Below are 120,408 nucleotides of genomic sequence, written 5' to 3' on the forward strand. Positions count from 1 at the left end.
CACCTCTGGGGTCCCAGATCATGGAGGAGAAAGGTCCCCATTAGGGCTGGTGGATCATCAGGGACAAGACCCTCTGCAGGGGGTCAGGTGCTGGGAAGGGGCAGGACAGTCTCGGTTCCAGCACAGCTGGGGAACGTTCGTACCTTTTCTCCGTCTTGGAGCTGCTCTCGGCTGTTATTGAGAGCAGCCTTCTCTGTGGCCACGTCCACCCATTCCTCCTCCTCGTCCCCTGAGTCCCTGGCGGTCCCTGCACCAGGGAGAGAAGGGGACAGGGTGACGCCTGCTGCCACTCGGGGGAAGGACAGGGGCACGCTGGGGCAATGTGTCCCCTTCCCACCTCCGCGACTCAGGGGAGATCGGGCCCCACACTCCCCCGTCTCAGTGATGGATGGAGAATGTTCAGTATCGTCCCTCGCCCTCCTCCTCACTCCCGAAAGCCAAGGCAGGCTGGAGAGGGTGGTGGTGACCTGAGGAGTTACCCTGCCCAGCCAGCAGGCAGGGGGATAGCACTGGGCGATCGACTGGCTGTGAAAACAAGAGTCTGTCTTATTGCCAAGGGACAGAGAAACTCGGCCAGCAGCAGGGGGTGCAGAACACTGGCCTAATGCAGGGGTGACAGCAGCTCCGGTATCCTGACATCCCGGCACTTTACACACCTTCCTGGAGCCTCCCAACCCCCCTGGTCTGTAGGGGCTGCTACCCCAACCCTACTGATGGGAAACAGGCCTGGGGTGGGGAAGCTACTGGCTCAGGGTCACACCAAGTGTCAGAGCCAGGGATGGGACCCAACAGTCCTTATTTCCAGGCCCCTTCACTAACCACTGCTGCACACTCCCTCCCATAGCTGGCAATTACAACCAGGCCTTCATGTCCGGTCCCCCTGCTTTGAGAGGGAGTGTGCTCCGCTGGAGTGACTGGAGCAGGGAACTGGGAGTCAGGACTCCTGGGTTCCATTGCTGGTTTCCTATTGACCTGTGGGACTTTGGGTAAGTTGCTCCCCGCTCTAGGCTCTATCCCCAGCAGTCAAATGGGGATTTCATACTTTCCCACTATTGGAAAGTGCTGGGAGAACCCCCCAGCAAAAGCTGCTCTGACAGTGCTAAGCAGCATCTGACCATTAGAGGTCAGAGCGCACTGCCCAGGAGGAGGAGTGTTTGGTTCTGGGCTGTTGGAGTACGGGCTTTCAACCATCTGGGCACACATATTATACTAATTGCATCTAGACCACATCTCCCTAGTTTGCTTGTGAGAATGTCCTTATTAACACCAAGATGGATCACATCTACTGTTTACCCACCTCCACTAGGCCCGTAACCCTGCCAAAGAAGGAGCTAGGATTGGTTTGGAATGATTTGTTCTTGACAAGTCCATGCTCACTAGTCCTAAGAACCAAATTGTCCTGTAGGTGCTGACAAACTGATTGTTTAATAAGGAGTTCCAGTATCTTTCCAGGTATGTTAATGGATGGGAAGACGTTCTTTTTCAGGGATCTCTGACGAGAACTGGGGCACAGCACTTAGTTTGTTGAGGCCATAAAATGGAGACAGGCACCTCTTCTCTTCTCCCAGCACCCCAGATACCTAAAAGAGTGGGACTCACATCCCTCAATGGGCTTTAAAAAAGACAATGGTTACAATGTGGCCCCAACCATTTCTGGTTTCTGCAGACTAGATGTTTTAGCAAAGTTTAGAATTCTTTGGTGCTCAACACCATGAAACTCCCCTCTCTCCTTTACAAAGGGCTTTAACGCCCCTTATCTCACCCAGGCTCTCGACTGCCCAAAGTTGGAGAATTGTCCCTGTTCCCATTGCAGAGCACTCCCCACGACACACACACAGAGTCCTCCTGGTGGTGGGAGGGGAACAGAGGTAAGGACAAAAGAAGTAAGAGATGAAGAGAAAGGAGGGAGGGATGGAGGAAAAGGTAAAACAAAAAGGACAAACCCTAATGTCCCCAGTGATTCTAAGGGACAAAATCCCAGGTGGGGAATAAAATTCGGCCACCTTAAGCTAGTGTTTTCCATGCCTAGAATTCAGCTGGTGCCAGATGCATCAGACTGAACAGGTTCCAAACCTCTCGGAGGCTCTTACCTTCTAAACAGGGACGTCTGTTTTCTAGTAAAATCAGGAAAAAGAAAGGAGAAAACTCAAAAGAGGTTCCTCCTGGCGCTCATGTACGTGACCCCTAATACTCTCTCAGTCCTCAAAGAGAGACCTCGAGAAGGAGACTTGCTGAAAGAAAGCTACAGGGGACTCTGAGGTTTCCCTGGCCCTGCGCCCCTGTCCTGCCTGGCTGATGTCAGCATCTCTCTGTGAGGTCACCACCTCCCCAGCACCTTTGACCAATAGGCTGAAGTCCTGGAAAAGGTCTTTGTGATGTCACTCCCACACACACCCCTCCCCTGCAGTGCTAATGTCCTGCCGCAGGCCAGACACTTTGGAGGTTTGAGCTACTCTCTGTGGATCACCTCACTCAATGAGTGTTCATTCTAGGAAGCAAGCTGGCTAGACAGTAAAACATCAGATGCTGCTCCCAATACTACACTCGGTTTCTCAGAAATGAGTAGACTTTATGGCCAGAAGAGACAGTTAGAGCATCTAATCTGACCCCCTGCATATCACAGGCCTCCTGTCTACCACAATAGCTACTTTTGGGGTAAACACATTCCAGAAAGGCATCTAGTCTTTATTAAATGACATCAAGAGACGGAGAATCCACCACTTTCCTTGGTAGCTTCTTCCTGTGGTCAGTCATCCTCGCTGTTGAATATTTGTGCCTTGTTTGTCATAGGAATTTGTCTCTTTTCACCTTCCAGCCATTCCCAAACCTCAGCCAGCATTTGTAGCTGACAAATCTCACGAATTGTCACAGATTGCGGTGTTACTAGAGGAGGTTTTGGAATTAACTGATAAGTCACTGGGACCAGATGGCATTCACCCAAGAGTTCTGAAAGAACTCAGATGTGAAATTGCGGAACTACTAATTATGGTTTGTAACCTGTCCTTTAAATCAGCTTCTGTATCCATGACTGGAAGATAGCTAATGTAACGCCAATATTTAAAAAGGGCACTATTGGTGATCCCGGCAATTACAGACCAGTAAGTCTAATGTCAGTAACGGGCAAATTAGTTGAAACACTTGTAAAGAATAAAATTGTCAGACACATAGCAGAACATAAATTGTTGGGCAAAAGTCAACATAGTTTAGGTAAAGGGAAATCATGTCTTACTAATCTATTCGAGTTCTTTGAAGGGGTCAACAAACATGTGGACAAGGGGGATCCAGTGGACATAGTGTACTTAGATTTCCAGAAAGCCTTTGACAAGGTCCCTCACCAAAGGGTCTTATGTAAATTAAGTTGTCATGGGATAAGAGGGAAGATCCTTTCATGGATTGAGAACTGGTTAAAAGACAGGGAACTAAGGGTAGGAATAAATGGTAAATTTTCAGAATGGAGAGGGGTAACTAGTGGTGTTCCCCAAGGGTCAGTCCTAGGACCAATGCTATTCAACTTATTCATAAATGATCTGGAGAAAGGGGTAAAAAGTGAGGTGGCAAAGTTTGCAGATGATACTAAAGTGCTCAAGATAGTTAAGACCAAAGCAGACTGTGAAGAACTTCAAAAAGATCTCCCAAAACTAAGTGATTGGGCAACAAAATGGCAAATGAAATTTAATGTGGACAACGTAAAGTAATGCACATTGGGAAAAATAACCCCAACTATACATACAATATGATGGGGGCTAATTTAGCTACAATGAATCAGGAAAAAGATCTTGGAGTCATCGTGGATAGTTCTCTGAAGACTTCCACGCAGTGTGCAGTGGCAGTCAAAAAAGCAAACAGGATGTTAGGAATCATTAAAAAGGGGATAGAGAATAAGACGGAGAATATCTTATTGCCCTTATATAAATCCATGGTACACCCACATCTTGCATACTGTGTACAGATGTGATCTCCTCATCTCAAAAAAGATATACTGGCATTAGAAAAGGTTCAGAGAAGGGTAATTAAAATGATTAGAGGTTTGGAAGGGGTCCCATATGAGGTAAGATTAAAGAGGCTAGGACTTTTCAGCTTGGAAAAGAGAAGACTATGGGGGGATATGATAGAGGTATATGAAATCATGAGTGATGTGAAGAAAGTGAATAAGGAAAAGTTATTTACTTGTTCCCATAATATAAGAACTCCACTAGTAACCTCCCTCCAGCCTGACAGTTCACCTTTCAGTACGACCCGTTGTAGTCTCCCCTTTAACCAATTCTTTATCCACCTTTCAATTTTCATATTGATCCTCATCTTTTCCAATTTAGCTAATAATTCCCCATGTGGAACTGTATCAAATGCCTTACTGAAATCGAGGTAAATTAGATCCACTGCGTTTCCTTTGTCTAAAAAATCTGTGACCTTCTCAAAGAAGGAGATCAGGTTGGTTTGGCACGCTCTACCTTTTGTAAAGCCATGTTGTATTTTGTCCCAATTACCATTGACCTCAATGTCCTTAACTACTTTCTCCTTCAAAACATTTTCTGAGACCTTGCATACTACAGATGTCAAACTAACAGGCCTGTAGTTACCCGGATCACTTTTTTCCCCTTTCTTAAAGCTAGGAACTATGTTAGCAATTCTCCAGTCATACGGAACAACCCCTGAGTTTACTGATTCATTAACATTTTTTGCTAATGGGCTTGCAATTTCATATGCCAGTTCCTTTAATATTCTTGGATGAAGATTATCTGGGACCCCCGATTTAGTCCCATTAAACTGTTCGAGTTTGGCTTCTAACTCAGATGTGGTAATATCTACCTCCATATCCTCATTCCCATTTGTCATCCTACCATTATCTCTAAGCTCCTCATTAGCCTCTTAAAGACTGAGGCAAAGTATTTGTTTAGATATTGGGCCATGCCTAGATTATCCTTAACCTCCACTCCATCCTCAGTGTTTAGCGGTCCCACTTCTTTCTTTGTTTTCTTCTTATTTATATGGCTATAGAACCTTTTACACCTTTTACTATTGGTTTGAATTCCCTTTGCAAGGTCCAACTCTACATGGCTTTCGGCCTTTCTCACTTTGTCCCTACATTTTCTGACCTCAGTAAGGTAGCTTTCCTTGTTGATCACTCCCATCTTCCACACCTTGTAGGCTTTCTGCTTTTTCTTAATCATCTCTCTGAGATGCTTGCTCATCCAACTTGGTCTACAACTCCTGCCTATGAATTTCCCCCCCTTTCTTGGGATGCAGGCTTCTGATAGTTTCTGCAACTTTGACTTGAAGTAATTCCAGGCCTTCTCCACCTTTAGATCCACAAGTTCTTCAGTCCAATCCACTTCCCTATCTAATTTCCTTAATTTTTTAAAGTTAGCCCTTTTGAAATCAAAAACCCTAGTCACAGATCTATTTTTGTTTACCCTTCCATTTAGTTTAAACTGAATTAGCTCATGATCGCTCAAACCAAGGCTGTTCCCTACAACCATTTCTTCTAAGAGATCCTCACTACCCACACCAAATCTAAAATGGCATCCCCTCTTGTTGGTTCTTCAACTACAACTCCTTGGTGAAGGAATCCATCAGCTATCACATCTAGGAAAATCTGAGCCCTATTATATTACTAGCACTTGTCCTCCAGTCTATATCTGGGAAGTTAAAGTCTCCCATGATCACACAATTCCCATTAGTATTTACTTCATTAAAAACATTAAAGAGGTCTCTATCCCTATCCAAATCAGACTCCTGTTCTAACAGACAGCAAACCCCCCAAAGACAGGGATAGAGCCCAGAAATCGAGATGGTGGGGAAATTTCATTGAAACCGTTTCTGTCCGAAAATCCCATTCAAACTAAACCAGTTTGTTTCTTGAAATCATATCAAGTGGCATGAAAATTCTTTGCAAAAATATTTTGTTGCAAAACAAAAGCATCTTCTGTGTCACAAAAAGAACAGGAGTACGTGTTTGTCTCGTCGCACACAAAGAGGAGACACTTAGATCTCAAAAATTAGATAAGATGTTTCAGTCTGAGCTAAGTAGTTGCTGCTCTTAACAATTGCAACATAATAAAATACAAATAAAATAGACTATTTCAGCCATTCTATTATGTCCTAATCTGATCTGAGTAAACGTGATAGGACACCTCATCTTATGCACTGCTCCTAGTGACACTCTCCAATAGATCCCCATCCTCCACCTGTCGGGAGGTAGGTAGGAGCGGATTGTTATCCCTACTTGAAAGAGGGAGAAGCTAAGGCTGAGAAAGGAGAATTGACTTGTCTTAGGTCACCCAGCCAGTCCGTGGCAGAGTTGGGAATAGGACCCAAGAGCCCTGATTTTCAAACTAACCATCGGATCTTGAATTTCAGACATTGAATGACCTGAATAAAGTGTTTTCAAGTGAGTTCCAGACCAGCAAGAGTTCATAGTAATTATTCAGCAAGTATTTTAGGAGAACTGGAATGGTAGAGAAAATAATGAACTGCAGAGAAGCAGCAAAATTTGTCGAACATATGACTGGTTATGACTATTTACTTGGTCTTAAAAGAAAACAACAGGGACCTGAGTCTCCTCCCTGTCAATAACCCCCTGCTCAGCCAATCAGGGTAGCGACCGAGGGGCGGGAGGATGAAGGTTCTCACCAGAGGGCCCAAAGGATGGCCCAGGTCACCGCTGGGGATCACTGTCTGAGCACTATTTCAACGCCACATTTTTCAGTGGACCTCCCACAATGGGAGTTGTAGAGCACCCCCCACGACACACACACCCCCCTCCTGGTGGTGGGAGGGGAACGGGGAAAGGACAAAAGAAGTAAGAGATGAAGAGAAAGGAGGGAGGGATGGAGGAAAAGGTAAAAGAAAAAGGACAAACCCTAATGTCCCCAGTGATTCTAAGGGACAAAATCCCAGGTGGGGAATAAAATTCGGCCACCTTAAGCTAGTGTTTTCCATGCCTAAAATTCAGCTGGCGCCAGATGCATCAGACTGAACAGGTTCCAAACCTCTCGGAGGCTCTTACCTTCTAAACAGGGACGTCTGTTTTCTAGTAAAATCAGGAAAAAGAAAGGAGAAAACTCAAAAGAGGTTCCTCCTGGCGCTCATGTACGTGACCCCTAATACTCTCTCAGTCCTCAAAGAGAGACCTCGAGAAGGAGACTTGCTGAAAGAAAGCTACAGGGGACTCTGAGGTTTCCCTGGCCCTGCGCCCCTGTCCTGCCTGGCTGATGTCAGCATCTCTCTGTGAGGTCACCACCTCCCCAGCACCTTTGACCAATAGGCTGAAGTCCTGCAAAAGGTCTTTGTGATGTCACTCCCACACACACCCCTCCCCTGCAGTGCTAATGTCCTGCCGCAGGCCAGACACTTTGGAGGTTTGAGCTACTCCCTGTGGATCACCCCGCTCAATGAGTGTTCATTCTAGGAAGCAAGCCGGCTAGACAGTAAAACATCAGAGGCTGCTCCCAATGCTACACTCGGTTTCTCAGAAATGAGTAGACTTTATGGCCGGAAGAGACAGTTAGAGCGTCTAATCTGACCCCTTGCATATCACAGGCCTCCTGTCTACCACAATAGCTACTTTTGGGGCAAACACATTCCGGAAAGGCATCTAGTCTTTATTAATGACATCAAGAGTTGGAGAATCCACCACTTTCCTTGGTAGCTTCTTCCTGTGGTCAATCATCCTCGCTGTTGAATATTTGTGCCTTATTTGTCATAGGAATTTGTCTCTTTTCACCTTCCAGCCATTGGGTCTTGTTCTGCCTTTCTCTGCTAGACTAGAGAGCCCTTTAATACCCAGTATTTTCTCTCCATTAAGGCACTTCAACACTTCAATGAAGTCCCCTTCAATCTTCTTTTGATAAGCTAAACAGGTTAAGCTCTTTCAATAGCTCACTAGAAGGCATTTTTCTCCAGCCTTCAGAACATTTGATGGCTCTTTGCTGCCCCAGCTCCAATTTCTAGGACCATCTTTTTCAAAGGAGGACACCAAGACTGGAGGCAGTATTCCAATAGCAGTCTCACTGCTGCTGTGTCACCTCCCTATCCTACTCACGGCTCTGCTCCTACGTCTAATGATGGCTTTAGCCCTGTTCACCACAGCATCACACTGGGAGCTCATGTTGAGTGGCTTCTCCACTCTGGCCCCTAAATCCTTTTCAGAGTCACTGCTTTCCTGGATCCACGTCCCCATTCTGGAGGTGTGGCCGGCGTGCCTTGTTGCCACATATTGGCCCTTGCATTGGGCTCTGCTCAAACTTGTTTTCTTTGAATGGGTCCAGCTGGCCGAATGAGCCAGATCGCTCTGTATCACTGCCCTCTCCCCATCAGGAATTACCACTCTGCCTGTATTTTGTCACCCCCCAATCTTATCCGCAGTGATTCTATGTTTTCTCCCAATTCATTGATAACAATTATTTTAAAAAATTAGTCCTTGAGAGCTTCTTCAGACCCTTAGTACCCAGGACCTGCTCCCCACATCACAGTGAGAAATTCTGTCCAGCCCTGCTGGTACATAGGGGATAAGCACAGAACAAAGGTACCTTTAGGAGCTGTGTTGTCCATAGGCTCTGAACAACATGTGGGGGTCAGCAGATTACAAACGCACGACAGACCTGTAGTGTAGACAGGTCCCAACTGTGTCTCGGTTTCCCACCCTGTAAAATGGGGAGAACAAACAAAACCTTGATTAGCTCCATTTGATAGCTGGGGAAACCAAGGCACCCAGCGGTGCAGAGACTCGCTCATGGTCCCAAAGCCAGGAATAGAAAACAGCAGATCTGGGACCTAACCCTGGTTTTCCTGGCCTTGCTGCTCTAAGTTTAGTCACAGCCTCCATGTCTTTTCCCCCGTGTCCCTTAACCCCACATCACTGCAGAAGAGAGATTTTCTGGTAGCCAGCTGGCTCTCCTGCATGTGGATGTCGTTCCAAAAGACGTGCTCTGGCTCAGTCCCATGCTATGGTTGGCTGAAGGAACCACTTGGTCACATTCTAGCCCTGAGTTATACAGGAGGGGCGACTAGATGCACATAATGGTCCTTTCTGACCTGAACCTCTATCAATCGCTCCATTTTCTGCTGCTAGGAAGAGAACTCTGGACCTATTTTCTCTCATTCACTTTCAGTCGGAATAATTTCAATCCAGGCCAAAGGATTTCCTCTTCCATTGTGTCTTCAGCACCTTTGGGAGCAACCAGTTACTGTTACCCACAGGTTACCAGTTTCAACCTGTCCCAGGGTGAGATGGCCAGGAAAGGGGTTGGAGTTCAACTGCACCTGGCCCAGGTGATGCAGGTCCCTAGGGTGAAGGGAATAAGTGTGGGGGTCACGTGACAAGACGCAGCCTGTGACTAGGACCCAGGCTTGCTGAGAGATTGAAGGGCAGCCTGTACTTAGCCAGGAGAGAGACCCCAAGGGAAGCAGGCATGGGAGGGGCTTGGAGCGTCCTTGAAAGGTGAGGGACAAGCTGGGAAGGGGCCAGGCTGAGCACTAAGGACAAGGCCCTAGGAGGGAAAGATAGGGCAGTTTAGGAGTTAGGGCAGATAGTCCAGTTGGTTTCGGCTCCCAGGACCAGACAACCAAAGGTGAAGGTGATTGTCGGGGCTTCTGTCCTTCTTCCCCAGTGTAGATTTGATAGTGGAGAAGACTGATGCCGTAAGGGGGAAGTGAGTTACCCCAAAGTCACCCAGTGAGTTTATATCACCAATGCATACTCGGAAAGATCCAATAGAAACATGGATTTTCCAGTCTCTTCTTTCTAGGAGTCCCAAGGGCTAAGGTAAAACCCCTGCGGCCCCTCCCCATTCTGCTCACCTCCAAGATGTGCTGGAGTTTGTCTGTGCTGGGGGGTGCTGTCAGCAGGATCGAGAGCTCGTCATCCATGTTCTCTGGGCAGGCCTTGCTCAGAGCCTGCCAGCGGAGGGAGACCAGGGGTCAGGCGCCTGCATTAGCACCGGTGTGCCATTGACCAGGAGCTGGCTGAGGTAAGCGCCGCCTGGCCGGAGCTTGCACCCAGAAACCCTGCCCCAGGTCGGAACCCCCTCCCACACCCAAATTCCCTCCCAGACCTCACACCCGGCACCCCAACCCCCTGCCCCAGGTCGGAACCCCCTCCTGTACTCTAATCCCTCCCAGACCCCACACCCCCACCCCAATCCCCTACCCCAGCCCTGAGCCCCCTCCCGCACCCAAACTCCCTCCCAGAGTCCGCACCCCAACCCTCTGTCCCAGCCCGGATCCCCCTCTGGCACCCCAACCCCCTAATCTCCAGCCCAATCCCAGAGCTCGCATCCCCACCGGAGCCCTCACCCCTCCCTGCACTCCAACCCCCAGCTCCAGCCCAGTGAAAGTGAGTGAGGGTGTGAGAGCGAACGACTGAGAGAGGTGGGCTGGGCTGGAGTGAGTGGGGGTGGGGCCTTGGGGAAGGGCATGAAAGGGGTTGGGTCAAGGGCGTTTGGTTTTGTGCAAGTAGAAAGTTGACAACCCTACTTAAGGACCTTTGAAAAGCAGCCTCCTTAGCACCCCGCTCCTGATACCAGGGGCCAAGGCGCCCCCGGACATGAGAACCACAATAGGCCAGAGCAAAACGCTGCGTTAGAAATCGGAGCTCAGGCTGCCAAGCGAACGATAGCTGACAGACAGGAGATGCAGGAATTAAGGTTGTGCCTTCAGCCAGCAACTGGTGTTCATCCGTTTGCACCACACACACACCTGTAGGCAGGGCCACTATTTCCTTGTCTGTCTGCCTGTTTAGCGTCTCTCGGGCCTTACTGTGCCCATCACCGTGGTGTCTGAGTGGCAAACCAAGGGTTTGACGTGTGCATATGAAACTGCCTGACTGGAAGGACGTGCTTTGGTTTGGATCAGTGACTGCTGGGGCGATTGGTGGCAGAAGGCTCTGAGGGCCTGGCTCATTCCGACCTGGCTCATTCCAATGGCTTCTACAGCTCAGAGCAGCCCAGTCTCCTGCCTGGGTCCGACGCAAACCAGGAAGTACAGGACCACGGTTAATAAGAACAGCTCAAAAGATCATTTTCGCTGACCCAGCCCTGCACAGATTTCCAGCTTAGGTTTGCATTTTCAGCAAAAGTTCTTCTTGATTATTTTCTCCCAACCCCCTTCTGCCTCCATAATAGCCAGCCACCCCGTCAGTTGCATCCTGGGGCGCTCCAGGGACAGCGTGTGTGCGTGTATGTGTACGTCTGTATATATGTGTATGTGTACATGTGCGTATGTATGTGTGTACGTGTATGTGCACATGAGTGTGTGCACATGTGAGTGTGCGTGTGTATGTGTGTACATGTACCCCAGTCAGATGTATACATCTGGATTTCCTTTGAAAGAATTTTCAAATTGAGCTGATCAAGTGCAATGGCAAAGCACCCAATTCCTCTGCCCCCCAACTGCCTTCGCTGCTTTAACGTACAACCTGCTCTGCTGGCACCTCTGACTCCTGAAAGCCCTAACGCTCCAGGGGAGCAGGCCGTACCCTGCCCTGCCCTGGCTGCCCCGGGTGTTACCTCGGAGGGAATCGTTCCAGATTCCAATGAGTGGCAGGTCCAGGGAAGAGCCTTATCTGGGGGGAGGCTGTACCAGACCCGCCCGACTCAGGCAGGCTCCCAGGTACTCTCTGCTCGGGGTTGATAAGGCTCCTTAGCAGTTTCTCTCCAAACAAATTCCAGTTCAAGACACCTGAGAGCTCCACAGCAGGGCAGCATCCCCAGAGCGCAGCAGGGCGGGGGTTAGGGGGAGCAGTCGGTAGCAGCACCTGCCCCTCGTACGGCAGGAGCGAGAAGTGCCAGCCTCTCTGCACAGAGCAGCAGCGTTCAGCATGGGCCAGACGTGCTGCAGTGATGGGTAAGAGCTGGCTCGGAGAGCCAGAGGGTCTGTGGGGCAGCTCTGGGCCCTTCTGCTCCGCACTAGGGCCGGGTGGGCGTGTTCAGCTGGGATTGGAACCCACCAGCACTTGTGGGTGTGAATGTGGGGCTGGAACTCAATGTGGGGCGCTACTGGGGGGAAGGGCAGAGAGACACCTGGGCTGAGACCCCAGCTCCAGGGAGACAGTCACTCCTGCCCAGCCGGGTTAAATTGCCCAGCTGTGTGACAGCCCCCCTATCCCCGAGGGGTTCCCCCCCCGGTATGTCACAGCAGGGTAATGTGCGTATTGAACGGCAGGGGTTGCCAGAGACTGGCTGGGAGAGGCCTTTGGGGATGGAGGAAGCAGCACTAAGGTACATGCCAACCTCCCTACAGAGGAGGGGCCGTGCCCCGCAGGTGTGGGGCAGGGAGCTGGGACACTGCGCGGTGGGTCATTGCTGGCCCAGGCCCTTCCTAGCTGGAGGCCGAGGCATTTCCTTCAGGTCACCTTCCACTGCAGCTTGGCCACGGGCCCCCATAGCCACTAGCCCAGTCAGGGATCCCAAGTGGGGATTGTCACGGCTGGCTCCTCCCTGCCGCCAGCAGCTCTTCACTGCCAGGGAATTCCTGAAATCCTGTGCGCCCCTCCCTCACCCATCTCCTGGGGCTGTGAGTGCCCCCCCCCACCCCCGGACAGCCCCTCCCCCGAGCTCTGAGTGCCCCTGGCCAGTCCCTCCCCTCAGCCCCCCCCCCACTTCCTGGGGCTCTGAGTGCCCTCAGCCAGTCCCCCTCCCACACTCCGGGGCTGAGTGACCTTGGCCAACCCCCCTCCCTTCAGGAGGAACTCCCAGTACCCACCCAGCCCCCACACCTCAGGGTTCCCCTCCCTGCGGCGCTGTGGCCATACCCCCACCAGGGCCGGCTTTAGGCCAATTCAACCAATTCCCCTGAATCGGGCCCCGGGCCCAAGCCCCGGTACGGTGTACCGGCAAGAGCCGGTGCGCTGTACCAGTGTAAGCGGGGGAATGGTCCCACTATTGTGGGGAACTTTCCTGGTTTCTGCACTACCCCGGTGAAGTGGGCTAGCGAAAGGATCCGAGTCCTCGCTCCCACTTCCTTTACCCAGAGGCCTCCCTGCCCTTGAGGACTCCCCTTCCACTCTCCTGTCTGGCAGAGTCCTCATAAACCCCGACAAGGCTGGGCCCAGGATTCCTGGGGGGCTCGATCCCCAACCCTGCGGTGGTCACCCAGGACAGGGGCTAGGGTGTCCCCACTCCGGGGTACTCTCTCTGCACTGGGCACCTCCCTGACCCACTGATCATTTCATACAATTTAAAGCAAATACAAGTTGTTTAATTAACAATTAATTTTAAAAAAGAATAAGGAAAAATGGGAAAGGTTAAAGGAAAACACATCATCCTGCTCTGTGGCAGGGAACATCACAAACAGTGTCTCTGGAATGTCAGGGCAGTTCAGTCTGTTCCTTGTAGGTCCCAGGCCTGCTTCTCAGGCCCTGTCTGTGCTGCAGGGACGCTGTGGGTTGGACACTTGCTCCGGTGGTGGCCACACGCTCTCAGGCTCTAGGTGGCAGGACCCTTTTTCCAGCGTCGCCCCCGCCCGGTCGGGGTTATGATCCCCCTGCAAGTCTGGCTTGCAAGGCCTCTTGGCTGAGGCGTCTCCTTGTGCTGGGCCCACTGCCCAGGGTCCCCCTCACTCTCCCCAGCTGCTCACCGCACTCGGACTGCACACGGCTCCGGACTGCCCCAGACCCAGCTCCGGACTGCTCCAGCCTCTGCTCCAGGTCCACTCTGCCTCAGCACGGCTGCTGCTGCTGCTCTGCCTTCAGCTCCCTGGGCTGCTTCTCTGGCCTCTCTGGCTCTGGTTGCTGCAGCTCTGCTCTGCAGGCTGCTTCTGTGACTCTGCTCCCAGCTCTGACCTGCTCCCTGGCTGCTTGTCTGGCCCCTCTGGCTCTGGTTGCTACAGCTCTGCTCCCAGGGCAGCTCTGCTCTCTCTGGGCTGTGCTCTGGCTTTGGGGCTGCCGCTCTGCTTCCAGCAGCTTAGCTCAGGCTCCTGCTCTCTCCTTAGCTCGGCCCCACTCTGTCTGACTCAGGCCATTCCAGTTCACACGGAGGACGGGACCCCCTCTGGCCTCCTGACTCCCTGATTAGCCTGCCCGCCCTGTCAATCAGGCTGATCTGGAGCATTGTCCCCCATTGTACCTGGGGACTGTCAGTCTCAGGCTCCTGATTTGCCATCGACCCTTCCCCTTTTAGTGCTGGGAGCTAGCCAACCAAAACACCCCCACTGAGTGTTAGCAAGGGGCCAACAGTCCCCTTACACCAGGGTGGCTCGGCTTCCCCAGGGGGCAATTTAAAGGACCTAGGCTCCCAGCAGGGGCCGGAGCCCCAGGCCCTTTAAGTTGCCACCAGACCCCCACTGCTGGAGCCCTGGGGTAGGACTGCGGGGCTCTGGGGGCTATTTAAAAAGTCCAGGGCTCCCGCTGCCTCTACCAACCCGGCCCTTTAAATAGCCACTGGAGCCCCGCTGCTTCCCCAGAGCTCCCGCGGCTATTTAAAGGGCCGGGACGGTAGAAGCAGGGGAGCCCTGGGCCCTTTAAATAGCCCCCAGAGCCCTGCCCAAAGCCAGCCAGCCCCACACACCCCTGTCTCCAGCCAGCCCCGCACCCCTTGCCCTGCCTGCAGCCAGACCCTACCTCCAGTGAGCCCCTGCCCTGCCTCCAGCCAGCCCCATGTCCACTGGTGCCCTGCAGTTCCCAGGGCAGTAACCCTGCACACCTGCTTCAATGAGGGGGGCAGGGAGCAGCTGGGACCCACACATGTGCACAGCACTAGGGTGACCAGACAGCAAGTGTGAAAAATCGGGACAGGGGGTGGGGGATAATAGGATCCTATAAGAAAAAGACCCAAAAATCGGGACTGTCCCTATAAAATCAGGACATCTCGTCACCCTAGCACACCCCCAGGGCGTGGCGGCGACCCAGACACGTGAAATGGAGCTCATTAATAACCGATCAACAGCATATATGATGCAATGTACAGAATAATAATTTTATTATTTATATAGTTATGGAAAGTAAATAATACATGGAAGAAATGAAAGGCTTTTTTTTCCATTATTTTTTTTGTTAGTCATCCCTGCCGGGGCCCCACCAAAAATGTTCGAATTGGGCCCCGCCCTTCCTAAAGCCGGCCCTGGTACAAGGTACACCTTTTAGGTATCATCTAAAACTCAAAACTTGCTGATCAATAATATCATGGCAAAATGTACAGAGCAACATTATATGTAAAGTGTTGAACATAAGCTGAGATCATGATTAAAAGTAGGTTTTCCAGACAAGTCTGGAGAGTGGTCAGACCAGTTCCTAAGAGACAAAGACTACTGGAAGCATGTGGTGAGGAAACTTTGCTTTGAATCTAATAGAGTTTGTTAAGTTAGGCACCAGGAAGCATTTTGCCTTTATTTTTCTTTGATTTCTGACATTTCTGACTTTAATGCCTCATTACGTGTACACACTTCAAATCTCTCACTTTGTGCTTAAGAAAACTTGTTTTATTGTTTTATCTAATCCAGTGTGTTCAAGTTGAAGTGTCTGGGTAACTCCATTTGGGGTAACAAGTTGTGTGCATGTTGTTGTTTTTTAGGAATAATGGACTCTATATATTTTTACTGTCCAGGAGCAGGCTGGGCAGTACAGGACATATGTTTCTGGGGAGAAATCTGGGACTGGGAGAGTGTTGGGGTCACCCTGGGGTAATCCTTAAGGCTGATAAGAGTCAATTTGTGGCTGGCTGGCTGCAGCACACACAGACATAGCTGGGAGTGACTTACATGCTGGAGGCTGCTTGTGAGCTGTCCAGGTTGTAGGCTACAGCAGCAGGGCATTTTAAAGGGCACCCCAGGTGACAGGGCAGGGGTGACACAGCTACATATTGGTCTGGATTGTATCCAGTGGTACAAGTAGAAATCATTTCTTGCCAGTATGCTGCACTCATGGGAGGCATGCAAAGGGGGGGCACATGACCTCCCCACGTGACCCCCCACGTGACTCCTCCCCACCCAGCCCAGGGCCCCCACACTTCCCATCCCCTCCCCATGATCCACATCCATCCCACGTTACATGGGGCGGGGGACGCTCTGTCTTCCTCCCGCTGCACCAGAGACTTCTGCTGTACAGACCCCAGGCAGGAGGACTCAGGAGATGCAGCTGCCTGGAAGGACTGGGAGCTGTGCTGGGGGCAGTACAGCTGCGCTGGAGGAGCTGCCAGCATAGGGCCGCCCGGTGGCCTCATATTCTGATCCTTTCGCTCCTGTGGTTCCCGGGAGATCAGGGCTCTCTGGAACCACAGCATCAAAAGGAGCAAAAGGAGGAGGACAGGGCTGAGGTGGCGGAGGGGACACAGTAGGTGAATTCTCAGGGTCCCCAACACCTTTGTAGGTGAGTTCAGAGAATCAGGGAAGAGAATATCATAGTATGTGTTATTTTGATAAGTCACTAAATTAAGGGTGGGGTTTGGGGTTGGTTCGTGTTCGTTTTTTGTGTTTTTTTTGCAGCTGAGTTTGACACGTCTATTGCTGTTCATTTCAGCACTTGGCCTGTCTCTTGCTGTTTTGGCTCTGTTTCCATCTTTATAAAGGATGGTAGTGAGAATTCTAATCAGATTGCTGGAGCCTGATGGGTTATTTAATACAAACCTATTAAATCTGTACACCTGGCATGGTATTTCTGAAATAAGATGAGGAATATAATGATTAATTCAGGGAAGTGCTATGGTCCATGTTATACAGGGGGTCAGACCGGATGATCATAGTGGTCTTCATAATCCTCTTGACTTTATAATCTATGAATCTCAGATTATAATGTGTCCAGTAAAACAGATAAGGAGTTCTAAGTATTAGCTGACACCTCTGTTATCCCAGAAATTATCACCATCCCATATGAATAATTAACCATACTTATAATTTACATAGTCACTCAAAAATGGTAGGTTACAAATCTGGTTCCCCTAGATTACTCAGAACATCCTTCCTTTTTCTGTCCCCTAGGCATTGATCCTGCCATGAGCACCACATGGACACAAAACTTAACCCATGCAGAGCTAGGGACAGGTAGGACACAGATCATATGCTTTTTTGGGCAGGGATTCCCTTTCTGTTGTCAGTAACCAACAAATAAACAACTTTTACAGCTGAATAATTCAAAAGATGACATAATTTCTCAATTAAACAAATATACCAACATCTGAGGTAGGTCTCTCTTACTCTGATGAGTCCTCCACCCTCTCCTCCCCCGGCCCCCCCACAGCAATGTTAATAGAATCACAGTAGTTTTCTCTGACTCTAATGATAAATGCAGGAAATGTCAAGTTCAAGCTGAAGGAGATTTGAAGATTTGCATAGCACTGCAGTGGGAGATGTAGGGTATTATTTTTTTCTCCCGCACTTGAGTCCTACTCATCTCCCTCAGTACCACCAGTGGTGTAGAAATGGAGTTCACCTGTGAACCTTTGGCTCACTCCTCACTCCAAACAAGAGCCCTGCTTTCTCTGGCTGGAGCACGTTAGCAGAAGAGAGAACTTAGCTCCAAGTTAGGGGAGTGTTCACATATTCAATAGAGCAAGGAGCCACAGAGGATCATAGAAATATAGGACTGGAATGGTCCTCGATAGGTCGTTTAGTGCAGTCCCCTGCACTGAGGCAGGATTAAGTTTTATCTAGAGCATCCATGACCGGTGTTTGTCTAACCTGTTCTTAAAAACCTCCAATGATGGAGATTCCAAAACCACCTAAGTAATTTGTTCGAGTGCTTAACTACCCTGACGGTTTGGAAGTTTTTCCTAATATCCAACCTGAACCTCCCTTTTCATAATTTAAGGCCATTACTTCTTGTCATGTCCTCAGTGGTTAAGGAAAACAATTTATCACCCTTCTCTTTGTAACAATTTTGGCTGTGCATTAAGACTGTGATCATGTCCCCACACAATGTTTTCTTTTCCAAACTAAACAAACCTTTTCAATCTTTTCTCGTAGGTCATGTGTCCTGGACCTTTAAATATTTTTCTTGTTTTCCTCTGGACTTTCTCCAATTTGTTCCATCTTTCCCAAAGTGTGGTGCCCGGAACTGGCCTTATCAGGTCTGAGTAGAGAGGGAGAATTATTTCTTGTGTCTTGCTTACAACATTCTTGCTAATACATCCCTAACTCACACCCGGTCTGTAGGAGTTTGTATCAGTGTACAGTGTTAACTGTATGTTCAGGTATGAACAGGTCAGACTCTGTTTTCCAACTCTCCCATCTCCCTCTGCTCCACATCATGGTGAGTAGTGCTTTTCTCCATGGCAGTCCTACTCACTTCAGCAGGATTCCTTATGAAGTAAGCACAACTCTGTGAGTAAAGGTGTACTTATATATTGTACTTTAAATGAATCATTACTCAAAGATCTGTATTAATATGCCTAGTAAGGAATCTACTTGTCAAATAATTTCTTGAATCATTTTGGTTCTTACAAACATACTGGTTGACAGGTATTTTGAAATGAATTACCAAAATAATTGAAACTGGTGTGATTATTTTATGTTATTTTCACAAATAAAATATGCAGAATTTTAAGATATTGAGCTCAGAATTTTTAATTTTTCCCCTCACAGTTCCTCTAGGAGTAAATGTTCATGTATCATGCCACTGCCGCACCATTAGGTATTTGCTACAGCACAGCACAGACAGGCCCTTTGCCCCTCCAGTCTCTGGCAGCTTGTCCACACACAGAAGTTGTGATGTTCAACAGGTGCCACTTCGGGTGTGGACACTTACTTCATTTAAACCGGATGTGCACCTGTTTTGCTTCTGCCTGTGAGTGAAAGTCAAGGAGGCAAATCATAAGAAAGGGAGAAGGAGGAAGAGGAGGAACTGCATCCAGGGCCCTGCATGTTTAGCCAGGCCTGGGGTGGGGAGCGTGTGTGCAGGCTGGGCTGGGCTGAAATATCCCCTTAAAACAAATTACAAAATCTTTCATCGCAAGAGGAAAGGACTTTACAATTTACACAAAAAGAGTTTCAAGAGAGAGGAATGTGCATAAGAACAACCACGCTGGGTCCAACCAATGTTCCATCGAGCCCAATATCTTGTCTCTTGCCAGTGGTGACTACCAGAGCTTCAGGGTGGTGTGTACAGAACAGGGCAATTTTGGAGAATTGTCTTCCCCTCCCAGCTTCTATCAGTCGTAGGTTTATTACCTCCCTCAGATAAATGAGACTGACAAGATTTGTAGAAAAGATCTCTCAGCCCCTTATCCTGATATGCAACTGTCATGCCTAGCTTTTGGTTTGCTCTGAAAAGACAGAGAGAGGAGCCCTTGCTGGTGATACTTTATGAACTCTGCAGGAAGCAGTATGCAGGCTGGAAAAAGGTGCACAGATCTAGACCGCTGGTATTATCCACGCTTCAAAGGTGTGGACAATTTTTTCTGCCTCTGGTGGGAGAGCAGGCTCCTCCAAAAACACTTCTTCAACCAGTGCCTTTTCTTTATGTTGCTGTTCTCTACTATGAGGTGATATGGGGTCCAGTAACTTAGTCTGCTATTGTTAATTTTTCTCTGTTTTGCTCTTATAAGCCCGTGTACATAGTTATGCTATAGTTAACTTTGTTCAAGTTAATTTAGTTTATCTGGTAGTTACAACATTGGAAGAGTTCATTAGGCCAAATGACTGAAAGGCAGAAAGTACTGGGCCCCTGGAGCTACCTGCCTTTTTTCAGCCGCAGTGCTGCCTTTGCCTCTCTGAGTGCACAGAATCACACTGGGTACTGCTGGCCATGACATCATCAGGTAAAGGAAATACACTGCTAAGACCTGGTCTACACTATGAGTTTAGGTCGAATTTAGCAGCGTTAAATCTAATTAAGCCTGCACCCATCCACACAACAAAGCCATTTACTTCGATATAAAGGGCTCTTAAAATCGATTTCTGTACTCCTCCCCAACGAGGGGAGTAGCACTGAAATCAACATTGCCATTTCGATTTAGGGTTAGTGTGGCTGCAATTCGACGGTATTGGCCTCCGGGAGCTATCCTACAGTGCACCATTGTGACCGCTCTGGACAGCAATCTGAACTCGGATGCACTGGCCAGGTAGACAGGAAAAGCCCTGCGAACTTTTGAATTTCATTTCCTGTTTGCCCAGCATGGAGAGCACAGGTGACCACGCAGAGCTCATCAGCACAGGTAACCATGCAGTCCGAGAATCGAAAAAGAGCACCAGCATGGACCGTACGGGAGGTACTGGATCTGATCGCTATATGGGGAGAGGATTCCGTGCTAGCAGAGCTACGTTCCAAACGACGAAATGCCAAAACATTTGAAAAAATCTCCAAGGGCATGATGGAGAGAGGCCACCATATCAGTGCCGCGTGAAAGTTAAGGAGCTCAGACAAGCCTATCAAAAAACAAAGGAAGCAAACGGAAGGTCCGGGGCAGAGCCACAGACATGCTGCTTCTATGCTGAGCTGCATGCAATTCTAGGGGGCACCGCCACCACTACCCCACCTCTGACCGTGGATTCCGAGGAAGGGGTAATCTCAGCCATGCCTGAGAATTCTGCAGACGGGGAAGATGATGAGGAGGAGGATGACGAGCTTGCGGAGAGCACCCAGCACTCCGTTCTCCCCAACAGCCAGGATCTTTTTCTCAGCCTGACTGAAGTACCCTCCCAACCCTCACAAGGCAGTATCCCAGACAATGAGGCCCTGGAAGGGACCGCTGGTGAGTGTACCTTTGTAAATATAAAACATGGTTTAAAAGCAAGCATTTTTTAATGATTAATTTGCCCTGAGGACTTGGGATGCATCCGTGGCCAGTACAGCTACTGGAAAAGTCTGTTAATGTGTCTGGGGATGGAGCAGAAATCCTCCACGGACATCTCCATGAAGCTCTCCTGGAGGTACTCCAAAAGCCTTTGCAGAAGGTTTCTGGGCAGTGCAGCCTTATTCCGTCCTCCATGGTAGGACATTTGACCACGCCATGCTAGTAGCAAGTAATCTGGTATCGTTGCATGACAAAGCCTGGCAGCGTATGGTCCTGGTGTTTGCTGGCATTCAAGCAACATCCGTTCTTTATCTCGTCGTGTTATCCTCAGGAGGGTGATAGCATTCATGGTAACCTGGTTGAAATATGGGAATTTAATTAAGGGGACAGAGGTGGCTGTTCCTACTGTGGCTGAAAAGAAATCCTTCCCTGCAGATAGCCAAGCGGGGCAGGGGGGGTGGGGTTGCGCTGAGCTTTTTGCATTTGGCTAGCAAGGATCTTCCCTGATACCAGCCACATGGTGGGGGGAGGGATAAAGCGATCATCCCAGAGAATTGGATTGGGGGGGGGTTAGTTTGGTTTCTGCTGCTGCACGGTAACAGGAAAACCGCAGCACTCAACGGGCTTTGCTTGGTATGTGGGAAAGGAGGGCACTGCTTTAGGAAGGCTGCAGAAGCCAAAAGACAATGGCTTACCATGGCCGCATGCAAGCTGAATTCTGTTGCCTGGACCTGCGTCTGTGATCTCTAACACCAAAGCCGCAGGCACTCAATATTAAGATGCAAAATGCGATCTTGTACCGAAATCACATGTGCTATGTAATGTGAATAGTGTTGTTCACCATGAAAGAGTATAAGCATTGTTCTGTAAAATGTATCTTTTAAAATACTTCTCTCCCTTTTTTCCCTCCCTCCCGCAGCTGCAAATTTTTCAAGCCTCCCTCCTCCATCCCAACGGAAAAAAAGAACGCGAGACGAAATGTTCTCTGAAATCATGGAATCGACCCGCAATGAAAGAGCTCATCTGAATGAGTGGAAGGACACGGTATCAAAGTACAGGAAAGATGCCAGTGAATGTGAAGCCATGAGGGACGCTCGAGATGAGAGATGGCAGGCTGCAATGCTGGGGCTGCTGCATGATCAAACGGATATGCTCCGGCGTCTGGTGGAGCTTCAGGAATGGCAGCAGGATCACAGAGTGCTGCTGCAGCCCCTGTATAACCTCCCTCCCCTCTCACCATGTTCCATAGCCTCCTCACCCAGCCGTGTAAGAACACGGGGGGAGGGGGGAGGGAGGTTCTGTGCACAGCCCAAGCAAAAAGCTGTCATTATTTTGAACTTTTTAGTGGCCTTTTCCTTCCCTCCTATCCTCCTCCCAAACCCCACCTGGGCTACCTTGTCAGTTCTCTTTCTATGTTTATAATCAATTAATAAAGAATACATGATTTTTAAACAATAGTGACTTTATTTCCTTTGAAAGCAAGCTATGATTGAAGGGGAGAGGGTGGTTTGCTTACAGGGAATGAGTAAATCAAGGGGGCAGGTTTTCATCAAGGAAAAACAAACAGAACTTTCACACCATAGCCTGACCAGTCATGAAACTGGTTTTCAAAGCTTCTCTGATGCGCAGCGCTTCCTGGTGTGCTCTTCTAATCGCCCTGGTGTCTGGCTGTGCGTAATCAGCAGCCAGGCGATTTGCCTTAGTCTCCCACCCCGCCATAAAGGTCTCCCCCTTACTCTCACAGAGATTGTGGAGCACACACAGCAAGCAGCAATAACAATGGGGATATTGGTTTGGCTGAGGTCTGAGCGAGTCAGTAACGTGCGCCAGCAACCCTTTAAACGTCCAAATGCACATTCTACCACCATTCTGCACTTGCTCAGCCTGTAGTTGAACAGCTCCTGACTACTGTCCAGGCTGCCTGTGTATGGCTTCATGAAGCATGGTATTAAGGGGTAGGCTGGGTCCCCAAGGATAACTATAGGCATTTCAACATCCCCAATGGTTATTTTCTGGTCTGGGAAGTAAATCCCTTGCTGCAGCCATTTAAACAGAGTAGTGTTCCTGAAGACGCGAGCGTCATGGACCCTTCCCGGCCAGCCCACGTTGATGTTGGTGAAACGTCCCTTGTGATCCACCGGTGCTTGCAGCACCATTGAAAAGTATTCCTTACGATTTATGTACTGGTTGCCCTGGTGCTCCCGTGCTAAGATAGGGATATAGGTTCCATCTATCACCCCACCACAGTTAGGGAATCCCATTGCAGCAAAGCCATCCACTATGACCTGCACATTTCCTAGAGTCACTACCTTTGGTAGCAGCAGCTCAGTGATTGCTTTGGCTACTTGATCACAGCAGCCCCCACCGTAGATTTGCCCACTCCAAATTGATTCCCGACTGACCGGAAGCTGTCTGGCGTTGCAAGCTTCCACAGGGCTATTGCCACTCGCTTCTCAACTGTGAGGGCTGCTCTCATCTTGGTATCCTGGTGTTTCAGGGCAGGGGAAAGCAAGTCACAAAGTTCCATGAAAGTGGCCTTACGCATGCGAAAGTTTCGCAGCCACTGGGAATCGTCCCACACCTGCAGCACGATGCGGTCCCACCAGTCTGTGCTTGTTTCCCGGGCCCAGAATCGGTGTTCCACGGCATAAACCTGCCCCAGTGAAACCATGATTTCCACATTGCTGGAGCCTGTGCCTTGTGAGAGGTCTATGTCCATGTCAATTTCCTCATCACTCTCTTCGCCGTGCTGCAATCGCCTCCTCGGCTGGTCCGGGTTTTGCCTTGGCATGTCCTGGCTCTGCATATACTCCAGGACAATGCGCGTGGTGTTCATAGTGCTCATAATTGCCGCGGTGATCTGAGCGGGCTCCATGATCCCAGTGCTAGCTATGGCGCCTGGTCAGAAAAAAGGCGCGAAACTAGTATCTGACGGACTAGGGGAAGGAGGGAGGGAGGGCCGAGTGATGACATGGCGTACTGGTACAGGGAATTAAAATCAAGAAAGGTGGCTGTGCATCAGGGAGAAACACAAACAACTGTCACACAGAATGGTCCCCCCAAAGATTAAACTGAAAACCCTGGGCTTAGCAGGCCGTTGATTTCACGGAGGAAGGGGAAGCAAATGAATACAGAACAAATCTATTTTTTACATCTTAAGCTGGCAGCCGACAGTGCAGCATGAGTGATAGCCTCTGCAGTACGATGACGACGGATACCAGTCGTAATATACCATCGTCTACCAAAAGGCAAGGGGCTGCTGCTGCGTGCAATGCAGCCCCACGTCTGCCAGCCCCACGTCTGCCAGCACCCAGATCGCCCTCGGCCTCTTCTGGGTGCTTAGCAGACAATACTGGGCAATTGGCAGAAAATAGTATACTACGACTGATAGCCATCATCATCGAGACAGTAGCGTGTCTGCCCAGGTGCCCATGATTGACAGCCACTGCAGTAAGACGACGACGGATACCAGTCATAATATACCATCTCCTACCAAAGGGCAAGGGGCTGGTGCAATGCAGTTCTACGGCTGCCAGCCCCACGGCTATTACTCATGCTACACCGTCTACCGCCAAAAGGCAGTTAGCAGCTGCTGCTGTGTAGCAATGCAGTCCCACGTCTGCCGGCACCCAGAGGACATATGGTGACGGTGAGCTCAGCTGAGCTGAGCGGGCTCCATGCTTGCCGTGGTATGTTGTCTGCACAGGTAACCCAGGTAAAAAGGCGCGAATCTATTGTCTGCCGTTGTTGTGATGGAAGGGGAGGGGCCTGACGACATGTACCCAGAACCTCCCGCGACACTGTTTTGCATCATCTGGGCATTGGGATCTCAACCCAGAATTCCAAAAAAAGGCGCGAAACTAGTATCTGACGGACTAGGGGAAGGAGGGAGGGCGGGCCGAGTGACGACATGGCGTACAGGTACAGGGAATTAAAATCAAGAACGGTGGCTGTGCATCAGGGAGAAACACAAACAACTGTCACACAGAATGGTCCCCCCAAAGATTAAACTGAAAACCCTGGGTTTAGCAGGCCGTTGATTTGACGGAGGGAAGGGGAAGCAAATGAATACAGAGCAAATCTATTTTTTACATCTTAAGACGACGGTGCAGCGTGACTGATAGCCCTCGGCATCTTTCTGGGTGCTTGGCAGCAAATACTGGGCGCTTGGCAGTTAGTGTATTACGATGGCCTTCAGGCCTATTGCACAATCTGCTGCTCAGGGAAGACTCTGCTAATGTGCGATGAGCCAACTTGTAATAGGACGGTTACCAGTCGTAATACACCATCTACTGCCAAAAGGCAAGGGGCTGGTGCAATGCAGCCCCACGGCTGCCAGCACCCAGATCGCCGATGAAGGCTACCACTCTACTGCACCGTCTACCACCAAAAGGCAGTTAGCAGCTGCTGCTGTGTAGCAATGCAGTCCCACGTCTGCCGGCACCCAGAGGACATATGGTGACGGTGAGCTCAGCTGAGCTGAGCGGGCTCCATGCTTGCCGTGGTATGTTGTCTGCACAGGTAACCCAGGTAAAAAGGCGCGAATCTATTGTCTGCCGTTGCTGTGACGGGGGGGGGAGGGGCCTGACGACATGTACCCAGAACCTCCCGCGACACTGTTTTGCATCATCCGGGCATTGGGATCTCAACCCAGAATTCCAATGGGTGTCAGAGACTGCGGGAACTGTGGGATAGCTGTGGGATAGCTACCCATAGTGCAATGCGCCGGAAGTCGACACTAACCTCGTACTGTGGACGCGGTCCACCGACTAGAGCACTTAGAGCATTTTATGTGGGGACACACACAATCGGCTGTATACAACCGATATCTATAAAACCGGCTTCTATAAATTCGAACTAATTTCGTAGTGTAGACATACCCAGAGCAACTTCTTAAATGCTGAACTTACATTTATGCTCAGAATTTCTATTGCATTTGAGTAATGGATGACAATTTTAAAAAAATGTTCTATTGCCTGCAACTTGTGTAAGTGAAGCTAATTGAAAAAGTCTCCCATTTCTTTCCTGTCAAGTGAAAGAATTATAGGCCAAAAATCATTGCTGATTGAACCATGAGCAACTCATCTAAAGTCAGTTGTAGTGTTCTTGCTTATGCCACCACAAAGCCAAAATCATTGGTGGAATGAGGCAGCGTGGATCTAGGATATAGGGCACTGGGAGTCAAAAGACCTGGATGGTATTCCCAGCTCTGCCAGTGACCGGCTGTGACTTCAGAAAAGTCACTTTACTCTCTCTTTCCATTCCTTTTTTGTCTTGACTATTTTGTCTCCCTGTACAAATACAATAGGCCCCCAGTAATGGTTGGAGCTCTAGGCACTACTGAAATACATATAATGAAATACATTTTAATAGTGAACTGGCTCAGCTGGTGGGAGGGTTTCCCTCAATTTCTTCAGAGTTAAGGAACTGCTGTGGTGCATGTCCACTGTCAGCTCCCAGGGCAGCTTAGAATGCCCTAGCTCTGCCCACAGGGACTGTTCCTTTTCACTTCCTTCAAAGTCAAGTCAGTGTTTCTACTTCCTTACAGTTTTGTGGATAATGCTGAACCCTGTTCCAGTGTCTGTAGGGGCAACGATTGTGAAGGGTCAGGATTTGTTTTTGGTGGAGGGAATGAAAACCTTGCATACAATCCAGGACTGGTATCTTATTGCAATTTATAATACAGTGAAAAGTTATTTTTAACAACGAGGTTTTCACTGAAACTAATTCCATCTATAGAAGAGAAAGCTATGCCCTTACCTACTCAGACTTCACTCTGCCAGGTTATGAAATGCTGTTAGCAAACCTAATTTGAGACTGAAACTGAGTTAGCTGCAACACTCAGAACAACACTAAATTCTATGTTCCAAGTTAACCACCCTATTGCCTCTATTTACATATGTTCTTGGCAGCCAAGTATTATAAAGGAGGCAATAAATACTGGACTTCATTGGAGGTGGGAGCCCTGCTAGTGCAGTCTTAGAATGGCAGAGCCTGTCCCTGCTAGTTATCGATGGCAAAATTCACACGTTTGTTTCAATCACACTCCAGCTGAAGAACTACACAATTAAAACCAAACAAAACCTGACCCCACAGCACTTCACATCAGTTCCTTTATTGTTGGTTCAAGGAGCAGAAACAGCAAGACCAAAATCACTGGATAAGACCACTATGGCTGTGCAGTTTAGCATTATCGGTCTAAGCAAATATCTGTCCTATTTCAAAGTATTAAAAATATTAGTGTAACCCAGGTTAACATATGAGACATATGCAGAGTGAAATTCTGACTCCACTGAAGTCAGTAAGAAGTTTTTCCATTAACTTCAGTGGAGTTGACTTCATTCCTTGTCTTGAATAAGTACTTGCTCAATTTCCCCCTCAAGAGTAACACTTGTGTTAGCATCGTTCATAAAAATCTGTTAGATGGCTGCCAAGAGCTATTTGTTTGTTTTTTTTAAATGGGGACACAGCTAGACACAGAATGAATCAGTCTGGAAAATGAGACAGGGAGAAGGGAAATTTGCAAAAAGCATTTGGAGGTCAGTCAGAAGTCAGTCTTCTTTCGTTTTCCTCTCCCCACGAGATCTTACCACTTGCTGCTAAGCATCCCCAAATATGAGAACCAAATTTCTAGGGGAATATGTACAGAGATGGAGAGATGCATTAAACAAGGTGTTATGTCTAGAGATGGACTCAAGTTAAGGAACCCCGCATTTATTAAGGTATACAGGATACAAGGGGTGCTTTACAGTGAACTATGGAAAATGCCATTTGAAGTCTTATGACTTGGAATAAATATTAAATGATCCTGTTATTTAAAACTCTTGCTTAAATTTGAATAGAGGACTACAAAAAGCTGTTTCAGGCACAAGAGAGAAGGGTGTTTAGGGTTGCACCATGTAACGTACAGCATCTGTACAAAGCTTGTTGCGTAGAGTGCAAAAAAAATCCCAAGATAGTAAAATGGAAATAACTTTACTGTGTTAAGGGCTGCATTTTTTCTTTTTAGGGGGAACAAAATCTGCCATAGAACAGAATGTTGCCAGTTTTGTTGTGCCGGATAAAGAAGAGGAAAGGATGGTCTGCAGTGAACCGTGGTACAATCCGTGCACAAAGCATACGGAACACTAATGCAGTAGCAGCTGCTGCCTCCGTGCCTTCTTCGTTGACTTCCACAAAGGACTTGTGAACAACCTCCGACAGAACTAGCTCATTGCTGCCTGACATTCCAGATAAATCCACCTTGTCGCTGTCAAATGCATCAGCCATTCCCATGTTCTTCAGAACAGGCTTCAGATCATAAACTTGCTCCAACTTAAATCTGGGCAAACACACCTCCACTTCAGTATAGTCCATCATTTCTGGATTTATCCACTCTGTAAGTTTCTCATAAGTAAGTTCTCTTTCCAGCTACAAGAAGAAAAGGTCACAAAATTATAGAGGAAGAAAAGCCATGAATTTATACTAATGAAACAATGCCCACTGTGTGTGTTTACACAGTAGGGATTAGCATCCTCTCCTGGTATGGAATGAATGTTATTGCTATAGTCAGAAACCAAAAATAAATGACAGTCAGAAACATTCTTATTCTTTTTTCAATACAGTCAAAAGGCCCCCCAGTTAGGATCAGAGCTCCGCTGTGTTATATGCAGGTACCGTCCCAAGATCATCCTTCATGGTAACAAGTTAATGCAATTGCATGTTGTCACTAGTAATGACATGTCCTTTGCAGAGGTGACTACTGTGGGAGAGGCATTACTATTTTGCTGTCCCTTGCCAGCCCAGTAACAGTATAGCACAGAAAGGAAATCAGTAGCTCTTGAATGGAGGAGCACTTGGGGACTCCCATATGAAGAAATGTTAGGTAGAGGGTCGGGTACAGTGAGGGAGAGCCCAACCCACAACAGTTAGAAAGGAATATGGGGGGAGAAATCCATCAAACAGGAATTGATTTTTGTAACAGTGGAAGCTCTCCAGGATCTCCTTCAATCTGTCACTCACTACATTCTGACTTCATCCCAATGCCTAGTCAAGAAGTCTCTCTTTTCAGAACTTAACATTTCTCTGGACATCAGAGAGAGCTGGGCTTACTTGACAGTGACACATGGTATTCCCATCTCTTGGGGGACAGATGTAACGCCTCCACAGCTCTCCCACCCTGTGCTAATACTGGTGAGTTCGGAGCTTGGGACGTGAATTCACAGATCTAAATGAGATTTTGTCAAATGCTCTTCTCTAGCAGGATTTGAGCTTTGTATTCAGAACAAGTGCCTTACCTGTTCCAGGCCAGTGGAATTATCTTGGATTTCATCAGGAAGCAGGATGATCATACTTGTCTCGTTATCAACATAAGGGAGGTCAAGGATTTGGGTCTGAAAATCTGCTACGTAGCTCATGTTAAATTTAGTTTCCTTGAACATCATCTGCACTGGTTTGCTCTCATTCTTTAAAAAAAAAAAAAAAGTATCAGTGTCAACAAGTACTACAGAGCCAGCATGTTGGTACTAAACTAGAAGAACTGGGATTCAAATCACATGGGACATCTGCAATTAGGCTGGACAGAGCACTAGAAAATATTGTAGGGAAGGGTCCTACCATTGCCCTTTGGGGTGGCAGGGAATGAACCAAAATTCTATCAGGCTTTTCCCATTTGTAATGCCCAGTCCCTTGAGATTTATTTTGAGGAAAACACTACAGGTATTTTAGTTGCTTACTGTGTAGCTTCCTATCAACAAAATTGTTAAAACGCTGGACCTCTGAGCCTAAATAGTTTCACACTAGTAGGCAGGAGATTTCAAACCTCTGAATGTTACATGGCAAATATGGCCACCGCTGCTATTGTCTGTTAATACAGAAAACGAGGGGTTGAGTGGACAGGGGCACAAAGCCAGATTTTCTTAAGGATCTTGCCAGGTCTTAGGAAAGGAGCAGGCAGCAAAAACAAACAGTGATCCTGTGAGTAGTTTAAAGAGAGTGGCTATTAGTAGAAAAAGAGAGTGGCTATTAGTATGCTGGCTTTTGGGAGTGTTCACGGTTGATATCAGAGAGGAGCCTAAAAGCCAGGTAGCATCTGGATTTCTGCATGCTTATCTGAACTCCATTTCTGACAGTTCTTTAGTTCACCAATGACTAGTCAGCGTAAGCAGGCTGGGGACAAAAGAGTGAGTTTTACGGTTTGTTCTGGAAGCGCTGAGATTTGTGATCATTCCTATGTTTTATAAAGTGAATTCCATAGTTGTAGGTCATCTGCCATCTTCCACACAAGTTTTTGTGACTGACAGTTCTGTAGTTCGTAATGAATTCTTTTAAAAGCTTTATTCCCTGTCATGAAGAAAACACAGTCCTCGAGTAGCTCAGGCCAGTTTCATAGACAGCTTTGAAGATTAGGGTCAAAACCTTAATATGACCCTGTATTCAATGGATAGTCAGCATAGTACTGATTCCCCCTCCCCTCCTTGAAGAAGAAAAGGGAGAACTAAGCAACTTCACAAGTTAGGGCTCTTTCTGGGAATGGCCTGGTACAAAAGATTGGCACCAACTCCCCAGTAGGTCTAAGGCAGAACAATAGCATTCTATCAAATGCTTCAGAGAGATCCAAGAGTGTGAATGTATGTATCTTTTCCATGGACAAGAGCAGGTCATCCATCAACACTACTTGTACTGTCTGTTACCTATCAAAATCTGAAGACCAGATTTGGGGAGGTCCACTATACAGATGATAAGCGGGTGTATCCACTTGCATTTTCATTACATTATCCACAAATAGGAAGGAGGTTAGACCCCCAAGCAGTAATTAGTAAAGTCCGTGGTTTCCACTCATAGAATCATAGAACTGGAATGGGAAAACTGGGATGCTAGGAAAAGTTGAACAACTTCCTGTATGTGTAGAATCCTGGTTTTCTCACTCTTTGGCCTGCCCTCTGTCCATACTTCAAACAACCAGTTGTCCTCTGGTAGCAGATTTTATTCCATCTGCATCAGCATCTCTGTTTTGGCTCAGATTTGCTAATGCGTTGTTAGATTTGAATATTTTGATTCAGGGCCAGTGTTTGCTTCTAATCAGAATATAAAGGTACCCCCAAAATGCTGTTTAGTTAAAATATTTTATGAAGTAGAAAAAGACTCACAGTACATTGAGGAATTTCAACATTATGGGCCTGATTTTAGAGTAACTGTTGAAATCAATTTAAGTTACATTGGTGTAAAGCTTGTGTAAATAAGAACAGAATCAGGCCCATTGCTTTACTTAAGCATAAAATTTCCGTGGGTTTATTTCTGCCTATGTAGTTCTAAAATGCTTATCGTTAATATAATGTACTTTTTTGTAGTTTGCAGAATTTTTCACTCAGAATTTAACACAGCATCATTTTAAATATTGCACAGAATTGCACATAATGCAGAAGTACGTATATGCTTTGATTTTCTTTTCATGTAAATCGGATTAATTTTTAATGCTTGGGTGCCTAAATACCAATATTGGTTTCTATGAGTGGAAATGTATACTTGGTTCATAGGCTCATGCTGATGTCTACTCTCTATGTCAGTATTGGAATTAGCACCACCTGAGTAATTTTTAATGTTAACTAACAATGAAACATGATAATTCAAGATGTAAATTCAGAATATCTGGCAATAAAATAACATTGGTCCATGTTTGTTTGGAAAAAAAAATAACATGCTACCAAACTAAAACACTTCCCTTTAAATTTACAGCATCAGAGGAATATATGTCTACAATACATAGGAAGTATTTGAAAACTGGTTTATTTTCCTAAAACATATAGGTACTAGAATAAGTTTTTGTGAATTCTACTCATGATAGTGCAAGGGTTGGTATTTGTATTGTTCAGTAATCAGGTGGATTAATTTACAGTCCTTTTAAACTAATCTTCTGGTTAAGGCCCTGATCCTGCAAACACTTACTCAAGGGTTTAGTTTTAAGCATGTGAGTAATCCCATTGAATTTACAGAGTTTATACCATACGATTGGTTCTAATGCCTATCTGTTTTTTTAAAACAAGCCAGTTTTAAAAATACCTCCTCTGTATTGGGGATATGTATTTCTCTCACAGTGTAAATTTAAAAGGCTGTCTTTTATCTTGGTAGTGTCTGGATTTTTTCCAATCATAGAATCAAAGAATCTAGAAGGGACCTCGAGAGGTCACCCCTGCACTCGTGGCAGGACTAATTATCTAGACCATTCCTGACAGGTGTTTGTCTAACTTGCTCTTAAAAATCTCCAATGATGGAGATTCCACAATCTCCCTAGGCAATTTATCCCAGTGCTTAACCACCCTGAGAGTTAGGAAGTTTTTCCTAATGACCAACCTAAACCTCCCTTGCTGCAATTTAAGCCCACTGCTTCTTGTCCTAGCCTCAGAGGTTAAGAAAAACAATTTTTCTCCCTCCTCCTTGTAACAACCTTTTACATACTTGAAAACTGTTATCATGTCCCCTCTCAGTCTTCTCTTTTCCAGACTAAACAAACCCAATTTTTCAATCTTCCCTCATAGGTCCTGTTTTCTATACCTTTAATCATTTTTTGTTGCTCTTTACTGAACTCTCTACAAATTGTCCACATCCTTCCTGAAATGTGGTGCTCAGAACTGGACACAATACTCCAGTTGAGGCCTAATCAGAGCAGAGTAGAGTGGAAGAATTACTTCTCGTGTCTTGCTTACAACACTCCTGCTAATACATCCCAGAACTATGTTTGCTTTTTTTGCAACAGTATTACACTGTTGACTCATATTTAGCTTGTGGTCCACTATGATCCCCAGATCCCTTTCCACAGTACTCCTTCCTAGGCAGTCATTTTCCATTTAGTGTGCGTGCAACTGATTGCTCCTTTGTAAGTGGAGTATTTTGCATTTGTCCTTATTGAATTTCATCCTATTTACCTCAGACCATTTCTCCAGTTTGTCCAAATCATGACTTCTGGGGTGCTGCCTGACTATAGCATGTGTTGGGCTGGGCAATAAAATTCTCTCTCTAAAAGATGGCATCGAGAGATAGTAGGACTTCCAGGCACTCCTGAATGACTTTCACCATCCAGGAAGGTATGAGTAAATATACAAGGTGGCTCACATTTCATTCAGTTTCTTGGTATGCTCTTCAGAGTCATGTCACCAGTCCCTGTTTGTGCTAAACCTCTACCCCGATATAACGCTGTTCTCAGGAGCCAAAAAATCTTATCGCGTTATAGGTGAAACTGCGTTATATTGAACTAGCTTTGATCCACTGGAGCATGCAGCCGCGCCCTCCCGGAGCGCTGCTTTACCGCGTTATATCCGAATTTGTGTTATATCGGGTCGCGTTATATCGGGGTAGAGGTGTATGTGGAGACAGCCTCAAGAGGATGCATGAGCTTCCCCAAGAAGGAGGGCTGGCCTATCACCACATTGAGAATTACTTTATTATGCCTTGGGGTAGAGTGGATGCACTTTAAGATGAGGAGATTTGCACACTGTGATGTGAGTTGCTAAAAAAAAGAAACCTGATCTAATTTGTGTATCAGTTTAATGGTGGAATCCATTTTAAAGCAAAAGTGATCTTGTTTTGATCAAAGTTTGCTGTAAACAGAAGCGTTCCATGTGTAAAAACATCTGAACACATGCGTGTTCCCTTCTGCTTGTAGACAGTAAGGGCCCAATTCTTCTCACTTATTTTTTATACTATCATACCCCTTGGAGTCCCAGTCATGGACCAAGACCCCACTGTGCTAGAAAGAAGACCGACCCTGTCCCGAAGAGCTTATAGTCTAAGTATAGCTGTTTTAGCTCCACGGACTGCAGTAGATTTGCTCCTGATTTACAATGCTTTGAGGAGAATTAGCAATCACCACACATTTTACAAATCAAACCTTATAACACATGAAGTAGTTGAGCATTTTTCATGTTCTAATTTTATCATTGGGTAAAAACTGAAGCAAAGGGGACCAATTTCTGTAAGTAACCATAATTCTGTGGTAGTTGTGCACACAAAACAGCAACAGATTCGAGGACAGGGATGTTAAATGACTTACAGGTTCTCTAAACACTGAACAATGTATGGAATCCCAAACTGTCTGACACTCATTTATCCACGTTCTTCTCTTACATGTTAAAATTCTGACTATTGTAAGTTCTGTAATTATGTTCAAAGCTACTGTCCTCCACTGCTGAAAAGATACACAGAGAGGTATAGCAGAAAACAGAGAGAGAATGAAGGAAACAAGGGATACATCCAGGTTAATGCATTTATTTGAAAATGTAGTTTCAAAGATGTTTACAATAAACTAAACAAAGGGGTTGTGTTGAGGGGATGGGATGGGAAAGAATAGAGGGTTGTGGTAAAATGTACTTAGGGCAATCCTGATTAAAAGCATTTCTTGTTTTCTTTGGGTGAAAGTGTAGTGAAAAATGAGTGACATTTTCCTACTTCATACCTTGTTAATTTTAAATTGCCTTTCCACTGTGCAATCCTTGTTGAATTGGGTTGCCCAGTTGCCTTTGAAGTAGATGGCGTTCACCAAGATTAGTCTGGTCATTGAATCAACAACACCCTGAGCCAACAGATTCTGGATTTTACCTTTAGGACACATTAAAGGAAGCATAGTTTTTAGCTGATATACACCTATCTACCTAGTTGTGTTATTAATTACAGCAGGGGTCCTCAATGCGGTGCCCAAAATTCTTGTATTGTGCAGAAGTTAGAGGCATCCAAGTGCACCTGCCTACTGGCTGCCAGACAAGCAGCCGCCGAAATGCCACCGAGAAGCGGCAACGTCAAGAAGCGCTGCCACCGAATTTTGACGGCATTTCGGCAGTGACGCCTCTTGATGACGCTGCTTCACGGCGGCATTTCGGCGGCAATACCTCTTGATGTTGCTGCTTCTCGGCGGCATTTAGGCAGCTGCTTGTCTGGCGACCACGATCCTCAGCGGCTAGTCGTCCGGCACCCGCCCCACAGAAAAGGTTGGGACCAGTGAACTACAGTATCCTCTAACATCTGCACAGTACAAGAACTACATCTTAATCTGAAGGATTCAGTTCTGTTTTTCTTCTCCTTCTCTTATTGTATCTCTCCTATGGCCATATGCTTTTTAAACAGGCTTTAGCTGTTTAGCAAGACACTGTGGAACTCTGCAAGCTACTCACCTTCAGTTTTTTCTTCTACCCAGGAATTTATGTGTTTTCTGGAATCTTCTGCAGCTCTAGAGAAGTCAAGTTGTTTTAGCTCTGCATGATAGAATTTCTGGCAAGAGTCTATAAATGTCTAGGACAAACAAAAGGAGGATGTCTTAACAATATATTTTTCTGGCGTGCAGTTGTAGAAGACTCAAACATAGAATCTACCTTTTCTTCCTCCATCCCTTCAGAAAGAGTCAGTCTTAACACCAACTTGTCACTTCTTTTCAAACTGAACATTTTATTTTCTATTATTACATTCTTAGTCCGAGCAGCCAGCTTACTGACAGATCAACAACAAGACTGCATGATGAGAGTGATGCAATCAATTTGCTTCAGTTTGAGAGTACAAGTAAATCGGTCTCTAGATAATGTTTTTTATAACCCTCCCAGAGTAACCCGAAACTGATCTAGTTTAGAACTGAAATCTCAGGGGGTTATTTCTATATCTTTTTTGTATAGTATGTGTGGATCATAATAACCTGCTCTTCAGCCTTATGAAAGGTCTACTGTGCAAATGTCAATAGGTCAGTAATTATGTGGCTAGGTCAAAATCATGCTCTCTCTCTTTCCAATTTGTATTTTGAAGTCTTCTATTTTATGGACTAAATGCCAAAGATTCCAAGTTTAAATATTTAATTATAGTGGTTTTAACTTTAATTGAGAAGAGGATCTCTGGATCTGAGCCAATTTATACTGGCAATCCCTTTTAGTAATAAAATAACTGTAGATTGGGGAGGGTAAGGTTGATTGCCATACTGAAAATGTAAGTTTGTTTTTTTGAGTCTAGAACTCAAGTGAGACTTTCAGTTACCTCTTAATTTTCTGAGATGAAAGAAGGGGGTCTGAAAGAGTAAGGTTAAAATCAGGGGTACACTTTTTGGATGCATTTTAAACGGGAAATATATACCCCAGTACCCGTTACTCTCAGCTAAGTCTTTGGAGAATTTCTAATCGCTCTTCTGTCTGATTTTTTAAAAAAAATGATGTGCCCCTTGCTGTGTCCTTTGAATGCATTGTCCAATTTAAGGGGAGGGAAGACCCCCCCCCCCAAAAGTCACACAATAATGCCTATTCCCCTCCCTGCCCACCATTTGAAGGAAATTCTTAAAATCTTAGCTCCTGGCCAAAAATGCCTGAGTGATTAATGGAATGCTGAAGAGTTGGGGTTTGTTGGATCTTCCATTGACAGTACTCTGTTCCAGTTCTCTAGCGTTCAGAGCTAGTGACTGTCAAACAATCAGCTGAGCACACAAATGGATTTTACAAGGAGACTTGCTTTGGTTAGTCAGGTCCTGAACTACATAGTGCCTGTAGATTAAAGCCAATCCCTTGATTTGCACTCAAAAGTGGAAACGTAGCAAATGTGTTATAACACAAGAACAAACTGAACGTTTGACTTACTGCAAGAAATTTAAACGTCTTTTCCCCATAGAGCTGGTTGGCAATCCTAAGCACATAATTAGTGCCTGGTTTGTTAATTTCAGAAATAAGTGACTGGTATCCATCATGAATCTCTTCAGCTTCGTCCAGAGAAAGCACCTATAGAAAGAGAAAGGAATACACTCAGCATGACCCACATGTGCTGAAACATGTGCTTTCGGACAGGTTAGTACAATGCCTTTCAGCAGCTTAGAGATGAAAGCTGCAGCCTGAACACCCAAGGCAGCCCTAAAAGGGAAAGGATTTCCCATTACACAACACATTTGGAGCTCATTATGTTAGAAGAGAGACACTGCTGAAAAAACATTTTACCATGGAAATAAACATAGCTGGTTTGAAGAGACCCCTCACTCAGTCCTAGCTTCAGGGCACATAAAATGAACAGTTCTGGAGAGTTTAAAGAAAAACCATCAACTTGAAATCTACTCAGTTTCAAAACATGAATTTAAAGTAGCTTCAGGTCTCAGACTCATCTCTAGAGCCCCAATAGCGATTTTTGTAGCTTTATAGTTACATTTTTTTAATTTGTTTCATTGTACGGAAGAGCATGACAAACAGGGAAAGTGTCTCTATTATGGAACAAAGAGTGAAACACAAAGTGCTGTCAAATGCACAAGTATACAAACTGGGGGGAAATGTCCCTTATTTTTCCCTCATCTTAACTGTTACTTGCAACACTAAGAGGTTAAAAAAAAATTTCAGACAAGGTATGATTTATGTTGACGGTATCCCTTTCAACTGTCCTTTCCCCAAAGCTTCCAGCAATGTTTTGGAACTATGCTTTCAATTCAAGCACACCCATAGTATGCTGCTGCCTTTGTCCCTTTGTAACAGTGCCTCCATTTTGCCTTCCATAATGAATTATTTGTTGCATCATTTCATATTTGCATTGTTCCATTCCCCATTCTTTTCCTTCTTCTACTTTACTAAAATGAAGCACCTGATAGTACAATAGTTAGCATTCTATTGTACTAGAAGGTTCTTTTGGGAGTACATTCAAGAACACATCTGGTTCTTTTTTCAGCTAAATGTTAGTGAAATGAAGAAATGTTATGGAATGACCTAGTGCTCCAATACATTAGTCATTGCTTTAATATGAGCAAGATTTATTTAATAGAGATCAAGAATGGCTCTTCTAGTATGAAACACTGTAGTGAAGTAAGACACCCTGAAAAGCCCTTTATAAGGGAAAACTTTAGCTCTACAGTGCTTTACTGCATGTGGGCAGGCAAATGATCAAATCAACAAAATAGCCCAAGACCTCAGAGGCTTCCCAAACCAACAGGGGAGATGGGCAGCTCATCGAAGGAAGTGTCTCCATAGGACACAAATGGGCCCAATTCAACCAAATGCAGTCTGGGATAACTCTGTGGGACATCCATGGTAAGTCTCCAGGCTAAATTCACTGATATCAGGTCTCGTAGGTCAATGGTTTTAAAATCAAGATCAGGCCATATTCTGCTTTCATTTACCTAGATGTAAATCTGACACAGTTTCATTGAAGTCTAATAGTTACTCCAGTTTTATACCAATGTAACAGCAGAATTTGTCTCAATGTTTAAATAAACATAACTAGTACTAAAGTTTAAACTTCATCCTCAGTTTGAGTTCAGGTGACACATTGATTAAGATAGTATTTAAAAAAAAAATCAACCTCCCAAATGTTGGATTTGCTTAAGAGTAATAACTGCTATAAAATGCCATGCTATGAATTCCATAACTACTGCAGAGCTGTTGTACTGGTTGATATTTTGACCAAGAGATTTTACTGACACACAACAAGAGAATGTTCACACCCACTAGTACATGTAATTTTTAGCTACGTCTGCTCGTATGGTAGTTAATCATTCTAAACAAAAGACATATACATCCCAATTCTAAAAGTCCTTACAGATTATAAGGAATCGGTTTCAACTCTACCCTATTTTATTGTTGAAGCTGCAAGTTTAGACAACTCTTCACCTCCCCTAAGCCAAATATTGTACAAGGCTCTAAGTGGACAGCTATAAATCTAGTTTTGAAATTTATAATTCTCACCCCAGGAAACCAAGCAGACTACACTAAAAACCCACAAGCTAAGAGAACCTAAATGGGTATGTAACTGCAACACAGAAGTCCTTCTTTGCAGACAGATCTCAGGGCCTCAACTCCACCCTCATTTTCCCTGACTCCTGCCAATTTTGCCACTATTGATCACTCTCCTTTTCTAAATCTTGTTCTCCCTTCACATTTGTGACTCTGTCTCCTGGGTCTCCTCTTAGGTCTTTGCTTGACCTTTCAGTGGGACCTCAGGGCTCCATACTTGGCACCCAACTCTTCTTTCCTAGGCCCTCTTTCTCTCTAGAGGTTCTGAGTGCTCATTGGAGCAGGAGTTGACATTAAGAGTTTAATGAACTAGGCCTACATTTTCAAAAGACTAGTGATTTTTTTGGTTGCCCAACTTGACACCTTAAAGGGGGCCTGATTTTAAGAAAATGCTCCTGGCTATGTTTTAAAGTCATATTTAGGTGATTAGTATAATCGGATATTAATCCCAGAGAATGTAATTGAAGAAATTCTTTTCTAACTCTTGAGGCAGCTAGACAGCTCTCTCTTTTTCAAGGCACCTCAGCTGTATGGTGCCACCAAAATTCTACTCTCAGGCACACAAGGATGCTAATGGGAGTTTTCCATAGGTACAGAACATACATTAGAGATCTGTGGTTCAGCTTCTAGACCAAGATTGTCTTAAGTGGTTCAAGTTTATCCAGACATACCTTTGCCATCTGTGCTGCAGTGTTACCTTTTGCACCCAAAAAAACCATGGACAAAGCAGAGGAGATACTCAAAGGAGAAAAGAATAAGTTCTGTGTATTGGCATTTTCACTCAGCTTTTTGAATAGGTTGAGTGCAAAGGTGGTGTTTGCTTTACTGAGGTTATCCATGGTTCAGAACCTATAAGACAAAACACAAAGGAAAGATCATGTAAGATACAGATTTAAAATGTAATGAGTATTTAATGTGCCAGATTCTCAGCTGGTATAAAGCACCATAACTCCACTGAAGTCAGTGGAACTACTGGTTTTACACCACCTCAGGATATAGCAAAGCATCAAATAAGTTTAAGGATCATGTGTTCTCTCTCTCTCTCTCAAAATCCGAGTTTATATAAGAGCCTTCAGATAACAAGTGGGACAAACTCACACAAATTGCAAAGTTTTCCAATTCCTTAAGATTCGTGTTGAGTTTCAATAGCATTACACTGTTTTTCAGAAATTCAGTACCTATCTACCAACAAATATAAATTGTATTCATGAGACTAGACAGTCTAGTCTAGTCACATGAATACAATTTATATTTCATATAATATGTTTTATATTTAATGGTCATTATTGGAGACATGTTGTTTAAGTCACAGCTGTGCAATACTTAATGCCTCAAATTTACTTTAATCCAATCTGTAGTACATAATTACTGTATTTGAATTTATATTAGATTCTCTGGTGTAAAATAGTCACTGCATGTACTTTATGATCTGGGTTGTTAACTTTCTTTGTCAACCAAACTGATTTTGGGTGTAAAGTTCTATAAACACCTGCCTTATTCACTCATTTGCAGTAAATCCACATATTACTTCCTGCTGCTTTCTAGGATAGTGCTTATCTTCTATTTCAAAGAAGAGTTATGGAGAGCGGATCCTGTGACTATATTTTCTAGAGGGGTGGAGTGCCACTTCTGCAGAGATAGGGAGATTGAAGCAAAATGGGAAGAGATATAGGAAAATATAAAGAGAGGGTGAGCAAAACACAAGTAAGACGAGAGCTCTTTATTGCAGTCTTCTCTCTTTAATGTTTCATCCCTTTCTTTTGTTTCAGTATTTTTAAACTTCCTTTGCTCTTCCCTTCCTGACACCTCAATTAGAGAGCAATTGTTCAGCACTGGTTTTGTTTTATACTCTCAGCCCATCTATTCCTATCTGCTAGGGACCAACAGGAGATTCTGCTTCCAGCATTTCTCATTCAAGCAATTGGGAGACTGACAGCAATCATGACAAGAGAGTATTATCCTTAATTCACATTGTAGTATGACAGAACCTTTGGGATTAAAGGAAGTCTAATGAAGATGAATAGTAGACATATGTGCCCATCCAAGAACACATATTAATAATAAAACGAACCAGCGTTGCCATCTAATGACTGTTCTGTAGCTTATACGAAGCAAATTTGGTTGTCTTCGTCCAATACCCCATGAAAAAGAGTCCGCATTGCAGTCTCTTTATTAATCTCCGTAACAAAATGACTGCCGCCCGGTAGTCACTCATTGTAAATACACTTGTGCATAAAGAAATTACTGGAAAGCTCCCAATTAGAGCTGACTGATATCTTTTGTATTTTTAGAACCTATGACCAGCAGGCAATACTAATTGAAATTAATAGTGTGGGGGATTGATTTGATTATTGATATGGCAATAAAAAGCTAGAACAAAACTGCAGAGTCCCTACAAAACTGTCAAGGCAACTTTCTAATAACAGTATTCTAAAAGAATATTCAGCTATTTAGGGTATTTCGCAAGTGCACAATTTCAGCGCAGTAGCAAAGAAATCATTATTGTAGAAGGATGGACTGTTTATTACAGAGCTATTTTGGAATGCGGGACACCCAGTATCAACTCCCTGCTCTACTACAGACTTCCTGTTTGGCCTTGGGCAAGACACATAGGCTATGTCTACACTGCAATGAAAGACCTGAGGCACAGATATGGCTAGTTTGGGTCAGCTGGGCTATAAAACTGCAGTGTAAAATTCAGGCTCAAGTTGGAGCCGAGGCACTGAGACCCCATGAGAAGGGAAGGTCACAGTGCCCAGACTCCATCCCATTGTGCCATTGAATCTAAAAAAAGAAAGAGAGGAGAGGAATTACTCTGTTGGTCCTCATGACATCCAGAGATTACAAATTGGTTCCTGTTGCAGTGTTACCAGAAACTCAAATCAGATCAAAGTCTGATTCAGTCCATGTTTGGTTACCCTAAGTACCACTGCGATATGAGACACTTGTGCACTGTAAAGCTTAGACTGAATTTAAAAAAGAATCCACAGAGAATTTTACACCACACACACAGGTAAACACTTGCACTTCTCTTGTGCAGATGTCATACATGTTTTAGAGTTTTAATTCCTGCAGAGTTTTTTGTTTGTTTTTTGCATTTTGTACTTTTTTGGCTCAATTAAAACACCTTGAAATTAAATTGCAAGCTGATTTAAATTAAATGTATTATATTACAGAAAAAAGCACAGACTCAGTACTGTCATTTGTTCTTTGTCCTCCTTGACCCCAAATCTAGGAGACACAGGACAGCAAAATATAAATCTGGTAGCTTCTAAATACTTCTGCAAGACTGATCTGTCTTGATCATGCGGTCTTATTATCGAAGACAGAAGTTTATCAAAACCCTAAAACAGATAATCGATGTACCAAGGATCAAAGGGGTAGCCGTGTTAGTCTGGATCTGTAAAAGCAGCAAGGAGTCCTGTGGCACCTTATAGACTAACAGACGTATAGGAGGATGAGCTTTCGTGGGTGAATACCCACTTCTTCGGATGCACTCACTCTGGTTCCAACGTAGTGCTACTACCTTGGAAATAGCAGGAATACATTTTGACTCTGTTTGACTTAGAATATTAATTGACCATCTGGAATAAAGCTCTTTAACGCAGTTTGAGGGCAATGTTACCAAGTAAATGAATCATCTACCCTTTTCCATTTTACAATCCTATTAGGAAAACAAACACTCTTCTCTCTCTCTCTCTCCCTTAAAGGAATGCATTTCTCTGCGGTATACAGGTCTAGGTATACCACAGTCCATACTATTAGGCCTAGCCAACCAGATTCCTTTCATGACCATGATACTGGAGCTGCTTTTTTAGTTTCCCGAACACAGTGGAGTCTGTATGTGTGCTGGTATAAATTGCTACATGTCAGAGGGAATAAAACTTCTGCGATCTTATAAAACAGCATTGCTTGTATTTCCCCTTTGCTCTGTGCTGTGTAGGGTAACTCCCTGCATTACAATGCGAGTTTCCATGCCAAAACAGACAATTCTTTTGGAATTTAGAAAAATTTCTAGATCTATGGTCAACACAGTCCAAGTAAGAAACAATCCTGCAATCCTGACAGCTGCCACAAGCTTTATAGTCTTACAAATCTGCAGTGTATTTTTCCTCTAGTTACTAAAGCCGAAATAGGGAAGAGTGTCAAAATTAGGGGGAAAAAATCAATTTGATAACTGCTAATCTATACATGAGAATAAGAGCTACCTTTTCTAGAATTGATATTACATTTAAAAACTATCACAGAGATATTAAGAGGCTATAATGCTAAAAGAGCACTTCATTTCATATTGTTCATTCGTACTCCATAACTTTCTGCTTGATTCAACTGTTAAATACAGTATTTAAACAGAGATGGACAACATGATACACAAGTGTCAGGTAGTGGTGTGTATCATGTTGTCCATCTCTGTTTAAATACTGTATTTAACATATACCTAGTCAAGAAATCCAGTTGAATCACGCAAAAAGTTATGGAGTAGGAATGGGAAACTAGGAGATGTGAGGGATTTGTTTATCAAAGGGCTTGCTCCCCTTCCAAACTGCATTATGTTCAAGCTTCTTGTTCTTGACTTCAAGGTCCTGCATAACTGGTCTACCTTCTTTGGCTGTCCATGCCTCATTTTGCATTCCAATGTTCAACCCCATGTTCAAACTACCCCGTTCCCTCCACTCTACCACTGCTAGCAAACATCAAGTTGGTATAGGACTCAGATTTTAAGAATCACAGTGGTCTCTCATGACCATCTGCATAACCCTAAGAGCTTCACTCTCCTTATGAGTATGTGAAGATACTTCACACATGCTCATTAAGGCAACATCAACCCCCTAACTTGTGGGGGAACTACAGCATATCTTTTGGAAATACAGCCAATCTTAATTTAAAAGTGTGAAGTGATTGAGAAGCCATCAAGTCTTTTGGTAGATTATTCCAATGATTAATTATCCTGCCTGTTCAAAATTTGCACTTTACTTTCCATTTGATTTTGTCAAGCTTCAACTTCCAGCTATAGGATCTCGTCATGTTTCTGTCTGCTAGATTAAAGAACCTCTTCTACCAAATATCTTCTTTCCATGTTGGCACTTCTCCCATGCATGAAACACTCTTCCTGAACTAGTCTGCAAAGCAACTTCAGTCCCCCTATTTAAATCTTTCCTGAGGGCCTACTTCATATGTGACACCTACAAGACAGCTAATTGATTACTTATTTGTTTTAAGGTTTGGCACAGGACCCATAACTTCACTATGTAAGGGTTAACGGTAGCTGGAAATCATCTATTTCTCACACAAAAAAGAGCAAGGGAACAAAATGACATTGTATTATTAAAACCTTTTGTTAACAAGACACAAACAATTGCAACTTTTTTATTTTGTTATAACCTTCACAGAGAAGGGATCACCCCTTTTTAATGACCGGAAATTGCCGAGGATATTTGCTGGATATAACAATGTTGCTGGAAACAAATAATAAACACTTTAAATCTTTTTTTTTTTTGAATGAATGAATGAATGTCAAAAAACTATTCTGCACTCTCTGAATACTGTGAATAGTTTGAGTTTTTAAAATTCATCTCTCAAGTTTAAAAAATTGTGTATGCATATCTCTCTCCCCTTGTGTGGGAGCATAATGGGAGCAAAGGCAAAAGCAGTATTTAACAAGCTGTAATGTTTTTGTAGATACAGGCAATCCTAGGACCTGTGACACAATTGGTTCCTTACAATTGCATCATACATTGTAACATCGTAACTCGTAACTGCAATCTACTCCACTGCGGGACTGAGCAGCGTAAACTCAAAACCTATAATCGTAAGTCGAATCAGGGCGTCAATGTAGAACTGTCATAGGTGCTGTTCGTCGTAACTCGAACGTTGTAAAGTCGAGGACTGCTGGTATATTGTTATCTTAAAAACTAAGACTCCAATCCTGCAATAAGTCTGCATGTGTGGACTTCTGTAGTCTCATAGAGCTCCATAAGGCGGTTAGTGGGGCTTTATGCGGGGCTCGTTGCAGGATTAGGGCCTAAAGTGTATATATCCATAAGTGGCTCCCTCCCCCCCACATACAGACACCTCAAAAATAAAAAAGCTTGTTTTACATTGAAATAATACATAAGACTATCTGGTGATCACAATGTCACATATCTTTAGATATACAGTTAGCTCTATTTGTAAAAGGGGGGGGAGTGAGGGGCCCAAAATGTGCATAAAACAAGCAATGAGCCAGAAAAAACTAATCTGGCACAGTCAGGGAACTATGATGTGATTGGAATAACAGAGACTTGGTGGGATAACTCACATGACTGGAGTACTGTCATGGATGGATATAAACTGTTCAGGAAGGACAGGCAGGGCAGAAAAGGTGGGGGAGTTGCGTTGTATGTAAGAGAGCAGTATGGCTGCTCAGAGCTCCGGTATGAAACTGCAGAAAAACCTGAGAGTCTCTGGATAAAGTTGAGAAGTGTGAGCAACAAGGGTGATGTCGTGGTTGGAGTCTGCTATAGACCAGCAGACCAGGGGGATGAGGTGGACAAGGCTTTCTTCTGGCAACTAGCAGAAGTTGCTAGATCGCAGGCCCTGGTTCTCATGGGAGACTTTAATCACCCTGATATCTGCTGGGAGAGCAATACAGCGGTGCACAGACAATCCAGGAAGTTTTTGGAAAGTGTAGGGGACAATTTCCTGGTGCAAGTGCTGGAGGAACCAACTAGGGGCAGAGCCTTTCTTGACCTGCTGCTCACAAACAGGGAAGAATTAGTAGGGGAAGCAAAAGTGGATGGGAACCTGGGAGGCAGTGACCATGAGATGGTCGAGTTCAGGATCCTTACACAAGGAAGAAAGGAGAGCAGCAGAATACGGACCCTGGACTTCAGAAAAGCAGACTTTGATTCCCTCAGGGAACTGATGGGCAGGATCCCCTGGGAGATTAACATGAAGGGCAAAGGGGTCCAGGAGAGCTGGCTGTATTTTAAAGAATCCTTATTGCGGTTTCAGGAACAAACCATCCCAATGTGTAGAAAGAATAGTAAATATGGCAGGCGACCAGCTTGGCTAAACAGTGAAATCCTTGCTGATCTTAAACGCAAAAAAGAAGCTTACAAGAAGTGGAAGATTAGACAAATGACCAGGGAGGAGTATAAAAATATTGCTCAGGCATGCAGGAGTGAAATCAGGAAGGCCAAATCACACTTGGAGTTGCAGTTATCAAGAGATGTTAAGAGTAACAAGAAGGGTTTCTTCAGGTATGTTAGCAACAAGAAAATCAAGGAAAATGTGGGCCCCTTACTGAATGAGGGAGGCAACCTAGTGACCAAGAATGTGGAAAAAGCTAATGTTGTCAATGATTTTTTTGCCTCTGTCTTCACGAACAAGGTCAGCTCCCAGATTGCTGCACTGGGCAGTACAGTATGGGGAGAAGGTGACCAGGACTGTGGAGAAAGAAGTGGTTCGGGACTATTTAGAAAAACTGGATGTACACAAGTCCATGGGGCCAGATGCGCTGCATCCGAGGGTGCTAAAGGAGTTGGCGGGTGAGATTGCAGAGCCATTAGCCATTATTTTTGAAAACTCATGGCGATCGGGGGAGGTCCCAGATGACTGGAAAAAGGCTAATGTAGTGCCCATCTTTAAAAAAGGGAACAAGGAGGATCCAGGGAACTACAGGCCAGTCAGCCTCACCTCAGTCCCTGGAAAAATCATGGAGCAGGTCCTCAAGGAATCAATTATGAAACATTTAGAGGAGAGGAAAGTGATCAGGAACAGTCAGCATGGATTCACAAAGGGGAAGTCGTGCCTGACTAACCTAATTGCCTTCTATGATGAGATAACTGGCTATGTGGATGAAGGGAAAGCAGTGGATGTGTTATTCCTTGACTTTAGCAAAGCTTTTGATATGGTCTCCCACAGTATTCTTGCCGCCAAGTTAAAGAAGTGTGGGCTGGATGAATGGACTGTAAGGCGGATAGAAAGCGGGCTCAACGGGTAGTGATCAATGGCTCCATGTCTAGTTGGCAGCCGGTTTCAAGCAGAGTGCCCCAAGGTCGGTCCTGGGGCCGGTTTTGTTTAATATCTTTATTAATGATCTGGAGGATGGTGTGGACTGCACTCTCAGCAAGTTTGCAGATGACACTAAACTAGGAGGTGTGGTAGATACACTAGAGAGTAGGGATCGGATACAGAGGGACCTAGACAAATTAGAGGATTGGGCCAAAAAAAACCTGATGAGGTTCAACAAGGACAAGTGCAGAGTCCTGCACTTAGGACGGAAGAATCCCATGCACTGCTACAGACTAGGGACCGAACAGCTAGGTAGCAGTTCTGCAGAAAAGGACCTAGGGGTCACAGTGGATGAGAAGCTGGATATGAGTCAACAGTGTGCTCTTGTTGCCAAGAAGGCTAACGGCATTTTGGGCTGTATAAGTAGGGGCATTGCCAGCAGATCGAGGAACGTGATTGTTCCCCTTTATTCGACATTGGTGAGGCCTCATCTGGAATACTGTGTCCAGTTTTGGGCCCCATACTACAAGAAGGATGTGGAAAAATTGGAAAGAGTCCAACGGAGGGCAACAAAAATGATTAGGGGTCTGGAGCACATGACTTACGAGGAGAGGCTGAGGGAACTGGGATTGTTTAGTCTCCAAAAGAGAAGAATGAGGGGGGATTTGATAGCAGCCTTCAACTACCTGAAGGGGGGTTCCAAAGAGGATGGAGCTCGGCTGTTCTCAGTGGTGGCAGATGACAGAACAAGGAGCAATGGTCTCAAGTTGCAGTGGGGGAGGTCCAGGTTGGATATTAGGAAAAACTATTTCACTAGGAGGGTGGTGAAACACTGGAATGCGTTACCTAGGGAGGTGGTGGAGTCTCCTTCCTTGGAGGTTTTTAAGGGCCGGCTTGACAAAGCCCTGGCTGGGATGATTTAGTTGGGAATTGGTCCTGCTTTGAGCAGAGGGTTGGACTAGATGACTTCTTGAGGTCCCTTCCAACCCTGATATTCTATGATTCTAATCCCAACATTTCAATTAAAATGTAATTCAGGCCCATGGTCTAATCTTCCAATGAGTTTGTACTGTCTGTTTTATAGACTTATTAGAGACACAAGATGGAGGAGGTAATAGCTTTTATTGGACCAAGACATTGCCTTAGGCGCAGTCTAGAATAGCATAGTTTATGCTGCTATACAGAGTTTATTAACATAATAGTGGTATGTACACTGCAAGCGTTATTGTCTCCTTCACTCCATGGCTGCAGGGATTCATTTAGAGACAAGTGCGCTGTTTTAGTGGCTCAGTAAATGGCAGTGCCAGGCACCTCCCCTCGCCAGAGCCTCTCCCACAAGAGTCAGCAGCCAAGGCAGGGCCCCTGTATATGCAACGGATTTAATAAATCCCAAGTACCAGCATCCTGTGCTGCGTGTACCACACCCACCAGCTCTGTCCTACCACACCGGCAAGGGAACCGGGAGAGGGTCCTTGGCAGATACTGCAAACCCCAGGGCAAGATGCACAGAATCACAGGGTTCCTCCTCCACCTGGTCTTACTGGGAGGAGGAAACCACAGGCTGAGCCACCTTCTCAAGGCAGGGAAAGGACCTGAGACACCTATTGTGACTTGTGGATTCAAGGTTCAGGTGTCTGGTCTCTTAGGAGCCTGACTCCTCCCCTCTCCCCCCCCAGGCAGACCTGCCCCCCACTCCCGCCCATCCCAGCAGGAGCACAGGGTGCCGCCCCCCCGGGCTTGCGGTGTTTCCATCACACTCCAGGTTTACAGTTCGGTTCCTGGCTCTCAGCCCCCCACTGCACAAACTGTCCCAGCGCCCGGAGCAGGAGCGGTCACTGCAAGAGACACAAACTCACCGGACACCAGCGAGACCCCCCCGCCCCGGGCTGCTTGAACCAACCGTGCGGCCGATGCCCGGGGCGGACTCCGGCTCCCAGCGTCTCCTCCCGCCCGCCAGAAGCGAGCGGCCCTGAGCCCCGGGCTGGAAACTAAACCCAAGTCGCAGCCCCGCTCCCCGCCCCCGGCTCGGGGTTTCTAGCGCCCGAGGCAGCGAGCGCGGCAGGACCCGCCCCACACGCAGGCGGCCCCGGACAGACGGCGCCAGGCCGGGACTGACCCAGGGGCGGTGCTGCGGGACCGGTGCGGAATCGGGCGGCGGCTGCTGCGGGGAGCCGGGCGCGCAGGTCGCTGAAGCGGCTCCGGTGGCGCTGGGCAAAGGGGAGGCGGCCTCGGGCTTGTGTTAGCGCCGCTGAGCCCCGGGATCCCGCCCCCCTGGAGCCCGGAAGCGCCGGGAGCCACCATGGGGCGTTTCATCCCTCAGCCTCCGCCCGTCTCTAATTTCCTGCACCAGCGGGTTTGAGTTGCCCTGTTAGGGTTACATTTCATACATGCTGCTCCCGGCAGGTCATAGAAGCAAGTCGCTAAGGCCCTGTCTAGACTAGGAAAGAAGATTATGTTTGCCAAGTGTTAGCGAACATTTCAGATAGCATGATTTTAAACACCACTGTGCAACCTGATGCAGACAAAACAACGGTCTTTTTAAAAGTCTCAGCTGGGCATAACCAGTGCTTAATTTGTGCCAGTCCCGGCACCTCTAGGCTTAACAGTTCATAAACCTGGTACCTCTAGGCTTGGCAGTTCACAGCTCAGGCACCTCTAGGCTTGCTGCATCCATTATGTATATAAAAAAATTGCTTCTCCCTGGCACCTCTTTCATTACAAATTAAGTACTGGGTATAATCAACCCTAGTTAAGTGACTATCATTTTGGAATGGTAACAAGGAAACTATTAAAAGTGCTTGGAATATCATATCAGAACACAAGTGACAACCCCCCCCCCCCAAAAAACCCCCTATAATCAGCTAAATCACCCATTTCGATAGTAGAAACATAATTTCAGCATGTTTTTTTTTATTGCTTTAAGTGTAAGTCATACACTAGAGTTATGGAGTAAAATATCAGCTAAAAGCACATTGGGATTTGGATAAATAACAGGAATATCATTGCTGAAATGCATTCTTGAAATGGAAGCCTATTTTTGTACTTTATTGGTGATACAGGTATCTAGGAATGGTTCAAATTACAGCTAGTTATTACATTAACAACACATTACTGTTGTTTGAATGCTGCGGGTTTCATCATACGTCCATAAGCATTATAGTCAGACAGGAGGCATGCTGGTGGAAGTTTTCATATCAGTTGTGCTCATCAGACCTGTTAGACAATCTAATTTACAAATGATCAGGCACAGGAGCTGAGGGGTGAAAACATTATCTGAGATGACAAGTTCATTGGCTGGGGAGGCTAGGCCGGTTGACTGACTCTATGCCAACATTGTCAGAGAGCATTGGCAGAATGTTTAATGCCTCATCCAGAGTCTTTCCTCTGACATCAGTAAAAACTGAAATGGGCTCTTAGGGAGGTAGGATGGTCTCATTAAATATAAATGTTTACTTTAGAGAGCTTCTGGTGAGGATTGAATTTCACATGCTTTTGCCTTTGATTTTATGAAAGATAGTTAATGTTTTTGTACACTTCCAAGTTTATTACATATCAGACAGTAAGATCTCTAACAAACTCGTTACAGTCTATGTGATAACATTTCAGTCAGCTAGATCACACTCACAGTGAAGTCAGTGGGAGAAGGATTTGGCCAAATGTCAATTTTCCTCTGCTTCTATGAGCAGTGTTATTATTGATTTATTAACTCTTTTAGTGCTTCTGAATGTACAATGTAGGTCCAGCAGACTGACTCCTAAATGGTCCAGCATCTGTCATTTAGACAGAATGTCATGGTTCCAAATGGAATGCTGTAGACATTATGTGATGAGGTTAAATTTGTATTTTAACATTCTGAAAGAACAAAAGAAAAAATATATGTTGGGTGGGAAAAACTTTATAAAAATACATCTCAAGGCAAATATTATGAAATTCAGAGCTAATACTGACTCTATCATTAACTGGCCTTGTTGTGCCCGGGATTTGCAAACAGGACTTACTGTGTTTTCAATTACCCTTTGTATACAGATCTGCAACACCTGTGAATAAGAGAGCTAATTATTAAGCACTTTACTGTGACTTCAGGAATGGTCTACATAATACTTAGTCTTGCCATGAGTGCAGGGGACAGGACTAGATGACCTCTTGAAGTCCTTTCAGTCCTATGATTCTATGACTGGGTCTAAGGTGGCCATAGACAACAGTAGGAGAGATTAAGAGCCCTGCTCCCCCAAATCATTCTGCATGACTGATTTAGACCTGCCCACATCTTGTCTGCAGGCATGGAGATAAGGTCATGGCCTGAACGCTGAGGCGCATTCTCCTGTCCTGTGAAGAAATAGGTGGGGAGGGACAGAGGCTACAGAGCCATGACTCTGGACCCCATAACATGAGCCATGACTCTGGACCTAGCCAGGAGAGCAGACTCAGTGCAGTGGGTAATATGCTGCACTCTGTAAGGGGCTGCAGTAGATTACTGTCCCTCAGTGCAACACAGGAGCACAGGAGAAATTGTGCCTCAGTGTGTGTCTCTGAGGCACAATTACTTCTGAGGCTACTCCTGACAGAGGCAGTTTATGCTCAGTGCTTTAACTAAAAGCACAAACTAGACCTACGCTTTGAATTTCAGGCTTCAATTTGTATTTCCCAGTTGCATGGTGAACAAATGATGTTATTTGGTAGCAGAGAGTAATACATTCTAGGGGGAGCAGAATCAGTCTAAGAAGAGGATGCTGTTGGTTTTGTTGTGCCTGATGAAGAAGAGGAAAGAGTGATCTGCCTTAAATCTTACAGAATGTACAGATGCTCTCACTACTACATTACTGCACTGGTAGCTGTAGCCTCAGTGCTCTCTTCATTGACCTCAACAAAGGACTTGTGAAAAACTTGTGACAAAAAAAGATCATTATTCTCAGACATCCCTGTGAACTCAGCTTGGCTCTGACTGAAGACATCTCACATCCCCATACTGCTCCAAATGGATTTGATGTTATAGCTCTCTTCCAGCTTGATCCTGGGCAGAAAACAACTCCACTTCAGACGTTTTCATCATTTCTGGGCTGGTCCACTTAGATAATTTCACATAGGTCAATTCCCTCTTTAACTACAGTGAGTTAAGAAAGAGAGGGAATTAGACAATTTAAGAGCAAAAACAAAATCATGAGTAAATGAAAAAAGCTCATCATAAAGGCATGAAACACATACATTGCTACCACCCACGGATATTGCCATCATTATAGGATGTGCTACATGCAAATAGGGTTTGATCCTGCAAGGTTCTAAGTGATGTATGCTCACGTTTATCTAAATGGGAGGTGACCTTACATGCAGGATTGGGTCCGTAGAGCAGTTCCTTTTTTTTCCTATTTAAATGTACATTGGAATGCTCCCCTGTTATGTACAAATAGAGCTCCTGTTAATGTTAATAGAACATCTACATGTGCTTGCAAAGAATATTTGATGCGCTGAGGGATTTGGTGTCATTACTGAGGGATTATATAAGAAGAGCAAGTTAGGGGACTTAGAAAGTGAGAGATAGAGGCCTCTGTTTCTCTTAAAAAGCAGCAGACCTTGTCTAACAAGCCATCCTTATTCAGCAGCCAGGGATTCCCTGCTGAGGAATGACAGCTGGTTCACCTACAGGAAATGCTGGCACAAGAACTTTTGAGATATCTTCAGGGAGAACATCCACCCCATCCCTGAACCACTCCCAAAATGCTGAGAGGAAAGGGGCTTTTCCTTAGAGCTGTCCGAGGAGCAGAACACTTCTGGCAGCTTTGCCGCTCCGGTCCAATAAACCAAGACAGATTTATCAGAGTGCATCTGCTGGTTTGGTGGAGAAATAGGGGTATCGTCACCACTACCCCAGACCATCTCTCCAGCACTACATGCACCTGGCTATTCTCCAACCTTCCCACAAGCACTTTCCAAATACTTATTTAGACTCAATATAATGTCACATACCCCACTCCCACCTTATTGTGTGTGTGTGTTGTCCGTCTGTACATGTGTGAGGTGGAAGGGAGTTCCCTGGGGAGGTGCAGAGTCAGTGGCGTGTTGTGTTGTTGTTCAGGAGTGTGAATCAAAGTGTCTTTCCTGCCTTTGAAGGTTTAAGTGAGTGTATTTTGCACTTAAGCAACCTTAATTGGTTATTAACTACAATTTTTGGAGGGCGGGGAGCAATATAGATGTAGGCTGAAAACAACCAACTAATAGTATGATTCAAACTAGTGCCACCGTTGAACTTTCCTATTCTCAGAAGAACAGCGGATCTGTTTCTCTGATATTTTGGTTCCAAAGAATACCATCTTCCTTCTCTTTGACCTCCCACGAGAAGTTCTTGTCACCTGCAAACAGCCTCCTCCGGTTCCTGTACTTTTCTTAAAATGAAGCACCTTCAAGCCGAGTTTGTAAAGATAGTAAATATATTTGAAGACAGCTATCTAAGACAAATGTACACACAAATTGATGTCTAGTGACCTAATTGTCAAAACCTCCAATTTATTATAATTAGTCAGCAAAGATGTTTGCTACTTAGCCTCCTAGGGACATCATATCTATGATTTTCAATGAGGATTTGAATGTAACTGAGACCCAGGTCATAACCACACAGCTGGCTTAATAACAGATCAACATTATGAATCAGATGAAAATTAAGTTAGACATATAGTCAGACTATGTGAAATTCATGATGGCTTCAGCCATTTATTATTATGCTCTGTTTATTATTGGGCATCACTGATGTGCTAGATGCTGTACAATATATAAAGGCACAGTGCTGCCCCAAGGGTTTACAACCTATATTAAAAAGACAATGCAGTTTAGTTGCATAATACACCGAATGGCCATTTGTAGGTGTAATCACAGAGCCATCAAATGGTAATGGTCAGATAAACATATGGTCAAAGCATAGATTGATTAATCTTGTCCCATATCAGCATCTTTTCTTAAACCCTGCAACTTGTACTTTGTTTTCTAAAAATCTGAAATCTATACTAAACTTATGATGAAAATGTGGAGTCCCTATTTTACTGCATGACACGGATGTTATCATTTAATCTCCCTGTAACTACTTCAGAAGAATTTTCAAAGAAACCTAAATATGTTTAATACTAATATTTACATTACCTCAAATTCTTGTGAGAGACAAGAAATTACTTGCCTCATCGGCTGGGTTCTGGGTCTGGTTTTTAGGCAATAAACACATTTAGAAATATAAAACAGCTGTGCTTCCTTCTGGCCTACATCCTCCACTCTTACCGTCCAATATATTTCATCACCTATGTTTACCCCTCCTCCCCAACAGTTTCCAGAAATTTCTATTGTGAAGTTTGCCTAGATTGTTGACATACTGTGTATTTGTTTGGCAATAAAGTTTAGAAATAAAATCAGATTGCAGCTCACTTTCCTTCTAGCCTATGTTCTACACCCCGAGCACCTATCCTGCTTAGGTATGCACCTCTCTGCATCTTTAGGTGCCTAAATATCCTTGGATAGTCTGGCCCTCAGGCCTTGGACTCTTCAGGTTCTGTTGTTGTCAACAGGGTTCATTATGGAATACCTAAACAAATGGATTCTTTTGTTATGAGAAGACTAACAAGAGAGTGACAAAATAATAATCTTGTTTTTGGCCTACTTATTTTCTGTGTTGTACCATCTCACAGCAAGACCTATCCCCTGTAGATATTTATTCTTACTTATATAATTTAAGATTGTAAGGAACAGATTTTCAGTTCCTCTGTTGGCTGCACTGAGTTTGAATTGCAGATTTAATGTGATTTAATTAATGTGCTTGTGATTTAATTAAAACAGCTTTGACACCGTGAGGATTTAGAGACTGGCAGGCTTTTGAAAATGGAGGGATTGAGGTCTCTCTCCAGCTTTTCTCTCTGTTCCAGCCCATTAGCATATATGATATTTCATGGCCTAGTCACATATCTTGTTCATTCTGAAAGGTTGTTCCTTTGTAAATCCATCCTTAAATTTCTTTGTCCCGTTTCCTTTGAAGTAGAGGGCATTGTCTAGCACCAGCTTGGTGAGTGAATCAACAGAGTTGACAGGCAATAGAACCTGAATTTTACCTTTAGGAAATAGTGAGATAGTCAGATCATTGTGCAGCTTTTATGCTTGGAGTAAATACCAGATTCGAGTTTTGGAGAATATCTTAAGAAAAATGTACTGTTTGATACCATACTTGTAAGGCAGCTTCCTGTCTTAAGAGATGAAATATCCTCAAATATATTGAGTTGGAGTTTGTGGTCCCCTTCAGTGACTTTGCCCTACTCAGCCTCTCGCTAGTAATAACCCCAAATGATAGTCTTAATCTACATTCCTCCCATGGACAGAGAAAGAAGACTGAAGTTAACATTAGAGGCAACTGAGGTCGACATAAAGGACCCAGTGGTGTAGACGCATACATTAACTTAATGATGTTAGTGTCATTAGTCTTAGTGATGACAGAGTTAGGTCGACTTAAGGCAGCTTCCATCGACCTAACTCTGTAGTGTAGACCGGGCCTCAGAGTTTATCACACTAGCTGCAGAACCTCACCCTGGTGCTGAAACATCTTTACCCCTTTCTAGTTCTGGAGGAGAAAAGGCCTACAAACCCCTCTGAGGAGTTTCAGCAGAGTGTACCCTTTCTGTCAGACTGTTTCATGACACTATTTATAACCAAAAATGAACCCCCGGAACATACTGCATGGAATCCCATCAAAATGAAATACATTTTGCTATGTAGGTATTTGTATCAGGCCCAACACCGTGGTATCTTATTGCCTTCAAACACATAAAGGTTAAATTGTTTTAGTAAATATTTGTGCAAATGGAAAGCAATAGTCATCAGTGTTTCCCTGTGGTGCGAGTAGTGTTATAACTGAAAGGGCTGTCTTTTTTAATTTGGTGTTACTGAACTTTCAAATGTAGTTCTCTGCCTGCCTCCAACTCGGGCAGTGAGGCAGCAGCAGTTTTGTGTTTCAGTTCAAATGCAGAATGTAACAGAATGAATCAACGTTTTTTCTCTCCCCTCATAAATAATTTAGGGTGGGAAAATACAAGATGTCTCTCTGTGAACCGTAAAAGAACAGTCCTGAGATCACCTTCAGTCTGGCATTCAACACTGGAATTGATTTCTCTTCTGACTTCTGCTGCTGCTGCTGCCATGAAATCAACAGTTCATGGCTCTGTGTGGTAATATTTTTTGATCAATTGTAAGTATTCCTTCAAGGCACGAGAGAGACGAGTCTTACATATTATTTGGCAATATATCTGTGCCAACTACTGCCAAATAGAAAAGAAAGTTCATGTTATTCCACTGTTTACTAGGATCATAAAGAGAAGCAAAATATTTTTAGTTATATATGTTATCAATAATTTACTCATCTATGATTGTTCATGTTTAGATATAGTCCAGTCCGGAAAACCAAATGAAAAGAATACCTGTAATCTTGATATGAGTATCTACAAAAGAGTCAGTGGGAAATAAATCTTAAAGGATAATAAACCATTTTGCAGATGTAATTAAAATATTTGCATTTAGGTCTTGTATGGTTTGTTGTCATAGACCAATCATAAAGATGAATTGTATCCCCATTACACAGATAGATGAACTGCTTCACTTACTTTATTGAAAGGTGATGATTTTTCTCCATATAATTGGTTGACACTTTTAAGCAGGTAATTGTTAGTGGGTTGGTTAATTTCAGAGCTAAGTGCCTGAAACCCTGCATGGATGTTGCTTGAGTTCTCCAGATTGACCTTGAAAGAAGGAAGAAATATTCTGGTTATTTATCTGCAATTTCTAGGTTAAGTGATTCAGAACTTCTAATATCATATATTGTACATAGCTCCACTGGTGACAGTTGCATGTAATATCCTGTACAGTTACTCAAGTGATTTTTGTGGACTGTCTGTTGATATGAATGAAATCTCCAGACAGTGGACACACCATAGACACTTGTGAGCAAGAGAGAACTGAAATATAAAGGACTGAAATATAAAGTTATCTAGAGAGATTATTAAAAAACAAAGCATATGCACAGAGATAGTGATAGTACAGTGTCTGTACAATGCCTGGAGACTTAGCTATATGATGCCCATTAGCATTTATGAAAGTCACATATCCAAAAATTCCCATATATCACTTTGAAAGTTTGCCCCAAATGTGTAGAACTAGTGATTCCAATATTGGCTGATAGTGTTAGTTTGAAAACTGTTTGTATTGTTGCACATGAAGCAGGTAAAATTAACACAACATGACATGAACTGAGTTATTTAAAGGAAGTTAAACAGGGAGTCAATAATTTTGGGCACAGTTTTGCAAGGTGCTTATTACCTATGAGAGTTAAGAATATATGAAGATAAGAATAGCCACACTGGATCAGAGCAATGATCCATCTAGTCCAGGATCCTGTCTTCTGACAGTGGCCAGTGCCAGATGCTTCAGAAGGAATTAACAGAATGTATCGAGTGATCCATCCCCTGTCATCCAGTCCCAGCTTCTGGCAGTCATAGGCTTAGGGAAACCCAGAGCATGGGGTCATGTCCCTTACCATCTTGGCTAATAGCCACTGATGGACCTATCCTCTATCCTCCATGAACTTATCTAAGTCTTTTTTGAACCCAGTTATATTTTTGGCCTTCACAGCATCTCCTGGCAACAAGTTCCACAGGTTGACTGTGTGCTGTATAAAGAAGTACTTCCTTATGTTTGTTTTATACCTGCTGCCTATTAATTTCATTGGGTAACCCCTGGTTCTTGTGTTATGTAAAGGGGAAAATAACATTTCCTTATTCACTTTCTCCACACCATTCCTGATTTTAAGGGCCTCTATTATACCCTCCCCCCCAGTTATCTCTTTTCTAAGCTGAACTGTCCCTGCCTTTTTAATCTCTTCTGTTATAGAAGCTGTTCCATATGCTTAAGCATTTTTGTTGGTCTTCTCTGTGGCATTATTATTTCTGGCATTATGATATTTTCTGTCTTATTATCTATCCATTTCCTAATGGTTCCTAATATTGTTAGCTTTTTTTACTGCCTCTACGCACTGAGCAGATGTTTTCAGAGAACTATCCACAATGATAGCAACATCCCTTTCTTGAGTGGTAACAGCTAATTTAGAAACCATCATTTTGTATGTACACTTGGGATTCGTTTTTTCATGTGCATTACTTTGCACTTATCAACAATGAATTTCATCTGCCATTTTCTTGCCCAGTCACCCAGTTTTGTGAAATCCCTTTGTAATTCTTTGCAGTCAGCTTTGAACTTAATTATCTTGAGTAATTTTGTATAATCTGCAAACTTTGCCACCTCATTGTTTACCCTTTTTTTCCCCATATCATTTATGAATTTGCTGAACAACGCTGGTCTCAGTACAGATCCTCAGGTGACCCCTCTATTTACCTCTCTTTCCTGTGAAAACTGACCATTTATTCCTACCCTTTGTTTCTTGTCTTTTTAACCAGTTACTCTTTTATGAGAGAACTTTCTCTCTTATTCTATGGATGCTTACTTTGCTTAAGAGCCTTCACCGAGGGACCTTGTCAAAGGCTTTCTAAGGCTGGGTCTACACTACCCGCCTGAATCGGCGGGTAGAAATCGACCTCTCGGGGATCGATTTATCGCGTCCCGTTAGGACGCGACAATCGATCCCCGAATCGATGCTCTTACTCCACCAGCGGAGGTGGGAGTAAGCGCCGTCGACGGGAAGCCGCAGAGGTCGTTTTTGCCACCGTCCCTACAGCGGGGTAAGTCGGCTGCGATACGTCGAATTCAGCTACGCTATTCGCGTAGCTGAATTTGCGTATCTTAAATCGACCCCCCCTGTAGTGAAGATGTAGCCTGAGAGTCCAGGTACACTATATCCACTGGATCACTCTTATCCACATGTTGTTGACTCCCCTCAAAGAATTCTAATAGATTGGTGAGGCATGATTTCTCTTTTCAAAAACTGTGTTGACTCTTCCAACATAGTGTATCTGATAATTCCTTTCTTTACTATAATTTCAACCAACTGACCTGGTACTGAAGTTAGGTTTACCTGTCTGTAATTGCCATGATCACCTCTGGAATCTTTTTAACAATGGTGTTGAGGGGAAAGTACAGGAAATATAATCCATTAAATTTACTATAGAAAATACATTAAAGAAATTAAGATTATATCAAAGTTTAAGAACTGCAGGGTGCCTCAGAATTTGGGATCATGGTATATTGATATCCTACAAGCATATGACAGTGAAGGATGTATGAAACAAGCTGAAATTTCTAAACACTCAGAAAGTTCCCTCAGCCCCACTTGCAGTCCTTCCATAATCTCAAAATGCAGATATACTGTTGCATATGGTATGAGCTCTGACTTCTAACAGGGAGGCAGCAGCTAGATCTAGACACTGGGATTTATGCCAATCAGTGTGGTGAACTCCTACTGGCAGAAAGTTAAGCCCTTCTCCCCCGGTGCATGTTTGGCTTTTCAGCACAGCCCAAAATATGGGTCGTGCTGGCCAGGGATGGGTTAGCTGGAGGATGTGGTGATTCATTAAAACCTTTAAGCAGCATTCACTGTTGGGGCTTCAGTATAACCAGCCTCACTTTAAAGCGGCTGGTGCCTAGAGTAGGGGGTTAGTGAAAAGACTAGCTCTCCTCCACCATGGGGGAATCCTATAAGAGATGCAACAGCCTCTATTGGCACAGGGGGTTGTGATTTGATCTCCCTTGTTTGCTCCCTTGATTAATCAAGCACACTCTATCTAACAGTATAATTACTGATAAAGGTTTCTGATGTTCATTAGTTATCATTTTTCTCTTCCTTCCAGACTTGCATGATTGGTCTATTGGTGCTATGCCAATTTGACTTTACAGGCAGCGGCATATGAAAAATGACACCAATAGAACTTGCTAAAATTTTCTAAAACAGGTATGGTAAAACATATAGTATTAACACAACACAATGTGGTATTCATTTAGCATGACCTACGTAGCCCACGGACAGACCCTGGTGTCAGGATTAACACTTGCTTTTCATTATTGCATGTCTTCTGTCAGACGAATGCAAACAAAGGCAGCTGAAATGGGATTGAAGGACTTCTTTGAGTGGAAAATAATCATCATAATACAAAGTGATTAGAAATCATTAACAAAATTGACAAGACTGATAATGCTGCAAGGGAGTCATCAGTTTTTGTCTTCTGTTCTGATTCTTACTGGAATGAACTGTCGCTCAGGGGAACTAGATGGCAGTGTGTTGCCAGGTAAATTATGATCAAAGGTTTGGAGGCAGAGTCGATTAGTGGGAAATAGCTTTGGGCAAAGAACCTAGTGAATTTATAAATTCCCGCTCCTACGTCAAAGATTACAGCTTAATTTCTGAGGTGGCAAGTTCCTAATGTGAATTTTCCCTTCCTAAACCTAAATGGAGTTTCTGCCTGACTTAATGGTGTGTGGAACTCTGCCTCTGGCCCTCCCATTAGCATCTTGTAAACACCCATAGCTACCAATTTTCTAGAAAAGAGAAGTATAGCTGCACCATCCAAAATATGTAACATCAAGCTAGCATGCGTGTGGGCCAGTAAAGTGCTATGCAGCATTGGGGGTAGGGCAGGGGAGTTAAGCCTTAGAGCCAGGAAAATATAGTTGAGGGGGAATGAGGTGGGTTTGATGAAAAGGGCCGTTGCCCTCAGGGGCAGAGGAGGTGAGGAGTGTCCATGTCTGAGCTACTGGAGTCTGGGGGAGGTCCTTGCCCCTTGTAGGAGGGAGGGTTGGGAAGGCAGGCCTCTCAGAGGGGCAGGAAGAGGGCAGAACTTTAAGCACAGCGACAGGGCAGTGCACTTCAAAGACTGCAGCTGGCGTACGTGTCTCTCTCTATGATCCCAGCCACAGTCATCTTATAATAATTGGTTCTCCCAAATTATCCTAATTGTGAGCTCAACTGTGAAAAGTGGGTGAGAGCTTGTAAAGTGTCACAATAACCTATAACAATAGATGTTGATAGGAAAAGTTGCAAAAGGGAGACAGACTGAATTACTCCCAACAAAAAGGCCCACGTCTGCAACTCAAGGACTGTGTTAAGATCATGCCTCGAAAACAAGAAAAGCAGGGAACTGGAAATCAGTGGACCAAAACTGGTGTGTCAGATATTAGGCTAACTGGGAAACAAAATAATGAGGGGACTGGGCATAGACAACTCATGCCTGATGATACTGGGGTGAGGACATATGTAAATGCGGGGCATGTGACCCCCCTCACATGTTGCCTTTGGGAGGAACTTCCATCCCTATCTCCCTGGGCCAGGGCAGCCAATCCCATTAGTTCTGGGGAGGCTGGAGCCAGCAGGGAGCATGTGCCCAGGGAGAGGTGCAGCAGGAGAAGGACAAAGCCACCCTCCCCTAGCGGCAGGCCGAACACAGCAAGCCAGGCAAGGACAGCTCAGCAAGTACCGAAATTGGGGTTAGGGGGCACTTGACCCTGCATGCCCCCCACTATATGTCACCTATGCTTGGAGGCCACATTGGATTTTTTTTATTTTGAAAAATCCCCACCTCCTCCTTTTTTCTTCGGTCTTCTTTCTCTGTCCAGGGGAGGAATGTGGATTAAGACTATCAATCGGGGTTATTACTAGTGAGAGGCAGTCTGAGAAGGGCAAAGTCACTGAAGGGGACCACAGAGTCCAGCCCACTATGTTTGAAGGTATTTCATCTCTTAAGACAGGAAGCTGCCTTACAAGTATGGTCTCAGATAGTACATTTTTCTTATCTATATTCTCCAAAACGCGATTCTGACATTTACTCCAAGCAGAAAAGCTGCACAAATATATGACTGTCTCACTATTTCCTAAAGGTAAAATCCAGGCGCTATTGCCTGTCAACTCCATTGATTCACTCACCAAGCTGGGCCTAGTCAATGCCCTCTACTTCACAGGAAACTGGGCAAAGAAATGTGAGGATGGATTGACAAAGGAACAACCTTTCAGAATGAACAAGGTCTGAGACTAAGCTATGAAATGTCATAAATGCTGGTGGTCTGAAACAGGGAGAAAAACAGGGGAGAGACCTCAGTCCCTCCATTTTCAAAAGCCTGCCAGTCTCTAAATCCTCACAGTGTCAGAGTTGTTTTCATTAAATCATAAGCATTCCCCTGCAATATCTGCAATTCAAACATCGCACTCAGTGCAACCAACAGAGGAACTGACAATACACAAACATGAAACTTAGGGTTCTAGTCTGTTCTCAGACTGTGTCTACACAGCAATGTCAGCCTACGATTAGTGGGACTCAGGTCAGCTGACCTGTGTCAGGGAACCCTGGGCTTGAACATCCAGATTGCATTTTAACACTAGGTTAAGAATTTTCTAACTGGTTTTTGAACCTAATGCTCCGGCATCCACACTGCAGTGCACAGACCAGAGTCAAAGTAAACATATCCTAAGGTGCCTAGTACCCCCTACCCTGCAATGTTGACACTCTAGCCTATTGCCCACCCTGTTTCCTCACTGTGAGGGTGCTGATGGAACTCAGGTGCCCACAAGGCGCACAGGAGTACATAAACCGCATCATGAGCTCCTTTGGTGACTGTCTCAGTAGAATAACTGCAGTCAGAACCAGCAAAGCAAGCACGTGCTTGGGGTGGCACAATTCAATTTTATACTGAACTACCATCTAATCTGAAAATTGGGCTCTGCAACTCTAGGCCAAGTCACAGTGGCAGGAAAATGCCCACGTCCACCTATTCTTGGGAGAATTGGGACGTCAGTCTCCAGGGCTCCAAACATTTAAAATTAAACTTTTCAATTCTTAATATTTAAAATGAGATGCTCAATGAAGGTGTTTTTTTTTCTTTGGAGTTTTTTGGCCAATTTTGAAGTTTGACATAAAATGAAGGTACCAGAAGAAAAGCACATATCCCAGCCTGGCTGCTGCCAGCTGTGGAGTGGCAAAGTGCATCCACATGGCCGGGGTGCAGTGTGCTCCAGCACCCTGTGGGCTCCCTTATTCCTGAACCCACTGTACCTCGAGAGGCAGTGATCAGGGATCCCGAGGGGGCTGCGGGAAAGTTTTGGGGTTAGCTCCCACTCACCACCCTCACAGTGCTCACTGCGCCCCTGCAGACGCAGCTCCAGGGAGACCAGGGGCGGGGTCCGGGGGCAAGGGACAGAGAGCAGATTGGGACCAAGCACTGCCCTGCAGGAAGGGGGAGCAGCAGAGCACCTGGCTCAGCACAGCTGAGGAGGGATGACCCCCAACTTCTCAGTGACTGTGAGCCAGCTATTGCCTGTCAGCTTTGCTCCCTGCTCCAGGCAAGCTCCACGCAGCAGCAAGGAGTAGCTGGAGCAGGACGTGGGAACTGGCTCAGCCAGGCAGTAATGGCACTTCTGGCGGCTGCCTTGGCTGCCTGCTCCTCAGCTGCCGGGAACTCTGGGATACATCCAGAGGACTTCTGGGACCTGAGTTAAGTACACAGGAAACCAACAGGGCTCCGACCCTAGGTCCCAGCTTAACATGGATCCTGGGCTTAAATTGTTGTGTAGACATAACCTCAGTGTCAAAGCTGAGACATTGAAATATCAGAATAAATAGTGAAAAATAAATTGGTTCTATGAACTATCACTTTTTAGCAACCCTAACTAGTTATAAGCAGCACAGGCAAGAAAATTTAACTTTTCATTCTTAACCATATTGTTTTCACTTGATCCTTTAAAAGTGACATTTGTCCTCCTTTGCCTTGTTGCAGAATACAACTAAGCCAGTGCACATGATGTTCCAGAGAGGGAAATTTAATTGGACCTACCTACAAACAGTGCACACACATATTGTTGAGCTCCCATATGTCAATAATGACTTCAGCATGCTCATACTGCTACCAGAGGACACCAGCAATGACATCACTGGCCTAGAAATGGTAAAGAAATTAATCATATTACTACGGGGAATTCAATTGTTTTTATGTCCTAGATGTTTAAATGGCTGCTGTCTGATGGTAAGTGATGCTACATTCTTGTATTAGGAACAGATGAAAAGATCTGGCTTAGGAAAAAATAAGAACCAAAACATTGTCTAACACTCAGAAAACCTGAGCCTTTTTTGACCTATGGCAAGATTTTCGTAGATCCAACACTTTTTTTTCAGTTCTTGCTGTCATCCAGTCCTACAAGCAGAAGCCCCAAAATCCTCCAAGAAAGGCAGTTCTTTAGGCCCAAGCAAAACTAGAGACTACTAGAACCCTTGACAAAAAGCCAGGATAGAGGGGAACACTTCATACTAAATTATCTACATCTTTGAAGGTTTCCCAGCACTAATCTGAAAGGACACCAGAGCCTGCAGCACCAATGTAATGAGCCTGCAGCCCTTACTCAGTCAGGACTCCCATTAACTTTAACTGGAGTTCTGCTGGGATGGAAGCTCTGCTGGATCAGTTCCAAGATATGCTAGAATGCCAAAAACTCAAGACATACAATATGGTTACAATCATGTACAATAGGCCTCTGCTGCTATTACGCTACAAATATTCAACACTGAAAGTATTCACTATGTGGGGTCAGGAAGGAATTTTCCTCCAGGTCAGCATGGCAGAGACCCAGGGGGGTTTCACCTTCCTCTGCAGCGTGGGGCATGTGTCACTTGCTAGTTTGAACAAGAGTAAACAGTGGATTCTCTGTAACTTGAATTCTTTAAAACAAGATTTGAGGATTTCAGTAACTCAGCCAGAGGTTATGGCCTATTGCAGGAGCAAGTGGGTATGATTCTGAGGCCTCCAATGTGCAGGACGTCATATTAGATGATCATGATAATCCCTTCTGGCTTTAAACACTGAAATCTTCCAGTTACTGAACTAACCTACTGTAAGAAAACACGCTGCTTTACAGTTGAGAAGACACCTGTAAACTAGCCAGAAGCTTTTCAGTGATCTTTACTATATTTATAAACCATCTCTATAATTTCTCCATTCAGGATTGTGAAGGACATCAACGTTAAGGAAGTTTCATTTTCACTGTGTAATTTTTGATTCTCTCTTTTTTAACTAACTGTAGCTAGAAAGAGACTTGACGTATATCCAGATGGACCAGCTCAGAAATGATGGAGAAAACAGGTGTGGACGTGTATCTGCCCAGGATCAAAATGGAAGAGAATTATGACCTCAAATCTACTTTGAGCAGCATGGGGATGCGAGATGCCTTCAGTCAGAAGCGAGCTGATTTCAAAGAGATGTCTGAGAAAAACGATCTGGTTTTGTCAAATGCTTTTCACAAGTGTTTTGTGGAGATCAGTGAAGAAGTCACTCAGGCTGCAGCTGCCAGTTGGCTTCTATGACAGCACAAAGTCTCATTTCTGCCATTCAGTTTGTAGCAGGTCACCCTTTCCTCTTCTTCATCAGGCACAATAAAACTTAGACCATCCTCCTCTTTGGCAGAGTCTTCTCCCCAAAACCACTCAGATTTCTGTTGCTAAACCGGATTTTGCAGCAGCAGGACTGTACCACAAAGACATTGCCTCAAGTGTCTAAATAACTTGGGTAATTTTACTTCACTTTCCTGTATTATTGGCCAGTCTTTGTAGGTTGGGGAACAACAAATAATTCAAATTACTAAGAAGTTTGCTCTTCTGTTCATATGGTTAGAGGACCTGATAATATTTGGCTATGGCCCTCAAAAGCACAATAAAAATGCACTGCTTGCTTTTTCCAATGGTTGCAAATTGCACTTTTTCTTAGTACAACCACAAAGCAAAAGAATAAGTTTGATATAGAGAAATACATCTCAGGAATAAAACAATTACATGTGCAGACATACAAAGAGTACACAAGCAGGGCCAGATCTTCAGTAGGTGCGGATTGGAACACCTCCATTGAAGTCAATGGAGCTTGGCCATTTATACTAGATGAGGATATGGTCCACAGTTTCATAAGTTATATTGACTTAACATAGGCATGGCTAGCAATGCAATAAAACCATTTGAATGTAAATGTTTTGTAATCTTTACATTTCTACTGGCATTTTTTCTTGTTTGCAGACTGCTTGCAAGTGTTCTGGAAAAAAGGGTAAAGTGAGGTGTCAAAATTTGCAGGTGAAGAGCTACAAAAGAACCTCTCAAAACTGGGTGACTGGGCAACAAAATGGCAGATGAAATTCAATGTTGATAAATGCAAAGTAATGCACATTGGAAAACATAATCCCAACTATACATATAAAATAATGGGGTCTAAATTAGCTGTTACAACTCAAGAAAGAGATCTTGGAGTCACTGTGGATAGTTCTCTGAAAACATCCACTCAAGGTGCAGCGGCAATCAAAAAAAGCTAACAGAATTTTGGGAATCATTAACAAAGGGATAGATAATAGAACAGAAAATATCATGTTGCTTCTATATAAATCCATGGTATGCCCACATCTTGAATACTGCATGCAGATGTGGTCACCCCATCTCAAAAAAGATATATCGGAATTGGAAAAGGTTCAGAAAAGGATAACAAAAATGATTAGGGGTATGGAATGACTTCCGTATGAGAAGAGATTAATGACTGGGACTTTTCAGCTTGGAAAAGGGATGACTAAGGAGGGATATGATAGAGGTCTATAAAATCATAACTGGTGTGGAGAAAGTAAATAAGGAAGTGATATTTACTCCTTCTCATGACACAAGAACTAGGGGTCACCAAATGAAATTAATAGGCAGCAGCTTTAAAACAAACAAAAGATAGTATTTCTTCACACAATGCACAGTCAACCAATGGAACTCTTTGCCAGAGGATGTTGTGAAGACCAAGAATATAACAGGGTTCAAAAAAGAACTAGATATAAATTCATGGAGGATAGGTCCATCAGTGGCTATTAGCCAGGATGGGCAGGAATGGTGTCCCTAGCCTCTGTTTGCCACAAGCTTGGAATGGGCGACGGGATGGATCACTTGATGATTACCTTTTCTCTTCATTCCCTCTGGGGCACCTGGCATTGGCCACTGTCTGAAGACAGGGTACTGGGCTAGATGGACCTTTGGTCTGACCCAGTATGGCGTTCTTATGTTTTTATGTTCTGTTTCCTCTGTAGGTAACATACCAATGGGCAAGTGCTGTACAAGAAACAACTGTGTAAAATATAAGAAATAAAATGCATTTCCTTACAACCATCTACTTTGTAATAATTTTACTTTCAGCCAGCATCAAACTAGGGACTAGTTCTCCACTGCCATCTTCTAGTTTTATGACGGAGTAACCTCACTGAAATCGATGGAGTCACACTGGTGTAAACTAGGGCAATGGAGAATCAGGCCCTAAATATTTATTTGTAACTATTGTACAGTATGTTTATGCAGAACCCATATCTTCATAAAATTTGGAGTTAGAGCTGTTTGTGCAAATTCCCAGCAATCAGTTACAGTGGAGTAAAATATTAGAAGCACAGAGCTTTTGGAGTGGTTTCCTACCTTTTCTGGGGATGCTCCTAACTCTTTGAATTCAGGGTAGAGATTAAATAAACTGGGTACACTAGTGAACCTCCAGGTATATTGAAAATATTCCGGCCTGCCTGCAAGCACTTTGGAAGTCCATGTTTCTAGGACGCAGCACACACCTTTCTTTTTGGTTCTACTTCCTGAATGGGAAAAGAACAAACATGAAATAACATTACATAAGGGTTTATTTATTTTATTATACTCACTATGACTGCATGAACACATTCCATCTAAATACTGTCCTGTTGAATATAACATGATAAAGCTGTGTGCTAAAATATGACCCCAAAGAAGTTCCTTTTATGGTATACATCTGTACAGACACACTTTCAAGAAAAGGGCTCCTTCATACAGCTAACAGCCTTGGATTTTCAAAATACAAGACCAACCTATGCAGAATGAAGGTGCCTGTTTATTTCAGAATTCCTTTTCTGCTATCTTGGAGAGAGGCAACTCTTGGCTGCACATAAGCTATTAATTTTCATGCTGTGTCTCAGCATGAAATAAACAAACAAAAACCCTTTTGATTTAAAAAAAATGTTTCTACACTTCAGCATCCAGTGCACTGAGTGCGGATCAGTTTGTGTATCAAGGGATGTTCTTTAGCCCAGCCTTTACATTAAAAAGGGATACTAGCCCTCATCTTTCAGCTGCCTTGAATTAGAGTGAAACGTCCAACGTGGGAATATTTTAGCGCTCATTCCATGCATTCTTTGACAATCCTATTTTGGGAGTCTTGCGTCCTCCACTTAAACATCTGGTATTGGTCACTGCTGGAGACCGAATGCCAGGCTCAGTTTGATTGTTTGTCTGATCTGGCATGGCACTATCCATATTCCTAATGGTTTTAAATTAGGATGGTGGAGTCACAAGGCCTAATTGATCCCTGCATTACTCCAGTTTTACACTGGTATGTCTCATCTGAAATCTATGGAGTTACACTGGTTTAAGACTGGAATAATGCAGTGGAGAATCAGGCCATACGGAACACCAATCCAGCAGAAAGACAGATATTTGTGTTGTTTGGTGTAAGTTAAATAGTAGCTGTACTTATTTTAAACAAAAGAGAGTTGCAATGGACAACATCACCAGCCATTCTTACAGTTGGCCACTTGGTGATATTTTTGCTCATCCTATGTCTAAAATACCATATCTTATAAAATCATTGTATTCATCTTCTAAATCTCTAAGATTCCTGTTTAAAATACATACAATGGATCAATAATCAGGTCAAACTTTACAACAATAATTTCTGGAAAGTGGTCAGGAGGAAGAGAAGGCTTAGGTGGGGAAACATATTGGGCACTAGGGGTGGAGAATTAAGGCTAGAAGGAAATGGAGGTACAATCTCATTTTATTTCTAAACTTATTTATTGCCAAACAAATATATGGTATGTCAACAATCAAGGCAAACATTACAACAGAAAGTTCTGGAAATTGGTGGGGAGGAGGTGTAAGCATAAGTGGTGAAACATATAGACCTGTAAGAGTGGATGATGTAGGCTGGAAGGAAGTGCAACTGTTCTATATATCTAACCATATCAATTGCCTAACAAACAGACCCAAAACTTGGCCAAGGACACAAGTAATTCCTTCTCACAGGACTCTAAGGTAATGTAGATATTTGTGTAGACACAATTAGCTTTCTTTGAAACTTATTCTGAATTAGAGAAACCCTGGGCAGATTAAATGATAACATCCATGTCAGGCAGTAAAACAGGGCTTGAACATTTTCATCATGAGTTTAGTTTAGATTTCTGTTTTTAGAAAACAGAGTGTAAGAATTATAAACTTGTAGCGTTTTAAGAAAAGCTGCTGATATGGGGCCAGATGAATCAAAGGAAGAATTTTCTTGAGTAGATGATAATCTTGTTCCTTAAAATCTTGAATTGGATAAATAAGGATAAATCTCTGCAGGTGGTAGTTCTTTCTCTGAGATGGTACAACACAGAAAATTCATGGGCCAAGGACTAAATTGTTGTTCCCCTGAGGGGGAAGAAAAAAGATATTTTTAGTTTGCCACCTTCTTGTTTGACTTCTCATGACAAAAGAATCCATGGCTTAGTATGTGTTTGGATACTCCATAATGAACCATGTTGACAGTCAGGGAAACCTAAGAGGCCAAGGCCTGAGAGCCAGATGATCAAAGGTATTCAGGCAACTAAAGATGTATATTGGTGTGTACTGGGATTTTCTAAAGCACCTAAGCAGGTTAGGTGCCTAAGTCCTATTGAAATCAATATTTAAATAATAATAAAGACCATGCATGATTTGCGTGTCATACAAGTACCTAAGGATCGATTTACAGCAGAGACTATAGGTCAGATATTCTAAGGGAGTCTGGAATTATTGTCAACTAGATACATTTTCCAGTTGCTGAGGAAAGTTAGTTTGCCCTTATACAGAGAAAACAACACAAGCTGGAGACTAAGGTAAAATCCTGGACCTACTGAATTCAACTGGAGTTGTGTGGTTGTTGTCAACTGAGCCAGGATTTCACCCCAAATCCCTGAGGTTATCAGATTCTGATAGTGAGTAGCAACTCACTGCTTGAGTAGTCCCATTGAAATGAACAGGACTACTCCAGGAGAAAGTCCTATTCAACATCCGTAAGGGTCTTTGAAATCAATTGGACTACTAAAAGAGGAAGGCATTACTCAATTTCAGTCCACATATCAGAATCTGACCCCTAGTATTTTCTTAGTCCTTAATCTGGCCAAAACTTTCACCAACTTCAATGGGAATTTAGACAGTACAAGTTCTGAATAAAGACAAATTAACGATTTTTTTTGTTCATGATAGTACTAAATTCCATATTGATGCACAACGTGTTTATAGGAAATGAAAAATGTTGTATGTCCATTTGGCAAATCATTAGCAGAGGAGAACATTAAGCTGGGAAATACACAGGTTCCTGCAAACCAAAGTCAGCAGGAAACCACAACTAAATTGCAGTTGTCTAAAAGAGATACTGTTTTACAGCTATAAATATGGAGGACAGAAGACTATAGCCGGATTTAAAAAAATAATTAATAAATCCAGTTACAATTACCAGGTGAGACATAATATATATGTGGACAATCAAACACATGTCATTCAGAAATCTATGGGTCTTTGGAAGCCCTGTGCTTCCTATAACAGATATCAGGGTAGTAAGGAAGTGTGGAGGACTGAAGAAGAAAACAATAGTTAACCAGTACATTGAGGAAGGGTCCTTCTTTGTCCCCCAAAAACAAAATCAAAACTACTAATCCAGTAATCAAAAAAATGTGAATTCAATGGAGTTTCTTATATGAATAAAATTATGCATGTTCCTTTTCACTACCCACACTCTGTTCATTACTTTTGGCTACAGTGGCTCTATGGCAGTAGAGGATCCCTCTGTGGAGAAGGATTCCCAAGGGGAATCCACCATATTTATGGCAGGTCTGTGTTGGAGGATCAGTGCAAATATACAGCAAAGGGGGGTAGACTCTGACTCCTAGTGTCTTATCTTTCCTGGAGTCCACACAGATTATACAAGAATGGTAATTACATTTTCTGAATGACAAAAGTTATTCTAGGGATTGCATTCTAATTAGTTATGAAAGTTACCTTTAAGCAACCATTTGGACATAATAAATAATAATTTTGGATATATGATAATGCCAGTGGGTGTTGCAAATGCTTTATATCCCAAAACCTTGCAAGATACCCCACCATAATCTAGCAAGCTTCAAACTTCATCTCTGATGGCCAGGTAAGCATTTCTTCCATTTAAGTTTAACATTTTAGTTACTGTTATAATTGGTGAAGGGAAGTTTTGTAAGTCCTTTCTCATACTCAATCCATTTTAGGATTGTATAGATTAGTCCAGCTGTCCAGAATTTTACATCCCCAGAGGATTGTGTATTAAAGTTGCAAGGCAGGGGCTCAGGAGTCTATTCCTGCCTGTGTGACTGTGGGCAAGTCACTTTGGCAAAATGTTCAGATGTGGGTGCCTAAAAGTTATCCGTTAAACCCAGATTTAGGTACCTAAAGAAACAACAAAAAGAAGAACAGGAGTACTTGTGGCACCTTAGAGACTAACAAATTTATTAGAGCATAAGCTTTCGTGGACTACAGCCCACTTCTTCGGATGCATCCAAAGAAGTGGGCTGTAGTCCACGAAAGCTTATGCTCTAATAAATTTGTTAGTCTCTAAGGTGCCACAAGTACTCCTGTTCTTCTTTTTGCGGATACAGACTAACACGGCTGCTACTCTGAAACCTAAAGAAACAACCTGCTTTTCAGAAGGCCTGACCCCACAGATCCTGTTGGTTTAAGGTAAATTACAATGCATTTATATCAGTGTAAGAGCAAAATTTGGCTTGCAGAATTTACATAAAATGTTGCAGATGTCACCACTTTCCAAAGCCTATGACATTGCTACAGATAATCATCAACTCTTGTGAAATGTGTAATTTGCCAGCTGTTGATGATTAGGAAAAGAAATTCTCAGTAATTTTCTTCCTTTTTCCATAACAAAGCATTTTGCATTAACAATAACACACAAACTTCTCTTCTCAGCCTCAGATGTCAGTAAATCTGTGCATATTTTTGAAGAGAGTCTGAGTTGGAAATGAAATATTTAAGTAAGAAAATCACAGAATCATAGGAATGGAGGACTGGAAGGGATCTGAACAGGTCATCTAGTCCAGTCTCCTGCCCTGAGGCAGGACTAAGTATTACCTAGACCATCCCTGACAGGTGTTTGTCTAACCTGTTCTTAAAACCTTCCAGTGATGGGTGGTCAGTTCATGATCTGTTCCTCCTTGCATTTTGCTATGACCCTGGGAGAACCTTTCCCAGACGTGAAGAAGAGCTCTGTTTGTCTTAAAAGCCTGTCTCGCTCACCAACAGAAGTTGGTCCAATAATAGAGGATACCTCACCCATCTTGTCTCCCTTGCAATTAGGAAATTTTTCCTAATGTCAGATCTAAATATCCCTTGCTGTGATTTAAATCCATTACTTCTTGTCCTGTCCTCAGTGGCTAAGAACAATTTATCACTTTTCTTGTTATAATAACCTTTTACGTACTTGAAGACTGTGATCATACCCCCCGTCAGTCTTCTCTTCTCCAGACTAAACAACCCAACTTTTTCAATCTTTCCTCATAAGCCATGTTTTCTAGACTTTTAATATTTTTGTTTTGATCTTCTCTGGACTTTCTCCAATTTGTTCACATCTTTCCCAATTGTGGTGCCCAGAACTGTTGGGGCCTTATCAGTGCTGAGTAGAGTGGAAAAATTATTTCTCACGACTTGCTTACAAAATGAAAGGTGATGTTGTATAACACAATTTCAGAGAGACAACAGTGGATTAGAATTTGGAAGGGGAAAGCCACTAGATCACCCACTTGCATAGTGAAGAATCTCACCTAAGATGAGGGAGACCCACATCCAATTACTAATTTATATTAAGTGGAAAAGCTTCAGTGGGAGAGACTCACTGCAGACTACCTGATAGCCTAGGCCTCACAGCATTCTCCTGAGCAGTGAGAGATTCAAATTCAACTCACTGTTCCAAATCAGGCAGAGGGGGTAACTGAACCTCAGTCTCCTACATCCCAGGTGTATGCCCTAACCTTTGGGCAGAAGTTAAATGGGACATCACCACCATCTATATACTGGGCTAAAGATGAGTGGGGGAGGGACAAGGAGCACAGCACCAGCCACTTAACAAATCTAACCTGAAATGTTTTTTTGGCCCAAACTCTTTGGTAAATTTGTGTCAAATTTGTGAATAGTTTCAGATTGACCAAGATTACATTTTTTTAGCAGATAAACTATGTGTCAGAAAAACTTCACACAGGTCTTTTTATCTATTTGTGAAAGTCTTGGAATACCTCCCTGGGAAGAAACCAAGGGTATCTCTTTTCAGAGTTAATGGAGACAGATTAGAGTATTATGTTCCTATCAGTCAACCGCAGTTGGAAAATGTATTGAAATAAATAGATGTTCACACATCTTACACAGTGTATATTTATTTTATAATAGAATAAGCTGATTCATTAATACCTTAGCACATATTAATCAGATCATTCTCTACCCATTGTCTGTTGTTGTTACCTAGACACCAGGGGTCAAATTAGGCTCTCATTTACACCTGTGTATATCTGGATTAACTCCTCCAAAGTTGCTCTAGCTATATATGGGTGCAAAAGAGAGCCTAATGTGGCCCTGATCACATACAAACAGAAATTGGAGCATCCAAGAATCCCTCTCAGGAAGCCTGATTTTGAACTCATACTGCTGTAAATCATGAGTAACTCCCCTGAAGTCAGATGGGGAGATGCATCAGTGTGTTTCATTGCTCTAAGAAACTGTGTTGGTAGAAGATTTTACTCATTGTAGCGTTGTACATTAGCCACAGAAGTGGAAGAAAAAGGATAGTCTCAATTTCCTGAGTGGAGAATTGGAGATGAGGCAGTTTCCTTAGTGGGAATTCTTTTTTAAAATGTCTGTATCACAATCTTCCCAAAACTTATGCCCATTTCAACCCTGAGGCCAGACATGTGTGTATAACTAGCAAGAAAGCCACTGAAACCTTCTGATGTAGTAAGAGGTTGAGAAAAGAGACTGTTGAACTCTGTTGATTTGGCCATGTACATTGGCCAAACCGGACGGTCTCTACGTAAAAGAATAAATGGACACAAATCAGATGTCAAGAATTATAACATTCAAAAACCAGTTGGAGAACAGTTCAATCTCCCTGGCCACTCGATTAGTGAGACCTAAAAGTTGCAAAATTACAACAAAAAAATTTCAAAAACAGACTCCAACGGGAGACTGCTGAATTGGAATTAATTTGCAAATTGGACACCATTAAATTAGGCCTCAATAAAGACTGGGAGTGGATGGGCCATTACACAAAGTCAAACTATTTCCCCATGCTTATTTCCTCCCCCCCCCTGCCCCCCGCCACAGTTCCTCACATCTTCTTGTCAACTGCTGGAAATGGGCCATTTTCATTACCACGATAAACATTTTTTTTCTCTCTCCTGCTGATAATAGCTCACCTTAACTAATCACTCTCGTTATAGTGCATATGGTAACACCCATTGTTTCATGTTCTCTGTGTATATATATATATCTTCCTCCTGTATTTTCCACTGCATGCATCCGATTAAGTGGGCTGTAGCCCACGAAAGCTTATGCTCAAATAAATTTGTTAGTCTCTAAGGTGCCACAAGTACTCCTGTTCTTTCTGTTGATTTGGTTTATGTTTTTCCTCTGCAGTTTTCATTTTCACAATGAGCTCCATCAGTGAAGCAACTACTAAATTTGCCCTTGACTTTTTCAAAGTATTGAACAAAGATAGTCCATCTGACAATATCATCTATTCTCCTCTGAGTATCTCAGCTGCCCTGGGCATGGTCCTTCTTGGGGCCAGAGGTAATACTGCCACCCAGATACAAAAGGTAGGTGTCAATAAGTCAGTTGTTTTATACCTTCATTTTTGTTCAACAATGGCAGACCATTCCCTCATGCAATGTCACCTGAGCTCCTCAAACCTTTTCTTTTCTGCTAATTCAGAGCAGTTTCCTTTTCCAGGGGTAATAAAGCCTGCACAAGCAGCAATTGCCCTAGTTACGGTCTGAAAGGCAATTCTATATTGAATGGAATTGAACTTTATGGGGTTGAAAAGGTGCCTGGCAGAAGCTGCAGGCTGAGAACATAATTGTGAACTGGAAATAACATATTCAGCCCAAGAACAAGAGATTTCCCGCCTCAAGCCCTGATCTTGCAACCATTCCATACATGTGTGTCATTACATACATGAGTAGTGCATAATGGTACTTGAGTGTGTTATTGTTTGTGAGACGATGGCCTATGTCAGGGGTTCTCAAACTGGGGGTCGGGACCCCTCAGGGGGTCGCGAGGTTATTATGGGGGGTTGTGAGCTGTCAGCCTGCACTCCAAACCCCACTTTGCATCCAGCATTTATAATGGTGTTAAATATATTAAAAAGTGTTTTTAATGTATAACGGGGGGTCGCACTCAGAGGCTTGCTATGTGAAAGGGGTCACCAGTACAAAAGTTTGAGAACCACTGGCCTATGTTGCTGCTTCACTTACCCTCTGCCGAGGTTGGTCTATTTTGGCCTAGAGCAGGGGTCAGCAACGTTTGGCACGTGGCTCACCAGGGTAAGCACCCTGGTGGGCCGGGCCAGTTTATTTACCTGCTGACACGGCAGGTTCGGCCGATCGCGGCCCCCACTGGCCCAGATCACCGTCCCGGGCCAATAGGGGCGGCGAGAAGCGGCGCGGGCGAGGGATGTGCTGGCTGCGGCTTCCCACCGCCCCCATTGGCCCAGAACAGCAAACCGCGGCCAGTGGGGGCCACGATCGGCTGAACCTGCCACGTCAGCAGGTAAATAAACTGGCCCAGCCTGCCAGGGTGCTTACCCTGGCGAGCTGTGTGCCAAACGTTGCCAACCCCTGGCCTAGAGGGATGTTTGAACCTCTTGGCCAATAGCTCAGCCCCAGCAGAAGAGGTCATCTCAGATACAGAGAAACATTTCCTCAATATTTGCAATTTCCAGCCCCTCATCTTCATTTTATTCATACCGCCTGCTGACATTTCTGTCTTGTGCATTATATCAAAAGAGAGAGATGTAGCCTACATGGTTATTTCAGAAATGTGTGTCTCTCAGATGCAGGGTCCTTTTTAGTTGCTTACTATGAACGTGCTGAGCATCAGATTTACTAATGCTGAAGTGTTACAAGTTTGGTCGTAGTTATAAAAATATTATTTGAATATCTAGTTTGGCAAAAGTGTTAACCTATTTTTGGATCCCATGAACCTGTATGAGTCACATTTGTCACTGGAAATGGGTTTGAATTTCTCAGGCTTGGGTTGCTCAGGAGTTAGTACTAATCAAGAATCATGTGTTATTAGTCTTTGAATACAACTGTCATTATTAGAACTTCCAGATAGATATTTTGCTGTGAAGGTTAGACATGGGACCCAATACAGTTAGCAACTGTAAAGGGATATGCACATGAGAGGAATGAAATTTAAAAAACAAAAAAACAAAAAACAGGTTCCAGTTCTATTGCCACAGAAGTCATCGGCAAAACTCCTGTCCACTTAAATATGGGTGGGAGCTAACTCTGCATTTGACAAACACTGCATTTGTTGGAATTAAACCTAGCAAACTCTGAAAGCATTTCCACTGGTTTTGAGATTGTTCCTTAAATTTAGGTTTTGTAAATAATAAGCTTTTATCCAAGTCCTAATCCTGTGATAGGATCCACTATTGCAGATCACTGCATGCCTGCAGAACACTACTGAATTTATTGCCCTATTGCAACATAGTATAAAAAGGTGTTAAAACTGAATATTATGGGCAGAAACAGGAAGTGAGTTCTACAATCATAGAAATATAGCTCACCTTTCTGGTGATTTTAAGTAGTATTCACCAAATGGTTGCTGATTTTGATGTCAATGGATGCACTGGGGCATCCAGTGACAAAAGTTGAGAATACCTGCCTTTGACATCATGATGTCCATCTCCAGTAGAAAGGACAGTAGGTAAGACAGACAACTGAATTTTCTCGTGACAAGTGCAGTTTTATATATTGTCATAAGTAAATCAATATAGTGTATGATTGTTGCAATCTTACATTTCCACCTCAGGTTCTTCGCTTCGCTGAACTTAGAGAAAATGAAAATCCAGGAACAGGAAGGTCTTCGGAAGCAACAAGTGATGAGAATTCAGAGAGCAGTTGCAGACTACCTCTTCATCCCCATCTGCCGGTATCTTAGAACAAATGTTGAAGTTGGACAAACTTTGGAGAATTTGAACCTAAACTCAAAATTGGCAGATTAGATTTATAACATAAAAATAGGGGGGGAAATGCTATGATGGTAGGTGACAGTAGGGAGAAGGATAAAAATGTATACAAGATAGCAAAGAGTAAGGTTTAGGATTTGTTTTATTGAAAATGCTGTACAATTATATGCTTGATTTGTAGATGCCATAATTGCAACTGCATTCACAAGTCATCAGTTTCTTGCTATTTCAGTGGGCTCCTACCAGGATCATGAGCACATGTGCATGTTTAAATCTGACATACAGAAAGCATTTGCAACTGTACTACCCTGAACATTTTTCATTGTTCAACAAATACGCATGTGTAGTGCTCCATAAGTAACAAGTGGAACATCCCAAAAGAGCCACGGATTCCTTAGTCCTTATAATAGAGCTTTTGCTCCATAGATCTCCAGACTATCAGGAACAAGAACAAGTCAGAGAAGGCAAAGGTAGTTAAGTTATTGAATCCGAATTGTTTCATAGGAGAACAATTATTTTAAAAAAACAACAACAGTGCCTCTGTTACTCTCAGCCTTTTTCAGTCAGAAACAAACTACAGCAACTTTGTGTTATTTGAAGGTTCCTGATGATCAGTGTGATATACCTGGAGGGATTCATTCCCAGTTTCATGACATCTTCTCAGCAATCAACAAACCTACCACTTTCTACGAGCTGGCTAATGCCAACAGACTGTATGGAGAAAAGACATTCAATTTTCTTCAGGTGAGTTGCACTGGGGTTCAGATTAATGGCCTGTGACATTGTAGGACAGAGATGGACAACATGGGCTTAGTTCAGTTGAGGTCCCATTTCTTGCTGACTTGGATGGGAGTTGTGTCCACTTAAACAAGGGTGGAGTTGATCCCCTGGAGGTACTGAATAGTAGGGCAGAACAGCCAATCATCTTAAAATAAATCCATATGGGAAAGTGAGCTAGAATTATTCTGGCTCATGCAAATTCAATAAAATTGCTAACTATGTTCTGGGGTTTCATGCTACATTTTTTACCAATTCATTTCACATTATTTACAAGGCCTCACCATTTCATTTGTGTGAAATTTCATAGGCACAAAAACTTTTCTCAAATCAGCTTTCAAAATTCGCTTCTAGTTTGAAATTTCATGTGCAAGTATCATTGCAATCATCCTTAGTTATTTTGGCTGGTGGGAAAAAGAAACATTACAGGACAGTGCTTCAAAACATTCGTGAATTACATATAAATATACAGTCACGGACACACTAGGTTAGACTGGGATAGAAGTGGCGAGACAATATATATAGGTTTCTAGTTCCAGGATAAATTCAGGGTTCTACCTGTAGAACTAACAGAAAGACCTGTAATGGGTCCTAATTCCACCAGTTTCTCCTGTTCTGCAGTCCACCCAGGATGGAAAGTAAACTTGAGAGACCTAAGGATTGGTTGCTGCAAGAGGAAGCAGCATCTATCAAATCTTTCCACTGAATGGGAGAAGAAAGTGGCCTATGTGAAAATGGTCCCCCAGTCCTTTAGAGCATAAGCAGCCATTTAAGGACCACCAGAGGACCTGTGACAACCAGACATTCTGGTTATTCAAGAGCGACCTAGGTTCACCTTCCATTGTGTAACCAGAACCTGATGTTCTGTAAATGCCTGCTAAAGTAGCTAGGTTGCCAGGGGGATATATGTGTTTATTGCATCTAAAAACCAGAGAGTAAATCAGCCTTACATAACAAGATCACATGCAAAAGCAAATACTAGCCTCACCACAGCAAAACTCCTTAAATCTGATGAGTAGTCATTATTATTTGTACAGTAGTAGAACCAGGATCAGGGCCCTCTTGTGCTATAATTCTATAGAAACGTAGTAAAAGACAGTCCCTGCCCCAAAACTTACAATATAAATAGAGAGAACAGACACAGAGGTAGGAGAAAAGCATTATCATTATCCTTATTTCACAGATGGGGAACTGAGACACAAAGATTATATGACTTTCTCAAGGTCATACAATGGGTCTGTGGCAGAGTCAATCAGCTGGCAGAACTTCAAAGAGGTTCAGTGTTTGACTGTTTTATGTAAACTGTCCAAACCTATGTGGCCCTGTATCCCTACACTCTACCCAACTGGTCCAGTTCATTCTGCTAGTCCTCACAATGTCTCATCTTGAGCATGTACAAACACACTTTTGAATATTTTGTATATTTCTTGCAGTGTTGCAGAACTAAAAAGCAGGGATATTTTATTTTATTCGGGAGACATCCTAAAAAGAGACCTGTTTTCTGATGTATTGTTCTGACATTCTCTCTTATTGTACAGCAATACCTATCCTGCATACAAAAGTTATACCAGGCTGAATTGAAACCAGTTGATTTTCAGAATGCTGCAGAGGAAACCAGAAAGCAGATAAATTTGTGGATTGAAACCTTTACCAAGGGTAAGGACAAGTCAGGCATTGGCTGCTATTTCTTGATATTTAATTAAAAAAATGAGGTAAAGTGTACAAGGTGCTTAAAAACCTGCAGGAGAACACTATTTTGTCATAATTGGAGCACGCCCAGTATGGAGCTGCAGTAGCAGCTCTCAGCAATTTGACCACCTGAGTGACCTGAAGATGGATCATTAATTCCCACAGAGAAAACATATTTGAGGAGAACAGAGTAGCCAGCAGACTCTGGACCTAGTACAACACCCATTGAAATCAACAGGAATTCTTCTGACAACTTCAGTGGGTGCTGGATGAGACCACCTGTGAGTCTGATTGCATTGAGTTTAAGGAATTATCCAATCCGATGCAAGAGGTATTGGGCAAGGAGAGGGGACCTTCAAAAAGTACCTTGATTTATGAGCTCCTCTACAGATAAGGTAAATGACAGTGCCCTACTTAAAATTTGACCTGGATCCAAGACTAGTCAGCAGAAAAAGAACAAAATGGCCATTTTGGGAGATGACATCTGTTCTCCGTTGTTCACTTGAGGAACATCAGTGTGTCAGTGTGGGGAAGCTACAAAGATGCTGCTTGTGTTGTACTTGTTCTGTGAATAGATAGAGGACTTCAGGCTCTTAGGCCTGTCAGTCTAACATCTTTCATGTGTGTCTAGTATCATGTTTATATTCTTATACACAGTTACATATATGCACTGTACATCTATGTTATTACAATGGATAAATGGAACTAGAGTTATTGAACTGCCAAAACAAAATAATTTGCTTCCATATTTTTAAGGTAAAATCAAGGACTTCTTTGGCCCACAGGCTCTTTCTGGAGATACTAAATTAGTCCTCGTGAATGCGGTCTACTTCAAGGGGCAATGGGGAAAGGAATTTAAGAAAGAAAACACCAAAGAAAGACCTTTTCAGATTAACAAGGTAAATTACAGAAATACACATATCACTTCATTGCTCCTATTGTTTTACATGGTTGGCAGACAATGGGGAGCTAACATGGGATATGGCCTCTTGAATCTAGGGCTCCTTTATGGCCTAGGGACCAGCTCTGGGGGTGAAGAGGGAGCTGTTTCCCAAAGCTTCTGCTAGGAGAGTGCATCATGCCTGACATAGGTACAATGCCTCACAAAGCCACCTGGGGCACAGGGGAAGCCAGTGTATAAGAAGCTGAAGCATCTGCCGTTCTTTGTGGTCTGTCAGCTCTTCTATCAGGAGTGGAAGTGCTCAGGGCAAAGCCCCGCTTTCTCCCCTTCCCCTTTGGAGTTGCGTGTGCAGTTAGGTTTGCTACCCTTTTGCACTCATGTGAGCAAAGACCGGCTGGCCCCTGAGCAGAGGCCTAGCATAAGGATGCTTCTTGTACCTTCCCCCACTACACTCCTAATTTGGAGCAGTCCACAGTCTGGCCTCTAATCATTTTCTTCATAGACCCTTAACTGGATTGCTTGTATTCAGACCTACAATGAGTTGTTCTGCTGCCACATTTACAATGACTGCCCCCAAGAGATCCATTTAGTCTGTGTTCAGTTTCCACATTCTGTCACCAGATTGATCTCCCTCCTCATTAAGGTTGAATACTGAAAGTGGGTTTTTTTCGGTGACATTTAGGTACATTGTCCCTGTGCTAATCCCCCGCCCTCCCCATGTTGTGTGGGCAATGAATGTAGAGTAGCCAGCTTCGTATTGCTTCAGTTCAGTTTCACCTTCTGTTGGTCACACATTAGCATAATGTAGCAAAAATAGGTTGGCAACAAAACAAGGAAACATTTGTTTAGCTAAAGGAAAATTGTTCCTAGTGGAACCTGTTTCCATGAAATTGTTTTGTAAATGTCTATTGCTCTTAGGTTTTGTAAATTTCTGGGTCAATTTGACCTAAGATCATGCTTTTAAATGGAAATATAAATTAAAGAAAAGATGAAAAGCCTGTAGTTTTAATATCCTTAGCATGGTTCTCAAGTTGGACAACCAAACGGTGAGGCACACAATATCAACAGCAACTTCTGAAAGTGTTGGTCCAAAGAAATAGCATTACCTCTTCTTCTAAACCTTCTATTCTTTGGGAGGTGGGTGTGCCGGCACAGGGAGATAATAAATGGTACCTTAGCTTTAAAGGGGCAGTGGAAAAGCAGCATGGTGGAATTCTGGATCATGGGAATGGGCTTTATGGGGTTTCCCAGTCTCCCCTCCCCCAGTACTTCACTGACCCCTTTCCCTTGAGTCCAAGATAGAGATGAAACTGTTGTGAGATGTTCGAAGAGGTTCAAGAGAACTTTATACCTTTCTTCGGAAGGTGATTATCTGGCCATGAACAACTACTGCAGCATTTGGGTCCAAGTGAAGATGCAATACAAGGAAAAATGTTTTAATGCTGGAGAATATATTGTATGTCTCTCACTTGTTACTACTTGTCACTGCTTTCAGACTACAAGCAAACCTGTGCAGATGATGTACCAGGAGAGCAGGTACAAAATAGCTACAATAGAGGAGCATCAGAGTCAGGTGCTTGAACTCCCATACAAGGGTGGTGACCTGAGTATGTATATACTGCTGCCAAAAGACAACATGGGTCTAACACAGGTAAAGTTACCTATGATGAGATAGTAATCTTATAACCAGAATATGAACATGGACAGATAGTATAGGACAAAATTACTTTCCTCTTCTTTGTTGCAGAGTATGCAGCATGTTGAATAGTAAATCTGAAGGCAGGCTGCTTATGTTGTTCCTAGGTCTATTGAATTTTCAGAAAACAAACAATTAGCCAGCCATTTTATTCTCCAAATAGGGCACGGTGACAATGTAATTAATAGCTAATTGCTACATTTTTGTATTATCAACCTTTCTAAACAGTTAATACCCACACAGACTAGTCTAAAAATGAATAAATAATAAACGCAAAGAATATAGGTAACACATCGGCAGATCCACAGAGGCTGTCTGCCACATATTGCTGCCAGACTTAACATCTGATCCAGCTCCCTAACCCTTCTCCCATACAATTCGGTTGCAAAACACCCACTGACTTCACTGGTGCAGCATCAAGTCCTTTAGCTTTAATGGTAGAGGTCTGAGCACTGAAGTTAGAAGTTCTACCGTTGACTCCCACTGGTGACCCACCATTGTGGTCATTATATTTACATTAAAAAAAAGAAAACAAGATTCTATAACCAACACTGGACAAACACTTATTTGGAAATCTTTAGGGTACGGCTACATGGAGATAAAAGCCCTGCAGCTGAGGGGCTAAAAATTGCGGTGTACACGTTCAGGCTTAGGCTGCAGCCCGAGCTCTCGGATCCTGTGATGGTGGAGGGTCCCAGAGGTTGGGCTCCAGCCTGTGTCCAAATGTCCACACAGCAATTTTTCAGCCATACAGCCCAAGTCAGCTGACACGGGCCAGCTGTGGGGTTTTATTCCTTTGTAGACATACTCTTAGTGTACATCATGCTACTGATCCCAGTAGTACTGTAAGAATCATGCCTGATGTGGTTATCACAGTGTGAATGAAAAAATATTTTTTCCAATTTCTCACATAGTTGCGTGTCTTGTTGATTTTGATGCATAACCACAAGATTCTGATTCCCATGTATCTTTATACCTGCAGCTGGAAAAGGAACTTACCTATGAGAAATTAACAACTTGGATTAGCCCTGACCATTTGAAAGAAGTTGAAGTGGATGTGGCTCTTCCTCGGTTCAAAGTCGAGACAAGTGCTCAACTTAAAAAATATTTAGAGGCTTTAGGAATGACCGATGTATTTCACCCAGGAGTATCAGATTTATCTGGAATGGCAAAAGAAGGTGACCTGTTTGTGAGTCAGGCTACCCATAAGGCTTATATAGAGGTCAATGAAGAGGGCACTGTGGCAGCAGCTGCAACTGGAACTGGCATAATTACAAGCATACTAAGAATACCTGTACAGTTTGTGGCTGATCACCCTTTCCTCTTCTTTATCAGACACCAAAAAACCAAATGCATTCTCTTCTATGGTAGAGTCTCTTCTCCTTAAAGGAAAATCTCTAATTAACTCGCAAGATCCTGGGTCACAGAATTATAGTACAGAAAATACAACAGAAATGTTATTCTCTTCATTTTCTCTTTTCCTTGCACTGTATCTAGATAGTGACTCCATAGTAATGGGTGAAAATGCACACTATACTCATAGCAGGACTGTAACACTAGCACTACAGTCCTATCTTGTCTGCTGTTTCCCTCCCCCGCAAAGTTGCTTCTGGTTCCTACTTAAAGAATCTCCCACTTTCTCAGCACCTGAGGAAGGGCACCTCTGTTAAGTCGCAAATCACTAGGAATCTCCTTGAACCAAAGCAATAACTAGTAGTGAAATAAAGAACTATGAATTTTATTAATCATCCTGAACTGAATGGGTATCAAAACAAGCATTGCCCAAACTCTTGCATTGGAGAACCTGGCCCAGAGTTGTAGCAATGTAACAGGTGAATAATCAGGCTCATTGTTTTCACAGTTATTGTTATTGCCCTTCTGCCACCTTTACTACTTCTGGAGGAATTCTGTGCCAAAAAATTAAAAACTCTGTGCACAATATTTTAAAATTCCACAAAATTCTTCTTTTTTATTTGTGAAAATAACACAAAATAATCATGCCAGTTTCAATTATTTTGGAAATTAATTTCAAAATATCTGTCAGCAAGTATGTCTGGAACAATACAGACAAAAATATATTCAGGAAATGTTTTTTGATGAATAGATTCCTTATTAGGCATATTAATACAAAATTTTGTTTAATGATTCATTTAAAGTACACCTGTACTCAAAGAGAGTTGTGTTTACTTCATAAGTAATCCTGCTGAAGTGAGTAGGACTACCATGGAGGAAGGCACTGCTCAACATGATGTGGAGAGGGAGAAGGGAGAGTTGGAAAACAAAGTCTAACCCTTTAGCACTTGAATATAAAGTTAACACTGTACACTGATACAAACTCCTACAGCAGGGAGGGAGAACCTTATCTTGAGGTGGACCTCAACGGTTTGTTCTACTATATTTGGGGGGCAAAGAAGACACCTGGGCATCCCTCAGCTAGGAAGCAAATGGACAGCAGATTTGCTTCAGGAAGGTGGGATCTCAGCCAGGCTGGGCAGAAAACACTGGAGAGAACTTTGGGTGAGATAAGTTTCTTTATCAGCAGGTCAACCTGTTAGTTAAGTTTAGTTAGTCTATAGAAAGAGCGTTATTTTGCTTTACATGTAACCATTTGATTCCAATATTCTTGCTCACTATTACTTGAATCTCTAGTCTTTGATAATAAATGTATTCTTGTTTTCACTATAAACATATCTAAGTGCTGTGGTGTGAAGTAAAGGAATGATCCTGAGTTGAATCTTACAAACTGGTGTGTAGTGTTTCTTTGGGAATGGCAGGCCCGGTAATTCTGTGAGTGTTCAGTGGATCAGGGACTGGACACTGCAGGGAACGCTCTGAGGACTTGAGGGTTGATGTGTGTCCGTCACTACTTGTGCAGAGAGAACAAGGCCTGAGGGATTCTGGAGGGCAGTGCTTGTATAGCCAGAGGCTGTTGGTTTCAGGGAGCTGATCCACAGCAGGCACATACAAGGCTGCTTCAGACTAAGGGCATGTGGTGGTGAGGTGCCTCAGAACCTGGGTACCCCTGGGGAGCGTCACAGTTGCATTAGCACTTTTAAAAATCATTTAATTGGTTATAATTTGACTAGGTCCAATTGTTTGCCACGAGCTGTGAGACTATTGTGACAGGAAACTTGGGATCTTCCAAATTTCATGTAGCAATTTCCTGTCAGTTATTTAGAGTTTAACACGAAATTAAAAAATTTTGTAGACTTGTCAGAAAAATCTAAATTGTAATTAACCAATTGTCTTCCAAAAGGGCAACTGGGGAAAATAACTGTCTTTTTGCAGAGTTCTCGAGATTGTAATTTTATGGCTTTTCTTTGGGGAAGTATTATAGATGTATTTTGCTTTTGACCTTTTAATTTGCGCAATTGCAATGCATCTATATAGCTGTCAAGTCAAGGATTCAGTAAATCACTACATATTTTATCATTTTCAGTAGTGGCAGGGAAATAAGCCGAACAGAAGTTGAAGACATACGTGTGTGCATGTGATAAGAATGAAGCAGCAAGAGTAGAACACTACTATAAATGGTCACATGGTGATAGACAGTATATAGATCCCCTGTTCCAGACAGCACTTGGGCATCTACTTATGTCCCACTGATTGCAATGGGACTCAAGCATGTGCTTAGCATGTATTTAAGTGCTGCCTGAATACGGATGCTCTCCTCAATCACAGATATAACATACACCTTCTTCTAATCATTTTTAAGGGACAAGTGAGTACTACTAATAAATATTAATATTTTGGCAATGCTACTCAGTTTCATTTTCCAGTTTTATACTCCCGCTTCCTAATCATAAATGGGGAGTCTTAAAACATTGTTTCTTTAATAAACCAATATAATATACCAAGACCAAAATTTTCTCCTGAAAAAATGTGCAAAAGAAAGAAGTTGAAATCTACAAACTACTCTGTACATATGAGGTGAGAAACAAGAAAACAGCCTTCTGCTTCTAAATTAGGGCTTGTAGCAACCCCCTAGGAACTGGGAGGGAAGAGTTTGGAGCGGGCACCAGGAAGCCAGTCTGTGCACATGGGTGGAAAATTAGCTGCAGTTGAAGTCATGACACGTGCACCACTTGTGGCTGGGTGTGGTGTACCAGCTCGCCATCTAGCACCCCTTGCTGACAGCTTCTATGCCCTGGGTGGTATCTCTTCTCATGACTTGGCCTTCCTGCCAGGTCACTTTAGAGTCCCTCTCCTTCCAGAGTTTCAGTGTGCCACATGGACAGTGCCCTATACCGTACTGGTCATCGATCTGCCATCTTCCTCCCCTCCCAGACTCCTCTTCCACTCTACTCTTCTATCAGACTTGCAGCCCCAAGGCTTCTCCCTGGAGTCTATTAACCCAACTCGAAAGCAAAACACAGATTTCAGGGAAAGCAGCGGCAGGCCCTTTTCCAGGCTTGAACTTTTAAACCATCCTGTGTCCACACCCCCTAGTCCCCCCAACCTCTCCATTCTTCTGCAGAGTGCTGACTTTTGGGGACTACCCTCCTTAAGTCTTGCCCTCTTTGGATCCTCAACTCCAGTCCCTCACAAGGCTTTCTGCTTATGGGGTGGTCTTCTCTCAGGCCCACTTCAAGATTCCCCTTCACCCCTTTTCCCTCTTCCATCAGGACCAGGGTGTAAATGCCCTCCTGAGCTTCCTCTGTGCTCTACTACCTAGAGAAAGGGGAAGAAACCTGTAGGCTTTCTCCCTTCAGTCCTTTTCTATTCTGGGCTTCCTCCATTTACAGAAACCACCCACATCCTTTCCCATCTGGGACTCATCTTTAACAGGCCAGGCCTACCCTCCTAGTGCCACCATCTGTGTGTATTGATCTCTCAGGCCCAAATTAACCATTTCATCACCTGTGTGTGGTAAACACCACATCACACATCTCTGTAAACAGTTCTTTTAAAAAAGACTAGTTTCGTTTTAGAAACATTCTGTGACATTCTGCACCCCAAAGAACCCCATATTTACCATGCTGATATAATTATGATATGTTTTGTACAAAGTATGCTTTGTAAGGTATCATTCTAAACATCTTGATCTGTTGAACATTAATATCCTGTTGGAAGGATGTGCTGTCCTTCTATAAAAAGTTATGAAGTTTTGCTGTGTGTGTGTTACTGAAAGATGTTGTGAAATTGGAAACACCCACAATTAGCCTTTCAGGTACAACGATGAAGAAGCTAGACGGTGCTAATGGTTCATTAACAAAGACAATGGACCATGGAAAGGGCTTGTCCTCACCTGGGGACCCTTCACCGAGCCTATAAATAATGCCTGCTATAACTCAGCAAGGCATGCAAGGGCATGTGACCAGACCACAAACTGGGCTGGAAGCTGGCTTGAAACAAAGGGGTTCCTGCCATATGGAGAAACTATATAAGATGGGGAGTGTCATCTTTTGGTCTTCAGTCCCCCACAACTCAACACCTAAAAGAAACGCTGGAAAACAAAGTACTTTGAATAGGGGAGTGGGAAACCCAGGCTACAAAGCAGATGCAGCCTGTGCCTCAAGAATCTGTAAGTCTGCTTGTATCATCAGTCAGGGTGAGATATTGCTGATTCAAATCTTATCTAGTATAGACGGTTTAGATTGCATTTTGTTTGGTTTCTTAGGTAACCTGCTTTGATCTGTTTGTTCTCACTTGTAATCACTGTGTGTTTTTGAGTGACGTGTTAGCGAATCTTAGTTCTGTTAACACAGGTGGGTGCATATCTTCCCCACATCGAGGGGGAAGCAGACTAATTTAATGAGCTTGCACCGTACAGACTACTCTGCAGTGCAAGACCGCTCAATTCTGGGTTTATACTCCAGTGGGGGTGTAAGGCTGGGGAGCTGGGAAATTGGCTGAGGCCTCCATTGTTGGCCCAGGAGTGGTTTAGGCAAAGCCCTCAGATAACTCAGTTGGGTGTGTGGCGCCACCTGCTGTCATGTTGGGTGATAACAGGGCCTGGAGGGGCTGGCTGTGTGTCACCAGCAGAGCAAGTGTTGGAGTCCAACCCAGCTAAATAGTTAGGGGGCATAGCGGTTCCAACAGCTTCCAGGTTTCACCCTGGGTATAGATCCCATCACACATAGTTCTTCTCATCTTATTACCCCCCATGTGATAAGTGAAACATGGTGGCAATGGTCAGTCTCTTGAGAGATAATAGGAGTGTGTGATTAATAGGCGAACAAAGCAGAAACAGAGGAAACATGCAGCACGTTGGGACTCAGACCACCAGAAAGCTGCCAGCCATTCAACTGCCATATTTGCAGCTACACTAGTAGATCAATGACCAGTTCGATTCCAGCCGGATTGACTAGAACACAGACGCTGTACCTACACTAGAAACTACAGATATATCTCCACCACTCTAGCGCTGCTCCTGAGGTCAGGAACTGGAGAGAGCAGGATAGCAACCAAGGAAGGATTCAAGGCAGGGGCAGGGCTGAGGCAAGGCTGGGTGCAAGGCAGGAGCAGCAAGAACAAGGTAACACAGGAGCAGGCACAGTGGTGGTTGAGAAACCAGCAAGCTGCTGCTGCTGCTGCTGGCTTAAGTGCCAGCCTACTGCCTTCTGTAGTCAGTCAGGGTGTGTGGCTAGTCCCACAGCCTGCCGCAGACCAGCTATAGCGGTGAGGCTGCCTGGAGACTAGCTCTGCTGAAGGCCCTGATTCCTAACAGTACTGCAGAAAAGGCTCTGGGGGCTATAGTGGATCACAAGCTAAATATGTGTCAACAATGTAATGTAATACTGTGGCAAAAAAGAGAATTCATTCTGAGATGTATTAGCAGGAGTGTTGTAAGCAAGATACAGGAAATAATTCTTCCACTCTCTCAGAACTGATAAGGCCGCCACTGGAACACTGTGTCCAGTTCTGGACACCACACTTTGGGAAAGAGGTAGACAAATTGGAGAAAGTCCAGGGGACAGAAACAAAAATGGTTAAAGGTCTAGAACAGTGACTCTCAACCTTTCCAGACTACTGTACCGCTTTCAGGAGTCTGATTTGTCTTGCATACCAGCAAGTTTCACCTCACTTAAAAACTACTTGCTTACAAAATCAGACGTAAAAATACAAAAGTCACAGCTCACTATTATTTGCTTTCTTTCTCATTTTTACCATGTAATCATAAAATAAATCAATTGGAATTAGGGCCATCGAGTGAGTGTTGCTCTTTTAAGACTTCTGAAAGCATGCTCCTCACCTCATCCCTCTCAGATTTTGGAAGGAACTTCAGATTCTTAAACCTTGGATTGAGTAACATAACTACAGCATCTTTAGAAATCTCACATTGGTACCTTCTTTGCATTTTGTCAAATCTGCAGTGAAAGTGTTCTTAAAACAAACTGGGTCATCATCCGAGACATTGCTATAACATGAAATATACGGCAGAATGTGGGTAAAACAGAGCAGGAGACATGCAATTCTTCCCCAAGGAATTCAGTCAAAAATTTAATTAACACATTTTTTTAATGAGTATCATCAGCATGGAAGCATGTGCTCTGGAATGGTGGTCAAAGCATGAAGGGGCATACAAATGTTTAGCACATCTGGAACGTAAATACCTTGCAACGCCGGCTACAAAAGTGCCATGTGAACACCTGTTCTCACTTTCAGGTGACATTGTAAATAAGAAGCAGGCAGCAGCATCTCCTGTAAATGTAAACAAACTTGTTTGGCGTAGCAATTGGCTGAACAAGAAGTAAGATTGAGTTGACTTTTGGCTCTGAAGTTTTACATTGTTTTGTTTTTGAGAGCAGTTATGTAACAAAAAAAAATCTACATTTGTAAGTTACACTTTCACGATAAAAAGATTGCTCTATGGTACTTGTATGAGGTGAATTGCAAAATACTATTTCTTTTGTTTATCATTTTTATAGTGCAAATATTTGTAATAAAAATAATATAAAGTGAGCAGTGTACACTTTGTATTCTGTGTTGTAATAGAAATAAATATATTTGAAAATGTAAAAAACATCAAAATATTTAATAAATTTCAGTTGGCATTCTATTGTTTAACAGTGTGATTAGTCACGATTAATTTTTTAATCACGAAAAAAAATTGAGTTAATCATGTGAGTTAACTGCGCTTAATCAACAGCCCTAATTGGAATATACTTACATTTCAGTATATACAAGTCGTCTGTATGAAATTTTACTTTGTACTGATTTTGTTAGTGGTTTTTATGTAGCTCTTTCTAAAACTAGGCAAATATTTAGATGAGTTGATATTCCCCTGGTTGAGAACCACTGGTCTAGAACACATGACCTACGAGAAAAAATTAAGCAAACCTTATTTTTTTCAGTATAGAGAAGAAAATATTGTGGGAGGATATGATCACAGTCTTAAAGTATATCAAAGATTGCAATAAAGAAAAGGTTGATAAATTGTTTTCCTTAACCACTGAGGACAGGAGAACAACTAATGGGCTTAAATTGCAGCAAGGTAGATTTCAGTTTAGACATTAGAAAAAACTTCCTAACTGTAAGGGCAGTTAAGCACTGGAGCAAATTACCCAGGGAGGTTGTGGAATCCATGTCATTGGAGATTTTTAAGAACAGGTTAGACAGACACCTGTCAGGGATGATCTAGATGAGACTTAGTCCTGCCTCAGTGCCGGGGACTGGACTAGATGGCCTACCCAGGTCTCTTCCAGTCCTACATTTCCATGACCCTCTGTTGCCAAAACAGAGAACAAAGCACAGATCATGGAGGATTCCTTGCTCTATAGAATATGTGAACACTTCCCTAACTTGGAGCTAAGTTCTCTCCTCTGCTAATGTGCTGCAGCCAGAGAAAGCAGGGCTCTTGTTTGGCCTGACTGTGGGAGAGGAGTGAGCCACAGCCACAGGTGAACTCCATTTCCACACCACTGGTGGTACTGCGGGAGATGAGTAGGACTGAAGTAGGGGAGAAAAATAATCTACATCTCCCCCTGCAATGCTATGCAAATCTTCTTCAAACCTTTGGTTTGAATTTACCATTTCCTGTCTTTATTATTAGAGTAAGAAAAAACAACGACCTGTGATTCTATTAACATTGGTGCTGAAGGTAACGGAGACCTGCCTGGGATGTTGGTATATTTGTTTAATTAAGAAATTATGTCCTGTTTTGAATTATTTATCAGTGCATGTTGCTTATTTGTTGGTTACTGACACAGTAAAAAAGGGAATCCCTGCCCAAAAACGCTTGCAATCTGCGGTCCTACATGGCCATAGCCTGCATGGGCTATGTTTTATGTCCCTGTGATGCTCATAGCAGGATCAGGGCCTAGGGGACAGAAAAAGTCAGGATGTTCTGAGTAATCTAGGGGATCCAGATTTGTAACCTACCGTTTTTGAGTGAATGTGTAAATTGTAAGTATGGTTAATTATTTATATGGAGTGGTGATAAAGTCTGGGATAACAGAGGTGTCAGCTAATATTTAGAACTCCTTATCAGTTTAACTGGGTACAGTGTAATCAGAGATTCATAGATTATAAGGCCAGAAGGGATCACTGTGATCATCTAGTCTGACCCCCTGTATAGCATGGGCCATAGGACTTCCCTGAATTAATCATTATATCCCTCATCTTATTTCAGAAATACCATGCCAGGTGTACAGATTTAAGATGTTTGTATTAGATAACCCATCAGGCTCCAGCAATCTGATTCAGATTCTAACTACCATCTCTATAAAGATGGAAACAGAGCCAAAACAACAACAGACAGGTCAAACTCTGAGAGGAAAGATTATAGATGCAAAAAATCCACAAAAACATCCAACCCAAATCCCACACTTAATTTAGTGACTTGTCAAAATAACACGTACTACGTGGACTAAGGACTGATCAAAGATTTGTTTGGTCCAGGCTCTATTGTGACATCTACTGCACTGGTCTTAGTTAAAGCAGATGCAGCCTGTGCCTCAAGAATCTGTAAGCCTGCTTGTATCATCAGTCAGGGTGAGATATTGCTGATTCAAATCCTATCTAGTATAGACGGCTTAGATTGCATTTTGTTTGATTTCTTAGGTAATCTGCTTTGATCTGTTTGTTCTCACTTATAATCACTGTGTGTTTTTGAGTGACGTGTTAGTGAATCTTAGCTCTGTTAACACAGGTGGGTGCATATCTTCCCCACATCGAGAGGGAAGCAGACTAATCAGGGAGAAGGAATTTAAGGACAAAGACACCAAAGAAATGCCTTTTCGACTGAATCAGGTATGACACATTAATACACCTATTACTTTCAAGATACCATATTGTAGACTCCAAAAAGCCTACAGTCTAGAACAGGGGTGGGCAAACTACGGCCCATGGGCCGGATCTGGCCCAGGGCGCCACTGGCACCATGTCCCTGCGGCCCCCGGGCAGGAGGGCAGAGGGTTCCGTGCGTTGCCTCCAGGCACTGCTCCCCACAGCTCCCATTGGCCGGGAACGGGGAACCGCGGCCAATGGGAGCTTCGGGGGAGGTACCTGGAGGCGCGGCAAGGGCAGCACATGCGGAACCCTCCGCATCCCCCCCCCAGCCCCAGGGCCACAGTGCTTCTGGGAGTGACGTGGGATGGGGACAGGGCAAGCGTGCAGGGAGCCTGCCCTGGCCCCGGTGCGCGCCGCTGCCACCCTGAAGCTGCTTCAGGTAAGCGGCACCGGGCCAGAGCCCGAACCCCTCCTGTACTCTGCCCCCCAACTCCCAGCGTGGCAGGGGAGGGCGCCGAGCCCAGCCGTGGGCCACTCTCCCCGATTGGCCGGAGCACCAGGGGGAGGGCGGCGAGGCCCAGCGCGGCTCTGCTCTCCCCGGCGGCCAGAGCGCCGGGGGGAGGGCGGAGAGCCCGGCCGAGGCTCCACTCTCCCCGGTGGCCAGAGCACCAGGGAGAGGGCGGAGTGCCCGCCGCGGCTCCGCTCTTCCTGGCGGCCAGAGCGCTGGGGGGAGGGCGGCGAGCCCGGCTGGGGCTCCGTTCTCCCTGGCGGCTGGAGCGCCGCGCCGCCCCCCTCCAGGTGCCGCCCCAAGCACAAGCTTGGTGGGCTGGTGCCTGGAGCCGGCCCTGAGTGGAGCGGCAATGGCGTGCTCAGGGAGGAAGTGGAGCAGAGGTGAGCTGGGGCGGGGAGCTGCCGCACGGCTCACCGGGCCAGGGAGAGCTGCTGCGGGGAGGGGCGCCTCAGGGCGGAGGGGGGAGCTGCTGCGGGGGGGGTGGCTTAGGGCGGGGGGGGTGGAGAGCTGCCACAGGGCTCGGGGAGGGGGGGAGCGCAAGGTGGAAGTTTTGCCTAGGGCGCGGAAACATCCTTGCACTCGCCCTGACTGCAATACAAATAAACAGCAAACACTGTGTTCCTTAGCAAGTTGTTACAGGTAGAGATGAAAGCTCCCATATTTAGCACTCATACTCAGCTGCAAATATCTGGAAAAGTCACATCTGTGATAAACCAAGTCAGCCACTGGAGGTCAGTCTCTGAACAAGTGCTAAAAATCAACAAAAAGTCCTTTTCCTCTCCAAATCCATGTTCTCTAGGGCAGGCCACTTTATCATCTTCTATTCAGCCCAAGCTCTACAAGACCACCTTTCAAACACCCTCAAATTTGGAGTTTGGATTAGGATTGGTCCATTGCAAAGATAGGGGCTAGCTGTGGAATTCTGCTCTAGCTCTGGGCTTGGACACAATGTTGGTGAAAATTGTGTTCAATCTGACCATGGGAGTAGATTGCCCAGATAATGTCTGTTATCCTACATTTATATGTCTACAGCTATCCAAGTACCAGATCTCAGTTTCAGTGTACAATATGATTTCTAAGAGTTTGCGAGGAAGGCTACGTATATGGCTTATCAGACACACAATATATTCTTGAGATTTTACTGATGCAAACGGCTTGTATTTAGAACTGTTCTTATTTCTTATGTTAAAAAAAATAAAGCCATCCATTATTCAAAATTTCACACATTGTGTAGTTAAAGGGAACACAATGCCTTCTAAAATATAGGGACAGGTAAATAAAACTGGCAAGGAGTTTTCCAGTGACCTTTAGTGTATTTTCAAACAGCACTGAAGTCTCTCTTTTGGGGATTATAGAGAATGTTCGCATTAAGGCAAACAACATTTAATGTAGACAGGGCCAACAGGTTATATTTTCAGTCTTTGATTTACTAATTCTCTGAAGCCAGAAAGAGAATTGGCTTATGAGAGGTTTTCCAAGTGGACCAGCAGAAAACTGATGGCGAAAGCTATAGCAGAGTGTATCTGCCAGCGATCAAGTTGGAAGAGAAGTATTACTTCCATCCATTCTGAGCTGTATGTGAATGAAAGATGCTTTCAATCCACACTTAGCTGATTTTACAAGGCACCATTGTTAGCTCTTCTATGGTGCCATATTGTTCTGGTACCATCACTCAATTTGTAGCAGATCACTTATTTCTCTTTTTTATGAGGCATAACAAGACCAAGAGCATCCTGTCCTTTAGCACAGCGGATCTCAACCGGGGGTCCGCGGCCTCCTGGGAGTCCACGAGCCCTTTCAAGGGGGCCGCGGAGCCTTGCGGCTGAAGCCCCGATCCCCAGCACCCCCCGCAGGGCTGAATCCTGGAGCCCTGAGCCCTGGTGCTCCCTGTGGAGCAGAAGCCCTGAGCCCATGAGCAGCACTGGGGACATGGAGGGCATTGCCCCCACAAACTCCATGGCAAGATCACGGCAGTCTCGAGGGCAGCTCCCTGCCCATCTCCTCTCTCCCCACCCGCTGGCCAGGTTGGAGGCAGAAGATGGAGCTGGGCATTGCGGGGCAGCTGCTGCTCTGGCTGGTGCTATGGAGCCATTAGCAGCAGCAGCATTCCCTCCTCTCCTGCTGGTGCCCCAGACTCAGTTCCCAGTCTCCGTTGCTCCCGCAGAGGCAGCCGGTAAGAGCCCCCTGGGTGGGGAGACCCGGCTCTGTGGCTCGCCCGCAGGCCCCTCCGGGAACAGAGACCTCCCAGCACACAGCCCCTAATACCCCTCTCCCTACACCCTGAGCTACCCCCCCTGCCCGCACACAGTCCCTAGCCACCCCCTCCCTGTACCCTGAGCTACCCCCTGCCTGCACACAGCCCCTAGCCACCCCCCTCCCTGTACTCTGAGCTACCCCCTGCCTGCACACAGCGACTAATACCCTTTCCCTACACACTGAACTATCCCCCTGCTCACACACAGTCCCTAGTACCCCCTCCCTACAACCTGAGATACCCCCTGGCTGCACACAACCCCTAGCCACCCCCCTCCCTACAGACCCACAGCTACCCTCTGTGTGCACACAGCCCCTAGCCACCCCCCTCCCTGCACCCTGAGCTGTTTTTAAACTTTTTGAGCTAAGCCTCCAACCTTTGAGTTATAATTTTGGGTTGCACGTCCCCACCCCCACAACTGAGACAGGCTGGGCGATCTGCTGAGGTGAGTCAGGGGGTGGAGGTGGCACTCCCTCCCTGGACCCTGCCATGCAGAGGTGGCTCGAACCCTGCTGGCTCCTGTCCCCCCCAACAGAAGTCAAACTACGCCCAAGGCCCCTGACCCGAGCCCTGCCCCCACCCCACCCCCGACCCTGCTGGGCCCTGGTATTTTTATAGCATGTTGAGGGGGGCCTCAGAGAGAAAAAGGTTGAGAACCCCTGCTTAAGCAGACTCTGTGCACCTTAAGAAGTGTAACATGCTGTTACCTAATAGGATCTTGCAGAAGCAGGAATGTACCACATTTTCTTGAGTGTCTAAACATTTTGGGTACTTTTTCTTCACTTTCCTGTATCTTGGTCAATTGTAGAATCAGGAATAGAAAACAGTCCAAGTGACCACAATACATTTAAAGATAAAAAGGTGTTACTGTCCCCACAGTAATCTGTGTGGACCTGATAATGGTAGTAGCGAATTTCAACTTAAACTCTCAACAGGAATGAACCAATTTTTTCTATCAACGATGCTCTAAACTGCATCATTTTAGACTTTTGTAGTTGTTCTAAGCCAGAGGTGGGCAAACTACGGCCCACGGGCCACATCTGGCCCGTGGGACCCTCCTGCCTGGCCCCTGAGCTCCTGGCCCGGGAGGCTAGCCCCCAGCCCCTCCCTCAATGTTCACCCTCCCCCGCAGCCTCAGCTTGCCCCGCCGCCAGCGCAATGCTCTGGGCAGCGGGGCGGCGAGCTCCTGGGGCAATGCAGCTACAGAGTCCAGCCTGACCAGTTCTCTGTGCTGCGCGGTGTGTGGCTGGCTCCAGCTGGGCGGCGTGGCTGTAGCGCCGTCAGCCACCGGTGCTCCAAGCAGTGCGGTAAGGGGGCAGGGAGCAGGGGGCGGGGGGCGGTTGGATAGAGAGCAGGGGAGCTCGGAGTGGTGGTCAGGGTGTGGGAGTGTGGATAGGGGTCAGGGCGGTCAGAGGATAGGGGACAGGGGGGTTCAATGGGGGCAGGGGTCCCGGGGGGGGCAGTCAGGAAGGAGGGGGGGGTTGGATGGGGCGACGGGGGGCTGTCAGGAAGGAGAGGAGGGGTTTGATGGGGCGGCGCAGGGCAGTCAGGGGTGGGTGTTCTGGGGGGGTTCAGGGGACAGGGAGCAGGGGGGGTGGATGGGGCAGGGATCCCGGGGGGGCCAGCAGGGAACAGGGGGGTTTGGATGGGGCAGGAGTCCGGGGGGGGGTGTCAGGGCCCAGAAGCGGAGGGGGTGAATAGGGGGTGGGGGCCGGGCCACGCCCCGCTCCCCTAACCGGCCCTCCATACAATTTCCAAACCCTGATGCAGCCCTCAGGCCAAAAAGTTTGCCTGCCTCTATTCTAAGCAGTAAAAACAGGCTTCATTTGAGAAATACATCTCAGCAAAAAAGTAAATAAATGTAAAAACAACCTCCCCAAATCCCCTGATTTCATTGACTTGACACACAGACATGACTAGAAAGAGGATTTTATTGTAAGGATTGGTTTGTAGTCTTCACTAGCTGAACAAGCATTTACACTGTCCATCTTTATCTGAACAACAACTGACAAATTGTCAATGTGCATTTTCTATCGCATATTCTCAAATATTCACAGCTTTGGAAAAGTTTTAGATTTGGGACAGATTCTGGCCCTGTAAATTCTCTGATCCTGGAAACATTTATATATGTCTTTAATTTTACACACATGATCAGTCCAGTTAAATTCAATGGGACTACTCACCTGCATGAAGTTAAGCATGTGTTCAAATGTTTGCAGGACTGGGGCCTTACTCTATAAGAAAGGTATTACTTGGAGTGAGTTAGGATGGTACCACACGGCAGTGTCAAGACCATTCTTAAAAATGACTTGGTGTTCTCTCCATTTTCTTCTTTTTATGGCATGTTTCCAGATTGAGTTGAGAATATTCAAAGACTTGTGTGTCATTGTTATTGCAGTTTTTCCATTTTTCTAGGTTCTTGCTGGACAAGCTATTTTCTCTGAAATACCAGGAAGCTTGTGATTGGAGCTCTGGGTGGCTCATTTTCTTTTGGTTCAGCACAATGGGTTCTGCAAGCTCTTCCCAATTCAACACTTACCTCTGTATGTTAGTTATTTTCAGATTCTATCTCCTGTTGTCCAGAACCCCCGTTTTATCCTCACATCCACCTCTCCTGACATCAGCCATTTCTTTACACGTCTCTTGAGCTTCTACATGGCTAATTCTTTGCTCAGTCACATCAACTCTTTTAATACTTTGTCTAACTTGGAGTCAATAGGGTACTTTTATATTTTTAAACTCACCCAGTCAGTTAAGCATGACATTTGGGGAGTTCTTAATGTTCTTCCTGAAATCTAATTTCCATGTTGGAGCCCTCAGCAAACTGGCCCTGGATACCATCCTCTCCCCTTGCATCCGTGGGTTATTTGGTCATCATCATCAGAAGTGCACTGACTGGAGATGATCCTGACTGTTTCTACTGATTTCTTCCTCTGGATGGATCTCTTGCTCCTATTCGATAATCAGCTGAATAGTTCATAAAACTAAGAACTTGAAATCAGGTTAGGACAGGCTTTTTTGGGAGGTGGTGTTTGTGGGACTAATCAGATGTGGTGCCCAATCAAGATGTGTCTGCTCACTTCACAAATATGGTGAGTCCTTCAGTCCATGTTATTTAGCTTAATGTATCAGAGTCTTTATTTTTTAAAATATCATGATGGAGGGAAGGGAGCACAGGCACAAGACACACAATAGCAAAGTGTGTAGGGTGGAAGGGAGAACACATCTTTGAAACAAACTAGGAATGTGTAGCATGAAGCAAATAACAAAGCATTATTTGACCTACATTCCTATGCCAGTGCCAACTATCTAGGAATCTGCTTTTCCATTTTTCAGGCAGTGGTTTGAATTTACTGGCATTCACAGTAGACTCCAGTGTGGAGTTCAAAGACCCAAATGTTAAGGGAGGCATTATTGCCATTAGAGCTGTAAGAGGTGGTTTGTGGGAGAATCAAAATATAGGAAGCAAGAAAACCTGCCTCCCACCCCAATTATCTTGGCTAGAAATGCAGGCAAATTCACCAGTTGTCTGTCTGCTTTTTCTACAAACATCTTTCTGAACCAGTCAGATATTGGGCTTCAGTTTTTCATGCTTAGTCTCTGTCAAAAGGTGATTTTTCTTGTCATTTTTCTAAAGATTAAGCAAATATCTTTGGCTATTTTCAATCTGAGAGGGTTTCTACTTTCTAATTTCTGTGTGAGGGTAACTCAAAATTCAGGGCTATTTCTTTTCTGCTCTTACATATAACATTACTCACATGAATATAGTTACTCGCATGCACAAGTGTTTGCAAAATTGGGCCCTTAATAGACAATTGGGCCCTCTGGGCCAGATTCTGGCACCCTAACTCACTCCTCTTCGATAGTCCAAAAGGGAAGTTAAGCTCTGTGACACCCTGGCACCCCAATATTCACCACTGTCATGTAATTAGGATATGTTTTGTACAAAGTATGCCTTGTGAGGTATCATTCTAAACATCTTCGTGTGCTAGCCAGTTATATCTCATTGGATTGTATGTGCTATTGTCATATATGAAGTTATGAAGTTTGGCTATGTATGTGTTACTGAAACATGTTGTGAGGTTGAAAACACCCACAAGCAGCCTTTCAGGTTCAACAGTAAAAAGGCCAAACAATGTTAATGGCTTATTGAGGAAATGCTCCCAGAGTTACCCCAGGAACTGTGTAAAACAGAAACCTCTCAGAGATAGCACTGCACAATGGCAACTGTTTGACCCAGGTCACAGCAAAAGAGCTTTCCAGCAATTGGGAACAAGATATAAAAGGGGTACCTCACTCTCCCTACAACAGCACACCTGGAAACACCTGAGGGGCAAGGACTGAACCATGGGAAGTGATGGTCCCAGGCTAGAGGGATTTTTAGCCTGTATATGAAAACCTGGGAAAGCCACGGCAGGTTGTGCCTTAAGAATCTGCCAGCCTGCTTATCACTCAGGGTGAGAATTTGCTAATTCATATCCTACCTATCTAGTGTGTTAAGATCAGTTTGCAGTTTTGTTTGTTTACTTACTATGGTAATCTTCTTTGATCTGTTTGCTATCACTTATAATCACTTAAAATCTATCTTTGGTGGTTAATAAACTTGTTTTTGTTTTGTCTAAAACCAATGTGTGGAAATCATAACTTGGGGCAGAAAGTTGTTGGATGTCTCTCTCCACATTGAGGGAGGGAGCAAATTTTATGAGCTTATCAGTTCCCTGTGCAACACAAGACTGTATAATTTTGGGTTTATACTCCAGAGAGGAGGGTGTGCCTTAGCAACTGGGAGGTGCCTTAACTGAGCCTTCCCATGCGGAGCTGATCTCAGCATCTGAGTGTGAAGCTGCAGCTGGGTGTGTTCCTATCTGTGTGTATGCTGGTGAAAGAGCAAGCTTGGAGAGCTTGCCAACTTATCACAGCAGCACAGTGTGAGAGGGGAGCCCAGGCTGTTGGGTCAGGTGGGCTCAGTGGTACCCCAGTCCCAGATGTCACCCCGAAAGGAGGGGGAACCTGTCACAAGCTCCTTTGAATATTTGTCAGGTGTGGAAAAGGGAAAATAAGTGTGTTTCATCATTGTACATTTCTATGAAGATAGTGTTCAGAAGTGTAAAGAGATTTGGGTTATTTTTAACAAAGAATGGAGGGAGGTGGAGGGAAAGAGGAGAGAGAAAGGGGAGTAAGTTCTACATTTGAACGCTATACATGAAGAATGCCCAGCCCCCGCTGGAGCAGCTGTTCTGAACACAACATTGTCAGTGTGGCACAGGGCAAGAATCCACCTCTCAAGAAGGCCTGCACCTGCCCTGTACTCTGCTGCTGTATCAGCCTCTAAGCTGTTAATTTATTTCTCCCCATATAAAACAGCAGTGCTTTCTAATAACCATTAACAGAGAAGGAGGCCACTTGGTAAGAACACATTAAATAATGTGTGCTGGAATTGTTTATACTCTGTCCTAGAAAGATATAGTGAAACTATAGCACAGTGAAGGAGGGGGCCCAATTTGAAGGAGCAGGGTGGAGGGTAAAGACAACATAGAGAAGCCAGGGATGGGAGGTATTCTTTCTCTCTGAAATCTGGAATATATCAGCCATTTGATGCAATTTGGTTCATTCAAAAAGGCAAAATCAATTGGTTTTCAGAAGGGTTTAAAAAAGAAAAAAGCAAAATTTTTAACAAGAGACCCCCAGAGAGCCCTTCTTAGCACATCAGTGCATTGATACCAAGCTACATTGTTGTAACTGGTTTCTGTTTGGTGTTCTCCTCCAGAAAAAAAGGGGATAGAAAAAAGATCTTAGAGCCAGTTAAAATAACGTAACATGAAACAGAGAATTTTCTGATTCAGCAGCAAGGCAGCTGGCATAAAGTCACACCCTGTGACATCAAAAAAATCTCAGTGAAGTTTTTATACATGAATATTACCTGTAAACCTATCATTAACCACAGTGCGTTTCAGTGTCACTATGCTGTGTTACAGAGAAATTCAGGCTCCCCCTCATACTTTTAGCATTACAAGTCAACTGGAAAATGTCAAGACTGCTTGCTCATGTCTGCATCATCGCTGGGACTGCATTTTTATGAATACAAGATCTAAAGGTGTGTATAGCTAGCAAAGTAGTACAGTTTATATATGAATTGCACCCTCCCGAAAAGTGTTTATAAGTAAATTTAGATTGTGCTTTTGAATGAGCAGAAAAACTGAACAGAAGAGTCCCCTGCATATAAATATTGCCAGTTTTGAAAATTTTCACTGAGCAAAGAAATCATGCTTCACCGGCATGAAGAAACTTTTGATACTTCAAGACTACTCAACATCCATTTCCTTCTAACATGGTTTGTTCTTTAGATCTAACAGAGATCTACAAAACATCAAATTTGAACCAAATAATTTTACTCTGAGAGTTCTGCATGAACAAGATTTCTCACTGGAATAAATGTGTTTGTAAACAAATAGGAGTCATGAACAGTACAGATTTTGGCAAAAATTTCCAAAACCAAGTCACTTGTTGGCAGAAACCAGCCATGGAAAGTTTCAGCCCCTGAGCAGTCTGAAAAAGTTGAACAAGACTTGGGGGGAGCAAGAGAAGAATACTTATAATAGAAGATGCCTCAATTTTGGAAAGAAACTTGTATTTCTTTAATTAGAGAGAGAAACACTGAATAGAGTAGAAAAACAAGTGAAGAAAAAGACTGAATTAATTGCAGGAGGAAGAGACGTAGGCAGAATGCCATTACACAAGTGGAAATTTGCCAGGTCACTGAAATGATCAATATTAGTCCTGCACAGAGTGCAATGGAAGCTTGAATGACCACAGCGGACAATCCCTCACATTTACATCCCTTCAGAAAGACAGCACCTCCCCCAACACAGTGTCTTCTAACAACATGCTGGTGCCTTAATTTAGCATTATTTTAGAGGGAAGAGTTCCTCAATTACCAAATCACCAGCACCACTTCCTACTCGCTTTTGTGTTTTCCTTGGAGAACCTCAGTAAATGGAAGAACTTGAGGATGGTTTTTTATTGTTATCTCTCATCCCATCACACTGATCTAATGTATATTGTCCTTTTGAGTATAATTTTGTGTAGATTAAAAGTCACAGGAGAATAGGATTTAAGAGAAGACAGCTTTAAAAATATTGGGCTACTTAGAAATTATATTGAATAACCACAAAAGTCTTTAATTTAATCTTGTACTGCACATGTGTGTACAGTACACCACAACCATTTCCCAAGATGTAACATCCTTGATGTAACACCACTGATTACACTAAGGGATGAAACTGGCCCAGTACATCTGTCATTCACCCAGTGAATGGGGAAGGCTTACCAAGATAACTCAAGCCAAATTAAGTCTCTTAAAAATGACAAACAAAACAGGTTATAATTATAACTTTCCAAAGTGCAACCAGTTCTGCAGCACCAGAGGCCAACAGAGCCCACTCCTATGCTATGCTAATTCTGTGGAAGTCAAAACAGAAACAATCTGGAGACCAAAGCTTGAAATCCTAAATACAGCAGAATTACCTACATTGATTCAGTTCCTGGTAAGTGAATATTGCTGCATCTACAGAATTATAAGTGAGATACTATTCATCCACTTTGGCTAATAACAGCTATTGGTAAAGAGTGGCTGTTGCTTTAACATAGGCTGCAGTGTAGACATAGCCTATGTCGGCAAAACTTATGTTGCTCAGGGGTGTGAATATTCCACCCCTAAGCAACGTAAGTTACACCAATATAAGCACTTATGGGCACAGCGTTATGAAGTGGGAGAGCTTCTCCCTCTGACACAGCTTCTGCTGCTCATGTGGGTGGGGTCTTTTTATGCCGACGGGAGAACTCTTTCCCAGCAGCATAGAGCGTCTTTACCAGATACTCTGCAGTGGCGCAGTGTGACATGGCCTCACAATTTCTCTGGAATGAGCTTGGGGAAGGATGTCACCATCTTGTTGTTAGTTAAAGTTGCATGGATTTCTAAAGCGATGAAGCAAATTAGCACAACTCACAGGGTTAGCCAGCAAGGTCCCTGGTCTCAGAGAGAACTGTTCTATTTAAATCACAGGGGGGGAGTCAGATGAAAAATCCCTGCTTGTTCAGCAACCTCTGTCCCTTGTCTCTCTTAGGATGTTATAATTTCATTAGTTCTACTCCTGCAATAAGTAGACAAACCTGAAATATTTATAATATATATATTCCCCTGAACCCCGTGACAAGCACCCTCCCATGTATTTTTCACACATTATGGAGCAGTAAAAAGGGCACAAGGCCTTTCTCCATCTCCCTCCCTTGCAGGTCATTAACTGACGACCTCATGGGAGAAAGCGATCAGATACTGCATTATGTGGAAATCGACACATTACAAAGCAAAAGTTGTTTCAAGTAGTGCTGGTTCAAGTCATTACTAGCCTGTTCCCATGAAATGCCTGTAGTAACAATGTGGCAGCCAGTCCTGTACATGAGATCATTCCCACCATCCCTTTACGTCCAGCTCTTATGGGATGGTTCAGTGCTTCCATAGAGATATTCCCTTTCGGCAAAACTAAACTGCAACATTCTGAGTCATTGGAAATCTTTCTGTGGGAGGGGTGAAAGAAACACTATATATTCAGCCTACCATGTGTGTGAATTGTAGCAAACCCAAGAAAGACACTGAGTGCAAGACTTCATCCTTGAGCAAAACAAGGTATTGTAATTACTTCTATAGGTTCCACATTTTCATTCTCATGGATATACTGTGGTGTTGGTAAATGCATAGAAAGTATACGTGGAGGGACTTTGGATGAAAGCAATGTAGTAAGGAACATATTTTAACAAGACAGCAGATACTGTCTAGAAGAGAGAGTTAACTTTAATCTCTTACAGAAAAATAAACAAGAAGGTCAAATTCTGTTGTGATTTACATTTAGACTTGGCAGAATTAGGTTGTTTTTTTTTTAAATTTTGTTGGATAATATCAATGTCCATTTTTCAGTATTTTTTAGATTTACATGGATTTAAATTGTCACTGTTGAGTGAAATTGGGGTGTGTGTGTCAGACAATTTTTTCATGACAGTAGATGTTGAGACTCAAATGTTAAAGCTTTCTAAACTGTTAAATACACAAACTGTCAACATCAAAATATACAAAGTAAATATTCTTAAATCAACAAGCCATACCTATTTTTACTATTCCTTTTGTAGTTCATTTGTACCAAGCCTAATTCAAAAGTATAAATCACTAATGTGTTCCCAAGCAGCATTTTTCTTACTTTGAGTACGTGTAATTTTGATTAGGATCGATGGAAATATTTTTTTCATCAGTTTGTGTGTACGGTGAAATCAATGTTTACTGATAAAAATCTAATCTTTCCAAGCCTACTTATATTTTATGCAACTCCACTGAGTGATGTGTTAATTGGGGCAGAGTATGGACCTGTGTATATATTAAAGTTACTGTATTCTAGTGTTATTATTTACATCAAAATAGTACTTACCTAGATTGTAAACTGTCTAGGGCATGGACTGTCTTTTTCAGCATTTGTGCTGTAGCTAGCTCAATGGGGTCCCTGCTCCATATCTGGGGCTGCAAAAAGTAATACAAATAATAAATAATAATACTGCATATATTTGTAATCTACCTCCTCCCCACACAGACACCAAAAGGAATTCTTGCCCTGAAGAGCTGGAAATCTAATAGTATGCATGAGTACCATTCAGAAAAATAAAATACTGAATAAGTCAGAGTGATTACAGATTGTTACAGCCGGAATGTTTCTCAGAAGGGATAGGATTTCAGGAGATTTTTGAAAGACAAGAAAGGAATACATGGTATTTGACATATAGTAGTTGGCAGTCTAGCTCACTGAATATAGCAAAGTGTTCAGAAACATTCTGAATGGTTGATCAATTTGACCATGTTTGTTTCTGATTTATTCACTCTTTACAAACATCCAAGTCAAAGGGCTTTTGTTTGCACAAACAGGAACATTGGAATTGCCCCAAACAATTGTATCAGGGGTTCATTTAGTCTAGTATCCTGTCTGTAGCCGTGGCTAATACCAGATGCTGCAGAGGAAAGCGCAAGAAGTCCCACGGTGGCCAACTATGGAATAACTTGCAAAAGAGGAAGCTTCTTCCTAACCCAGTTAGTTGCAGGCATATGCAATGACCCATGAGGGGTTAACCCTTATAATATTTTTATCGTAGCTAAAGTAGCTATTTAATGTTCTCATTAGCCATATAACCATCTAATTCTCTCTTGAATCCTACTAAGTTCTTGATGACTCAATGGTACCTGTGGTAATGAACTCCATGGGTAAATTTGTGCATTGTGTAAAGATTTTTCCTTTATTACTTTAAATTTATTACCATTCAGTTTCATTAAGTTCTCCTTCTTCCCTCTGTTATAAAAAAAGGAGCTGTTCTGTGTGCATCTACCTATTTCACTATACACTATGTAATCAAGGAATAGAAAATTACATGCAACTTAGATGGCCAATCATATACCATGAATAACAGATAGCAGATGGTATCAGAGGGGTAGCCATGTTAGTCTGAATCTGTAAAAAGCAATAGAGGGTCCTGTGGCACCTTTAAGACTGAGGTTACATCTACACTACAGGGGGAGTCGATTTAAGATACGCAAATTCAGCTACGTGAATAGCATAGCTGAATTCGACGTATCGCAGCCGACTTACCCCGCTGTGAGGACGGCGGCAAAATCGACTTCTGCGGTTTTCTGTCGACTGCGCTTACTCCCACCTCCGCTGGTGGAGTAAGAGCGTCGATTCGGGGATCGATTGTCGCGTCCCAACGGGACGCGATAAATCGATCCCCGAGAGGTCGATTTCTACCCGCCGATTCAGGCGGGTAGTGTAGACCTAGCCTAACAGAAGTATTGCTTCCAATACTTCTGTTAGTCTTAAAGGTGCCACAGGACCCTCTATTGCTTTTTACAGATAGCAGATGGTTGAAGTGAGCAGCCCATAGACTCCTGAGAGACTAAAATGTGTTCCTTCAACTTCCAGAGCTTCCTTCAGTTCAAAACAAAATACTATACACAATGCGGAAAAAGCCAGCAGAACTCATTGCCACAAGGTATCTTTGGGTCACATCTATAAATAAAATCAATATCCTCTATCAGAGGCCTTTTGAAAAGAAAAGGCTTAACACATACTGTAGAAGGGTCTCTATGAAATAACTGAAGTGAGGGAAATGTGTTTTAACACAGACACGTAGCACATACTAAGGTCCAAATGACTATTTAGCTGCCTGCACTGAAAAGCTTAGCTCTCAGGGTAGCTGCACCTCAGAAACTTTCAAATCACTTTAATTTCTTCAGTAGGAAATAGGGTTGGGCAGCAATCACCAGTATTACGCAATGAGCTGCCAGCTGGAGATGTATTTTCTTTTCTCTCACTTTCCAGGTTTCAAATAATGGAATCTCTGAATGTGGCAAACACTGGTTTTGCCCTCGACCTTTTCAAACATGAGTGTAAGACACAAGCCAACACAAATATCTTGTTTTCCCCTTGGAGTATTTCAACTACCCTGGCCACTGTGTACCTTGGAGCCAAAGGTAACACTGCAGATCAGATGGCAAAGGTAAGTTGGGACTACAGAGAATGTCAGCTTTTGAGAAATGCCACTACTATTGAGTAACATGCGTTGTACAACAGCTGGTGCTTACTGATGTGGGTGAGGGACTGTTGTATTAATTTAGATGGAATATATAGAGGCCGAAAGAGTCAAATTTGTTAACATGATTCTGTCGCTGTCCAACATCAAACAATTTAAAACAAGGTTTGGAGGTTGGTATACAGAGACCACAGCCAGCCTGGTACCAGGGCAAACACACCACTAAAAATCCTTTAAACCTTTTATTAAAGATACAGAAAAGAAGAAACAATAGTTAATATATTTAAAAAGGCTTTTATTTTAACAGCATCCCTTGTTTTCTTTCCCTTTAGCTGAAGACAGAACCTCCCCTAGTCTGACAGCCTTTTAAATGGTGTTAAAGATTACACCAAGGCGTTGTCTACACTACGGGGGGGGGGGGGGGTAAGTTGACCTAAGTTACGCAACTCCAGATATGTGAATAATGTAGCTGGAATTGAGGTACCTTAGATCGTCTTACAGCGGTGTCTACACCGTGCTGGGTCGACAGGATCCGTTCTCTGGTCAAATTCCCTTAATCTTCTCATTCCAGTGAAGTGCCTGAATTGACAAGAGAGTGATCACAGCAGTGTAGACATGCCCTAATTGTCTGTCTGGGGAAAAGAGAAGAAGTTTGCTGAGATGGGCTGGAGCTGTCATTGTTGCCGTTGTTGTTAAAGTATAATCCTCTTTCCTAGAAGACAAAACAAGACAAACAAAAGGGGAAAGAAAAGAACATCAAAGATAGAAAATGCAGCTTCTGTCTCTGGCTTTGACTCTCACTTGAAACCTCACTGCTGGAGAAACACAGGCACAGCTCATGATCTTGTCAGCCACTTGGAGACTTGTACAAGTATCAGGCTGTTTTGGGCATTGCTTTTAGCTGCCTTTCTGGCCTCAGTCTTACAGCAGTGTTGCAAAACATACAGTCCTGACTGGCCAGAAATAAGGTGGAGAAGGAAAAGGACACAAAAAGAGTGCGAGTGTGAAGGGGGAGTGAGAAAGAGGCAGTCTTACATCTTAGGTGGTGTTTGGGATTCAGCTGGAGCAGGTGGCGAGGTCACTTGGGTCCCCTTTCTTGGCCCAGTCTGGTCAGGACATCTCTCGAGATTAGGAAGAAAAAGGCACAATGGTGTCATGCTAGATCCTGGGGTCCCAGGAGACAGAGGGGTGGCAGCTGTAATGGTGACATTCACTTTTTCCCCTTCTCTTGTCTTTCAGTCAGTCACCAATCACATCCATCTGCCTTCCCCTCCCAGTCCCAAAGGCTCTTTTCTTTTAAGAACCCCAAGAGGGACTGAAGGGTGGTCTACCCCATCCCATAGGCGAAGCGTAGCGAGGGGCAGGGGCATGCAGAGGCAAGTGCTGCCCCTTCCCCCCCTTCCCCGATTTTGGCGAGTGCCGAGCTGCCCATGCAGGGCTTGCTCTGTTCGGCCTGCCACCAAGGGAGGGCGGCTCTGTCCTTCTCTTGCAGTACCTCTCCCTGGGCACTTCCAGCTCACTGGGCCCCTCCCCCAATCGCCCGGGCCAGGCAGGGAGCTGAGGGAATGGAGCCACTTCTCATGCCAGCTGACTCCACTCAGGATCACTGTCTGCATGAGATCCCGGCTGGGGAGGCGGTGGCAGCAGCCCCCCCAACTCCGATCCCTGCCTGGGCCCAGCTGCCGGGGACAGGGGCCAAATGAGCCGGAAACGTAATGCGGGGAGGACAGGACTCCAGCTTGTGCTACCCGTTCCTGTGTCCCCAGACTCCCAGGAGCTGGCAGGATTGGCTGCTCTGGCCCAGGGAGGTGGGGCTTGAACTTCTTCCCAGAGGCAACACATGGAGTGGTCATGTGCCCCCCCTTTACATTGTGTGCCCCACCCACAGTATCATCAGGCATGAGTTGTCTATGCCCCATCCCTCATTATTTTGTTTGCCAGTTAAGATCTGACACACCAGTTTTGGTCCAGTGATTTCCAGTCCCCGGCTTTTCTTGTTTTCGAGGCAAGATCTTAACACAGTCCTTAAGTTGCAGACATGGGCCTTTTTGTTGCGAGTAATTCAGTCTGTCTCCCTTTTGCAACTTTTCCTATCAACATCTGTTGTTATAGGTTATTGTGACACTTTACAAGCTCTCACTCACTTTTCACAGTTGAGCTCACAATTAGGATAATTTGGGAGGCCCAATTATTACAAGAGGATTGTGGCTGGGATCATAGAGAGAGACAGGTATGCTAGCTGCGGTCTTTGAGGTGCACTGCCCTCTCACTGTGCTTAAAGTTCTGCCCTCTCCCTCCCCCTCTGAGAGGCCTGCCTTCTCAACCCTCCCTCCTACAAGGGGCAAGGACCTCCCCCAGATTCCACCTAGCTCAGACACGAACACCCCTCACCTCCTCTGCCCCTGAGGTCAACGACTCCTTTCACCAAGCATATCTCATTCCCCTTAAACCATCTGCTCCTGGCGCTAAGGCTTAACCCTCCCGCCCCCAATGCTGCATAGCGCTTTACTGACCCACACACATGCTAGCTTGTTGTTACATATTTTGGATGGTGCAGCTATACTTCTCGTTTCTAGAAAATTGGTAGCTATGGGTGTTTACAAGATGCTACAAGGAGGGCTAAAGGTAGTGTTCTACACACTATTCAGTCAGGCAGAAACTGGAATAAAAGACCCCTTCAAGCTCGGACTGGAGCCCGTGCGCTGGGATCCTTCTCCCTCACAGGGACCCTCCCAGAGCTCAGGCTCCAGCCCAAGCCCCAGTGCCTACACTTCAGTTTTACAGCCCTGAAGCCCAAGCTGTGCAAGCCCAAGTGAGCTGACCCCACCAACCACAGGTGTTTAACTGCTGTCTAGCCGTACCCTAAGTGACTAGCCTAAGACCACACAGCAAGTTGGGGCAGAGGCAAGAACAGAACCAAGATCCAGGTCTCCTGACCCCAAGTCTTCTGCTTTAACCATAAGATCTTACATATCAAGTGATCTATCTCTCACTGCTTCTATTCTGTTTGCAATTCTCATTGTAGGTGCTTCACTTTAACAAAGTTGGAGGAGCTGGAGTTGACATCACAACCGTAAAACCACGACGAGCCTATTCCAAAATGGAGGAGCTTCCATGTATCAGTGTTAAAAAGGTATGTCTAAGGTGTCCAAGTTATAGGCATATAACTTTTATAACTTAATATAGTCTTTTTTAGACTGCCTTTCCTTCCATGTTTGAATTCACTTTGGTTTGCCTTTCTCCTGTTAAATGTACACAATGAATGAGTATGGTATTCTGAGAGGTTTCCTCCTGTAATATTGTCCCTGATACAACAAGAGAGACATCCTTCCCTTTTATGTAAATTGCAAAAGGTGTGACTTGTATTTCCTCATTTGAGGGACTCCGCAGAGTTGTGACCATTCTCTGTGGTTCTTTGCCTTTCTCTTTTTTAAATTTGTGGGGTTTCCCTTTTTTGTTATTGTTAAATTTCTAGCTATTGAATATTAAAGTGTGCTCTGCACTCTTAAAGACATGATCCCTGCTTACAACAGCATCAAGGCTGCTCTCACACATGTAAATGCAGTGCTGGGTGAAATTAAGATATTATTGGCTCACACAAGAGACATGCCTGTGAGAGTTTGAGAGGGAGGGATTTTCCCCATGACAATGCTAAAGAAATACACTGCTGTGCTGAAATGTTAGATCAAATTATTCTGCTGGGTGTAAATGGGCATAAAAAATCATGTTAGAGAATATTTCTATGGCACCCTGAAAAGTCCTTTATCAGTCATTTTAGTGTTAGATAGAGAGTGCTTGAGTCATCATTTTTGGTGCAAGGGAGAGCAAATCACAATCCTCTCCGCCCCTGCTGCATCTCTGGTAGGATTCCCCAATGGTGGAGGAGAGATGGTCTTTTCACTAACTCCCTACCCTACAGTTCAGCACCTGTAAAGTGTGGCTGGCTATACAAAAGACCTGACAGCGGATGATGGTCAAGAGTGTTAATTAACCAGTGCATTTGACAGCCAAACTCTTCCTAGCCAACACCACCCACCTTTGGGGCTCTCCTGACAAGCCAAAGACCCCACTAGTGGAGAAAGGGTTTACTTTCTGCCAGTAGGAGCTCATCATACAGACTGGCATAAAGCCCAGTGTCTAGCTCTAACTGCTCCCTCTCTGTTAGCAATTAGAGCTCATACCGTTTGCAACAGGATATCATCATTTTGAGATTATGGAAGTGCTGCAAGTGGGGTTGAGGGAACTTCCTGTGTGTTTAGAAATTTCAAATTGTTTCATACATCCTTCACTGTCATATGCTTGTAGGATATGAATGTACTATGATCCCAAATTCTGAGACACCCTGCATTTTTTGAACACTGATACAATCTTTATTTCTCTAATTTATTTTCTATAGTAAGTTTAATGGATTGTATTTCCTGTACTTTTCCCTCAATAGCATTTTTTAAAAAGACTCCAGAGGTGATCCTGGCAATTACAGACCTAACTTCAGTACCAGGCCAATTGGTTGAAATTATACTAAAAAACAGAATGATCAGACGCAATATGTTGAAAGAGTCAACACAGCTTTTGTAAAAGGATATCATGCCTCACCAATCTATTCGAATTTTTTGAGGGGGTCAACAACATGTGGATAAGGGTGATCCAGTGGATATAGTGTACTTGGGCTCTCCGAAAGCCTTTGACAAGGTTGCTCAGCAAAGGCTTTTATGCAAAGTAAGCAGCCGTGGGATAAGAGGGAAGGTTCTCTCATAAAACAGTAACTGGTTAAAAAGACAGGAAACGAAGGGTAAGAATAAACTGTCAGTTTTCACAGTGGAGAGAGGTAAATAGCGGGTCACCTGAGGATCTGTATTGGGACCAGTGCTATTCAACATATTTATAAATTATCCAGGGGAGGGAGGGGGGTGGAGAGTAAGTTTGCAGACAATACAAAATTATTCAAGATAATAGTGTTCAAAGCTGACTGCAAAGGATCTCACAAAACTGGGTGACTGAGCAAGAAAATGGCAGATGAAATTCAATGTTGAGAAATGCAAAGTAATGCACATCAGAAAACTAATCCCAGGTGTACATAGAAAATGATGGTGTCTAAATTAGCTCTTATCATTCATGAAAGGGATCTTGTGGCTAGTTCTCTGAAAACATCTGCTCAGTGTGTAGAGACAGTGAAAAAACAATGTTAGAAACCAATGGGAATGGGATAGATAATAAGACAGGAAATTACATAATGCCAGAGATAATGCAACAGAGAATGGCAACAAAAATGCTTAAGGGTATGGAACAGCTTCTATAAAAGGGGAGATTAAAAAGACAGAGACAGTTCATCTGGGAAAAGAGATGGCTGGGGAGGGTGGGGGGATATGTTAGAGGCCCTTAAAATCATGAATGGTGTGAAGAAAGTGAATAAGGAAATGTTATTTACCTCTTCACAGATCCCAAGAATCAGGAGTTACCCAATGAGATTAATACACAGCAGGTTTAAAACAAACATAAGGAAGTACTTCTTTAGACAGCACACAGTCAACCTGTGGAACTTGTTGCCAGGGGATGTTGTGAAGGCCAAAAATATAACTGGGTTCAAAAAAGACTTAGATAAGTTCATGGAGGATAGAGGATAGGTCCATCAATGGCTATTAGCCAAGATGGCAAGGGACATGACCCCATGCTCTGGGTTTCCCTAAACCTCTGACTGCCAGAAGCTGGGACTGGATGACAGGGGATGGATCACTCGTTACATTCTGTTAATTCCTTCTGAAGCATCTGGCACTGGCCACTGTCCAAAGCCAGGATCCTGGGCTAGATGGATCATTGCTCTGATCCAGTGTGGCTATTCTTATCTTCATATATTCTTAACTCTCATAGGTAATAAGCACCTTGCACTGTGCCCAAAATTACTGACTTCCTGCTTAACTTCCTTAAATAAGTTGACATCATAATTTTACCTGCTTCATGTGCAACAATACAAACAGTTTTCAAACTAATACTATCAGCCAATATTGGAATCACTAGTTCTACACATTTGGGGCCAACTTTCAATGTGATATATAGGAATTTTTGGTTATAGGACTTTCATAAATGCTAATGGGCATCACATAGCTAAGTCTCCAGGCATTGTGCAGAAACTGTACTATCACTGTCTCTGTGCGTATGCTTTGTTTTTTAATAATTTCTCTAGATAACTTTATATTTCAGTGTATTACAGAGCTCCCTCTTGCTCACACTGTCTATGGTGTGTCCACTGTGTGGAGATTTTATTGATAGGTTTAGTGCCCCTCATTCATATCAACACACAGTTCACAAAAAATTACTTGAGTAACTGTACAGGATATTACATGCAACTGTCACCAGTGGAGCTATGTACAATATATGATATTAGAAGTTCTGAATCACTTTCTTAGAATCGCAGATAAATAACCAGAATATTTCTTCCTTCTTTCAAGGCCAATCTGGAGAACTCAAGCAATATCCATGCAGGGTTTCAGGCACTTAGCTCTGAAATTAACCAACCCACTAAAAATTACTTGCTTAAAAGTGTCAACCAGATATATGGAGAAAAATCATCACTTTTCAATAAAGTAAGTGAAGCAGTTCATCTATCTGTGTAATAGGGATACAATTCATCTTTATGATTGGTCTATGACAACAAACCATACAAGACCTAAATGCAAATATTTTAATTACATCTGCAAAATGGTTTATTATCCTTTAAGATTTATTTCTCACTGACTTTATAGATACTCATATCAAGATTACAGGTATTCTTTTTATTTGCTTTTCTGGACTGGACTGTATCTATACATGAACATTCATAGATGAGTAAATGATTGATAACATATATAACTAAAAACATTTTGCTTCTCTGAAGACAGAGCTTTATGCTCCTAGTAAACTGTGTCATAACATGAACTCTCTTTTCTATTTGGCAGTAGTTGGCACAGATATATTGCTAAATAATATGTAAGACTTGTCTCTCTCTTGCCTTGAAGGAATATTTACAATTGATTAAAAAATATTACCACACAGAGCCACAAGCTGTTGATTTCATGGGAGCAGCAGAAGAAGTCAGAAGAGAAATCAATTCCAGTGTTGAATGCCAGACTGAAGGTGAGCTCAGGACTGTTCTTTTACCATTTACAAAGAGACATCATGTATTTTCCTACCCTAAATTGTTTATGAGGGGAGAGAGAGAAAACGTTGACATTCCCTTTCAGTTATAATACTACTCGCACCACAAGGAAAAACACTGATGACTATTGCTTTCCATTTGCACAAATATTTATTATAACAATTTAACCTTCATGTGTTTGAAGGCAATAAGGTACCACAGTGTTTGACCTGATACAAATACTTACATAGCAAAATGTGTTTCATTTTGATGGGATTCCATGCAATGTGTTTGGGGGGTTCATTTTCTGTTATAAATAGTGTCATGAAACAGTCTGACAGAAAGGGTACATTCTGCTGAAACTCCTCAGAGGAGTTTGTAGGCCTTTTCTCCTCCAAAAATAGAAAGGGGTAAAGATGTTTCAGCACCAGGGTGAGATTCTGCAGCCCGAGAGATAAACTATGAGCCTCTTATATCTTTATACTGTACTTTTATCACGTGTAGGCCATACTCACCACAGTAGTATCTATAAGCCTCACGCAAAATTAGTTTCCTCTCTTGGAGGCCACACTGGATTTTTTTTTTATTTTGACACATCCCCACCTCTTCCTTTTTTTCTTCAGTCTTCTTTCTCTGTCAATGGGAGGAATCTAGATTAAGACTATCAATCGGGGTTATTACTAGCAAGAGGAAGCCTGAGTAGGGCAAAGTCACTGAAGGGGACCACAGATCCCAGCCCAATGTTTGAGGATATTTCACAATAGTCTCTTAAGACAGGAAGCTGCCCTACAAGTATGATCTCAATAGCACATATTCCAAAACTCCTAAATTTACTCCAAGCAGAAAAGCTGCACAAATATATGACTGTCTCACTATTTCCTAAAGGTAAAATCCAGGCGCTATTGCCTGTCAACTCTGTTGATTCACTCACCAAACTGGTGCTAGTCAATGCCCTCTACTTCAAAGGAAACTGGGCAAAGAAATTTAAGGATGGATTTACAAAGGAACAACCTTTCAGAATGAACAAGGTATGTGACTAAGCCATGAAATGTCATAAATGCTGGTGGACTGGAACAGATAGAAAAGCTAGGGAGAGACTCAGTCCCTCCATTTTCAAAAGCCTGCCGGTCTCTAAATCCTCACGGTGTCAGAGTTGTTTTAATTAAATCATAAGAATTCCCCTGCAGTATCTGCAATTCAAACAGCACTAGGGTGACCAGATGGCCTGATTTTATAGGGACAGTCCCTATATTTTTCTTATATAGGCTCCTACTACCCCCCACCCCATGTCCAGATTTTTCACATTTGCTGTCTGGTCACCCTACACAGTGCACTCAGTTCAACCAACAGAGGAACTGACAATACACAGAAGTGAAACTTAGGGTTCAGGTCTGTTTTCAGGCTGTGTTTACACAGCAATGTCAGCCTCGGGTTAGTGGGACTCAAGTCAGCTGACCTGTGTCAGAGAACCCTGGGCTTGAGCGTCTATATTGCATTTTAACACTAGGTTAAGATTTTCTGACCAGTGCTTGAACCTAGGGCTCTGGCATCCACACTGCAGTGCACAGACCAGAGTCAAAGTAAACATATCCTAAGTGCCTAGTACCCCACACCCCATAATGTTGACACTGTAGCCTATTGCCCACCCTGTTTCCTAACTGTGAGGGTGCTACTGATGGGACTTAGATGCCCACAAGGCGCACAGGAGTACATAAACCACATAATGAGCTCCTTTGGTGGCTGTCTCAGTAGAATGACTGCAGTTTGAGAAGGCTTTTTTCTAATCTCAGAATTGGGCTCTCCAGCTCTAGGCCGAGTCACATTGGCAGGAAAATACCCAAGTGCACCTGTAATGAGGAGAACATCGGTCTCCAGGGCTGTCAAACTATTGAAATGAAACTTTTCAATTCTTAATTTTTAAAATGAGAAGCTCAATGAAGGTGTTTTTCTTTGGTTGGGTTTTTATTTATTCTTGTCTGTTTGAAGTTTGACATAAAATGAAGGTACCTGAAGAAAAACACACACCCCAGCCTGGCGGCTGCTGGCTGTGGAGTGGTGAAGTGCATCCCCATGGCCAGAGTGCAGTGTGCTCCAGCACCCTGTGGGCTCCCTTATGCCTGCACCCACTGTATCCCGGGAGGCAGGGATCAAGGATCCCCAGGGGGCTGCGGGAAAGTTTTGGGGCTAGCTCCCACTCACCACCCTCACAGTGCTCACTGCACCCCTGCAGATGCAGCTCCAGGGAGACCGGGGGGCGGGGGCCCGGTAGCAAGGGACAGAGAGCAGATTGGGACCAAGCACTGATGGGGAGGGATGACCCCCAATATCCCAGCGACTAGGAGCCAGCTCCTGCCTGTCAGCTTTGCTCCCTGCTCCGGGCAAGCTCCACGCAGCAGCAAGGAATAGCTGGAGCAGGAAGTGGGAGCGGGTTCAGCCAGGCAATAATGGCACTTCCAGCCACTGCTTTGGCTGCCTGCTTCTCTTCGCTGGGAACTCTGGGATATAGCCGGAGGACTTCTGGGTCCCGAGTCAAGTGAGGGCTGCGTGCACACAGGAAACCAATAGGGCTCAGACCCTAGGTCCCAACTAAACACTGGCTGGGGCCCTCCAGCCCTGCAGGATCCTGTGACCCTAGATCTGAACCCTAGGTTAGCACATTTGGAGTGTGGATGCAAAGGGGGGTTGCCTTGAGCCAGGGCTCAAACCCGGGCTTAAACTGCTGTGCAGACATAATCTCAGTATCAAAACTGAGAGGTTGAAATATCAGCATAAATAATGACAAATAAATTGGTTCTATGAAGTATCACTTTTTAGTAACCTAACTCATTACAAGTAACACAGGCAAGAAAAATTAATGTTAATATTTAACTATATTGTTTTCACCTGATCCTTTAAAAGTGGCATTTGTCCTCCTTTGCCTTGTTGCAGAATACAACTAAGCCAGTGCAGATGATGTTCCAGAGAGAGAAATTTAATTGGACCTACATACAAACAGTGCACACCCACATTATTGAGCTCCCATATGTCAATAATGACCTGAGCATGCTCATACTGCTACCAAATGACATCAGCGATGACACCACTGGCCTAGAAATGGTAAAGAAATCAATCATATTAATACGGGGAATTCAATTGTTTTTACGTCCTACATGTTTATATGGCTGCTGTTTGATAGTAGGTGACACTCCATTCTTGTATTAAGAACGGGTGAAAAGATCTGGCTCAGGAAAAAATAAGAACAGCCCCAAAACATTGTCTAACACTCAGCGAATCTGAGCCTTTTTTGACCTATGACAAGATTTTCACAGACCCGACACTTTTTTGCACTTCTTGCTGTCATCCAGTCCTAGAAGAAGCAGCCCCAAAATCCCCCAAGAAAGGCAGTTCTTTTAGCACAAGCAAAACTAGAGACTACTAGAACCCCAGACAAAAAGCCAGGATAGAGGGGAATACTTCATACTAAACAAATATCTACATCTTTGAAGGTTTCCCAGCACTAATCTGTAAGGACACCAGAGCCAGCAGTGCCCTTTCTCCGGCAAGACTCCCACTAACTTTAATTGGAGTTTTGCAAGGGGAGAAGCTCTGCTGGATCAGTTCCAAGAAGGGATGATGGAATTGCCATCATCTTCATTGTTCCTTTCCAGCTCCCCTCTTGAAAAAATACTAGGTGGCCGGATTTCCAAATGTATTTTCATACAATAATATTTTAAATAAGGAAAAATATAACTTAGAACAACTCAGCTAACAAATACTGACTTAAGTATATGTGTAATTAATTAACAATCATACTTTTCTGGTAGATTGCATGCGGATAAGCTAGAATGCCAGAAGCTCAACAGATACAACAATAAATTAACTGGGTTACTATTACGTAAAACAGGCCTCTGCTGCTATTACACTACAAATATTCAACACTGAAAGTATTCACTATGTGGGGTCAGGAAGGAATTTTCCTCCAGGTCAGCTTGGCAGAGACCCAGGAGGGTTTCACCTTCCTCTGCAGCGTGGGGCATGTGTCACTTGCTGGTTTGAACTAGAGTAAATGGTGGATTCTCTGTAGCTTTAAATCTTTAAATCAAGGTTTGAAGACTTCGGTAACTCAGCCAGAGGTTATAGGCCTATTACAGGAGAGGGTGGGCATGATTCTGTGGCCTGTGATGTGCAGGACGTCAGACTAGATAATCGTGATTATCCCTTCTGGCTTTAAAGTCTGTTCAAACTTCCAGTTACTGCATTAACCTGCTGTAAGAAAACACACTGCTTTACAGTTCAGAAGACACCTGTAAACTAGCCAGAAGCTTTTCAGTGATCTTCACTATATTTGTAAACCATCTCTATAGTTTCTCCATTCAGGATTGTGAAGGACATCAATGTTAAAGAAGTTTCATTTTCACTGTGTAATTTCTGATTCTCTCTTTTTTAACTAACTGTAGCTAGAAAGAGACTTGACGTATGAGACATTATCCAGATGGACCAGCTCAGAAATGATGGAGAAAATGGATGTGGACGTGTATCTGCCCAGGATCAAAATGGAAGAGAGTTATGACCTCAAATCTACTTTGAGCAGCATGGGGATGCGAGATGCCTTCAGTCAGGACCGAGCTGATTTCAGAGGGATGTCTGAGAAAAATAATCTGGTTTTGTCAAATGTTTTTCACAAGTGCTTTGTGGAGATCAATGAAGAAGGCACAGAGGCTGCAGCTGCCAGTGCGGCTTCTATGACATCACGAAGTCTCATTTCTGCCATTCAGTTTGCAGCAGATCACCCTTTCCTCTTCTTCATCAGGCACAATAAAACTAAGACCATTCTCTTCTTTGGCAGATTCTGCTCCCCGTAACCACTCAGATTTCTGTTGCTAAACAGGATCTTGCAGCAGCAGGACTGTACCACAAAGACATTGCCTTAGGTGTCTAAATAGCTGGGGTAATTTTACTTCACTTTCCTGTATTATTGGTCAATCTTTGTAGCTTTGGGAACAACAAATAATGCAAATTACTAAGAATTTTTCTCTTCTGTTCATGTGATTAGAGGACTTGATAATGATAATATTGGGCTACAACTCTCAAAAGCACAATAAAAATACACTGGTTGCTTTCTAAATGACTGTAAATTGCAGTCTTAGTACTGTTCAACTATACAGTTTGCCAGAAGCTGGGAATGAGCGACAGGGGATGGATCACTTGATGATTACCTGGTCTGTTCATTCCCTCTGGGGCACCTGGCACTGGCCACTGTTGGAAGACAGGATACTGGGCTAGCTGGATCTTTGGTCTGACCTAGTAGGGCCATTCTTATGTTCTTATGTTATAAAGCAGAACAAGTTTGATATAGAGAAATGCATCTCAGGAATAACACAATTACCTGTGCAGGCATACAAAGAGTACACAAGCAGGGCCAGATCTTCAGTAGGTGCAGATTGGACCACCCCCACTGAAGTCAATGGAGCTAGGCCAATTATACCAGATGAGGATGTGGCCCACAGTCTCATGAGTTATACTGACTTAAGATAGGCATGGCTAGCAACATAAAACCATTTGAATGTAAATGTTTTGTAATCTTTACATTTCTACTGGCATTTTTTCTTGTTTGCAGACTGCTTGCAAGTGTTCTATTTCCTCTGCAGATAACATGCCAATGTGCAAGTGTTGTACAAGAAACAACTGTGTGATCTATAAGAAATAAAATGCATTTTTCTTACAACCATCTGCTTTGTAATAATTTTACTTTCAGCCAGCATCATACTAGGGCAGAGGTGGGTAAACTACAGCCCACGGGCCAGATTTGGAGCGCCAGCCATTTTAAGCCAGCCCTCGAGCTCCTGCTGTGCCACAGGGTCTGGGGCTTTCCCCACTCTGGCGCTCCAGCTGGGGAGCAGGGTCAGGGGCCACTCCAGGCTGCTCCTGGAAGCAGTGGCATGGCCCCACTCCAACTCCTACGCGTAAGGGCAGCCAGGGGGCTCCGCTCTGCATGCTGCCCCTGCCCCAAGTGCCGCCCCCACAGCTCCCATTGGCTGTGAACTGTAGCCAATGGGAGCTGCAGGGGCCTGTGGATGGGGCAGCGCGCAGAGCTGCCTGGCCGCGGCTCCGTGTGGGAGCCAGAGTGGGGACATGGCCGCTGCTTCCGGGAGCTGCTTGAGGTAAGTGCTGCCCAGAGTCTGCACCCCTGAGCCTATTCTTGCGCCCCAACGCCCTGCCCCAGCCCTGATCCCCCTCCCACCCTCCAAACCCCTCGATCCCAGCCTGGAGCACGCTCCTTCACTCCAAACCTCTCATCCCCAACCCTACCCCAGAGCCTGCACCCCCAGCCGGACCCCTCAGCCCCTGTCACACACCCTACTCCCCCTGCCCAGCCTGGAGCCCCATCCTGCACCCTGAACTCATTTCTGGCCCACCCCAGAGCCCGCATCCCCAACCAGAACCCTCACCTTCTCCCGCACCCCAACCCCGCCATACAATTTCTATTCCCAGATTTGGCCCTTGGGCCAAAAATTTTGCCCTCACCTGTACTAGGGACTAGTTTTCCACTGCCTTCTTCTAGTTTTATGACGGAGTAACCTCACTGAAATCGATGGAGTCACACTGGTGTAAACTAGGGCAATGGAGAATCAGGCCCTAAATATTTATCTGTAACTATCATGCAGTATGTTTATGCAGAACCCATATCTTCACACATTTTGGTGTTGGAGCCAGGGCTGGCTCCAGCTTTTTTGCTGCCCAAAGCGGCGAAGCAATAAATAAATAAATAAATAAATAAAGCAAGCCGCAGCAGCTCTATCGCGCCGCTTCATTCTTTGGCGGCAATTCGGCAGCCGGTCCTTCCCTCTGAGAGGTACTGAGGGACTCGCCACCGAATTGCCACCGAAGACCCGGACGTGCCACCCCTTTTCATTGGCCGCCCCAAGCATCTGCTTGGTTCGCTGGTGCCTGGAGCCGGCCCTGGTTGGAGCTCTTTGTTCAAATTCAGCAATCAGTTACAGTGGAATAAAATATTAGAAGCACAGAGTTTTTTGAGTAATTTCCTACCTTTTCTGGGACTGCTCCTAACTCTTTGAATTTAGGGCAGAGATTAAATAAGCTGGG

General features: G+C 44.0%; 3 protein-coding genes and 1 pseudogene across 10 annotated transcripts; 3 read left to right on the plus strand and 1 right to left on the minus strand.

Moving 5' to 3' along the window:
• Window positions 1-26,756: 26,756 nt before the first annotated feature.
• LOC101930775 (serpin B6-like) lies at window positions 26,757-48,628 on the minus strand. Of its 7 annotated transcripts, none has more exons than XM_065584844.1 (8): window positions 48,465-48,620; window positions 39,025-39,202; window positions 36,230-36,367; window positions 34,796-34,913; window positions 34,084-34,226; window positions 33,682-33,813; window positions 28,934-29,101; window positions 26,757-28,067 (listed from the first exon to the last, which is right to left on the minus strand). In XM_065584844.1, exons 2-8 carry the CDS (start codon window positions 39,190-39,192, stop codon window positions 27,663-27,665), a joined length of 1,272 nt encoding a protein of 423 aa, XP_065440916.1. In that variant the 5' UTR covers window positions 39,193-39,202; window positions 48,465-48,620; the 3' UTR covers window positions 26,757-27,662. The 7 variants fall into 7 exon arrangements, with proteins under 7 accessions (XP_065440916.1, XP_065440913.1, XP_065440919.1 ...); XM_065584841.1 differs by having other exon boundaries at window positions 33,682-33,816; XM_065584847.1 differs by lacking the exon at window positions 33,682-33,813 and adding an exon at window positions 39,847-39,982 and having other exon boundaries at window positions 48,465-48,605.
• Window positions 48,629-62,568: 13,940 nt separating this feature from the next.
• LOC101935493 (serpin B10-like) lies at window positions 62,569-65,016 on the plus strand (annotated as a pseudogene).
• A 6,010-nt stretch (window positions 65,017-71,026) lies between these two features.
• Window positions 71,027-84,406, plus strand: LOC101935215 (serpin B3-like). The gene is made up of 8 exons (XM_024102830.3): window positions 71,027-71,085; window positions 74,041-74,222; window positions 76,444-76,563; window positions 77,201-77,344; window positions 78,916-79,033; window positions 79,823-79,965; window positions 81,463-81,618; window positions 82,646-84,406. The coding sequence occupies exons 2-8, from the start codon at window positions 74,055-74,057 to the stop codon at window positions 83,048-83,050; spliced, it is 1,254 nt and encodes a 417-aa protein (XP_023958598.2). The 5' UTR covers window positions 71,027-71,085; window positions 74,041-74,054; the 3' UTR covers window positions 83,051-84,406.
• Window positions 84,407-102,007: 17,601 nt separating this feature from the next.
• LOC101931054 (serpin B10-like) lies at window positions 102,008-119,032 on the plus strand. 2 transcript variants are annotated; one of them, XM_042860592.2, is made up of 8 exons: window positions 102,008-102,145; window positions 106,007-106,184; window positions 109,243-109,350; window positions 112,661-112,795; window positions 113,207-113,324; window positions 114,211-114,353; window positions 116,254-116,421; window positions 117,762-119,032. In XM_042860592.2, the coding sequence occupies exons 2-8, from the start codon at window positions 106,017-106,019 to the stop codon at window positions 118,164-118,166; spliced, it is 1,245 nt and encodes a 414-aa protein (XP_042716526.2). In that variant the 5' UTR covers window positions 102,008-102,145; window positions 106,007-106,016; the 3' UTR covers window positions 118,167-119,032. The 2 variants fall into 2 exon arrangements, with proteins under 2 accessions (XP_042716526.2, XP_005307133.3); XM_005307076.4 differs by lacking the exon at window positions 102,008-102,145 and adding an exon at window positions 103,128-103,284.
• The last annotated feature ends 1,376 nt before the right edge of the window (window positions 119,033-120,408 follow it).

This window comes from Chrysemys picta, chromosome 2 (assembly GCF_011386835.1).
Source record: "Chrysemys picta bellii isolate R12L10 chromosome 2, ASM1138683v2, whole genome shotgun sequence".
Taxonomy (NCBI): Eukaryota; Metazoa; Chordata; order Testudines; family Emydidae; genus Chrysemys; species Chrysemys picta.

Coding starts and splice junctions, on each gene's coding strand:
- LOC101930775 (XM_065584841.1), bottom strand. CDS start 39,192: ATGGATAACCTCAGTAAAGCAAACACCACCTTTGCACTCAACCTATTC. Junction 36,368..39,024: donor CTGCAGCACAGATGGCAAAG/GTATGTCTGGAT, acceptor CTCTTTCTATAG/GTGCTTTCTCTGGACGAAGC. Junction 34,227..34,795: donor GGTAGAAGAAAAAACTGAAG/GTGAGTAGCTTG, acceptor TGTGTCCTAAAG/GTAAAATCCAGAATCTGTTG.
- LOC101935215 (XM_024102830.3), top strand. CDS start 74,055: ATGAGCTCCATCAGTGAAGCAACTACTAAATTTGCCCTTGACTTTTTC. Junction 74,223..76,443: donor CTGCCACCCAGATACAAAAG/GTAGGTGTCAAT, acceptor TTTCCACCTCAG/GTTCTTCGCTTCGCTGAACT. Junction 79,034..79,822: donor GATTGAAACCTTTACCAAGG/GTAAGGACAAGT, acceptor CATATTTTTAAG/GTAAAATCAAGGACTTCTTT.
- LOC101931054 (XM_005307076.4), top strand. CDS start 103,217: ATGTGTGTGAATTGTAGCAAACCCAAGAAAGACACTGAGTGCAAGACT. Junction 103,285..106,006: donor TCATCCTTGAGCAAAACAAG/GTATTGTAATTA, acceptor CTCACTTTCCAG/GTTTCAAATAATGGAATCTC. Junction 114,354..116,253: donor AACCTTTCAGAATGAACAAG/GTATGTGACTAA, acceptor GCCTTGTTGCAG/AATACAACTAAGCCAGTGCA.